General features: G+C 46.3%; 3 protein-coding genes across 9 annotated transcripts; all 3 read left to right on the top strand.

Moving 5' to 3' along the window:
- The first annotated feature begins 26,754 nt into the window (after positions 1-26,754).
- Positions 26,755-54,946, top strand: TRIM16 (tripartite motif containing 16). Of its 2 annotated transcripts, XM_070774349.1 has the most exons (8): positions 26,755-27,793; positions 28,529-28,687; positions 39,918-40,185; positions 46,612-46,707; positions 49,391-49,624; positions 49,954-50,119; positions 50,586-50,681; positions 53,760-54,946. In XM_070774349.1, the coding sequence occupies exons 3-8, from the start codon at positions 39,952-39,954 to the stop codon at positions 54,341-54,343; spliced, it is 1,410 nt and encodes a 469-aa protein (XP_070630450.1). In that variant the 5' UTR covers positions 26,755-27,793; positions 28,529-28,687; positions 39,918-39,951; the 3' UTR covers positions 54,344-54,946. The 2 variants fall into 2 exon arrangements, with proteins under 2 accessions (XP_070630450.1, XP_019837867.2); XM_019982308.2 differs by lacking the exons at positions 26,755-27,793; positions 28,529-28,687 and having other exon boundaries at positions 39,402-40,185.
- A 2,694-nt stretch (positions 54,947-57,640) lies between these two features.
- FBXW10B (F-box and WD repeat domain containing 10B) lies at positions 57,641-91,796 on the top strand. Of its 3 annotated transcripts, none has more exons than XM_070774344.1 (14): positions 57,641-62,779; positions 66,305-66,481; positions 68,292-68,495; positions 68,590-68,717; positions 69,523-69,645; positions 70,754-70,863; positions 72,654-72,854; positions 77,462-77,583; positions 80,283-80,425; positions 81,434-81,576; positions 86,277-86,435; positions 88,213-88,478; positions 89,502-89,654; positions 90,882-91,796. In XM_070774344.1, the coding sequence occupies exons 1-14, from the start codon at positions 62,275-62,277 to the stop codon at positions 91,697-91,699; spliced, it is 3,252 nt and encodes a 1,083-aa protein (XP_070630445.1). In that variant the 5' UTR covers positions 57,641-62,274; the 3' UTR covers positions 91,700-91,796. The 3 variants fall into 3 exon arrangements, with proteins under 3 accessions (XP_070630445.1, XP_019838031.2, XP_019838032.2); XM_019982472.2 differs by having other exon boundaries at positions 80,283-80,431; positions 90,882-91,794; XM_019982473.2 differs by having other exon boundaries at positions 80,283-80,431; positions 90,885-91,782.
- A 3,421-nt stretch (positions 91,797-95,217) lies between these two features.
- TVP23C (trans-golgi network vesicle protein 23 homolog C) lies at positions 95,218-104,789 on the top strand. 4 transcript variants are annotated; one of them, XM_019981786.2, is made up of 7 exons: positions 95,219-95,372; positions 96,019-96,101; positions 97,310-97,454; positions 99,564-99,653; positions 100,837-100,968; positions 102,226-102,354; positions 103,632-104,789. In XM_019981786.2, the coding sequence occupies exons 1-7, from the start codon at positions 95,361-95,363 to the stop codon at positions 103,665-103,667; spliced, it is 627 nt and encodes a 208-aa protein (XP_019837345.2). In that variant the 5' UTR covers positions 95,219-95,360; the 3' UTR covers positions 103,668-104,789. The 4 variants fall into 4 exon arrangements, with proteins under 4 accessions (XP_019837346.1, XP_019837345.2, XP_070630452.1 ...); XM_070774350.1 differs by lacking the exon at positions 95,219-95,372 and adding an exon at positions 95,432-95,587; XM_019981787.2 differs by lacking the exon at positions 102,226-102,354 and having other exon boundaries at positions 95,218-95,372.
- The last annotated feature ends 31,908 nt before the right edge of the window (positions 104,790-136,697 follow it).

Genomic DNA, 136,697 nt, shown 5'->3' with positions numbered 1-136,697 from the left:
ATACTGGAGTGGGTTGCCGTGTCCTCCACCAGAGGATCTTCCCAACTCAGGGATGGAACCTAGGTTTCCTCCATGGCAGGCAGACTCTACCATCTGAGCCACAAGGGAATCCTCAAACGTGAACGTGAAGTCGCTCAGTCGTGTCCGACTCTTGGCGACCCCATAGACTGTAGCCTACCAGACTCCTCTGTCCATGGGATTTTCCAGGCAATAGTACTGGAGTGGGGTGCCATTTCCTTCTCCAAGGGATCTTCCCAACCCAGGGATTGAACCCGGGTCTCCCGCATCATAGACAGACGCTTTACCGTCTGAGCCACCAGGGAAGTCCAAGCGCACACGTGCGCGGGGGTTGGGGGTTAGGGGTGGGGGACTTGGGGATTGCGTGTCCACCTGTATCTGCCTCATTCAGTTTCTTGGCCGAAAAATCATAATGGCTTCATTTTAATTTCTCGATCTTTGAATTTTTCCTTGGCTCATCCTAATAATAAATGTTGATATTGTTAAAGCACGTTTTCTTTCCTTTGCCTCAGTTCCACGGTTTTGATGCCCAAAGGCCATATTTCCACATTGGGTCACACAGAATCCTCAAGGTTTCTAGAGCAGCTTCCCTCAATGATGAGACTGTTAACTCTAATACCACCCCCCGCCCCCCGCCCCTTTTTTCCCCAGCAGTTTCTGGCGTCTTAGCTCCCCGACCAGGGCTTGAACCCTGGGCCCACGGTACTTAATCTTGGAGTCCTCCTGATGACTGTTTTTCATGAAATGGAAGTAAGATTGCAAAGTCTTATTATAATTTGTATTATTTGCCTTAATTACAAAATGTATTCAAGTGCCTTATTTGAAGTATAACATACAGCAAAAAGGACAGAAATCATAACTCTACTGCTTAGTGATTTATTACCAAGTGATGAAATTAAAAGACGCTTACTCCTTGGAAGGAAAGTTATGACCAACCTAGATAGCATATTAAAAAGCAGAGACATTACTTTGTCAACAAAGGTCCGTCTAGTCAAGGTTATGGTTTTTCCAGTGGTCATGTATGGATGTGAGAGTTGGACTGTGAAGAAAGCTGAGCACCGAGAATTGATGCTTTTGAACTGTGGTGTTGGAGAAGACTCTTGAGAGTCCCTTGGACTGCAAGGAGATCCAATCAGTCCACTCTAAAGGAAATCAGTCCTGGGTGTTCTTTGGAAGGAATGATGCTAAAGCTGAAACGCCAGTACTTTGGCCACCTCACGTGAAGATCTGACTCATTGGAAAAGACTCTGATGCTGGGAGGGATTGGGGGCAGGAGAAGGGGACGACAGAGGATGAGATGGCTGGATGGCATCACCGATTCGATGGACGAGTCTGAGTGAACTCTAGGAGTTGGTGATGGACAGGGAGGCCTGGTGTGCTGCAATTCATGGGGTCGCAGAGTCGGACACGACTGAGCAACTGAACACACCTTTGTAACTACAACACAGTGTAAGAAAATAGAATAAAACTAGCAACTCAGAGGCTCCTCTCCTCAACCTCCATAAGCACTACCCATTCTGTCCTGCCAAAGCTAAGGATCATCTACTTTTCAACCCCACAGATTAGTATCCCGTGTGTTATAAACACGTGCATTTAGTATGTATGGATTATTCTGTGTCTGGCCCAACAACGTATTTGGCTTAGTTTTAATTGTACTTTTCACATGAAGTCCTTCCCTCCCTGGTCTCCCCATCACTCCGAAGTGAGGGATATACTTGGCCTGAGCACCACTTGGTAGGAATAATCTTCCTCAGCTCTTTCACCTTCTCTAGGATAGAGGTTATTAAGCACAGGTGAACAATTAGAAATGCAATTGGTTTCCTGAATGATGTGGAGATATTTTATAGTTGGTCTTTCTTTACCTCTCAAAACATGCTTAAGTGAGAATTTAAAAGCATTTTACAAAAGTTTCTGACAACAAATATACAAACAATATCTTTATTGACAGTGGGCCAATAAGAACAATCAAATTTAGTTTACAGATTATCAAAAACATTTGAAAAGCAGGACACTAAAATCTCCAAGATTCCCATGGGAGTACAAACACGCAGTCAGATTAAACTCTTAAGCATAAAAACAAATACTGATATGAAAAGGGCCAGAGCTCTTAGTAAAACTATCTTAAGAGTAAGTCCCTTGACGCTAAACTGCAGTTACAAGACATACGGTACAGCTCCTGGTTATGTGATACTTAGATGAAAAAAGACAGATTCCACGAGGTCTCCAGGAGGCTGTGTGGGATGGAGCAAGAGCAGACAGTTGTGAAGCCCTTATCTACCGTGTGCTGGGAGCAGGGTGGTCACCTCCAGATCAATAAACAAAGGGAAAACACACTAATTCTGATTGATGCTCAGCCACTTGTTAATAGAATGTTTGTGTCCCCACCCCCACCCCCCAATTCACGATGAAACCTAATCCCCAAAGTGCTGGTATTTGGAAGTGGGACCTTTGGGAGGTGATGAGGTCATGAGGGCAGTCCTCACAAACAGAACTCATGAAACATAGACTCACAAACATGTCCTCATAAAGGACGCCCCAGAGAGCTCCCCAGCCCTTCCACCATGGAAGGACACAGCAAACAGACGGCCATCTGTGGACCAGGAAGGGGCTTCATCAGACATCCTACCAGGGTCTTGATCCTGGACTTTCCAGTCTCCAGAACTGTGAGACAGTTGTTTATAAACAAATCACTTAGTGACATTTCACTACAGCAGACTAAACTGACTCACCACTTCATTAAAATATGTTGTCAATCCTTCCTTGAATAGCACAGGTTTGAACTTCACAGGTCCACTTACATGCATGTTTTTAATAAATACAACCTGTCCTCTATTTTGTTTTGCATCAGCAGATTCAACCAACCGTGGACACAAATTTCCATCCATGGTTGGTTGAATCTGAGAAGGCAAAGCCTCAGAAACGGAGGGCCAACTGTACTACATTATTTTCTGTAAGGAACTTGAGCATTCGTGGATGTTAGCTTATGTGGGGGCTCCTGAAAACTCATGAGAGAAAAGAGTAATTGTGTGCCAGATTCTCTACCTGCAGTCTTATCCTCACAACAGCCTTGAGAGAGGGATGACCTGTTCCCATTCTACAGATAAGACTGGGGCTCAGAAAGAAGTACCTTTTTAAAGTCACATGATTAATTGCCAAGTGGAGGTGACAGAATTCAAGCCCACTAATCTTGTGTTAGCCAAGTATTGGCCACCAGATCATGAACGAACTTCTCAAACACCTGGGATGTTGAGAAACAGCAAGTGTTTTAGGCTTTCTGGGACATGAAATCTCTGCCTTAACTACTTAACTCCACTATTTTAGTACAAAAATAGCTACACATGACATGTAAATAATGAGTGAGGCCCAGTTCCAATTAAACACTATTTACAGAACAAGGTGGTGGGTCCAGGCCAGTTTGTCAATTCCTGCTTCAGGTCGTTAATCCGGATATCAAGTGATGAGGGCTGAGCTCCTTTGTATTTTGTCCTATGTCAGCCATTCTCCTAGTTTCATCTCTCAAGGGTTCCAGCTCTTTAAATGATTAAAAAAAAAAAAAGCCTGTCCTTAGTCCTTTACACTCTATTTCCTATTGTTTTGGTTTCCATTATTGCTGGCTTTAGACCTGACCTTGATCTCTATTACTCCCACTTTAAACTCCTCCTCTCCTTTTCCTCAATGATAGAACTAAGGTATACGGAGGCAACGATGAGAACTCTAAGGAGTAATGGGGATAACGTGGAGGGGAAAAGCGTGGGCTGGCTGTTGAGTGTTCATCAAGGACAGGATTTAGGAGAAGAGAGCGGAAATCTGCAAATGTTTCCTCTTTCTTTTCTATAATCATCTTTTCAGTCTCTGTAACAATTTTAAAAAGTCTATAACAAGACATTTGTGTGGTGTCCTGCTAAATATTTATTTGAACTCTTGCTTTTGTGTTTCCTCCCACTACAAGGTCTTTGGTCACCCATGTAACTTATGTCAAGATCAGCGTGGCTCTTTGCCTTTTCTACCTTCTCCAGGGCTCCGGGATATGACAAAGACCAATACACAGAACGACGATAAAAAAATGTGCATAACATGAGGTCTGAGGATATATTTCTTGTGCCCTGGAGCTGCTTGCTCCAGGTCTTCTTCTTGCCTGGGGCTCTAAATGGAACAGCACACTGAATCAGTCAACTTTCTAGACTCTCCATATCCCAGGGGCTTTTTCTCAAAGTGACAAAACTTACTTTACACACAGCAGAATGAGGTAAAGGAGTGAAATCTCCCTAATTCTGTAGTACAGAAAACCAAGGATTCATTCAATGTCAAAGATAAGGAAAGAGGGACCTGAAAAAAAACTACAGTTAACGTTCCAACTCTTTCTCTATCTCAAGGTCACTTCCAAGAAGTGTGAAGTGAGGATGTACCCAGCAGAGGGGTAATAACCATCTAAGTGTCAGCCTAATCCATGTGGGCATAACTCAGACCCCATTTGTTCATCAATTGAGACAGCAGCCTTTGGGGCTGGGAGGGAAGCCAGAGTGTATTTCAACTCTAATCTTTAAATTTTTATAGTTAATGTAAAAGAAACGACATTTTCCAGATAGCTGGGTGTCCACTTTGGATTTGAAAATAAACAGCTCTGTGTCTTCCTGATAATTGAGGATATGAACCCTCAGCCTCACCTACAAGATAAGGATGTTCTTACACAGTGAGATGGAGTAACAGGCTTTGGCATGACAAAGAGGGGGAACTGGACTTCACAATGACTGTATTGCTATCCACTGCCAAGGACTTTCTAAATTTCTACAAAAGAGCATTATGGGTAGTGGGATGGTGGTTTAGGGATCAACTTTTGAGATTTCTGGCTGGAAGCATTCAGAATGATCAAATCAATGGATAGAAGAAACATTCTGTTTATGGCTCAAAACTACTGTGTTATGTGAGTAGAATTAGATGCACACAGAACTGTTTCTCAGGCAGCATTTTTTGGGTCTTCCTCCTAAACCACTCAGGTATTTAACACAGCAATAACACCAACTTACATTCCTTTGCACTCAAGTAATTTTTCAGGGCTGCTCTTCCATGTGAATCCTTTGATGTCTGATGAGGGATGAACTGCACTTAAAGCTCTTCCCACACTCGTTACACCTGTAGGGTTTCTCCCCAGTATGAGTTCTCTGGTGTTGAATAAGGGCTGACGAATGAATGAAGGCTTTGCTACACTCGTTACATTTGTATGGTTTCTTGCCAATATGAATTCTTTGATGTTTAGCGAAATTGGAGCTCCGGCTGAAGGTTTTCCCACACTCGTGACACTCGTAGGGTTTCTCTCCTGTGTGAATCCTTTGATGCTGGACAAGATGTGTGCTCTGACTGAAGGTCTTTCCACATTCGCTGCACTCATAGGGTTTTTCTCCAGTGTGAACCCTCTGATGTTTGGTAAGCGACGAGCAGTGGCTAAAGGCTTTCCCACACTCCTGGCATTTGTAAGGTTTCTCTCCAGTGTGAGTTCTTTGATGTTTAATGAGTGCTGAGGAATGAATGAAGGCTTTATCACACTCGTTACATTCATAGGGCTTCACCCCCGTGTGGATCAGCTGGTGCTGCACAAGGTGGGTGCTTCGATTAAAGCCTTTCCCACACTCGCCACACTCATACGGTCTCTCTCCAATGTGAATCCTCTGATGAATGGCAAGGGATGCACTCTCGGTGAAGGCTTTTTTGCACTCACTGCACTCAAAGAGAATTCTTGTGTGAGTTCTCTGATGTTTGGTTAAATTAGCCCTGTGGCTGAAAGATTTCCCACAGTCTGCACAGCTGTAGGGCTTCTCCCCTGTATGGACCCTCTGGTGTCGAATAAGCACTGAGTGGTAAGTAAAGAGTTCACCACAGTCATTGCATTTATGAGGTTTCTTTTCTTTATAGGTCCTCTGCTTTTTCATTAAGGTAGATTTCTGTTTCAGTCTTTTTTCGAGGGTGTGGAAAGCATAGGGTCCTTTGGGAACTCTGTCTTGAGTGAGAAGGACTGACTTCTGGCCTAGGGTTTTCCAGTAAACGTCGTGCTCAGGGGCTCTCTCTTCTGGGAGTGAATTCATGTGGGTGAACATTCCTCTCCAGTGTCTCTCCTGACTTCCCTGCTGATTCTCCAACCAGTCTTCACAGTCAAGAGTTGTTTCTGTGCTGGAGTCACAGACACTGTCCCTTGTCAGCCTGTCTATGACTGCAACCTGGCATGATTCTTCTTTGGAAAAATCTTGCACTGAAGTTGAATCCTTGCTTCTGGGACTAGTCTCCGAGTCTGAAAGAAATTGGAAATGTAAATTTCCTTCGTCTTCTGAGTTTTGACAAAATGGCAGTTCTGTAATGGGTCAGAGTTAATGAAGGTGAAAGGCACAGCTTCAATGAGGAAGTGGATTTGACTCTTGGAAGATGATTTGCAAAGAGAAGCAAATGGAGGGGAATGAAAGTACAGAGTTATGCAGATAAATCAGTACACAATCTGACCCAGGAGGCAGAATAGGGCAAAAGATGACCAGAAAGACAAGAGGAGGGATGGAGAGGAAGTGCTATATTGCTGGATGAGCAGGAAATGAGTATCCCAGATCAGGACAGGGGAGGAACAGCCTCTAACAGAACATCAAGTGCTATCTATCAGAAACAGCCAGGCAGTCACCACCTTGGTGCAGGCACAGTGATGACTTCTAAGTTTCCAGTCACCCAGCCTTACTCAATCCTACTATGCACTCCATTTTCAGTTTAAAATCTCCCCTAAGAATGCATTTATAATGTCTCTATTCAAAAATCTATGACCTCCCTAAGATATAATGGCAAATATATTAAATTATACCTGCACAAGGCTAAACATTACAACACTAATTGAGGTAGCAAAACTGGTAACATCTCAAATATTCTACTATAGAGAACTGATTAAATCATGGTGTATACACACAATGGAGTATGTGCAACTTAAAAAAATAGATTGATCACTACATAATTGCTAGGAGGTGATCTACAGGATACATTAAATAGACTTAAAAAACCCCAGCTCAGGATGGGGAACACATGTACACTCATGGTGGATTCAAGTCAATGTATGGCAAAACCAATACAATATTGTAAAGTGAAATAAATAAATAAAAACAAAACAAAACAAAAAACCCCCCAGCAAACTAGAAAGGAGTGTGTTTGGTTTGCTACTTTGAGAGATATAGATATTATCAACATACTTGGTTACATTTTCCAAAATCAAGGACAGATACATGAAATACTAGTAAATAAGATTACCTACAGAGAGAGCAACAGAATACAAGAGAACAGGGACAGTAGCCAACCTCTCTGAATATATCTACTATACATCTATTAGAATTTTTATGTTAAATATGAAATTATAAAGCCAAAATAATTTATAAAGAGTATAGTTCCAAAGAATAAATAAATAGTTCAGTGAAATCCATTTGACCAGATAAATTCTTGGTTGCCTAAAAAAAGGTCTGGTAGAAAAAAAAAAGTCTGGTAGCTTGATAGGTGGACTTCCCAGGTGGCTCAGTGGTGAAGAATCTGTCTGAAATGAAGGAGACACGGGTTCAATCCCTGGGTTGGGAAGATCTTCTGGAGGAGTAAATGGCAACCCACTCAAGTATTCTTACCTGGGAAAGCCCATGGACAGAGAAGCCTGGTGGGTTAATGGGGTCGCAAAAGAGATATGATTTAGCCACTAAACAATAACAAACAACAAAAAATGAAACAGAAGAGCAATTTCAGAAACAAAATCAAGTATATAAAGGAATTAAGGACAATACAAAGGTGGAATTTCAGTCAGTGAACTAAAATAATTGGTTTTTAAAGCAAATGGTCCTGTGACTTATTAAACATTCAGAAGACAAGTTAGATCTGTCTCATTCCACACAGCCAGATGAACTTTGTTCATTTATTTACTCATCTATCTGTTCATTCAACGATTATCTATTGGATATGCTAGGCTCTGGGGAAAAACAAACAGTACCTATGTACACAAGGGGAGAAAAAAATTTAGTCTGACATCCATGAATACATATAAAAAATGCACCTTAGTAAGAAATAAAAGGCAAGTGATGCTGTGAAAGATTATAAGGGGAATCCAGGGGGATGGGGGGTGGGGTCCTCCCTGAGAAGGTAAATCACTGAGCTGAAATCCAAGTGGGGCTGGGGTCCAGGTGAGTGTTGCAGGTAACAGGTACAGATGCAGAGGTGAGCCTTCCAGGTAGAGGAAATGATATGTACAGAAGCCCCAAGGTGAGAGGCAGCACTTAGGAAGAGCACAGCAGTTGACAGCATGGACTCTGAAATAAGAATGCATGAATTTAAAACCAGCTCTGCCACTTCCAGCCATGTGACCTGGCCCAAGTTATTTAACTTTTCTACTTTAGCTTCCTTATCTGTAAGCTGGGGCAAAACCAGTATCTGCTTCATGAAGAATAAAAACAACACCTACCTCAAGGAGCATTAAATGAGGATATTTATAAAACACTGAGGACCCTGATACAGCATAGGTGCTACATAAGTTGTTTGTAAAATATAAATTGATATAAGGCTAGTATGGGCAGTGATTTCAAAGTGTGGTCTGTGGATCTCTGGGAGTCTCTAGGTTCAAAACTTTTCAAAATAATACTTGGATCTTATTGGCCTTTTTCATTGTCTTGACATTTGCATTTATGTTGCAAAAGTAATGGTGGTGAAACTGCCCACAACTTAGGCACAAATCAGGACAAAACACCAGATGTACTAGTAGCTGTTACATTTTCCCCTACTGTGTACTCTCAGTTAAGCAGGGGGGGAGCCAGTTTCACCTAAAAATGTCTATGGAAACAACAGGAAACATTATTAATTTAATAAATTAATTTTAATCTATTAAACTTTGACTACACGCCTTTTTAACATTCTAGATGATGAAATAGGAAATATTCATAATGCAAGTCCACTTATATCAAAATATGGTGCTTGTCTTGAGGAAAACCATCCATTGTGGAATCAGTCATTTTTTCCTTTTTAAATAGACTAGCACTTTTACTTGAAAGAATGACTGGCAAACTATGTTATCTATGTTGGGTATCTGGCAGATATTCTCTCAGAACTGAAAAAAAGATGAGCCTACCATTTCAAAGAAAACGACTGACAGTATTTGAAAAAATGTGAGCTTTTAGGCAGAAATTAGAATTTTGGAAAACTTTTAACTCCCACTGAGAGCTTGATAGTTTCCTAATACTTAAAGGCTTTTCTGATAAGGTCAGTGGTGATACTGAAAATTGTGCTTTTAAAATATTGCATAATGTGTCAGTATTTGGAAGATCTGCCTAACTCAGTAAACAAAATTTTCCAAAAGATCAATAGATTTTAAGAGTATGAAAAGTTCATGGATATGGTTTCAGATGCACCTTGCACCTAACCTTTAGGAAACTACTGCTTGCCCAATTTTGGTGTATAATCAAGAGAAAAGCCAAAATTTTCTCAAAAGGCTATAAAATACTCCTATGTCTTCTAACTAAATATTGGCGTGAGGCAATATTCTTCGTACAGGCCAACCAAAACAATGCATAACATCAAGCTGCATTCAGAAGCAGATGTAATTATAAAGCTGTCCTCTATTAGCCATATACAAAAAGACCTGCAAAAATGTAAAACAATGCCATTCTTTTCAATAATTTTTGTTGTAGAGAAATAATTTTTATTTAAATTGTGTTATTTGTGTTAACATGCAATGGGTTTATAATTGTTATTTCTAAATTAATCACGATAGTTTAAAATCTTTCTCACTTTTAATTTCTAATATGGTAACTACTGGTAGATATAACCCACATAAACAAAAGCTTGCTAGGATTCTCAACAATTTGGGGAGTTAAATAGGTTCAATGACGCTAAAACCATTAACAGTTGCTAAGATAAGGTACAAAATCGGAGGGAAAGTAGATATGAAGCAGGGCTGGATATTATGAGTAAGGTACAGATTTTACGAGCGTCTATAGGCCTCTAGGATTTTGGCTGTCATCCAAAGAGCAACGGGAAGCCATGGACAAGTCCTAAGCAAAAGGGTGACCGCCATCAGACTTGCATTTTGAAAACATCACTCACTGTCACATGAAGAATGGAGTTTACAGGGATAAGGAGTTTACAGGAGTCAGGGAGATGGCCTCAGATGAAAGGGAGACAGAGGGATGTTAATGATGAGGAAATACTTAGAAGTGATCAGATAAACACAAGGAAGAACTGGATAAAGGCGAAGGGGTTATGTAAAGATTGTTCAGATTTCTGACGTACAATTTGATAAGCAGCGAGTGTTATTAATATAATTATTGGAAGAGGATCCTGTTAGGGGGATGGAGAATTTGGGCACATACCAGGCATTCAGTTTTCGACATGTTGTACTGTAGCATCTCTGACATAAACAAGTAGAGACAGCATGCAGGATCTTAGTACTTTGACTAGTGATTAGACCCATGGCTTCTGCATTGTAAGCAAGGAGTCTTAACTACTGGACCACTTAACAAACCACCATGGGATTGTTCTTTCTGGAGACCCCCATCTATCTGACTCACCTGAGCAGCTGCTTTTGGGGGCTTTTCTCTCAAGCAGCAGTGGTTCTTTTCCATTCTCCAAACTGTGGTTCTCAGGTTTGGAAACCGGAAGCCCTGCTCATTAGGAAAAAAAAGGAACTTATCTCTTGGTGATGGGTATAAAGCTGTGTCCCAGAGCACAGTCCCAACCCTTGAATCCACAAAGACAAGACACCATAGGAAGTTCTGGAATAAGGGAGGTGGAAGCCTATAAACGAAGCTTAAAACATGTGCAGCAGGAGTCTGGGCACAGTAAGGAGTCACACGCATTTGAAAAGACAAACATTTAGCCTGTAAAAAATGGAAAAAAAAAAAAAAGAATTTCTCACTTGTTTATTACAGGAGTCCCCAGGGAGACACTGCTCATCAGTCCTCAGCTTAGGCAAAGAGCTGGGTGAAGTGGGACCCCTGCAGCAGCACCATGAGCCTGGGGGTCTATGACTAGTTGTTTCTGATGTTTTCCTTTCTTTTTGCTTCAGTTACTAGAACCCACTTTCTTATTGAATTTATTACATGAGATTTGGGAGGAACTAAGATACTTCCTTCCACTCCTCATATGAACAATACATGTACATGTATGTGTGTGCATGCACACACTTGCACACAAACACACCACACAGAGGTGGACACAGGATCCAAACTGGCCAGAGTGTTCTCTATTTCCCTGGCTTGAGTACTGTCTCATGATGGATACATGAGCCTATCTGATGAAACTCCCAGGACAGAAGCCCTCTTTCTTTCCTCAGCTCTATCACTGGAAGAACAATGTAACACTAGAGAGGCCAAAGGCCATCTCTGCCCACAGGGAGATTCAGGCAAACCTATGGCACGTCATTAAAAAATAAGCAGGAATTATCCTGACACCGTATCTGATTCCCTTTCAAGCTAGTCTGAATTCAGTTTCTGTCACCTGAATCCAAAGACTCCTAATAAAAGAAAACAAGCCCAGACATTTCACCAAGACCCTAGAGCATAAACAGATTCTCTCTGGGCCCAAAGGGACCAACACTTTACATATTTCTGGCTTTGTTAAGCTACTTCACTGCCAATAAAACAGTGAGGTCCCCATAAGCAGGTCAGGAGTCACAATGAGAGTCTGTCCTTACAGAGTGAGACCAGGTTCCTGTAGTTCTCCAGCATCACGTCCCTCTGGGTGGGATCCAGCCTCCCCCACTCCTCTGGGGTAAAGTCCATGGCCACATCCTTGAAGGTCACTGATGCCTAAGACACAAAACATACTTCTGTTCACCATCCGTCTCTCCGCAGTCTCCCTATCACCTCTCAGTTTCTGCTGGTCCTGGAGTTAAGTGCGTAGATGTATTCAACAGGGGGAATGACTGCAGTAAGAGACAAGCATTCTCACGTGTTCTGGACTTTCCATGTAAAGTCGCTGGGCAACAATTATGTGCCAGGCACACTGTCCAAGATCCAACATGAGAATCAAAGGAAGACCATGGTTTCTGCACTGAGAGACTATCATTTTTTCTGGGGAATAAAGAGTTAAAACAGGAACCAATGAATCAATAAAACAGTTTGGCAAAGTAAATGAAATACAGGCAGAGACAAAAAGCACATCTGTATAATTCTCCTTGTGAGTCCCCAATAAAAAATTTGAAAGATAATTTACACAGAACTTGTGACTGGACAAGCTCAGTGAAGCACGGAATCAATTCAAAGCAAGAAGCATTAAACTGGAAAATGACATCAACAGATTAAGAAAGGGTACAGATATAAAATGTAAATGTTCATATGTAAACACCTTAGGACTGAGTTTATCTAACACACAAAATACAAAAACTCATTGGAAAAAGACACATACCAGTACCGAACGTTTCTCTTTAAGTGATAGAGAATGGGAATAATATTCTAGGTTGTTGAAATAAATATACCAAATGCTATAACTTGATAGAAAACAACTTCTATTTAAATATCCATAAAGCATTTGCAAAAGTAACAAAGTAAATGTTAATAAATTTCAAAACAGAAATGAAAAAGCAATAACTGATGGTAATTGAAAAAATTAATTACAAAAATATTAAAATTTCAAAACAATAATGAAATAAAAGGCAAAAATCAATGTCATAAGGCTAAAAGTGTCCGAAGAAACACTTCCATTTCATTTAAAAAATTAGTGTAATTAAGTGAACACAGCATACAAGTCAATTAGAGACAGAATGAGGGGAAACAGAAGGAATTACAGGATAAAAGCAGAAATTAAGGGGAAGAAAATCAAGAAAAATAAGGGACTGGGAAACATGAATAAGAGCAGTATGTTATAGTACTATAACAACATCAACTTCCTGATTCTGGAAAAAGAAAGTAATAAATGAAGTGAAATGTTAAATCCTGGAGAATCTGAATGGAGTACATACATGAGAAATCTTTCTACCACTTGCTACATAAGTCTCCAATTATTTCAAATAAAGTTTACCAAAATGGAACTAATCTTAGAGACTTAAAAAAATATAGGAATCATCCTTAGAAAATGTAAAAATCATTAATAAGCTACTAAGTAAACAAGATACTATGAGAAAAAATGACTTTGATCCTCCAATCTGCCTATCTATAGCTAAACTGACAGTGGAAATTAACTTCTAAACCATTAAAAAAAAAAAATCAGAAAAACAAACAAACAAAAAATCAGAAAAACAAAATGCAAACTACTGCACAAAAGGCAGAAAAAATATAGGAGGAGAAAGCACAGTAAACAGAATTACAAAAATCACACAGCAACAAAAATGTGAAACACACAAGTAATTATATTAATATGAATAAATTCATTTCCCTTATAAAAAGGTTTCTTAAAACAGACACATCCTCTTTTCAGAAAAAGAGATCCAGACAAAACCCCCAAAGTTGGGGACTGGGTGGGTGGGTGGAGAAACGGAAGGAAACATAGTATACTACATGTCTGAATACAGTAGTTCAAGTTCAAGGGAAACATATGGAAAAATACATACCAAACTGTTATCCTCAGTAGGGAGAGGTAGCAAACAACTTGGTGAGGTTAGTACGCATAACATACTTTTATAGTTATACATGTCTGTGCCTTTCACCTGGTTACTGTGAGCAAAATTTTAAAACATTAAAAAAAGATTCACAGCCCAGGCAAATTCTAATAAGACAGACAGTTGCAATATTAGCATCAAACAAAATCTAATGCAATACAAAAAGGACACACAGAGAATTTTCAAAATTTCCATAGAAGGTTTAATCCATCCTGAAGCTGTAACAACTCTCGAAACTAGTCTCTTGTTGAAATGTATTAAGCATTCACCCTTCTTCTGGTGCTTATACCCTGACTGTCCTCTGGCTGCCATACCGGCCACGTTTAGTCCACGCAGTTCAGGCAGTACTAGCTCACCTCTAACCCACAGGTGGGATACAGGTTTACATGTGTGTGCTCAGGTCTACACTCTGATCATCACACTCAGATTTGGTCAATAATGGTCCAAGGAAGGGTATAATACCCATTAGAGTTAACTTTCAGTACTTCTGGAATCTGGAACTACCAGAAGGGAAGATGTTCTTTTCCTCTGATTTTCAACATGGGAAGATGTAAGCCTAAATTTGTTAGGGGCCAGCCTGCACTATAAGAAAAGACTGAGCGCAAAACACACAGAGAGAAAAGAAAAGGTGACTGAAATGGAGAAAACAGGTTCTAATGCTACTGTCGGAACTTAATTTTAGCCAGACCTGGCTTTTCCCTTATAATTGTCAATAAACTTGCTTAGGCCAGTTAGAATTTTCATTAGCTGCAACTTAAAAAGCTTCTTGAGTGATAACATCTTCAATATTCATATAAGACATTCAAGAAACCAACGGAAGCCACCAAGTCCACAAGGATCCTGAGAAATCACTTTGCTAAACGGTAGGAATGTGCCAGGCCTACTTTTCACACTCTGGATTAAAGCAGCCAAGAGAGAGGCTAGTGGAGGAATCTTTGGGTTGTGGTATGACACATATCAGGGAGAACTCTTTTCTCCTACCCAAGTTTAATAAAAATTAAAAATTTTTGGACATGCAAAGAAAGCTGAAAGACTATACCAATCACCCATATATTACAACTATCACTTATATCCAACAATTCTAATATATATATATTTGGCCACACCACAGGGCATAAAGGATCTTAGTTCATTGGCCAGGGATTGAACTTGAGCCTCCTGCAGTGGAAATAGAGTCTCAACCACTGGACTGTCATTGAAGTCCCAAATTAACAATTCTTAATATCAGCCCTTGAGGAAGGGAGAGATTGGAAAGTGAGCTGCAACTTGATAACACTTCACCTCTAAAATACCTGAGCATTCATCATCTTGGAGGTCTGATTAGAATCCTTCTACAGGCTTCCTCTTCCGGTATTTCTTTGAACTATCTGAGTAATTATGTTCATAATTCACTCCAGCACTTAAGGTGCTCTCTTAAATTCCTACTTAACAGTCACGTGTATGCTGTTTCCCCCTATTGAAACATACATTTTAAGAAGAGTACACCACACTATCTTTTAAAATCATTTCCAAATACCAGGTACAGAAATTAGCTGCTACGTTAAAGAAGGGCAAAGCTCCTTCCATGCCTGCTCAGTGATAAAACTAGATGCACAAGATACTGTGAAGAAGTAGAAAATATTTCCCACCGAATCCACTAGTCACTCGAGCCATCTCTTAGAATCAGAACTCAGCTCTCCAGATGGGCTCTAGCGGGGCACAGAAACTCCACTTCAAACAGAAGAGAGCATGTCCACGATCTGAGAGATAAGGTGAATTTCAATAATCAGCAGAGACTTCCACTCACCTGCGATCTGGCTGTGAGGCGCAAAGCTGCCACTTCTCCCTCTTCTGTGCAGTTTTCTTGAGAAAAGGGAGAATCCTGGGGAGGCAGCGCTAAACACAAGAAAGCAGTCATGATAGGACCCAAATATATCTCGTGACGCAGATCTGCAAGTTTAAAACTCCTGCCACTGTACTACTGGTGCTCCTTACAGACACTGCTACTGAAGGCATCCCAATCTGGAAATAACTCATGAACGCTGCTCTTCGGGGCTTCAATTCATTCATCTGCTGTTACCCTAACAGATCCTGGAAGAGGGCACCCTCTGAGCCTGGAAATTAAAGTCCCCGCTGCACCGTCCCCCCACCACCAGGCTTAATCAACATCAAATTAACATGGGAAAAACAGGCTCAACAGCTCTGAAAGAAATCACCCTGCAACCTTAGTCCAAAGACAGACTGCTGGATCCCACCTCCAAATAATTATTATTACTTGAGACTGGGGTAGAACCTAGAAATCCAACAAGCAGGGGTGGGGGAGGAGCGTGGATTTGATGTAGGTCACAGAGCAAACTTCAAGAAAGCCTTGATCTAGGAGAACTGGAAACCAGTCACTGACTCCTATGCCTCGTGTCTCCTCTGTAAGACAAAGGATCTGCTCTACCGAAATCAAAGTGTTTTTGTGCAAAGTGGAAAAACAGGTGTGGAAAATGCATGCGTGCTCAGTCGTGTCCACCCTCTGCGACTCCATGGACTGTACCCGCCAGGCTCCTCTGTCTATGGGATTTCCCAGACAAGAATACTGAAGTGGGTTGCCATTTCCTTCCCCAAGGGATCTTCAAGACTCAGGGCTCGAGCCTTTCTTTCCTGTGTCTCCTGCATTAGCAGGCGGGTTCTTTACCAATGAGCCAACTGGGAAGATGTGGAAGATACTTTTGCCAACCAAAAAGCTAAACCGTCGGACCCACTGATGAGGCTAGGATGGTATAGTCACCCAGGAGAAGAAGGTGTGAGACAAAGTGAGAGGCTATGCCCAAGCCTCAGCAGCAATTAATAACATTTCGCTCACATTTTTAGGGAGGCTTTGGAGGGTCTGCTGTGCACCCAGCTGGAGTGGGAAGAGGGGGGATCCCACAGCAAGCTCTCCACTCTCACTCGAAGAGCCCGTCCGTCCCCAAACAAAGGAGTCAGACAACACTGACTCCCGTTCATCAGGAAGGATTCGGCCTGGCCCCCAGCCCAAGTTCAACACCAGCCCCTCTCACCTCTCTTCCCGGGCGTTTCGGCCACATCAGTCTCCATGGTCACCGCCTCCTCCAGGCCGCGAAGGTTCTGCTCTCCCCCCAGCGCAGCCCGCTCGGGGCGGAGGGGCGGGAAGCCCCGAGGCCTCGTGGTCCTCCTTCCCGCCGCCCCTCGGGGGGCTCCTCCAAAAGGCTTCGCTCCGTCCCGAGCCGGCTCGGCCCTCGAAGCTGGCACCTGGAAAGCCGGGACAAGCATCCCTGAAGCTGGGCGCTAGCGCCTGGCGCTGCCGCTGGGGGACCGCGCGGCTGGAGCACCAGCGCCCGGGCCGCCGCCGAGGGGCCGCCGCGCAGATCAAGCCCCCCACCCGCCCGCCCGTCCCGCGCCCCCGGGCCTCGTTCCTGCCCTCGACGTCCCTTCCTCCAGCGCGCACTCCAGCCCGGATTGGTGCAGAGAGCTGATCTAGGGGTACCGCCGAGGCCGAGTGAGAGAACCGACACCTGAGCGACAACTCACCTCCCACCACGGCCTCACAAAGGCTACGAACTTCTCGGGCCAGCGGGGCCGCGCATGCGCAAGAGCAGGGGGTTAGGCTGGCGGGCCACGTTCGGCCCCGGAACTACGATTCCCAGAAGGCCCCGGGCGCGGCCAGACTCCCGCTCCTTAGCAGGTGGGATCGCGCCTGGCGCGGTTGGGGGAATCCTAGGAGCCGAGGGCTGCCTCCCTCTCGCGAGAGTAGCGGGCGCTTAGCTCGTGCGGGATCCCGCGGACACGCAAGAGAGCAAACGGCAGAACCGAGATATTGCAAGTCCCGCACTCTGTCTGCACGTGGCGCTGCTGAGGCGTCCCACCTAAGACACTCCAGTGTAAGATGTTCAGAGTACTTGGCTTTCCCCACATTCTTCTCCTTTCTCCCGAACTCATCTTTTGCCGTCAGTGTGAAAGGTGTATTTGCAGACCGATGTGCATGCGTTCGTAGACTACTTGTAATACTGAAAATTCACACATGTGAAATCGGTGAGTTGAAAAGATTCAACCAGTTTCAACTGGCTCAACAGATTTGAGCAACAGGTTCTCTGCAAGCATAAAAATTAAATTTATCAAAGGAGGTGTTCCCTCAAGGGAGCACAGTTAGTCTCTGTTAATGGGCTTCCCTGATAGCTCAGTTGGTAGAGTCTGCCTGCCATGCGGGAGACCTGGATTCCATCCCTGGTTTGGGATGATCTCCTGGAGAAGGGAAAGGCTACCCACTCTAGTGTTCTGGCCTAGGTTGGATGCAACTGAGCAACTTTCACTTTCTGTTATTGGACAAACCTACCCACTTCAAACTAATTTTTGTCTACCCTGTCCCTCTTCTCAGTGAATAATATCACTGCTCACAAATAATATGCAAAAGCCAGAACCTGAATATCCTCAACTCTTACTGTTTATTCATCACCAAGTCCTATTCACTGTATTCTTTAAATCATTCTCCAGTTTGTTCATGTTTCTCTTTTCCTTTCAGTATTACCTTAGTGTAATAGTGGAGTGGGTATTCATTCCCTTCTCCAGGGGATCTTCCTGAGCCAGGGATCGAAGCTGGGTCTCCTGCATTGCAGGCGGTTTATTTAATGTCTAAGCCACCAGGGAAGCCCCATTACCTTAGTTCTAGACACCGACGTTTCTCTGGTGTTAAGGTACCAGCCTCCTAGCTGATTTCTGTAAGTCAAGTTTTGCTTTCCCACCAGTCTGTTAGCCACACGTTCTGGCCAGTGATCATTCTAAAGTTAAGAATAAAATGTTACCTTCCTGCTTAAAACCCTTCATTGGTTTTCAAAAACTTTTGGGGAAAAGATTTTTAGTTCCTACCATCAGGCACCCCCTGGGATTTCCCTGACAGTCCAGTGGTTAAGACTCCTCACTTCCATTGCAGTGAGCGCAGATTTAGTCCCTGGTAGGGTGAGTAAGATCCTGCAATCCACAAGAAACGGCAAAAAGAAGAAGAAGGTACTCCTTATCCAGTTCCCATTTTCCAAAGTGGTTCCCATGATCTGAGCCTCGTGGTATTCACACCTATGTGTTATCTGCTCCACTACCTTGAGTGTGAGTAGGACTTGTGACTTACTTTTAACCTATAAAATGCAACAAAGGTGACACGATTCTAATGCTTGTTTTACTAGGAGAATCCTCCTTGCTGGCATTGGTGAAACAAGTGTGATGGGAAATCTGCAAGACAAGAAACTGTCAGCCCAGAAAGACAGATGAGGACTAACCCCTGCCAACAACCCCCAGATGCTTGGAAGTGGATCAACCCTAGTAGAGTCTTCACATGAGAAACCAGTCTTGGCTGACACCTTGACAGCCCACTGCAAGGACCCAGCTAAGCTGTGCCTGGACCTTCACCCACAGATACTGTGAGATAACAAACGTGTGCCATTTTCAGCCACTAAGTATGTAGTAATATTGTTAGATAGAAAGCGGTAACTAACAGCATCCTAATGTAAATGGCTACGTCCTTGTCCCAAACCCAACCTGGGTGCCTCTGGAAGTATGGAGGTTGTTGAATTAAGAAATGAATGAAAAATGGATTGGAGACCCTCTGGGAGACAGATGGCTACAGTCTGCCCTAGGGTGTGTGTGCGCGCGTGTCTAGATGGGGATGGAATGGTAGCAGTGATGAAAAGCTCCAGATGCCACGAGGGGACTCAGGGATGTGCTCTGGGAGTGGGGGTGCTTTCTGATGTCTTGTGTGCTCCTTTCTACTCTCTCTGACATCACTCTGGGGAAATCTTTGTCCACTCACCATAGCACAGGGTAACCTTACAGCTGGGCTGGGAGAGGAGTGGATACTAACAGATACAAGCAGCTCCACCTCCAAGGGTTTTATTCACCTTTGTCCCACCCTGATCCACATGAACACCCAAATATGTACACGCATGCAGGAACATACATGCAGTCAGCCAGATGATTACTGCAAAACAGGTGAAAATAGATTTATTATTATATAAGATCACCTGGTAGGAAGAGGGTGATAAACGGGGAATGATCTTGACCATATTTTAACACCATGGATTCTCTTTGAAAATAACTCAAATTCCTCTGACTTCCCTGATGGCTCAGCTAGTAAAGAACCCACCTACTAGCACAGGAGATGCAAGACACACAAATTCGATTCCTGAGTGGAGAAGATCCCTTGGAGAAGGAACTGACAACCCATTCCAGTATTCTTGCTTGGGAAATCCCATTGACAGAGGAGCCTGACAAGCTACAGTCCATGGGGTGGCTGAGAGTTGGATATAACTAGCAACTAAACGGAGAAGGCAATGGCAACCCACTCCAGGACTTTACTTTCACTTTTCACTTTCATTCATTGGAAAAGGAAATGGCAACCCACTCCAGTGTTTTTTGTTTTTGTTTTTAATTTTATTTTATTTTTAAACTTTACATAATTGTATTAGTTTTGCCAAATATCAAAATGAATCCGCCACAGGTATACATGTGTTCCCCATCCTGAACCCTCCTCCCTCCTCCCTCCCCATACCATCCCTCTGGGTCGTCCCAGTGCACTAGCCCCAAGCATCCAGTATTGTGCATCAAACCAGGACTGGCAACTCATTTCTTACATGATATTTTACATGTTTCAATGTCATTCTCCCAAATCTTCCCACTCTCTCCCTCTCCCACAGAGTCCATAAGACTGTTCTGTACATCAGTGTCTCCTTTGCTGTCTCGTACACAGGGTTATTGTTACCATCTTTCTAAATTCCATATATATGCGTTAGTATACTATATTTATGTTTTTCCTTCTGGCTTCACTCTGTATAATAGGCTCCAGTTTCATCCACCTCATTAGAACTGATTCAAATGTATTCTTTTTAATGGCTGAGTAATACTCCATTGTGTATATGTACCACAGCTTTCTTATCCATTCATCTGCTGATGGACATCTAGGTTGCTTCCATGTCCTGGCTATTATAAACAGTGCTGCAATGAACATTGGGGTACACGTGTCTCTTTCCCTTCTGGTTTCCTCAGTGTGTATGCCCAGCAGTGGGATTGCTGGATCATAAGGCAGTTCTATTTCCAGTTTTTAAAAGAATCTCCACACTGTTCTCCATAGTGGCTGTACTAGTTTGCATTCCCACCAACAGTGTAAGAGGGTTCCCTTTTCTCCACACCCTCTCCAGCATTTATTATTTGTAGACTTTTGGATCGCAGCCATTCTGACTGGTGTGAAATGGTACCTCATAGTGGTTTTGATTTGCATTTCTCTGATAATGAGTGATGTTGAGCATCTTTTCATGTGTTTGTTAGCCATCTGTATGTCTTCTTTGGAGAAATGTCTATTTAGTTCTTTGGCCCGTTTTTTGATTGGGTCGTTTATTTTTCTGGAGTTGAGCTGTAGGAGTTGCAGTGTTCTTGCCTGGAGGGTTCCAGGGACGGCGAAGCCTGGTGGGCTGCCGTCTATGGGGTTGCACAGAGTCGGACACGACTGAAGTGACTTAGCAGCAGCAGCAGCAGCACCAGCAACTAAACAACAGCTCTTGGGTCAACCAATGGTCACATCCTCTTGTTGACTTCCTCCAACAATAAATAACAAAGAAGAACTTCTGACAACCTCCAGAGACTAAACATGGATCACTTACAAGACAAAAAAAAAGAATGATTTGTTTTGTTCAATGAGTGCTAAAACCCCAGTGTCAAAAGCAGTGCCTGGGACTTCTCTGATGGTCCAGTGGTTAAGACTCCATCTGCTGATGTAGGGGACAGTGGTTTGATCCCTGGTCTGGGAAGATTCCACATGCCTTCGGGACAGGTGCTACAGCTACCGAAGCCTGTGCTCTGGAGCCCGTGCTGCACAATAGAAGCCACTCCAATGAGGTGCCCACACACCACAACTACAGAGTGGCTTCCTCTCATCACAACTAGAGAAAAGCCTGTGGGCAACAATGAAAACCCAGCACAGCCAAAATTAAATTAAAAAAAATTAAACCCAGTTCCTGGCATTTTGTGGTCCCTCAATGAATAATTGACTGAGTAAAATCTGACTTGTCAGTAGCACTGACAACAAAAAGAAAAGGATCTTTTTAAATTGTAAAAGATAAAGCTTTCAATCTAGGGTTTTACATGTTACTTTCACGTAAGTGAGGGTGCTATTTAAATCTTCTGTTTTAGGGCATCGTCACCCTGTTTATAGTGGGTCTTGGTGTAGTTTTGTGGGCCATGGTTTCAATGGCAATTTAATCTTCAGAGCCTTTGTGGTACTATTTTGGTCAGCTTGGTTGATCTGGTGCTGCTGGAGCTCTACTGATCCCTGCCGATGCTGCCTGAGTGGGTGGAAAGGGAATGCAGCTGGATGGGTAGGGGATCGTTTGCCCATGAGGAAGAAGAACTTACTGGGGAGAGTGCTTTGTGTGGTGGCCCCTCCCTGCCAGTACCAGTAGCACCCAACCATCTGGTGTCTCTAGGGGTGTTTGTGTGTGTGTGTGTTCGGGGCGGGGGCAGTGGGGACTCCCAGGACCGTCTGGGACAGAGTGTACTTCCTGGACCTCTGTTAGTGCCACCTGGAGCCTGGTTTCTCTCTGTGGGTTAGTGGAGTCTCAGGTTTGTGGGGGACAAAGAAGGTTCTCAAGTAGGATCCCCCTTGTCAGTGCCACTTCACCCTGACTTCAGCTCTAGGTGGGGGAGAGGAGACTCAAGTCCAAGGGGTAAAGCAGCTTTCTGTCTGGGTGATGTGGCAGTCACTGGCTGAAGTGCTGTAATGAGGCCTCAGCGTGGTCCGCTGTGAGTTCCCACCGGAGGTCTGAGCCGAGTGTAGGGCGTGTGTGTGCCGGGAGTCACCATGCTTGTTATTTCTGCCTGAGGCAGGTGGGGAGTCACTGGATAAGAATGGATTTTCTTGTTCCCGAATTTAAAGCTCAGAATCCTGCAAAGCTGTGAGAAGCATTCTGTGTGTGAGTGACCCTGGCCAAGAGGTCACTCCTTCCAGCTGACGTTAGGAACAAAAGCCTTTGCCTAATGTGAGCTGTTCATGAGTGAATGAACAAACACAGTTTAGTTATTTACTTTGCATTCATGAGACTTAGGTTCTCAGCCAAGAGTGGTTTTGCCCCCAGAGGGGACAATTGCCAGTGTCTGGAGACATTTTCGCTGTCACTACTTGGGGAGAGAGTGTCACTGGTTTCCAGAAGGTGCTGGTTTCCATGGGTGCTGCTGAGCCTCCCATAGTGTGCACAAAACAGCCCCCCACCCCCCCACAATGGCAACAATGCAAGGCTGAGAAACCTCAGGTTGGTGACATGCCATGGCAGCACATGACCACCAGGTGGGAGTCATGCCTGCTGCTAAGATGTTAGATCACAGGTGCTCGCCAGCCCCAGGTGCATTCTCCTGTGGCTCAGTTGTGTCTGACTCTTTGCAACCCCACGGACTGTATAGCCCACCAGGCTTCTCTGTCCATGGAGTTCTCCAGGCAAGAATACTGGAGTGTGTTGCCATGCCCGCCTCCAGGGGATCTTAAAGTACAATATAAGGGTTCCTCTGTTCGCCTGCAAGTCTTACACTTAAAGAAATGAGTTTGGGACTTCCCTGGTGTCCAGTGGTTAAGAATCCAGCTGCCAGCGTGGGGGGGGACACAGGTTCTATCCCTGGTCTGGGAAGATCTCAGCCGCAGGGCAACTAACCCATGCTCTGCAACAAGAGAAGTCACTGCACTGAGAAGCCCGCACACCACAATTAGAGACTAGCCCTTGCTCACCACAACTAGAGAAAGCCTGTGCACAGCAACGAAGATAAAAATAAAATAGCACAGCCAAAAATAAAAAAGAATTGAGTTTGAATCTGTGTATCTATTCAAAATCTTTCCTCGTGTACGTGTGTATGTGTATGTATACATGTGTATGCACACACACATGTCACCAGTATTATACTGTTTCTTTGTTTTACAACTCACTTTTTTTCCTCAACATTATACTCTGGATAACTTTACAAGTCCTCTTGAGCTACCTTGTGCTTTAAATGGATGCATAGTGTCTGATGTAGTATAACTTATTTATATATATTATATGTACAATATTGTATGTCTATATAATATATTAACTGTGATATATAACTATATGATTAATATATTATGATATACAAATATATGATTGATATGTTAATTATGATATATAAATATATGATTCCTATATTAATTATGATATATACATATATGATTAATACAATATATATAAGTTATATTATAAATACTATACTTTATTTATATATATTCTTATTGATGGGCAATTGAGTTCTTACCAGTTTTTTTTTTTCCTTTTTTCCAAATGCAAGCAATCCTGTGATCATACTGCTATTGCTACAGGATAGGTTTCCAGAAATGTGATGAGTCAGAGTACATGAAAGGTGGAATCTTGATGACTCAGAAGCACTGATTTGTGCTCCAAAGTGCAGGAGAGGATCCATTTCCCCATATTCTCACCTATATTGGTATCCATTAGTATCTAATATGTATATTGAATACTGTCTTTTTTTTTTTTTTACTTTTTAGCTGTGCTGTGTGACATGTGGCCTCTTAGTTCCATGACCTGGAATGGAACCCGAGCCTGCTGCATTGGAAGTGCAGAATCTTAACCACTGGACTGCCATGGAAGTCCTCAATATTTTATTATCTTTAATTCATATTTTATTGTATTATTCTTAATGAAGTTGGATGTTTTTTTCATATCTTAAAATATTTTCTAATGTTTATCAGTACATTTCCCAATTTTATATTCAATTTAGAAAAATCAATTTAAAGTAGCTCTTTATATGTTTTGCTTATTATTGCTTTGTCTGAATTTTGATTTTGAGTAAGGGGTGATCAGTTCAGTTCAGTCGCTCAGTCATGTCCAACTCTTTGAGACCCCATGAACTGCAGCATGCCAGGCCTCCCTGTCCATCACCAACTCCCGGAGTTTACCCAAACTCATGTCCATTGAGTCGATGATGCCATCCAACCGTCTCATCCTCTGTCATCCCCTTCTCCTCCTTCCCTCAATCTTTCACAACATCAGGATTTTTTCAGATGAGTCAGCTCTTCACATCAGGTGGCCAGAGTACTGGAGTTTCAGCTTCAACATCAGTCCTTCCAATGAACACCCAGGACTGATCTCCACGACGGACTGGTTGGATCTCCTTGCAGTCCAAGGGACTCTCAAGAGTCTTCTCCAACACCACAGTCCAAAAGCATCAATTCTTCTGCTCTCAGCTTTCTTTGTAATCCAACTCTTACATCCATACGTGACTGCTGGAAAAACCATAACCTTGACTAGATGGACCTTTGTTAACAAAATGATGTCTCTGCTTTTGAATATGCTATCTAGGTTGGTCATAACTTTCCTTCCAAGTAGTAAGCGTCTTTTAATTTCATGGCTGCAGTCACCATCTGGAGTGATTTTGGAGCCTCCCCAAAATAAAGTCAGCCACTGTTTGTACTGTTTCCCCATCTGATTGCCATATTTGCCATGAACTGATGGGACCGGATGCCATGATCTTAGTTTTCTGAATGTTGAGCTTTAAGAAATGGTATGGACCTAACAGAAGCAGAAGATATTAAGAAGAGGTGGCAAGAATACACAGAAGAACTATACAAAAAAGATCTTCATGACCCAGATAATCATGATGGTGTGATCACTCACCTAGAGCCAGACATCCTGGAATGTGAAGTCAAGTGGGCCTTAGAAAGTATCACTACCAACAAAGCTAGTGGAGGTGATGGAATTCCAGTTGAGCTCTTTCAAATCCTAAAAGATGATGCTGGGAAAGTGCTGCACTCAATATGTCAGCAAATTTGGAAAACTCAGCAGTGGCCACAGGACTGGAAAAGGTCAGTTTTCATTCCAATCCCAAAGAAAGGCAATGCCAAAGAATGCTCAAACTACCGCACAATTGCACTCATCTCACATGCTAGTAAAGTAATGCTCAAAATTCTCCAAGCCAGGCTTCAGCAATATGTGAACCATGAACTTCCTGATGTTCAAGCTGGTTTTAGGAAAGGCAGAGGAACCAGAGATCAAATTGCTGACATTTGCTGGATCATAGAAAAAGCAAGATAGTTCCAGAAAACCATCTATTTCTGCTTTATTGACTATGCCAAAGCCTTTGACTGGACCACAATAAACTGTGGAAAGTTCTGAAGGAGATGGGAATACCAGACCACCTGACCTGCCTCTTGAGAAATCTGTATGCAGGTCAGGAAGTAACAGTTAGAACTGTACATGGAACAACCGACTGGTTCCAAATAGGAAAAGGAGTACGTCAAGGCTGTATATTGTCACCCTGCTTATTTAACTTATATGCAGAATACATCATGAGAAACGCTGGACTGGAAGAAACACAAGTTGGAATCAAGATTGCCAGGAGAAATCTCAATAACCTCAGATACGCAGATGATACCACCCTTACGGCAGAAAGTGAAGAAGAACTAAAGAGCCTCTTGATGAAAGTGAAAGAAGAGAGTGAAAAAGTTAGCTTAAAGCTCAACATTCAGAAAACGAAGATCATGGCATCTGGTCCCATCACTTCATAGCAAATAGATGGGGAAACAGTGGAAACAGTGGCTGACTTTATTTTTTTAAGCCTGAAAAATCACTGCAGATGGTGATTGCAGCCATGAAATTAAAAGACACTTACTCCTTGGAAGGAAAGTTATGACCAACCTAGACAGCATATTAAAAAGCAGGGACATTACTTTGTCAAGAAAGGTCTGTCTAGTCAAGGCTATGGTTTTTCCAGTGGTCATGTATGGATGTGAGAGTTGGATTATAAAGAAAGCTGAGTGCTGAAGAATTGATGCTTTTGGACTGTGGTGTTGGAGAAGACTCTTGAGAGTCCCTTGGACTGCAAGGAGATCCAACCAGTACATCCTAAAGGAAATCAGTCCTGGGTGTTCATTGGAAGGGCTGATGTTGAAGCTGATACTCCAATACTTTGGCCACCTGATGTGAAGAGCTGACTCATTTGAAAAGACCCTGATGTTGGGAAAGATTGAGGGCAGGAGGAGAAGGGGATGACAGAGGATGAGACGGTTGGATGGCATCATCGACTCAATGGACATGAGTTTGGGTGGACTCCAGGAGTTGGTGATGGATAGGGAGGCCTGGCGTGCTGTGGTTCATGGGGTCTCAAAGAGTCGGACACGACTGAGCGACTGAACTAAACTGAACTGAGCTTTAAGCCAACTTTTTCACTCTTTCACTTTCATCAAGGGGCTCTTTAGTTCTTCTTTACTTTCTGCCGTAAGGGTGGTGTCATCTGCGTATCTGAGGTTATTGATATTTCTCCCGGCAATGTTTATTGCAGCTTGTGCTTCTTCCAGCCCAGTGTTTCTCATGATGTATTCTGTATATAAGTTAAATAAGGAGGATGACAATATACAGCCTTGACAAACTGCTTTTCCTATTTGGAACCAGTCTGTTGTTCCAGAATCACAGAAAACTAGCCAATCTGATCACATGAACCACAGCCTTGTCTAACTCAATGAAACTAAGCCATGCCGTGTGGGGCCACCCAAGATGGATGGGTCATGGTGAGGTCTGACAGAATGTGGTCCACTGGAGAAGGGAATGGCAAACCACTTCAGTATTCTTGCCTTGAGAACCCCATGAACAATATGAAAAGGCAAAAAGATAGGACACTGAAAGAGGAACTCCCCAGGTCGGTAGGTGCCCAATATGCTACTGGAGATGAGTGGAGAAATAACTCCAGAAAGAATGAAGGGATGCAGCCAAAGCAAAAACAACACCCAGTTGTGGATGGGACTGGTGACAAAGGAAGGTTCGATACTATAATGAGGAATATTGCATAGGAACCTGGAATGTTAGGTCCATGAATCAAGGCAAATTGGAAGTGGCCCAATAGGAGATGGCAAGAGTGAGTGTCAACATTCCAGGAATCAGCCAACTAAGATGGACTGAAATGGGTGAATTTAACTCAGATGACCATTATATCTACTACTGTGGGCAGGAATCCCTTAGAAGAAATAGAGTAGCCATCTTAGTCAACAAAAGAGTCTGAAATGCAGTACTTGGATACAGTCTCAAAAATGACAGAATGATCTCTGTTCGTTTCCAAGGTAAACCATTCAATATCACAGTAATCCAAGTCTATACCCTGCCTAGTAATGCTGAAGAAGCTGAAGTTGAACGGTTCTATGAAGACCTACAAGACCTTTTAGAGTAAGGGGTGAGTTAGAGATAAATCTTAATATTTTGTCAAACAGCTAGCCAGTTGAACTAACAACCTTTATTACTTAATTCCTTCCTTTCCATTGTAATGAAATGCATGCATCCCAGGGTCTAATTTTGGAGTCTGTTATATCTAATCTTGTGCTGGTTTTAGAGTGATTTTTTTTTTTTTTTTTGGCCTCAGTGTGCAGCATGCAGGGTCTTAGTTCCCTGATCAGGGATTGAACCTGTGGCCATTGCAATGGAGTGTAAGTTGTAATCACTGGACCACCAGGGACGTCCCAAGTTTTTATATTTAGAATGTAGTTGGAGATACAGACCCGAAGGTCTGAGCTGGAGACGTCAACTTGTCCACTTGGTAACTGAAGGTTAAGGAAGGGATGTACTCATTGAGGGCAGAGCATCAGCTGGGAGAGAAAGTGATCTTGGCTTAAACTTCAAAGAATTTCTTGTCTTTACAGCCAGGGAGAGGGAGAGGAGCAAGAAGAGCAGAAGGGAAAGCAGTGGCCATGAGACAGGGCAGTCAGGAGAAAGAGGGGGAGTGTCCTTTGAAGGTTGTCTAATCATTATCCAGTTTTCTACTACATTATCTTGTTTCTTATTAAATTTTATTTTATTGAAATGTAGTTGATTTACAATGTTGTGTTACCTGTTACGCTATCTTGATTTAAAATTTAGAATCTTACAATAACCCTGAGAGTTAGACAAAGCAAGTCCTACTCTTGTTTTTCAGGTGAAGAAACTAAAGGATTGGATGACAAATGACATGCAAACGTGGTTAATGAACCAGTGGCTGAGTTGAGTGCAGACTTGTCTTCTGATTCCTGAGTCTTGGACATCTGTCCTTGGAAGATGACCCCTGAGCTGCCACAGGGGACGTGTCGACAAAAAGGTTTATTTTTTAAAGTTATTAATACTATTTTATGATAATGTATGGTATGAATTGTTATTTTAAAAGTTGGATAATTTGGGAAAGCACATTCCAGGTAGAAAGCACAACTACCTGGAAAAACTTCGTGCATCTGGATGAAGTACCTGGAATAACTTCATTCCTGCTTTCTACATGTCGATGTGGTGTGCTTGCTCAGTCATTCAGTCGTGTCTGACTCTTTGCAACTCCGGGACAGTAGCCCACAGTCTCCTCTGTCCGTGGGATTTTCTAGGCAAGAACACTGGAGTGGGTTGCCATTTCCTCCTCCACGGCATCTTCGTGACCCAGGGATGGAACCCGTGTTTCCTGCAGTGGCCCACATATACTAAAGCTATGCTTTTGACATAGTCTCCTAGTGTACAATACATTTTATATAACCTTTAAGAAAATATATTGTGATCCTTCCTCATGCCTTTAAATAATGAGTAACTGGTTTTGAATGAGTTAGAAAAGCAAATAGAACAGCTTGGCAGAAGCAAACAAGCCTTGTTGGGTGGATGACCTTCAGTCCTACCCAGCTCCTATGATCTTTTTATATACTTTCTATGGAACATATGCATTCACTTTTTGGAATGAACAGTGGTTGCGGAACTAAAGTCTCCACGGCTCACATCACTAATCCCCACCACTCTCGTGCAACCCTGGAGGGCATGTGTTCTGTGCCTGGGCCTGGTCTGATGTTCCTGGCCCTGTGGGTCCACATGGGTTTCTAGTTTATGGAAGCAGAATGAACACACCCTTTCCCTGGTCCCTGAGAGGAAGCCACACTGTATTTCAAAGATGAAACTTCAGAAGCCCCTATGCTCAGTTGAAGGGAACAAAAAGATAGGTTCTATGGGTGTCAGGATGGGTCCCAGGGAGGATCAAGTTTCAAACCTGACACTGATCCAGAAGGCACACACAGGAAGCCAGAACAGGAGGGGAGCACATACCCTCAGGGTCAGTGGAAGCCCTGTTTGCCTGTTCGTGGTCGGGGCTGCAGACCTAAGGCACATTCTGCCGTGATCAGACACCACTTAGCGACTGAACAATGAACAACAACCTACATCCTGAGACTCTCCTGCCTGACCTAGGAAGCGTCCCTGGTGCATGTTTTCTTAGGATGTGGTCTGTCCAGCTTTGAGATGCCGGGACTGAGATGTCATGCTGGGGAGGGAGCCCAGAAGTCTGAACACACCCAGGGTGGGTGGTAAGAAGTCAGAGCAGGTCCTCCTTGACGTCTGTCTGGATTTCTTCAGGCTGAACTTTCCCACCTTTGCCTTTACTCCCGTTTTACATTCATCTATGGTTTTTATCACCTTTGCTCTCCTCCAACTCTCATATTTATTGTCCCCATCTTAGCATTGTCAGAGAGGAAGACATTTGGAAGCATCACTATGAACAAAGCTAGTGGAGGTGATGAAATTCCAGTTGAGCTATTTCAAATCCTAAAAGATGATGCTGGGAAAGTGCTGCACTCAATATGCCAGCAAGTTTGGAAAACTCAGTAGTGGTCACAGGACTGGAAAAGGTCTGTTTTTATTCCAATCCCAAAGAAAGGCAATGTCAAAGAATGCTCAAACTACCACACAACTGCACTCATCTCAGACAATAGCAAAGTAATGCTCAAAATTCTCCAAGCCAGGCTTTAACAGTATGTGAACTGTGAGCTTCTAGTTCAAGCTGGATTTAGAAAAGGCAGAGGAACCAGAGATCCAATTGCCAACATCCATTGGATCATTGAAAAAGCAAGAGAGTTCCAGGAAAACATCTATTTCTGCTTTATTGACTATGCCAAAACTTTTGACTGTGTGGATCACAACAAACTGTGGAAAATTCTGAAAGAGATGGGAATACCAGACCACCTGACCTGCCTCCTGATAACTCTATATGTAGGTCAAGAAGCAACGGTTAGAACTGGATGTAGAACAACCGACTGGTTCCAAATTGGGAAAGGCTGTATATTGTCACCTTGCTTATTTAACTTATATGCTGAGCACATCATGAGAAATGCTGGAGTGGATGAAGCACAAACTGGAACCAAGTGTGTCAAGGAGAAATATCAATAACCTCATATATGCAGATGACACCACCCTTATGGCAGAAAGCAAAGAACTAAAGAGCCTCTTGATGGAAGTGAAAGAGGAGAGTGAAAAAGTTGGTTTAAAACTCATCATTCAGAAAACTAAGATCATGGCATTGGGTCCCATCATTTCATGGCAAATAGATGGGAAAACAATGGAAACAGTGAGAGACTTTATTTTTTTGGGCTCCAAAATCACTGCAGATAGTGACTGAAATTAAAAGATGCTTGCTCCTTGGAAGAAAAGGACCAACCAAAACAGCATATTAAAAAGCAGAAACATTACTTTGCCAGCAAAGGTCCATCTAGTCAAAGCAGTGGTTTTTCCAGTAGTCATGTGAGAGTTGGACTATAAAGAAGGCTGAGTGCCAAAGAATTGATGTGTTGTTGGAGAAGACTCTTAAAAGTCCCTTGGACTTCAAGGAGATCTAACCAGTCCATCCTAAAGGAAATCAGTCCTGAATATTCATTGGAAGGACTGATGCTGAAGCTGAAACTCCAATACCTTGGCCACCTGATGCGAAGAACTGACTCATTTGAAAAGACCCTGATGCTGGAAAAGATTGAAGGCAGGAGGAGAAGGGGATGACAGAGGGTGAGATTGGATGGCATCACCAACTCAATGGACATGAATGAGTTAGAGTAAACTCTGGGAGTTGGTGGTGGACAGTGAAGCCTGGCATGCTGCAATCCATGGGGTCAAAAAGAGTCAGACATGACTGAGCAACTGAACTGAACTGATCTGGGTTCTTCTGGCTTGTCTGAGAGTTAAACGAGACAAATTAACAGGAGGAGATCAGTAAAAGTTTAATAACAATACGTGTACTTGGGAGACACCCAGGAAAACTGAGTAACTTACCAAAATGGTCGAAACCCTCACTCTAAATACCATCTTCAACTCTGGTGGTTTAGATGGTAAAGATTCTGCCTGCAATGCAGGAGACCTGGGTTTGATCCCTGGATCAGGAAGACTCTCTCGAGAAGGGCATGGTAACCCACTCCAGTATCCTTGCCTGGAAAATCTCACGGTCAGAGGAGCCTGGCGGGCTATAGCCCATGCAGTTGCAAAGAGTCAGACACATGAGTGACCAACACTTTTAAGTTAAAGACAAAAAGAGGATGTTGTAGGTAGTGGTTTGGGATTTCAGAGGGGAGGAAGTCAGTTTACAAGAAGATGGAAAAGTGAATGTTTGGTAAACAAGTGTTTGCTGGGCCAGTGGAGTCAATGGGATGCTGAGTGGAATTCTAACAAACAGACTCGGCTGGATTCCTCCCTGTCCCACACCTAATTCTCATTGTAGTTATCTCTGGTGACAGCTCCCTTCCTGGAACAGGCCCTCGCTCTACATTCTTTCAGACTGTTCAGGTGAGGTAAACAGATAGACTTCTTTTTTTTAAAAACTTTCTAAATTTTATTTTTGACTGCTCTGGGTCTTTGTTGCTCTGCGCGAGCTTTCTCTAGTTGCGGCGAAGAGGGGCTACTCTTCCTTGCGGTGTGAGCGCTTCTCATTGTGGTGGCTTCTCTTGTTGCAGAGCATGCGCCTTAGGGTGTGTGGGTTTCAGTAGGAGCAGCACACAGTTCAGTAGTTGTGGCTTGCGGGCCCTGGAGTGCGAGGGCTTCAGTAGTTGTGGCATATGGGCTTAGTTGCTCTGCGGCATATGGAAATCCTACTGGACCAGGGGTGGAACCTGTGTCCCCTGCATTGGCAGGTGGACTGCCATCCACTGTACCACGAGGGAAGTCCCAGAAAGACTTCTTGGCCTGAAATACCTTTAGGAAAGTGAACAGGGCTCCTTGGAATGTGTGGTGTCCCAGCCTGTTCTGACTGGGGGCTGTGCAGCTGTCCCAGGTCCAGGAAACTGGCCAAAGCCGCAGCTGTCCTGGGACCTCTGGGATGAGCCTCAGTTGGAACCCATCTTCCATCCCCAGGGTGGGAAAGAGCATTTGTTCTATATTTTAAAAGATTTACTCATTTGGTCAGAATAGGTTGTTTGGCTGTTTTATGCCTAAGCGGTAGAGGGAACTAGCATTTAGTTTGTGTAGTTACTTTGGGTTTTCTCACATGGTTCTTAGAGTTATGTAGGTTGGACAGGGCACAGTTTAAGGGATGTGGTAGCCACCTGCCACATGAAGCGTCGTGCTCTTGGGTTTGGAATGTATGAGGAATGATTGGAGCGTGTGGCCTGGATCCTGGGCTCCCTGTTTCCAGGGCATTGAAAGCTCCCATGGGAGTTATTGGCAGGTCCAGCAGCTAATTATGGCCCTGAGAGCCTGGGTGGCTTGAGGATTGCTGATCAAGGGGTGCGCCGTGACCACACCTCATGGGCAAACAAGAGTGACCCGGAAACAGCCCAGGGCCAGACCCTCTGTGGGTGAGGCAGGAGGTGACCCATGTGCTTCCTTAAGCTGGAGGAGGTCTGTCACTCCAGGCACAGTGAAAGCTGATTTCGGCCCGTTTTCTCTGTCCATCAGCATGAGTTTTGTAGGCTCTGTGGTAGGTGCTCATGAGCAAGGCAGAGCACCCTGTTGGGTTCACAGTCTTATTTCCTGAACCAACATGTGTGTCCCCCGTCTTTGTGAAGAGCAAGCGTGTGCAGCACGCCAGGACCGCCCCTTCCTCCCAAGTGGACCAGTCACTCCCTCACAAAGGGGCCAGGGGTAGGGGTGAGGCTGGGGAGGGGCTGCGGTAGCCACAGCCGTCCGGCTCTGAGACTTAGAGCACAGACCCTTTGAGTCTATTCTCTTCTGCGGTTTGTTCTCTTAGTTTGCAAATCACCAGAATGATCCAAGAGGCCATCTTTTCATCTTGAGAGAAAGGCAGGGCTGGGGACCAGTTTGCTGATGGTGACCATAGGCTGGAAAGTTCACTGGACCCACATCCCCAGGTGGCAGGAGAAGTCTGCGCTGGTGTCTGGAGGAGTGATGGTGCAGCTTCCACCTCTGTGGTTCTCAGACCCTGGGATTTCACCAGAAAAGCTGCAAAGTGAATTTGGAGGACTGGTGTAACTCTTCCAGATAACTCTACCCCACTTATTAAAGATAAGACTGCCAGTTCCAGAAAAGGGGAAAGGACACAGCCTCCATTAAGTATTGTCCCTAGAGATGGGTCAAATTCAGATGTATAATTGTTTATTATATTATTCTTATTTATCTCAGTCTGATGCCTGCTTTTACTTAATTTCTTTTTGAAAAATATTTATTTATTGAGCTGCGCCAGGTCTTAGTTGTGGTACACAGGATTTCCCATCTTTGCTGCTGTGGAATCTTTAGTTGGGACAGGTGAACTCTTAGTGTGGCATGTGGAATCTAGTTCCTTGACCAGGGATCGAACCTGGGCCCCCTGCATTGGGAGTGTGGAGTCTTAGTCACTGGACTACCAGGGAAGTCCCCTTTCTAAATTTTGACAGACAAGTGTTAGCTAGGTTTATAAATCACAGCTCAGCAGACGCATATGAGAAATATTCAGTGAGATTTTTTTTAAAAGATGTATTTATTTACTTATTTTTTTTTTTTGGCTGCACTGGGTTTTTGTTGCTGTGCACAGGCTTTCCCTAGTTGTGGTGATGGCGGCTACTCTCTAGTTTTGGTGTACGGCCGTCTCACTGTGGTGCTTTCTCTTGTTGCAGAGCACAGGCTCTTGGGCACCCGGGCTTCAGTAGTTGTGGTATATGGGCTTAGTCTGCCCGAAGCATTCGGGATCTCCTCAAACCAGGGACTGAACCCACGTCCTCTGTACTGGCAGGCAGGTTCTTAATCCCTAGACCACCTAGGAAGTCCTCAGTGAGAGTTTTGAAGCTGTTTCCTTACGGAAAAGGCTGAGAGGCTTCCTTATCCTGAAACTGCCAGACAAGAGTCTTCGGGTGGAGAAAGCTCCTCTTGAGCTCTTCCCTCAGGAGGATGACCTTAAACCCAGAAACCGGGAAGGGGTGTGTTGGTGCTGCTGTTCATGTGGCCCTGAGGGAGAGTGTCAGGTTGTGGGGTTATTCATCACAGAGTCACCCATGAAAGATTAACCATTACCTACCTGCCGACTCATTTCCTACCACTGGGGCTCAAATTCTGGGCAGGAAACCTCCCTCAGTTTCAGAAAGGAAAACCAAGCTGCAGCTTGGCCCTGAGGCCCCCAATGGCAGATGTGATTCAGGGAAGAAGGAAATTATGTTTGTTTTGTGAAGAAGAAAAACATTAGTATTATGTGAGGCTGAACGGTCAGAGGCTGGCGTGGAGGACAGGAGAGGGTGGAGATGTGGGGCTCCAGTTCAGTCCAGTTCAGTCGCTCAGTCGTTTCCAACTCTTTGTGACTCCAAGAACCACAGCACACCAGGCCTCCCTGTCCATCACCAACTTCTGGAGTCCACCCGAACCCATGTCCATTGAGTCGGTGATGCCATCCAACCATCTCATCCTCTGTCATCCCCTTCTCCTCCTGCCCTCAATCTTTCCCAGCATCAGGGTCTTTTCAAATGACTCAGCTCTTCACATCAGGTGGCCAAAGTATTGGAATTTCAGCTTCAACATCAGTCCTTCCAACGAACACCCAGGACTGATCTCGTTTAGGATGGACTGGTTGGATCTCCTTGCAGTCCAAGAACTCTCAAGAGTCTTCTCCAACACCACAGTTCAAAAGCATCAATTCTTCAGCACTCAGCTTTCTTTATAGTCCAACTGTCACATCCATACATGACTACTGGAAAAACGATAGCCTTGACTAGATGGACCTTTCTTGACAAAGTAATGTCTCTGCTTTTTAATATGCTGTCTAGGTTGGTCATAACTTCCCTTCCAAGGAGTAAGCGTTTCTTTCAATTTCATGGCCCCAATCACCATCTGCAGTGATTTTGGAGCCCAGAAAAATATGTGTGGTTCCATCTGACATCAAAGGAGCAGGTGTGATGAAAGGGTTGGAGGGTGGTCTGGACGTTGTGATAGGGGACTTCCACCTCAGCAGGGCTCTTAGGAAGGGGAGGGGGGCAGCGGGAGAAACAGCACTTTTGGGAAAAGCCGAGCTTGGTAAAGAACCCGCCTGCCGATGCAGGAGATGTGAGAGACGCAGGTTCGATCCCTGGGTCGGGAAGATCCCCTAGAGGAGGTAATGGCGATCCACTCCAGTATTGTTGCTTGGAGAATCCCATGGGCAGAGGAGTCTGGAGGACTACAGTCCACAGGGTCACAGAGAGTTGGACATGACTGAGAGGCTTAGCATGTATGAGCTTCAGTTAAGGCAGGGAAGTGGGGAACTGTGACTGAGAATATTGGGGCACCTGGGGTACAGGGGAGAGAGGGGGTGAAAGTGGCACCCTGGGTCAGTAGGGAATTTGGGCTTAGGAGACACGTGGGGCATTAGCCCCAATCTTGAGGTGGTGGAGCATTGCACCAGCGGGCCTGGGGCATGATGGGATGCCCTACAGCCCTGGGAGGTCAGGTTGGAGCTCAGGTAGCAATGTTGTCTGGAAGAAGCTGCATCAGGCCCGGCAGTGAAGGGGACTTAGAAGTTGAGATGAATTCTGTGGTCCTTAGAGGGCCAGGGGCCTCCAGACGGTCAGCATTCTCTAGGCCCGAGCCCAGGCCAGACGTCCTGACTAGACTAGACAGCGCTTTTTCCCACAAGGTCGGGCAGATCTCAGGTACAGCAGTACAGTTGCCCCGAGAGCCAAACCGGGAATGTGTTTACCGGCCTTGGCTTTGCCAGCCTGCCCACTTCATAGATTAGGAGACTGAGGCTGAGAGAGGACAAATGATTTTCCCAGATCAGGCTGGCATAGGAATGTCAGGTCTCCTGTTCTCCATGCTGCTGTGGAGTGTCTGCTGGCTCAGGACTCCAATGGGCACCAAGTGCGTGGGCTGCCCTCTTTGTCAGCAGGAGAGAAGGGGCAGGCAGGGTGACCATTCGTGAAGGAGAGGCTGGCTCAGTGCCCTCGGATTGGTGCCCGAGGTTGTGGAACAGGTCAGGCCGGGCAGTTACTTCCCCTCCTTCTCCCCAGAAAGATCAGAGGCTCCTGGCATGTGAGTAGACCAGTTCAGTTTCCAGAATCAGGTCATCTAGAGAAAGAAAGGAAAGCAACCCTATTTGTTAAAATCCCAGGAATGGTCTGGGCCAGGAGAAGTCATCTCCTTTCCCTCCCACCTGGAGATTTAAAGCCATGAAGTGGGGCTTCTCTGCTGGTCCAGTGGTGAGGAATCCACCTGCCAATTCAGGGGACTCGGATTCAATCCCTGATCCAGGAAGATCCCACATGCCATGTGGAGACTAAGCCCGTGTGTCACAACTACTGAACATGTGCTCTAGAGCCCAGGAACCACAACTACTGAAGCCCAAGCACCCTAGAACCTCTGCAACAAGAGAAGCCACTGCAATGAGAAGGCTGCGCATTGCAACCAGAGAGTAGCCCCCACTCGCTGCAAATAGAGAAAAGCCTGTGCAGCAACAAAGACCCAGCACAGCCAAAAATAAATAAACAAATAGAATGATTAGGGAAAAAACCCATGGAATGAAATGCAGGGAAACCTCTTCTTGGGTGTCTTCACCAGTGGAGAGGAGAGTCAGGTTGAGGAAACTTAAGAACCTTCATGTTGCTGAAAAGGACCATGTCTAGGCCATCTTGACGTGCATGCTCTCTACATGTTGACAAAAAACAGGGCTGTGCCTGACATAGATTTTTACTGCCTGCCCATCCTCCTACACTAGGCAGGACTTCTTGGTTTGTTTGCTTTTATCTGGATCCTGTAGAACTCACATGGGTGGAGAGCCATGGCGGGGGGTTGGCGGTGCCATGACTTGGACTTACCCCAACGCTAATCTCAGGGGCAAACCAGATCATCCCCACCCCATTCTGTCTTTGTTCCATTAATTTTCCAAAATCCCTTGAGTGTATCTGGAGAAATCCTTGGGCAGTGGGGAGCTGTAGAACAGATACAGACAGGGGCCAGGTGACTTGGAATATCCTGGTTCCGTGATGTCCACCTGGTAGATGCTTCGTCTGCTGTCTATCCCCATCTTTCCCCTAAGGAGCTAAATGTTCATGTCTTATCCTCTGGCATCTGTTACGTGGTGAATTGTGTCCCCTCCATTCATATGTTGTAGTCCTAACCTTCAGAATGTGACTGAATTTGGAGACTGGGCTTTTTAAAGAGGGAATTAAGGTAGGAGAGAGGTCATGAGGGTGCTCCTCATCCAAATCTAACTTCTGTCCTTATAAACGGAGGAGATCTGGACACAGGTGTGTACAGAGGAGAGGTCATGTGAGCACACGGGAGAAGACGGCCATCTGCATGCCAAGGAGAGAGCCTCAGGAGAGACTGACCCTGCTCAGACCTTGGTCTTGAACTTCTGGCCTCTCGGATTGGGAGAAGATAAGTTTCTGTTGCTTAAATCAGCCAATCTGTGTAGTTGGAGGAAACCCATCACCGCATTTTATTGTTTAGTCGCTCAGTCCTGTCCAACTCTGTGACCCCATGGACTATAACCCACCAGGCTCCTCTGTCCATGGGATTCTCCAGGCAAGAATACTGAAGTGGGTAGCCATTTCCTTCTCCAGGGGATCTTCCCAAGGATTGAACCCATGTCTCCTGCGTTAGTAGGTAGATTCTTTACCACTTAGATACATGGGAAGCCCTCACCATATCTAGGAAAACGTTAATAAGTGGGTAAAGAACCAGCCATCTCTAGGAGCCTCTGGGAAGGTTGTGCAGCCCGAGAGGGCTGTCTGCTTAGTTTTATGTGGAAAGAGACAAGTTCTTCCTGACCCTCCTGATGACCACTAGAAGACCCTTCTCCTGGAATGGAGAAGGTTATATGCAAAAGGTCAGAGACACAGATCTTGTTCCCAACTGTGTCCCTCCTATTCTAAGAGGTGGGAAGGGATGAAGGGCTGCCCTATTGCTTAAGTCCTTACATTTTGGGTCCCTTTAAAAATTGAAAAGAAGGGACTACCCGGATGGCTTCCCAGGTTGCTCAGATGGCAAAGTGTCTGCCTGCAATGCGGGAGACCCGAGTTCGATCCCTGGGTTGGGAAAATACCCTGGAGAAGGAAATGGCAACCCACTCCAGTATTTTTGCCTGGAAAATTCCATGGATGGAGGAGCATGGTAGGCTCCAGTCCGTGGGGTCACAAAAAATTGGATACAACTGATCGACTTCACTTTCACTTTCACTCTGACAGTCCAGTGCTTCTGCTGAAGGGGGCTTGGGTTTTATACCTGGTCGGGGAATTAAGATCCTGTATGCTATCTGGTGGGCTTCCTAGGTGGTTCTACAGTAAAGAATCTGCTTTCTAATGCTGAAGACAAAGGAGATGTGAGTTCAATCCCTGGGTCAAGAAGATCCTCTGGAGGAGGAAATGGCAATCCACTCCAGTATTCTTGCCTGGGAAATCCCATGGACAGAGGAGCCTGGTGGGATATAGTCCACGGGGTCACAAAGAGTCAGACACAACTTAGCGACTGAACACATGCTATGTGGCGTGGCCCCAGGAAAGAAAATGTTGAAGACAAAAAAGTCAAACCTGTTAAGTTATATAAAGCAACATTGGCTGTGACTGCAGATCTCAGGAATCTCCGGTCCTTTCCAGACTGACCTGCCTTGGCTGAGGTTATAGGGTGGGGGTGGGGGTACGAATGATTTACAGAAGAATAGCTGTTTCGGTTCTGGGCTGGAGGAGGAGCCGGAGCCTGGGCCATTGAGCCTGAGGACCCGGGCTTCCTGGTGGCCGTCACAGTTGGCCATCCTCCCAGCTTATTGGAGTAATGAGCGACCGAGCTGCCTCTGGGGGAGGAAACAGTTAAAGTCCTGCCGCAGCTGCAGTCCTCTGGGCGTGGTTCTGCTGTCTGACTGGGGCTCCGGATCCTGGGCCCAGAGGCAGAGGAAGCCCAGCTCCGCAGTGGCAGACTGTCTACATGGCTGAATTGGATCTGATGGCTCCAGGCCCGCTGTGCGGGGTCCCTGCTCACCCTCCGGCCGCTCTCAGCCCAGACTCTGGCTCAGCCAGTCCCGCAGAAGAAGAGAACCCAGGCTCCCCGGGGAGCCCTCCAGGGGAAACTGGGGGACAGGGCTCTGAGTGGCAGGGAGCTCCCAAGGCAGAGGGCCTGGAGGAGGAGGAGGAGGTCCTGTGTGACTTCTGTCTCGGGGCCAGCAGGGTGAGGGCCGTCAAGTCCTGCCTGACCTGCATGGTGAACTACTGCCCGGAGCACCTGCGGCCGCACCAGGAGAACAGCAGGCTGCACGGCCACCAGCTAACGGAGCCCGCCAGGGACCGGGACCTGCGGGTGTGCCCCGCCCACCGCAGCCCACTGATCGCCTACTGCGACCCCGACGGGCAGTGCATCTGCGAGGAGTGCAGCCAGGCCGAGCACAGGGGCCACGCCTTGGTCTCCCTGGACGCCGCCCGCAGGGCCAAGGAGGTGAGTGCTGGGGTCTGGGGGAGAGGGAGGTGGGGAGGCCACCAGGCCTCCGCCAAGGCTCCTGGGGCTGCATTCTCTCAGCCTTGCTACCTGGCGGTACGCCCAGCCTGAATGTCTCTCGCACTTGGCTTTGGATGCTGTAGTAGCTCACTCTGTCCCCACTGGCCCCACTGGCCCTGAAATGCTCCCTGTCCATCTGTCACTCGTCTTGCTAGTTTCCTGCTGTTTCTCACTCAGCTTTCAGTGCTGATCTGTGTCTGGGGGTGGGGGATACAAGGTGTACGACTGAGGACAGTGGTGTCCCCTCTGGTCATGTCTGAGTAGCAATGAATGAAATGTAAACCTTGGCAGAAATTCTAGAGAAAAGAGCCAGAATTTCCGCCTAATTTCTCTTCTTCCCTTTACCCCAAATGAGATATCGGGAGACGGGGCCCCTCTGGAGGTGCCAGCTATGAAATTCAAGACCTTGAGATGGGCTGAGCTAACATAGAACTGGGAACGTCCCTCCTAGACAATGTCAAGGACCACTTCCCTTAGGGAAAATAAACCTTGTCATCAGATAGAGGCATCGGGAGAGACAGAAACACTGTGCTCACAGCCTGTAATTTTATTCCCATCAGATAGGGAAACTGTTTCTGGAACAATTGGCTTTTCTCTGCCCTAAAGCTGAGAGCCTAGAGAGTTCTTGGGAATGGACTTAAATGCTTTGTTTCCCTGACTTGTACTTCCTTCGAGCACTTTGGTTCTGGGGGGGTGGGGGTGGGCGTGCAGTTGAACTTTGTCCCACATTTCTTTCTTTGTTTCTTTTTTAAAAAATGTTTATTTATTTAGCTGCGTTGGACCTTTGTTGAAGCATGCCAGCTTAGTTGCATGTAGGATCTTGGTTCCTTGATCAGGGATCGAACCCTTGTCCCCTGTATTGAAAAGTAGATTCTGAACCACTGGACCACCACGGAAGTCCTGTGCCACATTTCTTGTGTTCAGATGCTGAGCAGCTCCCTTGTTGGCGCTTAGTACAGCGCCTTGGCCCAGGGCTCCGAGACAGCTGAGAAGGAGCTTCCTGGGAGGGGCAGGTTCCTAGCAGGGTCCCTCTTCCACGTCCTCCCTTAAGTGTGGATTTTATCTGGTGTTAGTAGGAATAGTTCGGAAAGTTCTGTATCCCAGATGTCAGTGAGTCACCATTTCCAGCTCTAGAATCCACTTGTCGACTGTTCCCAGCATCTCTAGTGCCAGGAAACATCCGGTCAGGGGAGCTGGCCATTTCCACCCACTCTTCATGTTCATAGCCACAAGGAGGCTCTGAATCAACAGACAGCTCAGACAGAGCTCCAGGTAATTGAGAAAACTGGTCTTGGAGCGTTGCCACGTGCAACATGCTTCCCTGGGATTTCCCCATTCGGTCCTAGGATAACTACGAGGCGGTGACTCTTCATTCCCACCACATTTGTCCAAGCTCATACAGATGGCTAAGTCATGGAGTGAGGGATGGGAGCTTCTGGAAGGCCACCCACTGAAGGACATAAGGAAGAACTCCAAGGTCACAATATTATAACCTTATTATTTTTTTTAAATGCACCAAAAACCTGCCATACATGTAGTAAAGAGTTGAAGGCAGAGTGCATTTCCCTTGTTCAGAATATCTGAATTCTGTCTTGTTTAGCTGGAAAAGGAATGCATGTACATACACACAGAGGAACAATCACCAAATACTGCAATAGATTTTACCAGAAAAGGTCTCCCTCCCATCCTGGATCCACCCATCTCCTTCTTCAGAAGTATATATGCTCAGTCACTAAGTCGTGTCCGACTCTTTGCAACCCCACGGACTGTAGCCCTGCCAGGCTTCTCTGTCCATGGGATTTTTTCAGGCAAGAATACTGGAGTGGGTTGCCATTTCCTTCTCCAGGGGAGCTTCCCGACCCAGGGGAATAACTCTACATGGGAATAACATCGATCCCCAGGGATTGAACTTGCATCTTTTGCACTGCAGGCAAATTCTTTACCTTTGGGCCACCTGGAAAGCTCCTCTTCAGAGGTAAACACCATCATATACTCTTCCTTCTTGTTCCTTTCGTTAATTCTGTGCCTGTAGCAACATAGATACAATATGAATTTTAAATGTAGTGTAAGCTGGTATGTTACAGAGACATTGAGTAGTTGTCATTCTGAGCAAGGAGAGTTGTTTAGTGCAGGGATCCCCAACCTCCAGGATCTAACCTGACAATCTGAGGTGGAGCTGATGTAATAATAGAAATAAGTATTAGTCGCTCAGTTGTGTGCACTCTGTGACCCCATGGAATGTAGCCCTCCAGGCTCCTCTGTCCGTGGGATTCTCTAGGCAAGAATACTGCAGTAGGTGGCCATTCCCTTCTCCAGGGGATCTTCCCAACCCAGAGATTGGACCTGGGTCTCCCTCATTGCAGGCAGATTCTTTACCATTAATAGAAATAAAGTACACAATAAATAATAGAAATAAGTAATGTGCTTGAATCATCCAGAAAACCATCCCCCTATCCATGGAGGACTTTTCTTCCACGAAACCAGTTCCTGGTGCTAATAAATTTGGGGACTGCTTATATAGTACATATGCAGAACCCCAAATTCGGACATCCCAGGAGGGAGCTGTGTCAGGTAACTCAAAGACACCCAGGACAGTTTTTGGTGCTGAAAGCAGTGGCGATGATAGGAGCAGTGCGGTAGCCCCGGGCCCCAGATCTAGGCTCTGGCCTGTTCACCGCCTCTGTTTGCGGGTCTGCTTGTCTGAGTTTTCTGCTTTTCTGCCCTGTGTCCTTGCTTTCAATTCAGAGTGAGCGTGCCCAATAAGTGCTCTGTCTCTCAGTGGTCCTCACTGCTCAGGAGCCGAAAGATTTCTTGCCAGGAGACCGGCTCAGAAGACACAGTTCCTTGAGGATGCAACCTCCACCAGGATTATTTGGAAAGCCTTAACAGACCTAAGTAAGGCTCCAGAAGTTCCATCTTTCCTTCAGCCAGCCTGAACTTGCTGGAGCTGCTTGCTGAAGGTCACTTTGGATGGTGTTTAGAGCTGCTTGCTCAGGCAAGCCTATCATGCAGAGGAAACTGAGGGTCAGCCACAGGGACAAAGCGCAGCCAGGACCCTGGTCAGCTACAGGGTCTGCAGAGCAACTGGCTTCTCAGTTCTCCGACTGAGCCTCTTCCGTGGCTCCTGTGCTCTCCAGCTATGCCTGTGGGCAAAAACTCTGAGTTTGGGAATTCCAGGTGTTCTCTGACTATTTCTTCTGTGCTGCTGGGCTCCTAGGGCCCAGCCCTTTCCTGTGGGGACTCACCTCTTCCCCTTCCTGGGGCCAACTTCCCAGGGCCCCTTAACTTAAATTTTTTTTTTTTTTTTAATTGAAGTATAGCTGATTTAGAATGCTGTGCCAATCTCCATTGTGCAGCAATGGAGTGACTCAGTTTTAACATATATATATTATTTTTTAAATATTCTTTTCCATTAGGGTTTATCTCAGGATATTGAATATGGTTCCCTGTGCTATACAGTAGGATTTTGTTGTTTATCCATCCTATATATAATTGACATAAATTCAAGCAAACCCCAGAAGATAGTGAGGGACAGGGAAGCCTGGCGAGCTGCAGTGCATGGGATGGCAAAGACTTGGACGACTGAGCTGAACTGAATCCCAAACTCCCAGTCTATCCCTCTCCTTAAGCTTTCAAAAGAAGCTGGTCTTAACTCCTCTCACCTTCTCAGAACTCAGGCTCACTGCCAGGAAGTGAGGTTGCATGCTTGCATGCCTGTGTGCGTGTGTGCATGTTGTGAAGTCTGTACCACTTCTGTGACTGCTTTTCTGTTCTATTCTGTTCCTCGCTGTATTTATCAAACATTATTGAGAGCTTTTTGTGGGCTCAGTGTGCTGTACCCTCCCAGGGAGTGTGGGCTATAATCAGGAAGCCAAGGCAGGCCCCTGGCTCCCCGGATGTCCAAGGGCTGGGACAGCACAAAAGCTCAGCCGTGTGTTCTGAGGAGGGAGCCCCTAGCAGGTGAGGGGTGGGGGTCTTGAGAGGGGGGAAGGCCTGGGCTGGACCCCATCTTAGATCTTTAGGTCCATTCGTGGCTGCATCCAACCTCAGCACAGGTTCCAGAAAGCTAAGGACAGGGTAGGGATGTGGACACAGTCTCAAGGTGAAGCAAGAGCCAGGTTCTGAGAGCCACAAGTGTCCCCAGTTCTCAGGGGAGCAGTTAACCAGCATTGTTCATGGCCGTCTGCTGCCAGAAGGTGGATGGCTTGAGGCTGTTCAGAAGAATTTCTTCTAGAACTTCTAAAGAGTGTGTTGGACTCAGTATTATCTAATTTGTTTTTTCTTAAACATTCTACTGCCTTCGAGAGCAGGGAGGCTGCCTTATGTAACTGGACTGACATGTTGTGGGCTCCGACCAGCCTCCCGAGGAGTGAAGTCAGGGCCCAGGCGGGACTCTCGTGTTCCCAGGGGGACACACAGAGGGCCTGACACCATGTAGAACGTCTTTCTTTCTCTCTCCTCACTCCCTCTGCTGTTCCAGTTTGCATCTCTAACCTGATCCCGGCCACCCAGCCAGGTGCCACCTGTGCCCTGGAGGAAGAGGCAAGAAACAGTCTGTTAACATTTTCTTGAGGTGCCAGAGGAGATGCTAGAGGGTCTGACGAGGGCCTTGGAGCGTGCCAGTGGCAGGTGTTGGGTCACAGACACGGTGCCCTTTGCACAGCATCTGTCCTCTCCCTGCCAGGGCAGGCGGGGCTCTCTGTGCCCCTGGATGTGGGGCATTTACGCTCACTGGCACCCCTGTTCTGCTTTGGTGCAGAGCCTGCCCTGGCCTGCAATGTGTGTGAGGCTGAAGTCTTGGGAAATCCTGGAGCTGGGGTCTGAGGCACTCCGTCATTTTCTAGGAACAGGAATAACTGGAGGTGCTGGTTGCCCGAGTGGTCCCGCCTGTCATGGGTAAGCGGGAATGCCCGCTGGTGGGGTGACTCAGAGGTCCCCATGAGGCACTCTGGAGTCCTTTTCTCCTTTAATGGCAGTCTGCAGACAGTGGGGAGAAACCCCTCCCTATATACTCTGGGGGTCTCCTGGGTCCCTGGGTCAGCTGGGGCTGACCCCTTTAACATGTTCTCGTGTCTGTGCTGTTGCTAGTGTGTGGTCTGTTGTGTCTCCCACCACCTTTTAAACAAGCATCTCATGTCCTTCCCCCCGCCCAGCCTGGAGCGGGTCACTGGGTAAGCCTTTCTGATAGACCAGGATTCTACAATCTCCCCCAAATAGGCCAGATCCCCTCCTTCTCCCCTGCTTCCCCCACTCCAGGACGTCAGGTCTCAGGTGTGGGAAGTCAGTGGACTCCCATCGGCTCTGAGTCACGACTCTGAAGCCTGATCAGAAGTTCCCGGTTTTTGGCAGAGTGAGGCGGGTCCCCTGCCCGCCTGGGCTTCTGTCCCTGGGGCCTGGGATTACCACAGGCTTTTGTGGGAGGAAGGGGAGATGCGTCAGGTGCTCCCCACCAGTCCGAGACCTGTTAGGGCAAGTGACTCAGAACTCAGTGATGACACACGCGGCTGTGAAAGCAGCGAAAGCCGTCCTTTCTGTTGCCACTGTCTCACACCCTTGTGGAGGCAGAAAGTGACGGGGGCCTTTGAAGTTCACAAAGGCTCTGGTTTCCTGTCTTATCAGGTTCTGGGCAGAGAGTGCTTAGGGAGGTGGAGTGAGGCTGGGAGTGGGGTGGGGGTCAAAGCAGGCAAACCCAGAGTTCTCATGTGGGCACTCACCTCGGTTGGGAGGGGTTGCCCTGCCTGCGTCCGGGAGAGAAGATTCTGTGATGGAAAGCAGCCAAGGAGGCACCAGTAAAATGACCAAGTCAATGATGCCACTGCCACCGATGGAGCACCCGCAAGGTGCCAGCTGCTGTGCAGACTTCCCGCTGCCTCCTGTCCTCACAGGAACCCTGTGAATTGAACACTAGCTCTCCCCACCTCACAGTGAAGAAATGCAGTGTGGAAGCATTAAGTCAACTTTGTCCCAAAGTCTTGGCTGCTAAGTAGAAACCCTGGGGTCCCCTCCACCGCCAGCTCCAAGCCCCTGTGCTCCCTGTCAGCCTGTTCTAGGGCCAGATGGCCCTGTCAATTCCACTGACACCTGCGTGACCCTCGTGGCTCTGTTTTCTCTCCTGTGCTATGGAGACAGTGTGTTTACCTGCTGTGGGCATGGTCTCAATGACAGGAGGAGATTCAGCTGGTAATGCTGGCGCACAGTGGACCGTCTCTGCCTCCATGGAGGGCGCCCAGCCTGCTCCTGAGAGCGGCTTCCAAGGCAAACTTTCCTTTCTGTGGAAGAAGGGCAGGTGGCACCGTTGCTTCTGGGGACCTTCTGGGTGCCCTGGGCACCTTCCTCCCTAATGCTGCTGACCTTTCCTCTTCTTAGGCTGAGCTTCGGAGAACCCAGTTAGACCTGGAGCGGAAACTCAAGTTGAATGAAAATGCCATCTCCAGGCTCCAGGCAAACCATAAATCTGTCCTGGTAAGTCTGGCCAGGGTCACCTGCCGGGCTTTGACACACCTGGCTGGCTGCTGCTGCTGGTTCAGTCAGGCCCACCCGGAACTGTGGGACTCGGCTGCAGGCCCGGCCTCCACGTCCGCAGGCCCGGCCTCCATGTCTACAGGCCCCTTATATCTTATCATCTGATGGAAACTGTGGGTACAGATCAGGTTGGCTACACTGTAGGGTGGCATCACCTTGTTGCTGGGATTTGCCGTGAACTTAGTTCAAGTTTGAAAACTGGCATGTGATTCACTTTTAACAATAGAGAATAGAAACAAACTAGTCCTGTGATATGTGTGCATGCTAAGTTGCTTCAGTTATGTCCGACTTTGCGACCCTATGAACTTTAGCCCACCAGGCTCCTCTGTCCATGGGATTCTCCAGGCAAGAATACGGGAGTGAGTTGCCATGCCCTCCTCCAGTCCTGTGATAGCTCTGGCTTATTTTTATATTTGCATATGCTTTTTTGACCAGGAGCAAATGGTATATGTGGGAATCGAGGAGGGTGGTTAGCTAGAGCTCCAGAAATTATGCATCATCTTGGCTTCTTCCACCATGAGAGGGTGTTCCGCATGCGATTCTCACCTGTTCTAAGTCCTGGCAGACAGAAAAGAGAGGTGAGAGTGGCTGGATTTGTGGATGGTACTTCGGGTTTGAATCCTCGGTCAGGAAGATCCCCTGGAGAAGGAAATGGCAACCCACTCCAGGATTCATGCCTGGGAAATTCCATGGACATAGGAGCCTGGCGTGCCACAGTCCATGGGGTTGCAAAGAGTCAGACATGACTTAGTGACTAAACAATAACAACAGCAACTTGATAAGGCCAATGGTGTGTGTGTGCTCAGTCTGACTCTTTGTGACCCTGTGGACTTAGCTCACCAGGTTCCTCTGTCCATGGCACTTCCCAGGCAAGAATCCTGGAGTGGCTCTCCATGCCCTCCTTCAGGGGATCTTCTGGACCCAGGGATTGTACTCAAGTCTCTTGCATCTCCTGCATTGGTAGGTGGGTTCTTTACCACTGGGCCATCTGGGAAGTACCATAATGGTATGCCAGGCTACTTAGTTTTGGTCTCTCTGGTTTCTGACCACTTTCCATAATAAACTCTAAGTGGACCCAAACAGTTTCACAAAAGCTTCTCGCTAGTGCCAAGCCAATAACCACAACTCAGAGAAGAATGCAAAACGTGAACACATTGGCAGTTAGGAGCAGCAGCATCTTTGCATATGAAGAATGATTCTACCTCTCCATCCATTCATCTACCCATCCATCCATCCCTCCCTCAACCATCCATCCATCCATCCACCCACTCACCTGTCAGCACCAGTACCTGAGAACTACTAAAGATAAGAGGAAACTGTTGAAAACAACGTGGATTGAAGTTGTAAATATGACCTTGACTAAGGCATTTACAAAAGATATGGAAGGACAGACTCCCACATACACAGGTGCCATCAGGCAAATCCCTACTGTCCATCACGTGGAGTTAGTTGTATATGTTTTTGGACGTGGCATTCCATTCTGCACAGGTAGGCTTGTCCTGCAATGCTCAGGTGCTGTGGCTGCCTTCACATGCCCTAAACGTTTTGTGCTCGGCTCAGACACCAGAGGATGTGCTTTCAGCTCCAGTGGATCCAGTGGGAAGTTTGTTGTTGTTCAGTCACTAAGTTGTGTTCGACTCTATGCAACCCACGGATTGCAGCACACCAGGCTTCCCTGTCCTTCACTATCTCCTGAAGTTTGCTCAAACTCATGTCCATTGAGTCGGTGATGCCATCCAACCATCTTACCCTTTGTCGTCCCCTTCTCCTCCTGCCCTCAATCTTTCCCAGCCTCAGGGTCTTTTCCAATGATTTGGCTCTTCACATCAGGTAGCCAAAGTATGGAGTTTCAACTTCAATATCAGTCCTTACAATGAATATTCAGGGTTGATTTCCTTTAGGATTGACTGGTTTGATCTCCTTGCTGGATAGTTTAATTTCCTTGGTGGGTAGTTTAGCTGGACGTAATGGAGTGCTGAGAAAGCAAATTCATGCTACTGATTTGTACAAAGAAGCCAAATTATTAATTTACTGCAAGAAATATGACTATCAAGTATGCTGAGTAGGTCCATTGTCCAGGCAGGAAGACTTATGTCACAGACTTGAAGAGGAACCTGACTGTCAGAGCTGGGCTCAGCAGACAGTGCACAGTCTCGTCCAATGGATGAGAGACAAAGTTAATGAAGAGTAAATAAGAACTCAGCCCGGGGGGTCCTTCTTGTTTCATGGAACCCAGGATTCAAATGAGAATAAAGGCTTTCTTTTATAATAGGAAATTGTTCCCTAATTTGAGGGTTTCTTGGGTTTATATTGGGATTCTCAGGTGGCGCTAGTGGTTAAAAATTAACCTGCTAATGCGGGAGACTCAGAAGACGCAAGTTTGATCCCTGGGTGGGGAAGATCCCCTGGAGGAGGAAATGGCAACTCACTCCCGTATTCTTGCCTGGGAAACTCCATGGACAGAGGAGCCTGGCGGACTGCCGTCTGTGGGGTCACAGAGTCGAACATGACTGAGCACGCATGCATGGGTTGACGTTCCTGTGTGTTGAGCTGTGATAGACTGATGCTTCACTAATCACTAATGGGTTTTTCACTGATGCTCCCTCCCCGCTCTCGCCACTAGGTGTCAGTGTCGGAGGTGAAGGCCGGGGTGGAGGAGCAGTTCGGGGAGCTCCGTGCTGCCTTGACGAAGGCCCAGGCCGACGTGATGCTCTTCCTGGAGGAGAAGGAGCAAGCTGCCCTGGGCCAGGCCAATGGCATCAAGACCCACCTGGAGTACAGGAGTGCAGAGATGGAGAAGGCCAGGCAGGAGCTGGACAGGATTGCTGCCATTGGCAGTCCCGTGCTGTTCCTGGAGGTATGGGTCACTGCGACGCTGGAGCCAGAGAGACCCTCACTCTGCTAGGTCCGCAGTGGATGTGGCAGGGCAACCACCCTGTTGATAAATGAGGCAGAGAGCAGCAGAGAACAGGTGTAGGAGGGAGGGCTGCCCAGAGCGGGAGGCCAGACCAGGTCGTGGAAGATGCCTTTTATGTGGTCAGGCGCTGAGCTGGACCCATTACGTTTTGTGAAGTACATGCCCCATCAGCCCGTGTCACAGATGCAGAAGGTGCTGTATTGAGTAGACAGCCCTGTTTAGGAAGCACAGAAGCCAGGGCAAGTTCCGCTGTGTTTCTTTTCCTGCAGGAGTACTGCAAGTTCAAGAACACGGAGGACGGCGCCTTCCCCAGCGTCTACATAGGGCTCAAGGACAAGCTATCAGGCATCCACAAGGTCATCATGGACTCCACTGCCCTCCTGATCCAGCTGCTCCAGAGCTACAAAGAGAAGCTCCAGGAGTTCTCCAAGGACGGTGAGACGCCAGGGCTTGTGACATCTCTGGAGGGGTTGGCGGGGGAGTTGGGAGTCAGGAAGGGAGAACAGAACAGGGGCGGAGAGAATGTCCCATTTTCAGAGCCGTCCTCTGGTTGGACCGTGCGGCTGGTGGACACCTACCTTGATGATGTTAACTTAGAATTGATTTCAGAAAACATAGTCTCGGTATGCACTTGGCCTGCATCTCCACTCAAGTGCAGACTAACTTCCGAGGTCACTGATGCCTATGCTTCCAAGTGAAACCCAGGTCAGGCTGGGATCTTTCCTCAGTGGATTTTACTTCGATGTGGTCCATTGAGCAGGATTCTCGGAAGCATGACTGGTGTCTAGTCCCTACTTTCCCCAGGAGGCCCAGGGAAGAGCAACAAAAGTGGGGGGTTCCTGTTCCTTAGATTCCCTTGCCCACCTGGACAGGTGAGCATTTACAACTCTTGATTTTCTAGAGGAGTACGACATCAGAACTCAGGTGTGTGCTGTCATTGAGCACAGACATCGGACCTCAGAACCCGAGCCCTGCAGCAGGCAGCAGCTCCTCCAGTGTAAGTCGTGAGCCGCCCTGCTTTCCCCGGGTGTGGATGTGCATGTGATGCTTCAGAAGCAAGGATACCATCTTTCAGCAGGTTTCAGGTTCTTGCAACTTCAGATCTATCCCCAAATGGTACATTTAAATTTTAAATAAGTTGAATTTCAAAAAAAATTAGAACTTTTAATTTTGAAACCATTTCAGAGTTAAAAAAACATTGCACAAAAGAGGACCAAGAATTCTGATACACCTTTCACCTAGCTTTTCCAAATGTGAGCACTTTATATAACTATGGTCCATTGATCCAAATCAGGAAGTGAGTATTGCCGGCTGGAATCTATTCAGATTTCACCAGGGTTGCTCCCGGTGTCCTTTTTCTGGTTGGAAGTCCAGTCCAGAGTCACAAATGTTTTGTGGTCTCCTTAGATTCCTTCAGTCTGTGTCCAGTCCTTTAGTCCTTCTGTGTCCTTCACAACCTTGGCCCCTTTGAAGATCCTGGCTGGTTTCCAGGTGGCTCCCTTTTAAGTCTGACTTGGCTGGAATTACCTAGCCCATTGTCCTGTCCTGACATGGAAGTGTCCTGGTCTGTCGGCATTTTTAGAAACACTTATTTCCAATCAATACTTGCTCATAGTTAACAAGACAGGGAGGTCTCATCTCCCAAGAGAGGAAGGACGTGTCTGGGTAATCAAGGCTCATTTTTCTGACTTTAATCTCTTTGGAACTCACTGTTCAACCCCACTTCTGCTTGCTTTCTGGGGGTGAGCTCTGGCTAGCCAACTCCTGAACCCTGTTTGCTCTGGTCTTGATGTGGAGCCTCGAGTTTGATGACACTATTCTTAGCACAGCTCCTCATCTGCCCCAGGATCTCTTGGTTTCCAGTTTCCTTTATTTATCTTTCATGCTTCCTGACAGCAGCATATCTATGTTTTATAAACAGACAATACAGTTAATATAGGGGCTTCCCAGCTGGAGTGATGGAAAATAATCCTCCTGCCAATGCAGGAGACATAAGAGACGCAAATTTGATCCTTGGGTCAGGAAGATCCCCTGGAGAAGGGGATGGCAACCCACTCCAGTATTCTTGCCTGAAAAATGCCATGGACAGAGGAGTCTGGTGGGCTACAGTCCGTGGGGGTTGCAAAGAGTAGGACATGACTGAAGTGACTTAGCATGAGCACACGTAGTTGATACAAGAAGCCAACTGACGTGGAGCTGCTGCACGCATTGGGGGAGATTCAGGGGTGGCTTGGATGGGGGTGAACGGGGTCTCTAGGTGGGACTTGGGGCTTCCAGTGTGAGTTGAGGGGCAAAATGAGGGAGGATGGGGCCAAGAGAAATGTCAAAATAACCTGGAGTGTGACTTGAGCATTTGGATGTGTGGAGGTGTCCTCTGGGGCCAGGAAGAGAATATCTGTGTACATGTGGGGGGACTGCTTGAGACTTCCCTTGCTAAATAGTGATCAAATATTTTAACAAATGAGTGAATCAGATGTGGGTGTATGACCCTTGCCAACGCTGCATAGAAAAGCACCTGAATTTCAGGACGTGTTTGTCAAATGAATGAAAACATGAGCCCATCAGTAAATTTTATTTCTTGATTCAGTTCAACAAATAATACAGTAAATGGCAAGCAGTTTGAGCTTCAATAAGGAAGGAAGGAAGTAGGGGTGACTTGTTAAAAGGTATCTGGGACCACTTACCACGTGTATGGGAGTGAGGCCCCCTCCCCCCACCCCCACCTAGCAATTCCCCCAGACATGGCTGGGCATCCCAGGATTTAACTCTGTCCTGATGCTATCTGCCTGGAGATGGTGTCAGAGCCCACCAGACGGACCCCGCTTCAGATGCCAGTCACAATTATGGGGCCCCCAGAGGACCCACAACTTCTGTCAGACTTGGCTACAATCCGAGGCTCCTAGGACCCTCCTTGGATTTGAGCATTTGCTAGAACAGCTCACAGAATTCAGGGAGACACTTATGTTCTCCAGTTCATCAAAGGATGTGATGAAGGACACAGATGAGCAGCCAGAGGAAGGGAGAGATGCTCAGAACGAGGGCTGGGAGGGTCCCCATGGAGGTGGGGTCAATTGCCTGGTATGGATATTTGTCAGCCTAGAAGTGCTCAGAACCCCATACTACTGGGATTTTATGGGGGCTTTATCCCACAAGCGTGATGAACCACTTCCAGCCCATCTCTCTTCCCAAGAGAAGAGGAATTAGGGCTGCAAGATCCAAGCAGAAGTTGGTCATGACTTGGTCCATCTGGTGACCAGCCAGCTCCACCCCCCCATCTCCACACACAGAGTCACCTTGTTAGAACAAAAGACACTGGGACTTCCCTGATGATCCAGTGGCTAAGACTCTGAGCTCCAATGCACTGGGCCCAGGTTTAATCCCTGGTCAGGGAACTAGATCCCACATGCCAAAACTGAGATCTGGTGTAGCCAAATAAATAAATAAATGCAAAACGAAACCCCCCAAACTCTACCTCTTAAGAAAAGACATTTGTTTAACCCAGGAAATTACAAGGGTTTCAGGAGCTCTGTGTCAGGAACTGGTCTCAGCATGGGATTTTCCAGGAAAGAATACTGAAGTGGGTTGCCATTTCCTCTTCCAAGGGGATCTTCCTGACCCAGAGATTGAACCTGTGTCTCCTGCATTGGAGGCAGATTCTAGGCAAGAATGCTGGAGTAGGTTGCCGTTTTCTGCTCCAGGGGATCTTCCTGACCCAGAGATCAAAACTTAGTCTCTTGAATCTCCTGCATTGGCAGGCAGGTTCTTTACCTCTGAACTGCCTGGGAAGTCAGTCAAAGACCAAACATTAGAACAAAAGATGGTGCTAGTGCTGTTACCACTCAGGAAATTACAGGGAACTCTGTGCTGGGAGCCAGGGGCAGAGACCAAGTCTACAATTACTGTAAGTCACAGAGTCCCGCTTGTATTCTGTTTCCTGGTTTTCACCCACCTCTTCTCTGGGAGGGAACGGAACTTGGGTAGAAAGGGAACAGAGGGATGGATGTCTTCTCATCCCTTGGAGGCTGGCTAGGTGTGAGTCAGCTGTCAGCCCCTGATCTTCTGTGTCCCCCTCCAGATGCCTGTGACATTGTCTTCGACCCCGACACGGCACACAGGTACCTCCGGCTGCAGGACGACAACCGCAAGGTCACCAACACGGCGCCCTGGGAGCACCCATACCCCGACCTGCCCAGCAGGTTCTCACACTGGCGGCAGGTGCTGGCCCAGCAGAGCCTGTACCTGCACAGGTACTACTTCGAGGTGGAGCTCTCGGGAGCAGGCGTCTATGTGGGCCTGACGTGCCAGGGCATTGACCGCAAGGGCGAAGAGCGCAACAGCTGTATCTCTGGGAACGACTTCTCCTGGAGCCTCCACTGGGACGGGAAGGGGTTCAGGGCATGGCACAGCGATGCGGAGACCCTGCTCAGCGCCAACGCTTGCCGGAGGCTCGGGGTCTATGTGGACTTCCCCGGTGGGGGCCTCTCCTTCTACGGCGTCGAGCCTGAGACCCTGACGCTGCTGCACAGGTTCCAGTGTAAGTTTTCGGAGCCCGTCTACCCAGCCTTCTGGCTTTCCAAGAAGGACAGTGCCATCCGGATTGCGGATCTGGGAGAGGAACCTGAGAAGCCAGGGCCGGCCCCAGTGGAGGCTGCTGCCTAGACACCAATTCAGGTCTCAGACCTGTGCTGACACACAGACAGGTGGCAGTTTTCATTGGAAGACTGACTGGGGGTCTGTGCCAGCGCCTGCTGGCTTTAGAAATCGTGTGAGGATGAGGCGAAGGGTCTCTGGTTGCCGCCCAGGGCTCCTCACTGTGCTAGTCCCTTTGTTTGCAGTAATCCTCAAACCCTAGGTCCCCCTCACCATATTCTTATGATCCCGCCCTGTCTGCTTGGGTGGACCACATGCTGTGCCCAGAGGTGGTCACCAGGCAACCTCAGAGTGACCAGAAAGACTGCAGAGGAATCAGAACCAATCACTAACCTTGTCTTACTCCCGCATCCTCTGTTCTGAGCACCTCCTGAGCCTCAGCCCTCATGACCCTCTTGGCAGCCCCATGGGGAGGTGCTCAACCACCCCCACTTGGTGGGCGGGCAGGCTGCGGTCCAGGGGGTTAGTGAACTCACTCAGGGTCACTGTGGTCATGTGGCGAGTGAGTGGCCGAGCTGGGATTCAAACCTGACATTGAACTTCTAACCACTACCCCACACTGCCCTCCTCCTTAGATCACGTGTAAGGGAATAAACTACAAGCTGAACTGCATTTGTGAGCAGGGAGAGTCTGACAGCCTCAGTGGCTTTTCGTGCCCACGTCTGATGGGCCTTGCAGCTGTGCTGTGACGGAGAGCTCACTACCTCACAGGCAGCTCTCCTGGCTTGGGCACAGCGAGAACTGCAGGACTGTCTTCGTAGGGTCCACGTCCTAGTCCCTATGACCTCGGCGGATGGCCCTAGCACCTCTCTTCTGGAGCCACCTGGACGGTGGGAACGTGTCTAATTCCTTATCCAAAGGGCAGTTGTCTATACACTTAGGAGTAGCTCTCACGGGTCCCCTGGGAATATGTGTGTTTTCACATCCTGTTTCCCAGTTTCCTTGTGGTTTCCAGATCTTTTACCCCTCTGATCACTTTCTCTTCCTTTCAACAGATTGTTCCCTAAAATTAAAAGTGTCCTTAGTCCTTATTCTTGCTCAATCATGTCTGACTCTGTGACCCTATGGACTGTAGCCTGCCAGGCTCTTCTGTCCATGGGATTTCCCAGGCAATACCAGAGTGGGTTGCCATTTTCTTCTCCAGGGGATCTTCCCGACTTGGGGATCGAATCCGCGTCTCTTGTGTCTCCTGCATTGGCAGACAGTTCTTTACTAACATCAGACCTTTAGGCAAATGACAAATTGTATCTCAGTGGGTTTCTGAGGACATAACCTGAAATCCCTTCTGGGATTCACTGGAAATATAACTTCTGGGTCTTTTCCATGACCTGTGTCAAGGCAAGCCTCTTCCTCTTTGCCTTGTCTGGTGATCCTGTCTCAAGAGCACATTATTTCAGCATCGCTTGACTTGTTTCTGGAGACCCTGTCAGACATTTGAATCATAGGATTTACACAGTGTAGGATTTTAATTTCCAAACTGAATTTTAAATTTTTGAATTTTATTGACTTTTAAAAAATCTGAATTGTAAAACTCATGACATCACTGCTGCTTGTGGAGATAGATTTGTTTCATGATCCTACTAGGTTATAACAGCTCTCCTTCCTATCCTGCAGAAATTGGTGACCTTTTCTTAGATCTTACTCTCACTGATACCTAAATTGGTTAGAGTCTTGCAGTCCTCAGTCAATACCTTTTGGTTTTGGTTATTCAATAAGTCATGCATCCAGGTGGGACTTAGGGCAGTCCAGTGGTTAAGACTTCGCCTTCTAATGCAGCAGGTGCGAGTTCAATCGCTGGTTGGAGAGCTAAGATCCCACATGCCTCGTGGCCAAAAAGCCAAGACATTAAACAGAAGCAATATTGTAACATTCAATAAAAACTTAAAAAGTAGTCCACGTCAAAAAAATTTTTTTTAAGTTATGCGTGAGTAGAACTCTTCGATAACGCGGTCCACCTCTGCACCTTTGTGGACTGGACACCATGAAGGACTTTTCAACGGCAAAGGTCAAGGTACACTATGTTTGCACTTCTAACAGTGCTCTGAAAGGAGGAAATGAGATCAGCTTGGCCACCGTGTTTTTTCTCAACCCCCGTAGGTTGTTGATGTTTCTTCTTTAAATGCTCACAAACTATTTAATAAAGCATCTTAGAATTCAGGTACAAATTCACATCTAGTCTGCTGTTTCCAGAATCTACCTTATTTTAATTTTAAAAAATCTAGACGATTTTATCTGTCTCCGTCCTCCAGCATTCTCCCTAGTTTCTCAAAATTTACTGCTTGGATTTCAGTCACATTGGTAAATTGTGTCAGTGTTGTGAGATGTCATTTGTTTAGGCCACACTCAGACTCATAAAAGGAACCCTCTGGGTGTCTCCTCACCTGTCTTCAACACTGGCTTCTCTTTTTGTTCACTTGTTAAGGGCTTCCCTGGTGGTTCAGGGGTGAAGAATCGGCTTGCAATGCAGGAGACACAGGAGACGTAGGTTCAATCCTGGGGTCCTGAAGATCCCCTGGAGGAGGAAATAACTCACTCCAGTATTCTTGCCTGGAAAATCTCATGGACAGAGAAGCCTGGTAGGCTAGAGCCCATGGGGTTGCAAAGAGTCAGACACGACTGAGCAACTATCACTTTCTTTCTTTTGGCTTGAAGACCTTTTTTCTTGATGTAAAAAAGTAGAAGTTGCTCAGTTGTGTGCAATTCTTTGTGATCCCATGGACTGTACAATGGAATTCTCTAGGCCAGAATACTAGAGCAGGTAGCCTTTCCCTTCTTCAGGGGATCTTCCCAACCCAGGGATCAAACCCAGTTCTCCTACATTGCAGATGGATTCTTTACCAGCTGAGCCACAAGGGAATCCCAAGAATATTAGAGTGGGTAGCCTATCCCTTCTCCAGGGGATCTTCCTGACCCAGGAATCGAACCAGGGTCTGGTCTCCTGCATTGCAGGCAGATTCTTTACCAACTGAGCTATCAGGGAAGCCCCTTCTTAAATGTTAGTAACACTCAGTTTTGCTGTGATCAAAATTGATTGATCATCACAGCAAAACTGGGTGTTAGGAACATTTAGTTTCTTTCTATTGTTGCCTAAAGTGACAGTCATATCTTCTTTTCCTTGGTCCAAAACTGAAAATTGCCTAAAACAAACAGATTAAAAAATAAAAAGATAACAAAGGCCAGTGATATGTTCTCTGTCATTTTCTCCAAGCTTTGTATATATATCTCCAAGCTGTATGTCATATAGGAGCCTCCACTCTCTCTGGCAGCTCCTTAAGCACAGACGGAATGTAGGCCTCACACTAGGACACCCCACCAGGCAGTGGTAAGCACGTGTCTTCTATGATGAGAACAGGGCCCAGAGGGGCTGTAGGGCTTGCCCAAGTCCACAGCTCCAGTAAGAAAACAGTGGGGGATTCCAGCCCATCTCTAACTCCCAAGGTTGGGCCCTCAGGCATGAAGTCAAGGCCGAATTGGATTGTAAAACTGCTTCTTTGGTGTATGTCAGCCCCGCAGATTAAAACCCTAATTTATTTAGGCCTTTAGGAACAAGCTACTTCCAGTCTGTAGCATTTCTGGGGGTAACGTGCTCCCTATACAGGTGCTTTGGGCCTCTATGCTCTGTCTGGCCTTCCTGGTGGACCAGAAGCTAATCCACTCTTGCCTCTTCTCCAGGCTTGAGCTGTTAGCACTGATCTCCTGGGCATGATTCCTGTCTTCACCCTAACCTTTTATAAGACCAGTCTGGCCATGACTTCCACTGCCTTTCTCTGGCAGTAGCTGGTTTCCAAATGTGGGTGCTAGAAATGCTCATGCCATTGCCTGCCTTTTGATAGTGTTATAGTTGCTAAGTCATGTCTGACTCTTTGTGACCCCATGGACTGGAGCCCCCCAGGCTCCTCTGTCCATGGGATTCTCCAGGCAAGAATACTGGAGTGGGTTGCCATTCGTTTCTCCAGAGGATCTTCCTTCCTCTCCAGAGGATCATCCTTCCATCCAGTAAAGGATGAAGGGGGATCCTTTACTGTCTGAGCCAGTGGGGAATCCCTGCTTTGCATGTAATACCTCATTTAATCCTCACACTGACAGTGAAATGACACAGACACAGAATGAACTCTGTTCGTTTCCAAGGCACACCATTCAATATCATGGTAATCCAAGTCAATGCCCCAACCAGTAACGCTGAAGAAGCTGAAGTTGAATGGGTCTATGAAGACCTACAAGACCTTCTAGAACTAACACCCCAAAAAGATGTCCTTTTCATTATAGGGGACTGGAATGCAAAAGTAGGAAGGCAAGATACCTGGAGTAACAGGCAAATTTGGCCTTGGAATACAAAATGAAGCAGGGCAAAGGCTAATAGAGTTCTGCCAAGAGAATGCAGTGGTCATAGCAAAGACCCTCTTCCAACAACACAAGGGAAGACTGTACACATGGACATCACCAGATGGTCAACACGAAATCAGATTGATTGTATTCTTTGCAGCCAAAGATGGAGAAGCTCTATACAGTCAGCAAAAACAAGACCGGGAACTGAATGTGGTTCAGATCATGAACTCCTTATTGCCAAATTCAGGCTTAAATTGAAAAAAGTGGGGAAAACCACTAGACCATTCAGGTATGACCTAAATCAAATCCCTTATGACTATACAGTGGAAGTGAGAAATAGATTTAAGGGACTAGATCTGATAGACTGCCTGATGAACTATGGATGGAGGTTCGTGACATTGTACAGGAGACAGGAATCAAGACCATCCCCAAGAAAAAGAAATGCAGAAAAGCAAAATGGCTATCTGGGGAGGCCTTACAAATAGCTGTGAAAAGAAGAGAAATGAAAAGCAAAGGGGAAAAGAAAGGTATACCCATCTGAATGCAGAATTCCAAAGAATAGCAAGGAGAGATAAAGCTTTCCTCAGTGATCAGTGCAAAGAAATAGAGGAAAACAATAGAATGGGAAAGACTAGAGATCTCTTCAAGAAAATTAGAGATAACAAGGGAACATGTCATGCAAAGGTGGGCTCAATAAAGAACAGAAATGGTATGGAGCTAATGGAAGCAGAAGATATTAAGAAGAGGTGGCAAGACCCAGAAGAACTGTACAAAAAGATCTTCATGACCCAAAAATCATGATGGTGTGATCACTCACACTCACCTAGAGCTGCACATCCTGGAATGTGAAGTCAAGTAGGCCTTAGGAAGCATCACTATGAACAAAGCTAGTGGAGGTGATGGAATTCCAGTTGAGCTATTTCAAATCCTAAAAGATGATGCTGTGAAAGTGCTGCACTCAATATGTCAGCAAATTTGGAAAACTCAGCAGTGGCCACAGGACTGGAAAAGGTCAGTTTTCATTTCAACCCCAAAGAAAGGCAATGCCAAAAAATGCTCAAGCTACTGCACAGTTGCACTCATCTCACATGCTAGCAAAGTAATGCTCAAAATTCCTCAAGCCAGGCTTCAGCAATGCATGAACCGTGAACTTCCAGATGTTCCACCTGGTTTTAGAAAAGGCAGAGGAACCAGAGATCCAATTGCTAACATTCACTGGATCATCGAAAAAGCAAGATAGTTCCAGAAAAACATCTATTTCTGCTTAATTGACTATGCCAAAGCCTTTGACTGTGTGGATCACAATAAACTGTGGAAAGTTCTGAAGGAGAGGGGAATACCAGACCACCTGACCTGCCTCTTGAGAAACCTGTACTCAGGTCAGGAAGCAACAGTTAGAACTGGACATGGAACAACAGACTGGTTCCAAATAGGAAAAGGAATACGTCAAGGCTGTATATTGTCACCCTGCTTATTTAACTTATATGCAGAGTACATCGTGAGAAACGCTGGGCTGGATGAAGTACAAGGTGAAATCAAGATTGCTGGGAGAAATATCAATAACCTCAGATATGCAGATGACACCACCCTTATGGCAGAAAGTGAAGAAGAACTAAAGAGCCTCTTGATGAAAATGAAAGAGGAGAGTGAAAAAGTTGGCTTAAAGCTCAACATTCAGAAAACGAAGATCATGGCATCCAGTCCCATCACTTCATAGCAAATAGATGGGGAAACAGTGGAAACAGTGGCTAACTTTACTTTTTTGGGCTCCAAAATCACTGCAGATGGTGACTGCAGCCATGAAATTAAAAGACGCTCACTCCTTGAAAGGAAAGTTATGACCAACCTAGACAGCATATTAAAAAGTAGAGACATTACTTTGTCAAGAAAGGTCCGTCTAGTCAAGGCTATGATTTATCCAGTAGTCATGTATGGATGTGACAGTTGGACTATAAAGAAAGCTGAGCACTGAAGAATTGATGCTTTTGAACTGTGGTGTTGGAGAAGACTCTTGAGAGTCCATTGGACTGCAAGGAGATCCAACCAGTCCATCCTAAAGGAGATCAGTCCTGGGTGTTCATTGGTAGGACTGATGTTGAAGCTGAAACTCCAATACTTTGGCCACCTGATGTGAAGAGCTGAGTCATTTGAAAAGACCCTGATGCTGGGAAAGATTGAGGGCAGGAGAAGAAGGGGATGACAGAGGATGAGATGGTTGGATGGCATCACTGACTCAATGGACATGGGTTTGGGTAGACTCCGGGAGCTGGTAATGGATAAGGAGGCCTGGTGTGCTGTGGTTCATGGGGTCACAAAGAGTCGGACACGACTGAGCGACTGAACTGAACTGAACAGTTGTCTCCCTTTTACAGATGAGGAGACTGAAGCATAAAGGGTTAAGTAATCCACCTGTGTTCACAGACCTTGTGAGCAGCTGGGCTGGGGTCCAAACCCTGGGGTCTGACCCCAGACTCCCCACTCTTCTCCGCTCAGCTGTGGTGTCTCCAGACACCAGGGTTGGCATGTGATTGAAGCTTGAAGAGACCCCAAATATATGCTCAGGTCCAATGACATTTTTTTTACTAAGGAGTTTTACCTGCAGAGATTTCCATTTAGAATTCTTTTTTTTTTTTAATTATTATTTATTTACTGTAATATGTGTATTTACTTGGCTGTGGTTGGGTCTTTGTTGTTATTTATTTACTGTAATATTTGTATTTACTTGGCTGTGGTTGGGTCTTGGTTGTTATTTATTTACTTTAGTATTTGTATTTACTTGGCTGTGGTTGGGTCTTGGTGGCAGGCCTTAGGATCTTCCTTGTGTTATCAGGGATCTGGCATCGCAGTGCAGACTCTGTAGTTGTGGCTCATGGGCTTAGTTGTTCTTCGGCATGTGGGATTGTGGTTTGCAGACCAGGGATTGAACTCACACCCTCTGTGTTGGATGGGCAGCATCTTAACCACTAGACAGCCAGGGAAGTCCCTTGGTTAGCATTCTGAAACACTTAAGTAACTTGAAAAGTGAAGTGAAACTGAAGCAAAAGTGTTAGTCACTCGGTCATGTCCAACTGTAGCCTACCAGGCAAACATATATTAAGCATTTATGTTTTCACTTTGATGTTAAGAAGATAGTTATAAACGTATACAAGATCATTCTAACTAAACAGCCATCCACAGAAGCCTCCATCTAATTTCATATTCATAAATATTTAAAATTCATTCACAACAACAACGGAAGCCTCAACACCAGGCTCCACCATATATTTTTCTCTTCAAAAGGGGTCTATCACTGTCTAGATTTGACCACCTCTCTTCCTGTTCTAGAAATGAGATGACCAGCTCTTTCAGAATATACAGCAACTGCCTCCCTCTGAGCAGCACCAGGCTTAGGAGATTTACGGTAAAGGCATGTTTCCTAGGAGGTCAGTACTGAAAGCCAGACTCAACCGGCAGTTTCTGGGAGAGAGAACTTCTCCACCCCATTGCAGCAGTGTACCTTTTCTTCAGGAGATGTTCATATCGGAAAAGGCTCAACTGGGATACTCATCAGCGTCTCCTGTCCGTCTGGGGTTTGGCCGAGGGCAAGGATAAAATGAGCCAGTCCTCTCGGGGCCATGGAAAACCTGGAGTCCAGGCTCAAGAATGCCCCGTACTTTCGCTGTGAGAAGGGGAATGATTCTGTCCCTGTGTGCCAGAAGTGTGAGACGTGCGTCCTGGCCTGGAAGATCTTCTCCACGAGAGAGTGGTTCTGGAGGGTGGGTGCTGGGTTCCAGAGGAGGTTCCTGGTGAGTGTCCTGCAGCAACTGGACAGCCTGTACTTGTTACACTACTTCCTAACCCTCCTGCAGACCACGCAGGGCAAGGATCTGGTCTACCACAGGACCCGGGTCGACCTGAGCAGGAAGGAGGGCAAGATGATCCAGTCCTCCTGGAATCAAAAGCTGGACGAAACGGTGGAGCAGAAGATGCGGGAGGCTCTACATTGGCTCCAGAACAGCAGCCAGCGGACGAAGGCCAACTACACGCTCCTGCTGCTGCAGATGTGTGACCCCAGCTTGCTGCTCACCGCCACTGACGTCATCAGAGTCCTGTTTCTGAGAGAGTGGGGTGACACCTCAGGTAAGTGAGGCCACAGGTAGAGAGACCAGGGGTCCCTGGAGACCAGGAGCCTGTGAAGGGATGGGAGATGTGGACGAGCTCAGGTTGACGGGCATTTCCAGATGGCAGGTGGTGGTGGGCTAGTTGCTCAGTCGTGTCCGACTCTTGGTGACCTCATAGACTGTAGCCTGCCAGGATCCTCTGTCCATGGGACTCTCCAGGCAAGGATTCTGAAGTGGGTTGCCATTTCCTTCTCCATGGGAACTTCCCAGGATACAACTCAGGTCTCACCTGCATTGCAGGCAGATTCTTTACTGACTGAGCCACCATCCTGGTGCCTGGTCCTGTTGACTGAAGGAGAAGCTGCTGAAATGTGACTTCCTTCTGGAAAATGATGAAATGACACATGTAGAAGGAACTTTGAGCTGTCAAATGTGGCTCAGGGACTTCTTCATCCCTGAAGCCCAGAAGTGGCTGGTCCTGCTGTCTCTGCTCATTAGTGCCGGGCCGGTTCCCGCCTCAGTGCATTCAGGATCGAAGTGGGTTTGGGAGGGGGTTAAGGTTACTGCTGACTCGTTTTGCCCTTCAGTTTGCACTGCACGGAAACCAGGCCAAGAAGTCCAAACCTAGGACTTTTCTCCATTCAGTCAAAGTCAAAGTGTTAGTCACTCAGTCGTGTCCTACTCTTTGTGACCCCATGGACTGTAGCCCACCAGGCTCCTCTGTCCATAGGATGCTCCAGGCGAGAATACTGAAGTCAGTTCCCATTCCCTTATCCAGGGGATCTTCTCGACTGAAGGATCGAACCTGGGTCTCCTGCATTGCAGGCAGATTCTTTACCGCCTGAGCCACCAGGGAAGCCCTATTTCCATTCATTCCACTGTATTCCTTGCTTGGACATGAAATTGAACCTGGATGTGGAGTTTATCCAAAGCTGGGTCAGATGTTATTGTTTAGTCTCTAAGTTGTGTCTGACTCTTTGGGACCCCGTGGACTGTAGTATGCCAGGCTCCTCTGTCCTCCACTATCTCCCAGCTATGCTATGTTAAGTCACTTCAGTTGTGTCTGACTCTGTGCGACCCCATAGACGGCAGCCCACCAGGCTCCCCCGTCCCTGGGATTCTCCAGGCAAGAACACTGGAGTGGGTTGCCATTTCCTTCGCCAATGCAAGAAAGTGAAAAGTGAAAGTGAAGTCGCTCAGTCGTGTCCGACTCTTAGTGACCCCATGGATTGCAGCCTAACAGGCTCCTCCATCCATGGGATTTTCCAAGCAAGAGTACTGGAGTGGGGTGCCATTGCCTTCTCCGACTATCTCCCAGAGTTGGCTCAAATTCATATCCCTTGAGCCAGTGGTGCTATCTAACCATCTCATCCTCTGCCACTCCCAGCCCCTTGCCTTCAGTCTTTCCCAGCAACAGGGTCTTCTCTAGTGGATCTGATCTTCACATTAGGTGGCCAAAATATTGGAGCTTCAGCTTCAAGGAGCATCAGTCCTTCCAATGAATATTCAGGGTTGACTTCCTCTAGGATTGACTGGTTTGATCTGGCTGTCCAAGGAACTTCTCAAGAGTCTTCTAGAGGCATGAAAGGACTGAATAAGGCTGGGATAGGAGTTCTCCATTATTGTTGTATCAGAATCACTTGGAAGGCTTATTGACACCCAGGTGGCTGTGGTCCTTCCCCAGGGCTCCTGACCCAGCAGGTATGATGTGGGTGATGAGTCTGCACTGCTAACATGTTGCTAGGAGATGCTGATATTGGTCCGTGAACCTCATTTTGGGAGCCACTGGTCCAGTCTGTTGGTGAGAAGGTGTTGGCCAGCTGGACTAGGGCAGCAAAAGCAGCCAGAAAGGAGGCAAGGGACTGGGGTTGCAGGGGGCTGTCTAGAAAGGCAAGCAGAGGTTTAGTGGCATGGGAGAAGGTTGGAAGGGGGCAGGAGATGGAGAGATTCAGAGGTCGAGCTCTTGAGAGTGGGGGATTCCTGCTGTCCATGAGACCTGGAGTGTGGTCCTGTTTGCAGACTCATAGAATTTCAAGACAGAAAAGGCAATGGCACCCCACTCCAGTACTCTTGCCTGGAAAATCCCATGGGCGGAGGAGCCTGGTAGGCTGCAGTCCATGGGGTCGCTAGGAGTTGGACACGACTGAGCGACTTCACTTTCACGCATCGGAGAAGGAAATGGCAACTAGCTCCAGTGTTTTTGCCTGGAGAATCCCAGGGACAGGGGAGCCTTGTCGGCTGCTGTCTATGGAGTTGCACAGAGTCGGACACGACTGAAGCGACTTAGCAGCAGCAGCAGGGGACTATTAGGGGCTTCCCAGGTGGCTCAGTGGGTAAAAATTCCTGGGTTGGGAAGATCCCCTGGAGGAGGAAATGGCAACCTATTCCAGTATTCTTGCCTGGAGAACCCCATGAACAGATGCGGGCTATAGTCCCTGGGGTCACAAAGAGTCGGACGTGGCTGAAGAGGCTGAGCATGCACGAAGAGGGCTATTAGAACCTGATAAAGGCACTTGCTTTCTTTGGTGTGTCCAGGAAGTAAAAGAATAATTATATGGAATGAAGAAGTGGTGGAGAAAGTTAGAGAATCCGGTCAGTTAGGTTAGAGATTGACCAGTCCAGCGCCTTTATTTTGTGGTTAATGATGTTGAAGTTCAGCGAATCTGAGTGACTTGGTTGTGGTCATCCAGTTGGGGGGTAAAAACCAGGCCTCCCATCCTAAGCATCTCCCATGGGCAAGGCTGCCCTTCAGACAGGGAAGCAGATCTGCCCACACACGTGCCCTGCCCTGAGGTCCTCCTCCACTGTAGGAATCATCTCCTTGTATTTACAGGTCTCCCTCTCCTAGGGGAGCTTCTCTATTAAAAATGAAATTTTCTAATTTGACTCAAGGGCATTTATTCATATCACCGAAGAAAATTAAGTAAGTGCTTCAAAAAAGCAATCCCTCTTTCAACTCCTGCCTCTTTTTCTCTCTCTTTTCCTCCTTCCTTCTCTCTCAGTCTCTATCTATCCTTGCATATATAGAGAACTGATGAGGTTTGCAGTGGAGGCAGGGTGGCAAAGGCTAACAGAGGCTTTCTGTGACTTTTGTGTAGAAACTCAGAGACCCCTAAATAAAAACAGACATGAGTGGCCTGGTATGTTTTGTGTGCTGCTGCTACTGCTGCTAAGTCGCTTCAGTCGTGTCCGACTCTGTGCGATCCCATAGACGGCAGCCCGCCAGGCTCCGCCGTCCCTGGGATTCTCCAGGCAAGAACACTGGAGTGGGTTGCCATTTCCTTCTCCAATGCATGAAAGTGAAAAGTGAAAGTGAAGTCGCTCAGTCATGTCCGACTCTTGGCGACCCCATGGACTGCAGCCCACCAGGCTCCTCTGTCCATGGGACTCTCCAGGTAAGAGTACTGGAGTGGGGTGCCAGGGCCTTCTCCGCTGTTTTGTGTAGATTTAAAAGAAACCGGTAGACCAAAAGCCACTTTTCTTCAGCACTTCCTCTCCATGCACCTGTTTCAAGGGCCACTCGTCTTGGTCTTTTGTTCTTCAGGGACTGACCCAGACTTTACCAACATGTTTTTCATCCCTGAGAAAGGCCATACACACTCGTGTGACACCTCACAAGTCTGCTGGGCAGCCAGAACCAGGCACACAACCTTCCCATTGTCCAAAGCTACAGGAAAAGCAAGCTTGCATGACCTTGTGCATTGGGGAGCAGCCACTGCTGGTAAGTCCGCTGGTGGCAGGAAGGCCCAAGGGGAGGGGTCCCTGTGGACCTGGAGGGGCTGGCAGGTGATGGAATCTGAGGAGGACAGATGTGGGCAACTCACACTCATTTGTTGTCTACAAAGTGGGCTGGGCACTCTGGTGTTTATTCCCTCATTTAATCCCACGTCTGGTAAGTGGGCTTCTCCAATGGCTCAGCTGGTAAAGAATCTGGCTACAATGCAGGAGACACAGGTGATGCAGGTTTGATCTCTGAGTCGGGAAGATCCCCTGGAGGAGGAAAATGGCAACCCGCTACAGTCTTCTTGCCAGGAGAATCCCATGGACAGAGGAGCCTGGTGGGCTAATCCAGGGGGTCACAGAATCGGGCACAAGTGAGCGACCGAGCATGCACATGCTCACTAGTGAGGTGAGAAACAAGGATGAAAATCAGTCAGTGTGATCCTAAGTCTCCCTCTGCACCAGGTTGTATCCCTTGGTCTAGCCCCCCCGACCTCTGGTACAGGGAAGGGGAGGGGCACCTCCAGGATCCAACCAACCTGGAGCTATTTTTGCAGCACTGGATTCAGTCTTTATTTATTTGTTTGGCTCTGTGAGGTCTTAGTTGTGGCATGTGGGATCTTTAGTTGTGGCATGAGGGACCTAGTTCCCTGACCAGGGATTAAACCCAGGCTCCCGGACTGGGAGTGCGATCTTTACCACTGGGCCACCAGGGCTGTCCCTGGATTCAGTCTTGAGGTGGAAATAAGAGCAGTAGGGAATTGGGCTCTGACCTTAAGCCTGTCCTCAGTTGGTTTTTGAATCAAAACACATACATGGAAATATAGGAAACACAAAGCATAGATTCTAAAATGCTTTTTATACGGAAAATTTGAAGTTTCAAAAAATAGGTTTGTTTTTGTTGTTCAGTTACTAAGTCGTGTCTGATTCTTTGTGTCCTCATGGACTGCAGCATGCCAGGCTCCTTCCTCTCTCCTCCCCCTGTTCCTGGAGCTTGCTTAAACTCCTGTCCATCGAGTCGATGATGCCATCCAACCATCTCATCCTCTGTTTCCCCCTTCTCCTCCTGCCTTCCATCTTTCCTGGCATCAGGGTCTGTTCCAAGGAGGTAGAACAGTGTAATCGTCATCCGTGTAACTGTCTTCCAGGCTCAATAATCGTCACCATCTTGTCCATCTCATTTCATCCACCCCTCTCTTTTGAAATTGTCTGAGACCTTTTCTTGTTGGGATCCTTTAAAGAGAACTCTGGACACCATGCCTTTTCACCAGCAGGGCAGTTTTCATGCTGCAGATGTCACCTTGAGCTGGGAATGCTGAAAACTGCTTGTATGCTTGGTTAGGGGAAATTGTATTTGCACCTTGGCAGAAGAAATGACCAAAGCTCAGTGGCCTCAGGGTAGACTCTGATGAGCTCTGTTTTGGTGGGGGAGCTTTTGGCAAGGACTTGCTCTGGGCCTGGTGGTGGTGGTAGTTTAGTTGCCAAGTCATGTCTGACTTTTTTGCAGCCCTGCATAGAGTCGGACCCTATTGAACAACCAAGCACATACACACATGAGCTGTGGCCCACCAGACTCCTCTGTCCATTGGATTTCCCAGGCAAGAATACCAGAGTGGGTTGACATTTTCTTCTCCAGGGGATCTTCCTGGCCAAGGGACTGGACATGGATCTCCTGCATTGCAGGCAGATTCCTTACTGGCTGAGCCAGCAGGGAAGCCCAAAAGTGCTCAGAGAAAGCACATGTCCCTGGGTGGGCTTGGACTCATTCCAAAGATGCCCCAGTTGTGCCCCCTTCCCCGGTTTCCCTCTAGAAGTACAGTGGAAGAGTTCGCTCCAGTGTATTTCCGAGATGAACAGGCTATTTTCTGAAAAAGCCAGTGTGTCCAAATCAGGCTTGGCCCCGGCCACTGATGTGCTGTTGGAGCTGGACACTGTCAGAGAACTGTCCTCTGGGGTCAGCAGGTACCGCGACTTCATCCGCCAGCTGCCCATCCACCTCTCCAAGTATATTCTAAGTATGTGGGGCCTGTTGGGGGGTTTCTCAAGCACCCCCTCTCCCTCCTCGTGGCCCAGGTGGGAGGTTCCCAGGCCCACCTCTTGTTCTTCCAGGTTTGCTGGATAGGAGCACCTTGAACAGGTGTAGCTTTGTGAGCCAGCACTGGGCGGTGCTGGCACAGCAGGTCAAGGCCGACCTGTCCATGCACTCCTTCATCCAGCACCAGATCACCTTCCTGCAGGTACGGCCTGTCTGGGAGGGACAGTCAGACCAGCCTCCTTTCTGCCAAGCCTTCCCGTCTGTGGTGGCCCCCAAGCTGGCCTCCAGCTCCATGTGGGCTGCTTCCTCACTGCCCTCATATCCAGACTCCTGATCACCACTGACTCTCTAGAAGGGAGCACCCCGTCTAGAAGCCCCGCAGGCAGAGAGAGGCAGAGCCTTCCCCACGCCCCGCGGAGCTTTGAGCTTTCCCCAGGGAGCCTTACCAGAGCTTGTGCCATAAGAGAGCCTCACATACATGGATGTTTACAAGGCCACAAAGTATATTTTTAGGTTATGATGCACTATTCCCTGGATAGTAACCACCTCTGGCATTTACAGTTCTGTCTCTTGCCTGAAGCCTGACCCTAAATCAGGGGTTCCTGGTAGTTTGGTTTTTTCCCAGCAGAGGGAGGGGACAGGAGACAGATGAGGAGGCCCTGAGACAGGCCACATGTTGGAGGCTGGGGACCACCCACTGTTCTTTTTTTTTTTAATTAATTAATTTATTTTAATTGGAGGCTAATTACTTTACAATATTGTTGTGGTTTTTCCCGTACATTGACATGAATCATCCATGCCACCCGCCATTCTTGCTGGTCCTCCCTGGATGTTTGATGTCATTACCCTCCTCAAGCCGGTCTGCCCATACCACTGGCCCAACTCTCCAGGCCCAGGCCTTCCTGGGCCAGCGCTTGTCCGTCTTTCAGACCCTACCAAGCACTAGTTTTTAGTTTTCTCTTGGAGTGTAAGGACAAAGAATAACTGTTTTCTGTTATTTCCCCCAGGGGTCCTACACCAGGGGAATAGACCCTAATTACGCCAACAAGGTTATTATCCCAATTCCAAAAATGACGGATGATGGGAAGCGCCTTCGTGTGAAAAATCAGAAGTGGAAACTGAGAACGAAGGTGGGTTCTGATGGCATCTGGGGTAAGTGACTGTAGGGTGTCCTTTCTTACTGGCCACGGAAGGCCGAAGTCCAGGCTCAGACCTCACATAAGGATGTCAGACATCAGAGGGTACAGGATAGAGCATATTATGGATGTGGGGTATGGAGGATATGGGATAGAGCATATGGATATGGGGTATGGGAGGTGACGTACCCTAAGAAGGAGGCCAGGGTCCTGTACTGTGTGTCTGTAAGCAAGTGATTTCCTCTCCTTAAGCAAGTGATTTCCTCTCCTTAAGCCTTATCTTCCTCATCTGTTAAGTGAGGGCTCGTTTGGGTGTCTTCTTGGAGTGCTTCCTGACTGAGTCTCCCACATCAGGTCCTATGTCCATGACGCCAAGCGTCTAGTGGGCAACTCAGAGCCAGCAACAAAGTCAGGATCACTGGGTGTCCCCATCACTGGGCTGTCCCTGCATTTCATGGCCGCAGAAGTCTGTGGCTGGGGATGGGGAAGGATGTGGGGGCAGGGCCTCTCTGAGGCTACCCTCTCTGAGGCTCAGCTGTCTCATCTGTGAAATGATGAGAATACTTGGTGGGGCAGGTGACATGCTGTGTGATGCAGCTGTGAGGAGATGAGGGTTGCTGATGTGTAAAGACCTGGACACACAAGGCCCAGAGCGTGCAGCAGTGATTTCACTTGTGATTTCACAGCGATTTCATTGTGATTTCGAGTTCCCACAAGTATGCTCTGTACTGTCACATGTACACAATATGAACATAAAACCCTGGGTTCCATGAAATGGTCAGTCAAAGGGCACCAGTGACTTTATTTTGCATGCATCTTGGTCCTGAGCTCAGTTTAAAAAAGTTGTGTTATCAGCAGTACCGGACGTTCACAGAATCAGAGGTGGAAGAGGAATCAGGACCCTCGACTCAGTATTTTCACACTCAGGGGTTCCTTTTCTCACTGGTTGGCGCCCTCCCCATCACCACGTAGCAGTTGCCATGGCCTGAAGAGGAGAAGGCCTCGGACCCCTGCACCCTTGCCAGGGGGAATCCCAAGGTGCATGCCTGGGACTCTGGGTCAGGTTGCCACTGTCCTTTGACTGCGGGTGTTGCCTTGTTAGAATGACTACAACCTGTGGACTGCATACCAGAACCAGGAGACTCAGCAGGTGCAGATGGAGGAGAGGAATGTCTTCTGTGGCTCTTACAACATCCGCATCCTCTCTGACACGTAGGTACTAGGCTCAGAATCTAGGGCCCAGGGCCCCTGGACTACCCACGCAAGCATCTAAGGATTCCCATGACCCTCACTCATTGGAAAAGCAATCCTTCTTCACCTGAAACTCCAGCCCCAAACCCATCTGGAGACTTGGTGCTTGATTTTTGCACCATTCTCAGTAGAGGGTGGGCTTCCCTGGTGGCTAAGTGGTAAAGGAATCTGCCTGTCAATGCAGGGGACATGGTTTCGATCCCTGGGTGGAAAACACCCCCTGGGGGAGGAACTGGCAACCCACTCCACCATCCATGCCTAGGAAATCCCATGGACAGAGGAGCCTGGCAGGCTACAGTCCATGGGGTTGCAAAAGAGTTGGACATGACTTAGCGACTAAACAACAAACAGTTGTGGGTGGAGGACACTCTGCCCTTACAAATTTTGGGTACACTGACCAGCAACCTTTTGCACAATTCACATGCCTAAAATCTTTTAAAACTATCTTTACTGTTTAATTCTTATTTTAGAAGTAATATATCCTCATTGGAAAAAATATCCACTAAATGCCAGAAAATGTATAGAGAAAAAGAAATCTCTTCTATAATCTTGTCACATAGAGATAACTACCATTAATATTGATGTCTATCGTAGAATTTTTTCTTGGCATGTAAAAATACATGTTTTAAATATAAATGGAGCTATGCTATACATATTTTGGTAACCCACTCTAGCAAAGTACTGTGTCTTTTCATGTTAAATATGAAAATGGTAACTATGTAGCGTGACATCATTTGAATATGCCAGAAGAAGATCCTTTCATAATGTCAACTTCCTGACATATTTTAGATCTAGGACTTCACTCTTTATTCAAAAAGTTTTGTGAAGGACATCTTTTATTCTATTTTCGGCTGTGAACCTTACTAACAAACTGCATATTGACCAGTCAAATAGGGGGAGGACAGAACAGATGGGAAAAGGCAGAGCTGAGTGTTTATGAGCAGTATGGTGATACGTGCTCTTTAGCAGAGAGAATGACAGGTTGAACTCTAGATACGACAAATGGAATGAGGGCAAACATGTCGGGAATTGCTCCTCGTATTTAGAGTGACTATCCATCCCTGTTTATCCAAACAACCCTGCTTTACTCTGTGGTCCTCGAGTAATTAATAATAGTGTCCCCTTTCATGATAAAAACAACCTCAGTTTGGACAATAAAATTTTTGGTCATCCTGCTCATATTTTATCTATTTGCTAATCTTATGATTGGAAAATTAATTCAACTCACCCTATTTTGTTGGATTTCATACTGATTGAGGGCAGGGCCCATCCATATCTTACTTGTCTTTGTATTTCCCATGAGCACCTATTAGCACAAGACTTTGCCCCTAATGTAGTATGCTCACTGGATATTGATTAAGGGAAACAATGACAGCAGGGGGATATGCAGTGGGTATAGGGCTTCCCAGCTGTGTTCTTCTGAGGTTTTCTGTGAAAAAAGGTTTCCATGATCAAACAAAGCAGAAAATGCTGCATACTCTGTTCTCTATCCTGGGGATTTATTATACATTAGCAGAAATTGTTAAAATAGTTGTGCCTTTTGTGTTTAGGTTTTAAATCTAATTGAAATGCATTTTTGTTACAGTGTGAGGTAGGGATCCATCAGGGCTTATTAACACTAGGTCTTGCCTTCTGCTACATCCTTGCTGGATGGATCTTCCATGATGGCATTTGCTATAGGCGAAAGGCACTGTACTAAGTAGTTCCATGGTTCTCTTCTCTCATGGTGCGTCTTTCTCCTGGCAACTCAGGTGGGACCGAAACAGAATCATCCACTATTCTGGGGGAGATTTGTTAGCTGTGTCATCCAATCGAAAGATCCAGCTTCTAGACATCATACGTGTAAAGGAGATACCCATCAGGTTTCGAGGCCATGCTGGAAGTGTCCGGGCCCTCTTCTTGTGTGAAGAAGAAAACTTTCTCCTGAGTGGGAGTTATGACCTGAGTATCAGGTAAGTGGTCCAAGAAAGTTGTGGTCCTCACCTTGCCCAGGCTTAAACACAGCTTGTGGAAAAAGCATGTGTGCTTTTATGTTTTTTCACATTTATGCAAAAGTTATCCTAAATGATGCTGACTTCTAGAATAACCCACACTTGTTTTTGGCAAGATAAAAACCAAAAATTTGTATATTGTTTAAACTTTGAGTGAGATAGATTTATAGTAATTATTAGATTTATTTTCTAGCTGAAGGCTACGAATCGGAAAGTATTTTCTTTAGTATTCTTAGATGAAAGCAAAATTTATATTTCTTTTTACAGATTCCTTCAGGGGAAAGTAGTTTTTTTGTGGGTGTGAAACCTGGTATGGAAACCAAATAGTGATAAAAGTGTATATATACAAATATTTTTAAACAATATAATAAACACTCATGTGCTCATTACTCAGGTCAAGAAGTAGAGCATATAGTTCAGTTCAGTTCAGTCACTCAGTCGTGTCCAACTCTTTGTGACCCCATGAATTTCTGCACGCCAGGCCTCCCTGTCCATCACCAACTCCCAGAGTTCACCCAAACTCATGTCCATCAAGTCAGTGATGCCATCCAACCACCTCATCCTCTGTCGTCCCCTTCTCCTCCTGCCCCCAATTCCTCCCAGCCTCAGAGTCTTTTCCAATGAGTCAACTCTTCACATGAGGTGGCCAAAGTATTGGAGTTTCAGCTTTAGCATCAGTCCTTCCAATGAACACCCAGGACTGATCTCCTTCAGAATGGACTGGTTGGATCTCCTTGCAGTCCAAGGGACTCTCAAGAGTCTTCTCCAACACCACAGTTCAAAAGCATCAATTCTTCGGTGCTCAGCTTTCTTCACAGTCCAACTCTCATATCCATACATGACTACTGGAAAAACCATAGCCTTGACTAGACGGACCTTTGTTGGCAAAGTAATGTCTCTGCTTTTGAATATGCTATCTAGGTTGGTCATAACTTTCCTTCCAAGGAGTAAGCGTCTTTTAATTTCATGGCTGCAGTCACCATCTGCAGTAATTTTGGAGCCCAAAAAAATAAAGTCTGACACTGTTTCCACTGTTTCCCCATCTATTTCCCATGAAGTGATGGGCCCAGGTGCCATGATCTTCGTTTTCTGAATGTTGAGCTTTAAGCCAACTTTTTCACTCTCCTCTTTCACTTTCACGAAGAGGCTTTTTAGTTCCTCTTCACTTTCTGCCATAAGGGTAGTGTCATCTGCATATCTGAGGTTATTGATATTTCTCCCTGCAATCTTGATTCCAGCTTCTGCTTCTTCCAGCCTAGCGTTTCTCATGAAGTACTCTGCATATAAGTTAAATAAGCAGGGTGACAATATATAGCCTTGATGCACTCCTTTCCCCAAATCTCATTGTGTACCTTTCTCTTATTTTTTCTTTCTTCCTCCCAATCAGTATAAATTTTATACTTAAATTTCTTTATAGTTTTGCTACCTATTTATGTATCTCCAGATATATTCACTACCTTTGTCCTTTCTTGAACTCAACATAAATGTAGTTATATTTTAAAAATTCACGTGCACTTGATTCTTGCACTAATTTTGAGATTCATCTTTATGATATAGATAGCAGTAGTTAACTTATTGTCACTGAGATATAGTATTTTATTGGATGAATGCATCATCATAACTCATTTATTTACTCTTCTGTTGGTGGATATTTGCATTGTTGTTAGCTCTTTATTCTTTCAAAGATTACTGCCATAGACATTCCTGTATGTGTTTCCTGGTACCCATGTGTATGAATTAAAAAAATGTTTTTGTTGAGGTATAATTGACATACAAAGTTTAAACAATTTTTTTATTGAGGTAGAATTGACATAAAATATATTAGGTGTATAATATAATGACTTGATATATGTATATATTGCAAAATAATTACCCCAGTGAATTTAGTTATATCCATCACTTAACATAGTGACATTTTTTTTCTTGTGATGAGAACTTTCAAGATCTACTCTCAGCAACTTTCAAAAATAAAACACAGTGTTGTTGGCTTGCTTTTCTATTCTTATATCAAAACTACCTTTTTAAAAAAGACAATTTTTATAGAGCAGTTTCAGATTCACAGCAAAATTGACAGAAGACACAAAGTTTTCCAATATACCCTCTGCACCTGCACACGAATATATTCTCTTGTCCTCAAGATTCCCCATCAGAGTGGTACATGTGTTACAACCGATGACCCTGCTTTGACACATCATAATCTGTGCTTTCATGATGGCTCAGTGGGTAAAGAATCCTCCTGCAGTGCAGGAGATACAGGAGATAGGAGTTCGATCCCTGGCTTGGAAAGATCCCCTGGAGGAGGAAATGACAACCCACTCCAGTATTCTTGCCTGGAGAATACCTTGGTCAGAGGAGCCTGGTGGGCTACAGTCTGTGGGGTCACAAAGAGTTGGACGAAACTGAGTGACTGAGCATGCGTGCAATTACCTAAAGTCGACAGTTTAACTTAGGGTTCACTTGGTGGTGTACATTGTATGCATTTGGACAAATATATAATGACACATATCCATCATTATAGTATCATACAAAGTATTTTCACTGCCCTAAAAGTCCTCTGCTCTTTACCTATTCATGCTTCTCCCAATCCCTGACAACCATTAATCTTTCTACTGGCTCTGTAGTTTTGCCTTTTCCAGAATGTCATGTAGTTGAAATCATATAGTGTGTAGCTTTTTCAGATCTTCTTTCACTTAGTCATATGCATTTAAGGCTCCTCCATGTCTTTTCATATCTGGATAGCTCATTTTTTACTTACATTGAATAATATTCCACTGTCCAGAGGGACCACAGTTTATTTATTCCTTCATCCACTGAAGGATATCTTGGTTGCTTCTACATTTTGTCTGTTATGAGTAAGTGGCTATAAACATCCATTTACAAGTTTTAAAAAATATTTGCTTATTTAGTTGGCTACAATGGTCTTAGTTGCAGCATGCAGAATCTTCATTGCTGCTTGTAGGATCTTTAGTTGCAGCATGTGGACCTAGTTCCCTGACTAGGGATTGAACCCAATCCCCCTGTATTGGGAGCATGGAGTCTTAGCCACTGGACAACTAGGGAAGTCCCCATTCCTATTTTTCTAAAAGCGTTTATCAAATACCTTTTCTGCATAAATTATGAAAACAACCTGGGCATATGGTCAACCATGCTGCTAGGAAGTAGAAATTCAAAACATGCTTTTTTTTCAGACCACTGGGACCTTGTTAAAGTCAATTATGTATGCATAGGAGGCTCTGATGAACAGATAAAGGCCATGGGACCTTTAGGAATATTAGAAGGAAAAGTCTGACAATGCCTGCCCCCCCCTGCCCCCAATCAAAAGAAACATTTACTTATTGTTTATTATGTGCCAAGTCTCCTAATAACTCTATGGGATAAGTACCATTATTATCCCCAATTTACAAATGAGGAAACTGAGATAGCAGGTGATTCAGCAACTTATTTGAGATCACACAGCCAGTGAGTGATGGATATGGGAGTGGACCTCAGGCAGCCTGGCTCCAGAGCCCAGTCTCTTGACATTATACTTTGTCCTGTCACAAAGTCAGTATGAATGATGGTTGAAAGATCTGAGGCAGGTTTGTATATTAAAAAATAGTGTGACTCATACATGTTTCCCATATATCTCTTAGATATGCTTTGTGTGTGTGTGTTTAGTTGCTAGGTCATGTCTGACTCTTTGTGACCCCAAGAACTGTAGCCCACCAGGTTCCTCTGTCCATGGGATTCTCCAGGCAAGAATACTGGAGTGGGTTGCCATTTCTTCCTCCAGGGGATCTTCTCAACCCAGGGATGGAACCCAGGTCTCCTGCATGGCAGGTGGATTCTTTACCACAGAGTCACCTGGGAAGCCCTAGATATGCTTTAGAAATGCACATAAAATAGTCTGAATCCAAGTGGCATGTGTCAATTGTTCTGTTGTTCTTGTTTGAAGATCAGCTCTACCACTGAATCAGTGTTGTGGATTCTGAGCCTGGTGATTGTTCTAGGGACCCTTCCATCTGATGAAAAGTAAAAGTGTTAGTCACTCAGTTGCGTCTGACTCTTTGCAATCCCATGGACTGTAGCCCGCCAGGCTCCTCTGTCCATGGAATTAAGCCATTCCCTTCTCCAGGGGAACTTCCTGACCCAGGGATCAAACCTGGGTCTCCCACATTGCAGGCAGATTCTTTACCATTTGAGCCACCAGGGAAGCCCAGCTTGTGACAACCAAACATGTCTCCAGACATTGTCACATGTCCCCTGGGAGTGGATGTCACCCCTAGTTGACAATTTCTGCATTACTGTATTTAATTCTTCATAAACCTGTGAGATAATTATTTTTATTATCATTTCCATTGAATCAAGGAGGAAATGAAGTTTTCACTGAAGTTCAGTAGCTTTATTAAAGTTACACCTAAGAAATGCTGCAAGTGGGATTCAAATCCAAGCCTTGGACTCTGAGCTTAATCATGAAACTCTGATGCCTTCCAACTACCTATCAACCTAAAGGAACTCTATGCTATTGAACCCTTGGGTCCTCAGAAAGTCTCAAAAACATCTCTTTTTTTGTGGTCTGATTCCTGCAGGTACTGGGATCTGAAAAGTGGGGCTTGTATACGCATCTTCAATGGCCACCAGGGGACCATCACCTGCATGGATGTGTATAAGAACAAGCTCGCCTCTGGAGCAAAAGATTGCCAGGTAAAAGGTGAGAAAGAAATGCCTCAGACTCTCTAAGATGTTTCCCTAAGCCCATGGGTTGCCAGAAGACTTGTTTTGCTCATTTCTACAGGCAGTCGCTTATCCCTTCATCCATCTATCTATGATCCATTGATGACTATTGGTTGAATGCTAGGAGCTGTGCTAAGTGTAAGGAAAGCAGCATATGCCATGGCCCTTTCAACGTGGCTTTCTATTTCCTCAAGAGCCTCGTGGTCTCCTAATGGAGACAGATACATAAATATATCATGGAGGGAAGAGTAAATATGTGAATGACAACAGTTGCCTTTTATTGAGTACTAACTTTGGGACTGCGATGGGTGCTTTACATTATCTTATTTCAGTCTCATAAGCGTTCTATGGGGTGGATGCAGATAAGGGATCCATGACTCAGAGAGAAAAAAAATTAGCCATGAGTCAAAACTGCTAAGTGGTTGGGTGGGGATTTGAACCCAGGGCTGTCTGGTTCTAAAACGTGTACTCCAGCAAGTTTGTGGAGGGCTAAGTTACCATAGAAATAAGAGTAAAAGGGAAAGCACCGTAGGCAGGGTACTGTTTGAGTCTGGTCCTGAGGATGAGTAGTTCTACAAGCAGAGGGAGTGTGTAGGGCATTTTAAACAGAAGGAACAGCTCAGGCAAATCACAGAATATGAAAGAAAATGAAGAATTGAGGGACTTTCCCTCTGCTCAGTTGGCTGAGCTGTTGTGTGTTGTGTTGGCGATCAGGCAGGTATGTTTGTTTGAGGCCAGATTATAAAGGGCCTTTTGTGTTGAAAATTGAACTTTATTCTGTAAGATGTAGGAGGCTGTAAATGCATTCTAAGCTGAGAAGCGATATGATGAGATGTGTATTTGAGAAAGACTGCTCTAGTGATATTGTGGAAGAAAGATTTGGAAAGATGGCAACTCTTTGGAGATAGGATATCTTCAGAATATCTGAGAATAGGCAAGTGTGAAGTTATCGGATGGATCTGTATGTACCTGTAAGGAGATGGTACATACAGAGGACGGGGTGGGGGGGTGAGATTTCCAGAATGAGAACTGGCAGGACTTCAGCACTATCAGGAGATGAAAAGCAAGAAAGAAGGGTGAAGGGTGAGGCCAGACTTTATAACTCAGGCCATTGGGTACACAGAAGTACCATTGATGGAAATGGGACCTTGGAGGAAGAGCAGGGTAGGGGAGGGATGGAGGAGAAGATGATGGCTTGTATTTTGGACACGTTGAGTGTGGCAGGAGAACAGCCAGCCAAAGATGGTCCCATCCTAATTCCGGAAACCAGTGACTGTGTCATCTTGCATGGCAAGAAGGACTTTGAAGATGTAGTGAAGTCAGGGACCTTAAAATGGGGAGATGACCCAGGGTTATTGGTGTGGGCCCATGGGTCATCACCTGGATCCATAAAAACAGACATTTTCTTATGTGTGACCAAAAGGAGACATGACTGTGGATGAATGGTCAGAGAGATAGAACGTTGCTGGCCTTGAAGATGGAGAAAGGGGGTGTGAGACAAGGTGTGTGTCGGGGACCCTAGAAGGTGGAAAAGGTGAGGACATGGATTCCTCCCTCCACCCCCCTGAGACTCCCTAAAGGAGCACAGCCCTGCTGACACTTTGGTTTTAGCCTTGTGAGGTCATGCAGTGATTCTGTAAGATAATCCATTTGTCATTTTCAGGCTCTAAGTTGATAGTAATCTGTTACAGCAGCAATGGGAAGCTAATGCATTGAGTGCGAAGTTCCCGCAGATGCCCAGGTGAAGGCAAAATGGTCTCTGGACCCAGACTCCCTGGGTTCAAATCCCAGTTCAATCTGCTCACCACCCCTGTGATCTTGAGCAGGTTACTGAACCTCTCTGGGTCTCAGTTTCCCCATCTGTACAGGAAGGAGTAATAATAGCTTTGTCCTGTGAAGATGAGTTAATGCATGGCAAGCACTTTGATTAGCCCGGCTCATGGCTAGTGTGGGGTGGGTGTGCACTGTGGTTAGTATTTGGTCCTGTGATACTCATTGCATTGCCTGAGGAAGTAGGTTCTATGGGAGGCTCTAATGTTCTCATCACTGAATTTATGATGCCCACTTTCAGTCTCTTCCTTCAAGCTCAGTTCTCCCACCACCCATGGACTCTCATATCCACCCAACATTTATGATATGAGAGGTGGGGGCTCCAGCACCATCTGTGTAGAAGCAGCAGTAGATTCGCCTTCAGCTGTGACAATCTCTTAGAAGTAAAATCCAAAAGTCAGATTCAGAAGTACTTTAAAATGCAAATGGAGAGAGACAGCTTTCTTTTCTTTGAGGGTGGGTAGGAGGTGAGGGTCAGGAGACAGCATCTGGGAGGAATCATGCCCTGAACACCTGCCATGATTTTCCTGAAATCTACTCTAGCATCTTTCAGGCTTGAGGAGGAGGCTTACTGGAGATAAGCTGTCCACCTCTTAGACCAGGAGGCTAAGTTTCAGGGTCAGAGCCAAGGTCTATGCATTGCTGGATCTCCCAAGGGCTATGAGAGGGGAGCCCTGGGTTGCAGGTACATGGACTATGGGTGAGCCAGTGGGGGTGCTGGACCAGATGAAGCCTTCTGGAGTTTGATATGATGGGCTTGGCTGGTCTCAGCTTCTGCGATGGGGTATGGAGCCCCTTTGGCACCCTCTCCATGCACCCTCTTTTCTCTCTCCCCTTCCCTTTCAGAGTGGGATATAGAGACAGGGAAGTGCTTAAAGACTTTCAAACACAAAGACCCCATCCTGGATACCAGGATCAATGACACGTACATCGTGAGCAGCTGTGAGAAAGGCATGGTCAAAGTGTGGCACATGGTCACAGCCCAGCTGGTAAAGGTGAACGGTGGGGACTGGGGGGAGGGGACTAGGGGGAGGGGCTAGGGATGGGGACTGGGGAGCAGAGTGCTGTGGGTGAGAGGCTGGAGGACACTGACAGGCACTGACAGACAGGTAGCTCCCCAGACCACCCTAGGGTGGTTGAGAGGCAGTCACCAAAAGAGGGTGGTCCTGAGAAAGGGAAGGGGAAGACCCCCTAAGAAGGGGCCATTCTGAGTTGGTTGAAGGTCAAGGCCCACGTGAGCCATGTTTTCATGGGTGGAGGTGGTGGAGGCTACGTTCTGACTCTGCAAGATACATGGATTCGGAGGGGTCTTTTCACAGCAGTACAGGTAAAGTACCTTTTCTTCTTCTGGAACATTTGACCCTGATTCTGGCATGGGGTCTGGGAATGAACAAACCACAGTGATCTCCTCTTGCCTCTCTTCTGAGAAGAGAATGTTGGCTGTCTAGAAAGTGATCGAATGTTCACACACAGGAAGTGTTCTTGCTGGATGGGCAGCCCCCGTCCCTGGTGGGTGGTGCTGAGATATCTTTTGTGCTGAGAATACAGGATCACAGCGAGAAGCGGCTGCCTGGCTGGTGGGCTTTTCTCACCAGTGATGTTACTGTGGTCTAAGCAGTAGTTACTGGATATCAAGCTGCCTCTGGTCCTGGCAGGGAGCTGACACATGAGCCTTGCCCTTCTGGCAGCGGAGGAAGGAAGACTGTGTCCCTCTCAGGCACTCCAGGAAGGCGGGGCCTGCCTGGTCACAGACCCACTGGGTACAAGGCCTCCCCAGATCTCCTTCCTCCTTAACTGGGGAGGGAGCAGGTTGCCTGAACCTCACCAACCTTCTTAGAGCAGACATGCAGTGGGCTCAGGCAGACTCCCAGTGTGGTAGCCTCAGACTGGTGGAGCGTGGCTTTGGGATCCATCTCAAGAAGCCTCCAGCTCTGCTCCTTGAGGAGTCATGACTCGGGCTGAAGATGGGCTGAGAACAGAGGCATCTTTTCTTGCAGACGCTCAACGGCCACGAGGGGGCCGTGAAGTGTCTATACTTCGACCAGTGGCATCTCCTGTCAGGAAGCACTGATGGCCTGGTCATGGCCTGGAGCATGGTGGGAAAGTACGAGCGGTGCCTCATGGCCTTCAAACATCCAAAGTAGGTACTCAGGACACCCTGGCCAGGTCCCTGCCCCTGATCCCAATTTTCCCAACAGAACCTAGACTTCACTCTTTAGTGAAGTCTTCATTAAGTAGGGACTTCACTGTCCCTACTGCTCTCTGCTGACCCTCTCGCCTCTGCTCCTCACCCATTTCCACTTTCCTCTTCTTCCACCTGTTGCCCAATATAGTCACCCCCTCTCCTGCCCTCCCTTGTCTCTCTTAAGAAACAATAATACTATGTGGAGATTTTGAGAAGTTACTGAAAATTTACACTTAAGGCACATGTAATAAATTTTATCTGTTACCTACCAAACTTAGGAATATTGGCGGAACTGTCCCTCTGTGATGCCAATTCCAGTAAACTTAAGTTCTTGGAATTTTGTGGTTGTGAAAGCTTAAAATGACCCAGGTGCCAAAGGTTTAAAAATAAGGAAGGGCTTAAAGAAGGCTCTCCCTTAAAGCCTGGGGGCTCAATTCTATTCCGGGACAGCAAATGGATTTCATTTTGCATTTCCAATCCCAGTTTAGTGATGGTGCGTGCTTGGATCCAATTAAGAAGTACTCTGAGGTTATCTAAGCTTATTTGTAAAGGGCATTGTGGTCAGTTAATGGTTCTGCCATAATTGTGGGTTTTACAAACTGCTCTATGCCACTCTTGTACTGCACGAATATTGCTTCTTCCCCTGAGTGCATTATAAGAGACGCCAGGAAGCTAAGTGCTATCCTAATTCATTGAGAGAGGGTCTTCCAGGAGGATCTGTCAAGGAGAGTTATTTAATGAAAAATGGTCCTAGATTTCCTTGTACCCTCACAGGAACCTCTTTTTTTTTTAATTAATTTTTAAATTTTTAAGAAAGGTTTTATATTGGAGTATAGTTGGGTAACAATATTGTGATAGTTCCAGGTGCACAGCAAAGGGACTCAGCTGTACATATATATGTACCCACTCTCTCCCAAACTCCCTTCCCATCCAGGCTACCACATAACATTGAGCAGAGTTCCTTGTGCTATACAATACAATAGGCCCTTTTTGGTTATCCACAGAAACTTCTTGAGCAGGCAGACTGGCTTTGTGGGCAGTAGAGGGGGATATGGGCCTATATGTGTATGTTCTCTATCTGGGGTGTAACTGCATTGTTGACAGGTGGGTAGTATCAGGAAGGGCCAGTGTTCAGTGATTTAGTTAAGCCTTGGGTGATTATCGATAAACCTTACAGCATTGATCATCTGGCTTGTCCAAACTTGACCTCAAGGAGGGACTCAAACTTTGTGATATCACATTAAAATGGTAACGCTACATTTTTAAAACCTTCCAAGCATGATTCAGTAGGATTTAATTTAGTTATTGGAAGATAATTGTTTCCAGCAAACTTAGCAGTATGTTCACCATTTCATCAAACCCATTCTATTAATACCTCAGCTTTGGGATCTTCTTAAACCATTCCTACTTCCACTGAATGACAGCCCAACACACCATCCACACTGGCTCTTGATGCCTTGCACACTTACTGCCTTGCACACTTACAGCAAATCCATAGACAGTTATAGTACATTTGGAGGACATGGGCAGTGTTCTCATTTGTAGGGCCCTTTCTCCCACTCATCTGAAGCAGTACTGTGTATATATAAGTGCTTGATTGTTGTTCAGTTGCTAAGTTGTGTTTCACTCTTTGTGATCCCATGGACTGCGGCAAGTCAGCCTTCCCTGTCCTTCACCATCTCCCAGAGTTTGCTCAAACTCATGTCCATTGAGTCAGTCCAGTCATCTCGTCCTCTGTTGTCCCCTTGTCCTCCTGCCCTCAACCTTTCCCAGCTCTAGGGTCTTTTCCAGTGACTCAGTTCTTTGCATCAGGTGGCCAAAGGATTGGAGCTTCAGTTTCAGCATCAGTCCTTCCAATGAATATTGAGGGTTGATTTCTTTTAGGATTGACTGGTTTGATCTTGCTGGGCAGTTTGATCTCCTTTGTGGGTAGTTTAGCTGGACATAGTGAAGTGTTGAGAAAGCAAATTTATGCTATTGATTTGTACAAAGAAGCCAAATTATTCATTTACTGCAAGAAATATGACTATCAAGTACACTGAACACCTTCATTCCATTTAATGTATACATTGTATATTTATATATATTATATAATATATTTAATACATTAAATATATATTTATATACTATATATAACATTTTAATATATATTAAGTAAATTGAATATATATATTTACAACCTAAAAATTAAGATAATTCACATGACACAAAATTCACCGTTTCATGATGTGCAATTGAATGTTTTTTAGTATATCCATAATGTTATGTGGCGATTCCCACTATCTAATTACACAATATTTCCATCAGTCAGTAGTAATGTCCTCCGTTTCATTTCTGATTTTAGTAATTTGAATTTTATCTCTTATTTTTTGGGGGCAGTCTAAGCAAAAATTTTATAATTGTTATATATCCTTGGTAAATTCATTCTTTTACCATTATTATGTAATGTTCTTTTTTTGTCTCTATTAACAATTTTGTCTAAAAGTCTATTTTGTGTGGTATTTGTGTAGACACTCTGGTGCTCCTTTGGCAAGGAGTATCTTTTTTTCCCACTCTTTCACTTTCAACATATTTGTGTCTTTGAATCTACAGTGAGCCTCCTGTAGGCAGCATTTAGTTGGATTGTGTTTTTAATCGTTTCTCCCAATGTCTGCCTTTTAATGGAAGAATTTAATCTATTTACATTAAGTGTAAAACAAACTTAACTCTACCATTTGGCTTTTTGTTTTTCTATAGTCTTATATATATTTTGTTTGTTTCATTTCTCAAGTTTTCTATTGTGGTCTTTTTGGGTGTTGAACAGATATTTAGATATTAACAGTGTACCATTTTAATTCTGTCATCACATTTTTACTATGTATTTTTGAATTACTTTATTAGTGGTTTCCCTTGGGTTGCTGCAAGCCTTTGGTTATTTTCCAGAGTTGCATCTCTCCCAGTGTGGATCGCCATAGGTGGACTGAGGTGCACTTAGGGCGCCAGTAAAGTCATTGCATTTTCATCTTGGGAAAAAATGAGAATTTTGTTGAACTTTCTTACATGTATTTTATACCTTACATTTATTATCTATCTATCCATCTGTCCATCTAGCCATGTGTTCATCACATGATACATCAAGCCGCATTGACTTCTTTGCTGTTCTTTGAATGTCTTCTGCGTTTCAAAGTCTTTGTTATTTTTGTTTTGCTAGTTGTTGGAGCCTTGAAAAGTCTCAGTATGACTCTGGTACCTAGGTCACCTTGGAATCTGACCAAGTCCAGATGATATGTGGTGGATGTCATTCTTTTAACTTTTTATTTTATATTGAAGGATAAGAGTCAGACATGACTTAGCAACTAAACAACAACAAAAACACAGCTGATTAGCAATGTTGAGATGGTTTCAGGTGCACAACAGAGCAACTCAGCCATATACAGAGAACACATATACATGTGTTCTTCCCCCAGACTCCCCTCCCACCCAGGCTGCCACATAACGTTGAGCAAAGCTCCCTGTGCTATATGGTAGGTCCTTGTTGGTTATCCATTTTAAATAGAGCAGTGTGTACTTGCCCATCCCAACTCCCTATGTTGGATGTCATTGTTTTAACATACCTTAGCAATGATCATACACTGAAACGTGAGCCAACGTTCACTTTTGTAATAAATATTTATTGAGGACCTGCTGCAGGGCTGGGCCATGTGCTGGGTGCTGAGTGTGCAAAGGTGGATAAGACAGGTGCTGTACCCAAGAGGATCTGACAATATACCAGAAGTCTATGTATATGAGTAGGGTGAGAGGAGAAGTGGAGATGAGAGGTGGCTTTATGGAGAAAGTAACATATGAATGTGGCCATGGATGGACTTGGATGGGTGGAGGTGGCAGAGGTCGATGGACCTGCTTTGCACACAAGGTCTAAAAAATTGGTGACATCAAGTTCCATTTTTCAGTAGCATGAATAGCAGTAGGGTAATGGTACTTCTCAGATCTGAATACTCCACTTATCTGGAGCCCAGCTAGGACCCAACTGTTGTCAGGGGGATTTTGTTAGAGGCATTTATATAAATCTTCTCCCGATCCCCCCCTCTCTTCCCCTGCTGGTAATCACAAAAGAGAGCTCAAAAATCTCAGCTGGTGGATACAGTTTTCCTATGGGATGTTTCACTGAAAGAATGAAAGCCACTAATTTAAGGACCAAGAGAACCTGCTCAAATACCAGGTTTTTGCTTCTTACAAAGATAACCATTTTCCCGTCTGTTTTCTTTCATTTATATAATAATGCTACTTTTAAAAAGATTAAAAATGTCAAATGATTCTGAGCATGACATTTGTAGAAGTCTGATAGCTAGAAATCAAATTGTAAGAGAGAAGCACAGTCATCTATATATCTGACCAAAAAAAAAAAAATCTTGACGTAAGCCCTTTTGTTTTTCTGCCTTGTGGCACTGTGACCAAGTTGTAGGAACAGTAACTGCAGAGTGAGGGGAGAGAGTACAGCTGCGTCTTGAGGGTTAATGGTTTACATCCAGAATCACAAAATGATGGCAAACGTTGCTTCAGGGACAGTCCATGAGCCCCCCACCCACTTCCAACCACACACCAAAGTCCCTGACTGCAGACACATCCGAGTGGTTCACCGGAAGGTGGGTACTGCCCGGCGCTCTGTTCCCTTCCAGGGAGGTTCTCCACGTGGCCCTTCTCTTCCTCCGGGTCATCAGTGCTTGTGCCGATGGCAAGATCCGCATTTACAATTTCCTCAACGGGAACTGTCTGAAGGTGATGAAAGCCAATGGCAGAGGTGATCCTGTGCTGTCCTTCTTTATTCAGGGCAACAGGTGGGTGGTCGGTGTGGAGGTCAGGGTCCTGAGTGAGTCGGTTTAGATGGTTTCTTTTTTCCCTCCTCTGGGACACTGGCCCCGGATTTGCAGGCAGCAGGAGAGCACAGGTTGTGCTCACCTGCAGTTTGGGTTGTGGTGGATGATAGGCTCAGGGGCTCATTTGTTCCCAGGCTCGGATCTGATCACATGATGGGCTTGATACAGCTCTGCCGCAGGGACCCGGTTCTGCCAACAGGCAGCCTTCCCCTGCCCCCTGATCCTCTGTCCAGCCTGAGCGCTCCTCAGGTCCCTGTGTCTCGTCTCTGATGCAAAGAGACTTGCAGGAAAGTTGGGGTGGCATTGGTAGGTGGCCCCATGTCCAGTGGGGCAGAACTGTGCAGAGGTGTGTGTGCTCAATCACTTAGTCAAGTCTTATTCTTTGTGACCCCATGAACTGTAGCCCACCAGGCTCCTCTGTCCATGGGATTTTCCAGGCAAGAATACTGGCGTAGGTGGCTCTTCCCTTCTCCAGGGAGCAGAGGAGTTTATGAAACAGAACCATGGTGGCACTAAGTGAATATAGCACTGTGTTGTTATACGCTAGGTTCACGTGATATTATGTAAAAATACCCAACTAGACTTGTAAATTCTAGCACAGGCTCACTTGAGACATCACCTAGTCACCCCGAACGACTTTGCCTTCCTTCTGCGTAATAAGGCTCAATAAATGAATACTCTTTCAGTCATGAAGTCAGAAAGCCTTAAAGAGAGATCACCTCTGACCTTTTTCTCATTTGTGACATCCAAAGAGAGATGTCAGCTTGAGTAAAAATGAGTCTGAAAGATTTCTAACTGGGATGGTTCTCTAATTCCATTCCAGCGTATCCTACTATAACCAGTCACTTTTATGGAGAGTTTATGCTGACTGTTGACAGCCTTAAAATTACAGCCTTTTGGAGCAGAAAGGAGCCTGCACACAGCATTTCCATCTCTTGTTTACAGCTATAGGCGACCTAGGAACCAGGGTTGGGGAGCAGCGCCCTGTGAATGCTGTGAACCCCAGGAACAATGGGTGGGAGGTAATATTTGGGGTCCCGGGTTCAGGGGGGATTAGGGAAGATGGAAACCCTCCTGCTTTCCAAATACAAATGTCCTGTCTGGATATAGAGTGTGCACAGAGATCCTGGAGTGATGGAGTGAAGATTGGGGTAGAAAGTCAGCGAGGGCTTGAAGACTTCCCCCATTAGCGAGCTTTCTCATCCCATCATGACAATAGACATGTGGCATTTGGATGCTGTGCTTAAGAAAGGAGTGGACTTCCAGACATTTGTGTGCAGAGTAGCTAAGCTTTCTGCCTCGGGTACCTAGGTCTTAGCACTTACTCCAGGAACAGAAATTCACTTAAAATGTTTTAACTCGAGAAGTGAAGTAATCAGGACACGTGTGCTTTGCTCACAACTCATTTTTAAAGAAAATAGCTACAGAGCTAATGAGTTCTGCTGCATGGCCTGCTACCTTTCTCTGCTCTAGACCCTGAAACAACCTACACCACCCTGTTTGTGTGGTCATTTCCCCAGCACTGATCTCTTGGCTCAGGATCCAGTGGGACAATAGTCCTAATGCATATTTGGAAGCTGGGGCAATGGCAGCCTCCACGTTCCTTTTAAGGGTATGTGGGATCTTAGCTCCCCGACCAGGGATTGAACCCGTTCCCCCTCACTGGGAGGTGTAGTCTTAACTACTGGACTACCAGGGAAGTCCCCTTTTGTGGGCAATCATGTTGCTTTGGTTCCAGGATGGTGATCAACACGGAGAGCAACGTCCTCCTGTTTCAGTTTGAGAATATCAAGTGGCAGTACTCAGTGGAACGGGCCAAACAAAAGAAGAAGGACAGAGAGGAGGACAGGGAAGAAAACAGCTTTGCAGAAGTCCTCTCCAAGTCTAGCACCCAGTTCTACAGCCCAAGGGATTCTGTGTCCAGCAAGCAGACAGCCCAGGAGTCCCTGTTAAGCAAACCTCGCAGGTCCCGCATCTTCCTGAGGGCATCCAGATTACCTACAGGTGAGACAGCTGAACCCAGGCTGCCTCTATGGTATCCATTGGAGCAGGCAAGGGGCTGCTAGGACCAGCTTCTTTGTAGGATATTTTGGGCAGTGGTTTCTTAATGATGTACATCCCAGTTCTTTAGGGCAGGTGGGAACCATTCTCTTTGACATGACAATCTAATAGGCAGCTCAAGGGAAGCTGCTAATTTTCAAGGCCTAATTTCCAAATGTATTAGACTCTTTCTACAGGAGGTGACGCTAGCCCTTCATCAGTCCAGTTCAGTTCAGTCGCTCAGTCGTGTCCAACTCTTTGCGACCCCATGAATCGCAGCATGCCAGGCCTCCCTGTCCATCACCAACTCATGGAGTTTACTCAAACTCATGTCCATTCTCCATGCCCTTGATCCAAACATATGTTGCCATTGTGTTAGTTGCTCTGTCATGTCCGACCCCATGGACTGTAGACTGCCAGGCTCCTCTGTCCATGGGATTCCCCAGGAAACAATACTGTAGTGGATTGGCATTCCCTTCTCCAGGGGATCTTCCCAATCCAGGGATCGACCCTGTATCTCTAGTGTCTGCTGCTTGGCAGGTGGATTCTTTACCACTGAGCCATCTGGGAAGCCACTTTCCAAGCATATAGTACATGATTATTTCCTTAGGACAGAGACAAGCTACATTGTGCTCTTTTCTCTAGACCTCTGGTTGATAACATGCATACCTGGAAAATACTAGATCAATAGATCACCTCCAAGCATATTTTACACAAATGATCAGCTAGGACAGAGCACCAGAAATTTCAGATAACACTTAAAGCTTCATAATCAGTAGGAAATCAGGTTGGGGGGGGGGGTGTTCAGCAGGTGACCTAGATGGACCTTTGGTTCCAGGTGACTGCCTAGCTTCCAAGGAATAAGAAACATCAAACAATAAAGTGATAATTTGGGTGAAGATCAGTTGAATTATCAGCTGTGCCCCCAGTAGTCATCCTTGATTGAATCACAGAATTACTACAGTTTCCTCCTCAATCTTAATATAGGTGTGTTAATGGAGACACCTCCAAGTCCAGGAAAGCCAAAGTCACCCTGGAAAGATGGCAGGAAGAGACTGGGTTCTCAGGAAGCAAATGGCATGGGTGCCGAGCAGGAGAATTTGGAAGCAAAACCTGTTGTCGCCGGAGATCAGAAGACGGGTGATCCTTTATTCTGAATCAGTGTGACAGGATTCAACCCCTCTTTCTCTCTCTGTTCAGTCCAGTTTTTCACCAGGCCAATAACTTTGCTTATCTTTGATTCAGAACAGATAAAATGCCCAGCTTCTCCTATGAATGACTGTGGTGTTGGTTTAGTGACTGATTTCCCCTAATCATCCCCTACTAACTTGAGGCCACACAGAAAAGTGTGAAAGTGTTTAGTCACTCAGTTGTGTCAGATTCTTTGTCACCCCATGGACTGTAGCCCGCCAGGCTCCTCTGTCCATGTGATTTCCCGGCAAGAATACTGGAGTGTGTTGCCATTTCATTCTTCAGGGGCTCTTCCCCACTCAGGGAGCGAACCTGCGTCTCCTGCACTGGCAGACAGATTCTTTACCACTGAGCCACCAGTGTGCTAGAATGAATCTCTTGTCCTTATCAGTGGCTTTTGGACCTTTATCATTCAAAACATTTTGGGATCTCCTGTTCAGGAGTTGCTTTTTGGCCATGTGATAATTTCCATTTTGCAGTGGAGACATATTTTTTGAAGGCAGTTTTGATTCTAAGAAACATCCAAAGATCTTTTGGAATCAAATTTGATTATAATAAAGTGGAGATCAAGCTTTGCTATACAAGTTTTATTTAAAAGTCTATGTTACTAAAAATTTATGGGCTTTCCAGGTGGTACTAGTGGTAAAGAACCTGACTGCCAGTGCAGGAGATGTAAGAGATGAGAGTTTGTTCCCTGGGTCGGGAAGATCCCCTGGAGGAGGGCATGGCAACCCATTCCACTATTCTTGCCTGGAAAATTGCATGGACAGAGGGGCCTGGTGGGCTACTGTTCATAGGGTTGCAAAGAGTTGGACATGACTGAGCAACTAACACTTCACTAAAAATTTATAAGGTCCATAAATGGGGTGTGAAGTTCATTCCCACAGGGGAATTTCAAGACTGTGTGGAACATAGAGATGTTCCTTCCAAAATATGCATATCTAGATGTTAATGCACCCTTGGACACAAATACTAGCATATCTGTTAGAAGCTCATGTTAAATATGTTGTGATTGCTTGTCTCAGAGAGGATTTTTGCTCACATGATGGTGGCATGTCCATTCAGCAACAGCGACCTTAGTCTGCATAATAGTTAGAATGGATTTAATTTTCATGCATGAGTATTTAATGGTTTTCATGGAACACTGATTTGCTTTTCTTTTGTTTTTGGAAAAAGCAGATGATATGGAGAAATTACCAAAACAAAGGTATCTGGGAATTTCGGGAGACTTGATCCATCGCTCAAAGAAGTCCTGGTGCATTCCCATGTCGCCTGACCAGTTCCTCCTGACCGTGAATGCCCTGCAGAAAGCCCATAATTCTGGGGAGTTTGCCTATCCCCGGAGGCCCCAGGCCCAGATCATCGATGTTTGGGGACCTTCCATTCCATACCCAAGGAAGGTCCTGAGTTTGAAGGGCCAAGCGGTCCAACAAGCAGTTGACCGACTGAGATTCAGCACTCTTCCCATAGAAGTGAAGCAGACCAGTATTCCCCTCGAAATCCAGAAGCTTCAGCCCAACCTGAAGAAGTCTGTACATGGTCCCCAAGTGCATTCCACCATCCCCCAGCCGGTGCTTATCTGCCCCAGGTTCCGTGGTGGCTCGAAGGGTGAAGACCGGGCCACCAGTTCAACTGACGGAGTGCGCAACTTCAGCCCCTTAACCAGCACGCAGGTCATCAAGCCAAACCGCATGCTGGCTCCGCCCGCAGGCACGGCAGCCCAGGCTGCCAAGAAAGAACGGCCCCGCTACTACTCTGCCCTTGACCCCTTACGAGTGAACACAGAGTTCATGCTGCTGACTGTGAAGGAGCAGAAAGAATATAGGGAGGCCAAGATGAAAGAGTTTCAGGCCATAAAGCCAGTTGGAGTGGTCGATCCAGAAAAGGCCAGCAGAGCTGCATGGATCAGGAAGATCAAAGGTCTGCCCATCGACAACTTCATGAAGCAGGGGAAAACCGCGGCCCCCGAACTTGGACAAAATGTGTTTATTTGAACCAGCCTTGGGAAATTACTGTGTCTTATAATAAACAGGAAACCAAGTAGATGTTGATATTTGGCCTCTTTTATTTTGTTTGTTTGTTTGTTTTCAACTGTTTCTTGGCAATTACCATGAGGACTCTTCATTATTTTCCTATAAGTCAAAGAACTGATACTTATCAAAGTAAGAAAACAGAGACTAAGAGAGATTGGTATCTGTATTCCCACTGAAAACCACTCACTGAGATGCATGGAAACCCTGTTTCATTGATGGGGGATGGAGAAGTGGTTTTTGGAAGTTTAATACCACTTATCGCTACCAATTTCCTGTGTCATTTCTTCTAGCAAATGGACCAAAGGGATTATATCTGAATGGTGCACTGGAGTCCCCTGGTGTTTTTGTGCAGAAGCCTGATGAAGCGCAGTAAGTTCAATTAAGTATCAAAAAGGAGCCCTTAAATTGTGTTTCCTTCTCAGGGCTAACTCCTAGGGAGAAGAATTAATATGCCAGCAAATTTGGAAAACTCAGCAGTGGCCACAGGACTGGAATAGGTGTTTTCATTTTAGTCCCAAAGAAAGGTAACGCCAAAGAATGCTCAAACTACTGCACAATTGCACTCATCTCACACACTAGCAAAGTAACGCTCAAAATTCTCCAAGCCAGGCTTCAACAGTATGTGAACCGTGAACTTCCAGATGTTCAAGTTGGATTTAGAAAAGGCAGAGGAACCAGAGATCAAATTGCCAACATCTGTTGGATTATCAAAAAAGGAAGAGAGTTCCAGAAAAACATCCACTTATGCTTTATTGACTACACCAAAGCCTTTGACTGTGTGGATCTCAACAAACTGGAAACTTCTGAAAGAGATAACAGACTACCTGACCTGTCCCTGAGAAATCTGTATGCAGGTCAAGAAGCAACAGTTAGAACTGGACATGGAACAACAAACTGGTTCCAAATCTGGAAAGGAGAATGTCAAGGCTGTATATTGTGACCCTGCTTGTTTAGCTTACATTCAGAGTTCAGTTCAGTTCAGTCGCTCAGTCATGTCTGACTTTTTGAGACCCCATGAACCATAGCACACCAGGCCCCCCTGTCCATCACCAACTCCGGGAGTCCACCCAAACCCATGTCCATTGAGTCAGTGATGCCATCCAACGATCTCATCCTCTGTCATCCCCTTCTCCTCCTGCCCTCAATCTTTCCCAGCATCAGGGTCTTTTCAAATGAGTCAGCTCTTTGCATCAGGTGGCCAAAGTATTGGAGTTTCAGCTTCAACATCAATCCTTCCAATGAACACCCAGGACTGATCTCCTTTAGGATGGACTGGTTGGATCTCCTTGCAGTCCAAGGGGCTCTCAAGAGTCTTCTCCAACACCACAGTTCAAAAGCATCAATTCTTCTGCACTCAGCTTTCTTTATAGTCCAACTCTCACATCCATACATGACCACTGGATAAACCATAGCCTGGACTGGACGGACCTTTGTTGACAAAGTAATGTCATCACCGACTCAATGGACATGAGTTTGAGTAATGGATATGAGTTTGGGAGTTGGTGATGGACAGGGAGGCCTGGCGAGCTGCAGTCCATGGGGTCGCAAAGAGTCCAGCACAACTGAGCAACTGAACTGAACTGAACTGACCCTTTCTACACTGATAGTGTGTGTCGATGTTGCTACTTAAACCTGCTGAGGGGTCAGGCAGGTAATTTAGAAGCATGCAGCCCAGCACAGGGCCTGTGGCCCATCAGAGAGCTCAAGCCCCATCCGAAGGGGGTACCCTCCACTAGCCCAGCATGGCCATGGGATGGAAACCATTCAAACAGTAGCAGAACAAAACAACAAAACACCAACCCCACAACCCACACAGTGGGTGGGCCACCAAAATCCTGGCATGATAGACTAGATGCATGGGATACCTGCTCCCAGCCTCTGCTTTACCTCCAAGTGCATGAATACTAATGTCTGACAGCCTTTCTCTCCTTGGAGAATTTTTTTCTCCATTATTTTTTTTCCTCCATTATTAAGACATCAGGTGTAAAGTAGCATTGGCCATTAGCCATACAAAATTGTGATTTGTATGGAGAGAATCCCCTCAATTAAGGAAACGTGCTTCTACTCATTATTCCATGAGTCTTCCAAGAGCAGTTTCACATAGGCCTGCCTAGCAGATAGAACACTGTTACAATCCCAGTTTCAGAGAAGACCCCAAGTCCCTGAACTCAGCTCCTTCAAGGGGCAAGAGCACATCCTTAGCTGCTAAACTTAAAACCATAATTAGAATAACATGTCCTATTGAGTAGGTACCCACCCTGTAGGGACACCCTTTCATCACCTTCTCCAGGAAGGGAAGGAACACAGGGGTCAGTTAGATAATTGGTAAGTGCAGATTTATTTTTTCAATTGTTTCCACCATTTAAAGTACAAAAGCAATGCTGTACAGGATTACACATCATTGTAGAACACTCAAACGAAAACTATGGAACACCCCGCCCCCAAACCTGCCCTGAGGCCATCCACACTGATGGGAAGGACACCCTGTAAGTACAAGCAACATCTCCACATGATAAACCATGAAGCTTTCCCCGTTATCAGTTCAGTTCAGTTCAGTTCAGTCTCTCAGTTGTGTCCGACTCTTTGTGACCCCATGAATCACAGCACGCCAGGCCTCCCTGTCCATCACCAACTCCTGGAGTTCACTCAGACTCACGTCCATCGAGTCAGTGATGCCATCCAGCCATCCCATCCTCTGTTGTCCCCTTCTCCTCCTGCCCCCAATCCCTCCCAGCATCAGAGTCTTTTCCAATGAGTCAACTCTTTGCATGAGGTGGCCAAAGTACTGGAGTTTCAGCTTTAGCATCATTCCTGCCAAAGAAATCCCAGGGCTGATCTCCTTTAGAATGGACTGGTTGGATCTCCTTGCAGTCCAAGGGACTCTCAAGAGTCTTCTCCAACACCACAGTTCAAAAGCATCAATTCTTTGGCGCTCAGCTTTCTTCACAGTCCAACTCTTACATCCATACATGACTACTGGAAAAACCATAGCCTTGACTAGACGGACCTTTGTTGGCAAAGTAATGTCTCTGCTTTTCAATATGCTATCTAGGTTGGTCGTAACTTTCCTTCCAAGGAGTAAGTGTCTTTTAATTTCATGGCTGCAGTCACCATCTGCAGTGATTTTGGAGCCCCCCAAAATAAAGTCTGACACTGTTTCCATTGTTTTCCCATCTATTTCCCATGAAGTGATGGGCCCAGGTGCCATGATCTTCGTTTTCTGAATGTTGAGTTTTAAGCCAACTTTTTCACTCTCCTCTTTCACCTTCATCAAGAGGCTTTTTAGTTCCTCTTCACTTTCTCCCCGTTATGCTGCACGGTTAATTTCAGCTCCTGCGTGGGACCAGTCCGCGAGTCCCCGCCCACTCGCTAGTCCCGCCCCACCCCGAGTCGGCCCCGCCCCACCCTGAGTCGGCCCCGCCCCACCCCGAGTCGCCCAGTCCTCACGCTCGCCTCACCCCACTCGCTCCTCCCCGAGAGCCCGGATGCGGAAGTGGGGCCGGGTTTCCGCTGTTACTTCGGCTCCTCTTGGCTGGTGGAGTGCTTTCCGCGTCTGGTCGGTCCCTCCCCGAGGCTGCGGCGCTGACGTGGCTCCCGGAAGTGGCGCTGGCGCCTAGCCGTCATGTTGCAGCAGGTAAGGGGCTGTGGGCACCGGGAGAGGGTGGCGGCGGCTGGGCCTGCCGGGTGAGGGCCTGGAGGGGCCCGGCCTGCCGGGTTTGAAGGGGGCAGTAGCGAAGACGCCGAATGTGGACGGGCGAGGGGAGGGGGCCGCCGCCCTGGACATGCGATTAGAGGAGTTGCCCTCCCGGGCCTAGCAGTGAAGTTTATGCCGTCGAAGCAGCGTTGGAGGTGATGGACGCTTGGTCCACTCCCGTGACCACATCTGCCCTCAGGGCGAATTACAGCCCTTACGTTTATATCTTCCTGTTTTTGGAAAAATTACACTTTTACTCAGATTATCGTAGGTGGTGTTTTCGTGTTGAGGGGTTACTGTGGTCGAGGCCACCGTCCTAGGCCCTGGGAAAGAGCTGCGAACAACGCGGAATGCTACCTGCCCTGAATGGGCGGGTGAATTGGCCTGCGCGGGGGGGGGGGCGGGGGCGCGGAGACAGGATAAATTACAAGACGAACGGTGTTTTCACAGAGTGATAACAAAGCCAGGGTGAGCCCTGGGCTGTGAGTTCTAGGTGGCTGTGACCGTGTCTTTCCGTTGTCTTCAGTGTTGACTAGTGGAGGACGGAATTTCGTTTTGCCTCATGAATGTTTGCTTTTCCTATCAGGACAGTAATGACGACACTGAAGATGTTTCACTGTTTGACGCGGAAGAGGAGACAACTAACAGACCGAAAAAATCCAGAATCAGGTATGAGGACAAGTTGCAAGGGATGGGTTAGCGTCTGGTGCTGTTTCGTCTGTTGACTGGTGCCAGGACTGGGTTTCCGGGCAGAGTGGTTGTGACAGTGCTGGTGGAGATTGTGTACTGCCAGTTTGCTTTTCAGTCTGAGATGAGATGACATCTCACGTTTTCTCTGGGAATAATGGACATAGGGAATTTTACTCAGTACTTTTACTCAGATTTACTCATATTTGAGTTTTCAAATCTGCAAAGCCAATTATTCGAACACTGGTGCTTTTAATTCTGACTCTTGTACCAAGGACACACAATTTTTTTAGATAGTTTCTAAAGATACATTACATTTGAGTTTATTGTGAAAATTTCAGTACTGTATCTTTTGTATCAGTTAATATGAAAACGTCAAGCCAAATTTTAGTTCCAAACTTAGTACTCTGTAAAGAAATAAACTTAATGAAATCAAACTCTACCTGAACCTTGAAAACATTACACCAAGTGAGAGATACCAGTGCAGAAGACCACATTTTATATGATTTCATTTATGCGGAATGTCCAGAACAGGCAAATCCATAGGGACCGAAAGTACATTAGTGGTTACTGAGGGCTGGAGGAGGGGTGAGATTGGGGTAAATGGGGGCATGACTGCCCACAGGTATAGGATTTCTTTTGGAGGCAGAGGGGGTGGGGGTATCATGAAAAAGTTCTAAAATTGATTGTGTGATAGTTGTACAATTCTCTGAATATACCAGAAATCACTGAATTATACCCTTTAAACAGGTGAATTGTATGGCATGTAGTTATATCTCAGTGATGCTGTTAATGAAACACCAACTCTGCCTGATGGGTATTTTGTCTTAATGCCTGAAGGGAATTCTGAGGGAGTGCTTTTTAGACAGGTGAAAATGGGAGTCGGTCCTAAGAGCATAGTGTCCCTTATTTCTCCAGCCTTGGTAAGGTTTCTTGTTACGTATCTTGTGAAAGTTTATAGTCAGTGAGGTGTAAAGTCATGTTTATATAGTGTATTTTCTGTGACAGCAGGGCCTAGTCAAATAATGGGACTTAGGAAAAAAGAGAGCTACTCGGTTTGCTTCTTCCTCAAGTCACCTTTTATTTTGACAAGACTCTGCATGGTCCTGTGGCTGAAACATTTTCATCTACATCTGCAGTATCTGTCGTAAAATGTAATTGCATTTCTTTTGTTATGTTTTGGTTTTCAGACACCCAGTGGCATCATTTTTCCATTTATTCTTTCGAGTCAGTGCAATTATAGTCTATCTTCTCTGTGAATTGTTCAGCAGCAGCTTTATTGCCTGTATGGTGACAATTATCTTGTTGTTGTCATGTGACTTTTGGGCAGTCAAGGTAGGTTTGATTGTTTTTATTTAAAAATCATTTAATATGATGAGATTGAATGATGTATAAACAGTAAAAAAAAAAAAAAAAAAAGACACTGAGCATTTTCGATTGGGGTTAATTTATCTTTTTGTTACCTTAGGCCTCATCTGTGTAAAAGTGCCAGTTATGTCACAGTAGGTTACCGCTCTACTGACCTGTCTGTGTGTTATGTTAACCTGCATCAGCTTTAGAGTGAAACAAACAAAAATGCGACCAGCTGCTACAGACCACACACATACTGCTTCTGGTCCACACCATTGGTTTTGCTTCAGGGGTCACCTCTGGCTGTGCCATGTGTGATTTCTAGATAAGACACCAGGATAGCTTGACCACAGATAACTGAAGGAGTCCGCACCATTGCGAAGGCTCCCATGGGAGCTCCAGGACCGTGTTTCTTAGCCAGGGCCAATCCCCCCCACCCCAGCGGGCATTTGTTGTGTGTCACCGTCCAAAGACATTTTTGGTTGTCACAGCTTGGGGTGGGGGAGTGTGCTGTTGGCATCACGGTGGAGGCCAGGGATGCTGCTGGACATCTTACGGTGCATAGCCGGGACAGCCCCCCACGTCAGAGAACTATCTGGCCCCGAGCGTAGATAGTGCTGGGGCTGAGGAGCCATGTCGTAGGGGATACTGAGAAAGTAAGAAATGGACCCAGAGGCCAGGGTGGTGGAGCGGTAGTTGTATAGATAGAGGGGCGCGTGAGGAAGTCACTGTGGTCCAATATGAGATGTAGACTCCAGGATTAGGCATATGCGTATTCACTGTAAAACTTTTTTGTATATTTGGAAATTTTCAAATTTCGAATACAGGGGAAAAAAATGCAAAAACTAGTTTTACAATTTCAGAGATGTGTTTACTGATTCAAAAACCAATGAGGTGTTACAGGTCTACTCATGCCCACCAGCCCAGTCATTTTAGATCTTTTGATTCTTACAGATAATCAGAAGTGGTTGGCTTGGTGGTGGCCAGTTTCTGTAGGCCACAAAATGTAGAGAATAAAGATTACAAAGGTCTGGTTCCTGTAGGTACTTCTTTTGTACAGTCTTCTTTGGCTTGAATTTCTTTGAATTCCTTTTGTTGCTTTATGTCCTAAAGTGTTTACTGTATCCAGGTCATAGTTTTGTTTTGACGAATGTTTCTTTTTGTTGTTCATGTTATTTCTGCCTAGCCAGATAGAACACTACCTTTTGACTTTTAGTCAGTTCTTCCTGGTAATTTCTAAAAATTAAATAATTAGAACCTTGTGGGTTTAGAGTTTTAAGAAATATGGCCAGAATATATATTTTCTGATGAACTCTTTAAAAAAAAAAAAAAGGCTTAAAGAAAGTCACTCTTTGTGTGTGGCAGGATTACTTACAGATACACAAATAATTGAGATATGAAAATAAGTCAGGAATGGGGAAACCATTAAATGGACTGCTTACACAATACCAGAGACTGGGTGGTTCGCAAACAACAAGGATTTATTTTCCACATTCTGGAGGCTGGAAATCCAGGTACAGGGTACCAGCGTGGTCAGCTTCTGGCGAGGGCCCTCCTCTGGGTTCTAGACCTCTCACCTCTTAAACAGCTGAGAGCAGAAAGAGAGAGGATAGAAACTCTCTTGCCTCTAAGGGGGACACTAATCCCTTCTGCACAGGCTCCCCGCTCTTGACCTTATCTCACCCTCATCACCTCCCTCAGGCTTTTTCCTGACACCATCACTGGGCGATGCTGTGGGGCTAGACTTTCAGCATATGAATTTGAGGGGACTCAGTATTCAGTCCAAAAGTAGGTCCCAGTGGCTAAAGAGTCGGGTTTAGAAACAGGGAACCAGAGAAAGGACGAGAGCTCACGAGGGGAAAGAAGGGTGATGTTTGTGGATGTGCCGACCCTATCACCTCTGTCCTGCTGGGCCTGCCATGGCCATTGTAGTTACTCTTTTGCCCAGGCCTCATATGTACTGGTCTTAATTGGGTGTTATGGATGGAAAGCTGATGATTTGTTGTTTGTGAAATATTACACTAAAATAGGATGTTAAAGTAGATGTGTCGGTGCTGTTTTTAAAATGTGTGTATATGTATTAATCTTCACCAGAATGTCACAGGTAGATTAATGGTTGGCCTGCGCTGGTGGAATCATATTGATGAAGATGGAAAAAGCCATTGGGTGTTTGAGTCCCGGAAGGTAAACAGCCTTTGGTGTTTTGGTTTTCTTGCATGTCATTTAATACATTTTGCGTAGATAATATTTGAATATTTAAGGATAAATTACCTATGCAGACGTAATCAACTCATAAAGAACTACCCCGGATCACTTGTGGGGCAGCACTAAACTAGATGGCCTTCTGAACGCCCCGTTTTCTCTGGCTGGCTCAGGCTGAAAATGGTGTGTCCAGGAAAGAATCATGAGAGAGGGCTTGGGCTCCGAGTGTATGCCGTGTGCCTGGCTGGCCCCTAGGGGCTGCTGCTGCTGCAGGATCTCTTCTGAGCCGCTTGGCTCTGTGGGCTGTGCCAGGGGTAACTGCCTCCAATGGCTCCCTCTTTCCCTCATGGTCCTCCTCCATTCGTGGGCAAGGAAGAAAGAGGATTGCAACTGCATATAAAATCTGAGTTGATGGAAGCAGTTTGCTCTTCAGGCTTTACCTTCAGAAGCCCTGGGGGACACTGGTCTGTTTGGGGTTTTTAGTCTGCTTCCCTGTAGTAGAATCAGCTTGGGCAGCAGAGGACAACATTCTTGGAGACAGCACAGGTTAAATCTCTCGCCTTCTGCTTGGAAGGGCCCTGACTAGTGCTTCTCAGAAAGCAGTGTTGTGCTCAGTGAGCCCTAGACCTTTATGTTATAAAACCCACCTGGGGAACAGCACACAGCCTTTTACATTCCTGGGTATTGCTAAGACGTGGTGGTCATTGTCAGGGTCCTGACCCCTGGACCCTGACTTGACATTTGAGTCTCCAGGATGACCATAGCCTTGATTTACTGAATCCTTACCATGAAGGTGTTGTTCAAGGGTTGATTATGAATAACCAGTGTAAGTGCAAGAGGCATGACTAGAAGTGCAAAAGGCATGACTAGAAGCCTATCAGAGGCCACCCTTACTGTGTTGGGTGATGACAGACTGTCCACTCTGCCTTGAAAATGAAACATTCTTGATTTAAAACAAAGCATGTTAAGACCAGTTCTAAAAATCACAGCGATGGTACATCTACTGTTTGAATGGGGCAGGGAGTAGGGGTTCAAAGTTGGGACTTGGGTTGTCTGTATTAATTTATTTAAATTTGAGGGTAAGGAGTTTTTCACTAAAAATGTTTTAACTTTTTGCCAATAAATAGCACAGAACCTCGGTTATTAAATCTGTGTTGTTTTGTAGGCCTCCCCTCAAGAGGGTAAAACCGTCTCTGAGGCTGAATCAAGGATCTTCTGGTTGGGACTCGTTGCCTGTCCCGTGCTGTGGGTGGTCTTTGCCTTCAGTGCCCTCTTCTCTTTCAGAGTAAAGTGGTTGGTGAGTGTCGGTGACCCACCCAGGTGGCCAGTGGGTAATCGCAATGGGTGACCACCAGTCTTAACAATAACATTAGGGTCCCGTCTCAAACAGGCAGCTTCATCCTGTATTTCCCAAGTTTGGGTTCTCAACTCGGCTTTCCTCTGAGCACCAGAAAACAGAGTCCTTTGAAAGACCCGTCTCACCAGTTCTCCAGGTGCCCAGCAGTGTGTTGACTTAGCCCATCTAAGTGATTACCACATTGGTAATCACAGTGCATTGATTACCACATTGATCCCATGACCTTGTCAGGTGTGGGTGGTCTGCATACTCCAGACATGCTTAGCTTAGTTTGGAACTAACAGTGGTCCTTCCTGAAAATGCTGGTGGTGACCTGTCCTGGTCATCTACTGCAACAGTCATTGTACCATCTCTCTCAATTTCTCTGGTTCAGGAGGTTGGAAGGGGCTTGTCTGGGAAGTCCTGGCTTGGGATCTTTTGTTTTTTTGATCGGACAGTGGCTGGGGGCTGGTATGGCCCCTCTCTATGAGGTCCCATGGCCTCCCACATGGACTTTGCACACAGCTAGTTGGGGCTTCCTCACAGCCTGGTGGCCTTGTGGCCTTGTGGCAGTAAGACTGCACTCGAGGCTCGCAGCTCCAGGTGAGAGTGCTGGAGCTCACACGCTGAGGTACCTGGTGCAGCTGTACCTGTCTGCTCCGGCTGCCCTGACAAAGTACCACAGACCAGGGGCTGACACGGCAGAACTGTGTTTTCTCCCAATCCTGAAGGTCTCTGTCTCTCTGGCTTATTGGCCGTCTTCTCCTTGTGTCTTTACGTGGTCCTCCCTCTGTTCTTGTCAGTGTCCTAATCTCCTCTGCTTATAAGGACATCAGTCATGTGGGATTAGGGTCTTGTTGATCTTTCTCTTGACCATTCTTTTGGAATTCTCAAGGGAGTAATTGATATTTGCACTCCTGGATCTCAGTTGCTTTTATATGTCTACTCACAGAACCATGGAAAACAGTAGGGAGAGAATGGCCCCGCCACTGCACCCCTGGGTCTGACACAGAGCTCGCATGTTGATGGCTGCTTGTTGGACAGTGCAGAGCTCATGGTGGATGAGTCTGTTCTGGAAGGGAGACAGGAGGAGTCTCTGCCACCCTTCACAAAGCTTCCTCCTCCTCTTTCGCGAGCTGGGCTCCATGTCTCATTGATGGCAGAGAGAATGGTCAGTCACCGTCAGGCCTGTAACTGTTGATTGTTGCCCTCTCCCAGGCGGTGGTTATCATGGGCGTGGTGCTGCAAGGGGCCAACCTGTATGGCTACATCAGGTGCAAAGTGGGCAGCAGGAAGAACCTAACCAGCATGGCCACCACGTACTTTGGGAGGCAGTTTTTAAGACAAGTAAGTGTTCTCTGGATGTGAGGATCATTTTGATGTGGTCAGTGACTAATGCAGTGATGATTTCTAACTCTTTTAGAGTTTAATTTCTATGAAATACTTGAAGTTTTTAAAGGGATATATTTAAGTATGAAATGATGATGGTCAAGTTATTTTAATTTGTCTTTGGAAGCTTTTAGGACATTCCAAAAATGTCAGTGTCCTGAAGTTATTTTAAAACCAGAGGGCTAAAATGTTCATTGACAATAAGTTTTTTTTTAGAAAAATTAGCTGAAGTTCAGTTGCTTTCCATTACTTCTGGTGGCAGTCTTGAAGAATGTATCTTATATGGTTTTAGGGTTTATAGTAAGAGCAAGTTAGAAACATAAGACCATATCATTAAAGATTATTTTATTACTGTAGTTTCTGGATGTGAAGGTTTCAGTTAGAGTTTTCAGTGGGATCAGTAGTATTCTCAGGTAAAAATAGTTGCTGGTAAAATCTTTAGGAAATTGATTAGGTCTTTGTGTGAGTGACGCCTCACGTTTGCATTTGTGCAGTAGTTTGGGCAGGTAATGATGCACGGGACAGTTAACATGTTTTCAACCTTGGCCCTGCATCAGGATAGCCTGGAGGGCTAGAACACAGATCTCAGGGTCCTACCCCCGAAGTTTCTTACTTACTTGATAACCTGAGGCCAGGTCTCACCAGTTGCATGTTTACAGGTTCCTAGGTGGTGCTGATGTTGCTGGTCCAGAGATTACCTTTGTGACCTAGGCCCTGAGAGGCTAAGTGATTCAAAGTGAGGGTTTAACCCAGCTCTCCTCTCTTGAAATTCGTTGCTCTTTCCTGTATGGTTTCTCTTGTAGAAAAGTTAAGAAGTGAGGAAAGCAAGGACTCTTGCAGGGCCATGACTCATCTTGAGGGCTTTGGCAGAGTCCTAGTATACTTTTGCTGGGTGAAGTCCACCTTACGGTAGTTTTCAAGTGCGCGCTCAATAGGTTTTTCCCTTCAGATTTTGAACCTTGAGCTTGACGTACATGGACAGGGTCAATAGACTTATATGGCAGCCAGTGATGCTCTGCTCCAGTGAGACTGCTTGCTGGACATCCGGGTGGACTCACTGCTTTACTTTTCCAGCGTGACAGTAATTTTTAACATAATCGGGCCATGTAGTAACTGCATCTGCTGACAAATACGAAATGTTTTCCTAGTGCTTTGAATCTGATGTTTTATGTAAAATAGCTTTTCTTTATTTTGTAAATCACTTTTGGCATTAAGGAATTGTTTCTCTGTTGCAGACCACCGGCGACACTCAGACCTCCTCAGGAGAGTGAAAGCCTGCGTGCTTTTTTCAAGGGGAACCGCCCAGGGTGGGTCTTGACTGAACCTTCAGAACTCAGAAGCTATTGCAAAGAGGAGTGTGGGGTTTGTTTTTCCATTTAAAAATTTACTTTAAGAAAAAGGAAAAGTAGTTTTCATATTGTCTTCTTTCTAGCACTTGGGCCTTGAAGGTGTGGTATGGCTAGAAACATTGTCAGCATTTGGTTTATGGTATGTCTGTCCATAGTCTTGTGAGATCCCTGTGTGTTAAGTTAAAGTGTCTGTGTTCACATCCATGTAAATGGAGACCTTTGCATCTCGGTCCATAGAACACAGAAGGATGTTCTTAGTCGATCTCAAAACTCTCTGTGTTTACGTACTGTTTCTGTAGATTATTTTAGAAGTTTTTGCTTCCATGGTAAGAGTGAGCACTTTGGCTAATGTATACGTTAGGAATAATGGTTAATTTTACACTTAATATATACTTTCATGGTGAAACTTCTTATCCTAGGCATTCACAGGCAGGTAAAAACCACACTTGGGCTGTTGATGTTAACTAGTTTCTAAAATTTGGTTTATTGATGAGTCTTGTACTTAAGACCCAGTTAACATAACAGGAACATTCATAGTGTATTTTCATGGGATTCCTAGGGATTGCTGCTGTTCTATTTATTTTTGGGGGAGAATAGCCAGATTTTACTTTGAAGCCCCCAGAAGCTTTTCAGTGGTCCTCGGCCTAATGAAGTCTTTCTCCACTAAAAGAGTATTATTCTTATGTAATAGTGAGAATAATTATTTCGATACTTGGCATTGTAAATGCCTAAAAGACGTTTTATTTTGCGAATCTATTTTTTTGTCTTGCTGTAATGGGGATATTGTAAATCATGCATTTGTATTAACGGTATTTCTTAAAACAACATATGTAACAATCTGCAAAATACTGTAGGCGTCTGTGAATTCTGTTGTAGGTACTGTAAACTTTGTTTTAATCAATGGGTTATTTTGTGACTGTATTTATACATTGTTAAAAATTTTTTGAAGATGTTTTGTTTAATTGAATGCGTGTCTTTATTGGAGTGAGAGCTTTGAAGGTGCATAACTTTATATTTGTATAAAACTCTACTGTTTACAAAGCACTGTGACGTTTGTGATCTCATTTGATCCTCATGGCAAACCTGTTCTGTGTGACACCAGTGTATTGGTGACAGAGGGGGACCTCAGGTCACTGAGTGACTTGTCCAAGGAGCCACGGATTACAGGAAGACCCATCAGACACGTCTCTGATGTTTGAGGAATCTTTGTCTCTAAAGGTCCTTTCCTTTCTTATGAATCATTAACTTACTAAGTCATTAATTTATACTCATCTGGTGAGGAAAGTGAACGCTGTGTAGAGACATGTTTTTATTGAACCTGAAAGATCCGACGTCAGTCTGTTGAGTTGGGAGTCTAGCAGGAGACCCAGTGATGTCATTCTCGAGGCAGCTGTTGTTATTTGAGGCTGCGATCCTAAACCAGACTGAATTTGGGAACGTACATGTGGCAGCACCTGCTGTTTGCTGCTGTTTATCTCCCACTATTAGCTTTTCCCTTCTACTCATTTCCCATTTATTAGCCAGAACATGGCAACAAAGACAGTGTTTCCCAGATTTTTCTGCCGTTTCATGGCTGCACTTCCAGGAAGTGTCCTTAGAAGGATGGCATGCCTGTCTCTTCTCCTTTCCACCCCTGTTAGCTGAAACGTACGTGGAACAGATGGTGCTTGAATAGTTGTTGTGGTCAATGGGGTGGAAGCCTCGTCTTGTGAACAGCAATGAGTTCCCTCTGGTGGGGACAGTAGCCCTGAAGTGCCCCTCTGAATTTTTAAGCGAGAAACAGACTTCTCTCTTTTTCAAGTGTTACTACTGTTTTCCTGTTGCTGCAGCCTAACTGAATTCTTATCAGTCCGTATTTTTAGCTTCCCCCACAGTTTCTGTTAGTGTGGAGTTTGAGATGTAGGAGTTCAGCAGACACACGTTTGCTCTTTCCACTGTGAGGTATTTAAGCTAACAAGTTCAGCCCTTCCAGATGCTGTTGTTGCATAAAAATTCGCCCCGAAACCAAGCCTTGCAGAGCATCATTTCATGGCACTTACACAAGCTGGGGATCAGGGGTCTGGGTGAAGCCCGTCAGAGACAGCTTTTCTCTGCTGCACAGTCTAGGCTCAGCTGAGAGGTTTGAAGGCCGGGGTTTGCATGCTCTCCAGGAGGCAGGAAGCATCTAGGGGTGTCTTCTTGGGTCTGGAAGCTGATGCTGGCTGTCAGCTGGACCGAAGCCAGGTTGCAGTTAGAACACCTACATTTGCAACCTCTGGGTTGTCTGTGGAGGCTCATCTGGGGTTGTCTTCACAGCCTGGCCGCTGGGGTCTCAGACAGGCTTCCCTAGGGAGCCAGAGAAGTGCGTGACGTTCTATGACTAGCCTCGGGATTCACGTAGTGTTGCTTCTGCCACACTCTGGTTGAAGCAGCCACAAAGTCCTCCTGCATTCACGGAGAGGGGACATAGCAACCATCTTTGGAAGGTAAAAATCTGCCCCCCCCGCACTTTAATCGTTTCAAGACTGAAAGCTAGTTGGAAGAGACTGTGGGGTGCAAATATTGCTTTCCCTTTTGTCTTGCTTGGTCAGCCTTGAGCACAAGTGAGTTGGCTGACCGGTGCAGTTAACATGAAAGCAGCATTGCATTCCCCAGCCCCCGTGTACCTGTTCCCTGACCCACACCTTTGAAAGCTGTGTGTTGTGCAGAGCTTACGGCACAGTAAGTCCACCGAGGTGTCGATACTATCATCCATCAAATTAGTAAAACTCTTTAGAGCTCATTCAGAGTTCTTTTATGTCTATTAACCTCATTTGATTCTCCCTCTGTAACCTCGAGAGGGAGGTGAGACCGTGAAAACCTCGTGTTACTGACAGTTGCATGTAGTAGAGACAAATGATGTTCCCCTGCTATTGCTTTTGTTCTCCTCTGCTTCTCAGCAGCCCCCTATTTAACAGAAGCCAGGGGGTCAGTTGTGGCCCATGTGATGCAAGTGAAGGTGTGACCTGTGTCACTTCTGGGTGAGGAACGTACAGCGGATGTGGGCTTCTCCAATCTTCTTCCCTTCCGAGGCAGCCAGGGGTGCTCGAAGTCGTACCTCGGCCAGCCAGGTCTCTGGGGGGCTTGTCGAGCAGACTCTCCCACCTGCTGCCATCAGACGAATGGTGTGAGTGAGGAGTAAACTCCTGGTGGAGCCACTTGATCTCCTGGTGAATTTGTTTCCATAACAACACAACACAGTAGCCTGTTCTGATGAATACAGGTACACAACTGACAAGTAATACTCAGGAAACTTTTAAGTCCCAGTTTGCTGTTGGATTCTGGTCCCTTGGTGCAGGGTTGCCAGTTCTGGTCATAGCAGACAGGTGAAGTCAACCAGGTGAAAACTCAAGCAGGAGAGTCCACCTGCATCTGAATGAACCGGAAGTGCCTCGTTTCCAGCATTGCTTGCCCCCTTAGGTGTGTGGTCCCTGTGTGGCTAGGGTTTTCAGTTTTTCAAGAGAAATGGAAAATTTGGATGCTTGTATGAAATCTAGTCTTTTAATGCTTGTAAATTAAATGTTAAAAGGGGAAAAGAGAACACATGAAGGCAAACAGTTTGTTTGCAGGTCAAGTTCGGCTGTGCTAACTTTTGCTGTTGTGTGATCATGTTCACACTAGTGGGACTCTCTCTTCTGAGTCTTGAGTCAAAGCTGAGTGTCTGTAATGAGCACAGCTGCTCGGCCATCACCCACTCGGCCCTAACCACCGATTTCCGAGGAGCCCCCAAGCCACTGTTTGCAAACCACTGCTAGGAATGTGAAGCCAAAGTCTGCGTAGTTTTGAGGAACACGTTCTCAAATCATGTGTCAGATACATTTTCAATTAAAAACAAAGTCAAAATAATAAGTTCTTGTGAGAAGCAGGAACCATTCTTTCTATCGTTTTTATTGTTATTCTAGAAGGAAAAGAGCAAGCCTATCGTTTCCTGAAGAAGTGAAATGTACCAAGGAAAGGGGTAATCTAACCTTTACCCACTTTTAATTCATGAAGAAATAATAATTAAAGTACTATGGTCAGAAAATCAAATAGTACCGAAGGGCTACAAAGAAATGCAAGTCTTGCCCACTCTCAGTTCTGCTATCAAGTAGTAGACATCTTTATCTGCGGCAGTTTTTGTATTTGGGGGTATTTACCTCCACACTGAATAAAATGCTTGTTGTTTTTACAGTGTTTCTTGACTTACCAACTGTCTATATTAGCTTTTGGCTTCCCACTATGAAAAATGAAGATTTAACTCAAACCCCTCAGGTGGTGCTAGTGGTAAAGAGCCTGCCTGCCACAGTCCCTGGAGGAGGTCATGGCAGCCCACTCCAGCATTCTTGCCTGGAGAATCCCACGGACGTAGGGTCACACAGAGTCAGACGCTACTGAAGTGACTTAGCGCACAGTATGTACCCCCCTCATAGTTTGAGCACTTTTCCCCCAGTTGTTTATAAAATCACAGGCTTAACGTAAACCTCCATTTGTTAACTCCTTCAGTTGTCCGAAGGTAAAGTTAGTTTTCTCTTTTTGTTAGTAATTTGTTCAACTGCAAATAACAGAAATAATAGTGGCTTATTATATTATAAATAATACTGGCTAAAAAAAAAAGTGTATGGCTTTCTACAAAAGAGGTTTAAAAGTGGGCACATGGTGGTGTTGATGCACTTACTAAACAGTTCTCAGAAAGCTGGTTTTTGTCCCCATGCTCATTGTCTCAGGGTCACAAGACGGCTGTCACAGCTGAAGATGACTCATCTGTTTATGAGCAAGGAAGGAGAAGGGAGGTTCCGGTCCTGTCTGTCCTCTTCTATCAGAAAATCAAAAGCTTTCTCAGCAATCACAGTAGGGTTTTGCTTCTGCTTACATCTCATTGGCCAGAGTGGTGTCACTCAGGTGTGTAAAGTCTGGAAAAGCAGGTAGGTAGGTGGACATTGCTGCCTTGAGTAAAAGTGAGGGCTTCCCTGGTGGCTCAGACAGTAAAGAATCTGCTTGCAATGCAGGAAACTCAGGTTCAATCCCTGGGTCAGGAAGATTCCCCTGGAGAAGGAAATGGAAACCCACTCCAGTATTCTTGCCTGGAGAAGTCCATGGACAGAGGAACCTGGTGGGCTACAGTCCATGGGGTTGCAAAGAATTGGACATGATTGAGCGACTAACACTTTCAAAGGAGAAAGGGACATTGGGTAGGGAACTGGCAGTGCCCACCAGTTCTCATGGGGGCTTTATGTAGGGGACACTGATGCTGTCAGCATTGCTTCTACAATAAATAAGTAGGTGGGCATGTTGCTCCATTGAATCTGGACAGCTTTTTAAATGCCAGCTTTTGCTGCAAAGCTATTGAAGCACAACTTGGTGAGGTCTGTGAGGGCGTAGGCTGGTGTGCTCTTACATACGTATTCTTACTTCGGTGTGATTTGGGGGTTGGATTTAGAATATTCAGAGCCTACTCCCTCAAGAGTTCTCTCCAGGTGGTGCCATCCCCAGGGGAGGGTGTTTTTGTAAATACATTAACCATTGGCTTGCACAATGATGGGTTATTTCATGGATAGAGAACAGTTCTGTACAACCCCAAGTTGTCTGGCATCTCTATAGCTTCCATATGTCCCAGGAAAATTAGGTACATGCAAATCCTCCTTTAAAAAGAAGGGAAAAGCAACCCCTGACAGCTGTCAGTTGGAGGCTGACCTGGCCCTGCCCACTAGACATGGGGTTCTCCTTGAGCATAGGTAGTCCTCTATGACACTGACATCTGACAGAGTTATTCTGTGGCCCTGAGAGAGTAAGACAAAAATGTGGACCCTGTGTAATCGTGTTGGAGCGTAGAAACAACCTTTTGAATTGCAAGTTAGAGTCACTGCCGCAGCATTCGTCTGCTTTGTTGCGGCCACACTTACAGGAATTATATGTGTATTTGCAGCACCTGACTGCCACATGCATGTGTAGGGTCTGCATGTCCAGGAAAGACCTGAAAAGGCGCTAATCTCTCACCTCTAGACTGTCTTGAGGTTCTACACAAACAGGAAATAAAAGCTTAGGTAGAGTTGTAAATTACTAGTGTTACGTGCCCCAGTACACGTGAGCCCTTCAGCAAAAGGCTTACTTCAGATGCCTAAGGAAATCTCTGATTATTAGCTGAAGATGAACCTAGCTGAGTAGAGATTTCAGTGACTACACATGACAAAGAATACTACAGATGCTCAGAGTTAGTTCTGAAAAGTTACTGAAAGAAGCTGCAACCTCCACCACAACAAGCATTAAAGGAAAGAGGAAACAAATCTGATTTCCAGAGTTGTCTCCTTATATTGCTGAAATTGTCCAGTTTTCAACAACAAAAAAAATGGTAAGACACACAAAGAAACAAAGTATGGCTCATACACAGGAAAAAAATTCAACAGACACCTTGTCCAGACTTGAAATCAGCTGTCGTGTATGTTCAAAGAGCTAAAAGAGGCTGTGGGCAAAGGACTGAAAGAAATTAGGGAAATGATCTATGAACAAAATGTGAATATCAGCAAAGATAAAAATTATAAAAAGGAACCAAATAGAAACTTTGGAACTGAAAGTATGGTAACTGACATTAGAAATTCAGTGGAGAAGTTAAACAGATGAAAGAACAATTGAAAACAGGACAATTGAAATATTGCAGTTAGAGGAACAGAAAGAAGAGTGAAGAACAGTGAACACAGCCTGTAGACCTCAAACATACACCCTAGGGGAGTTCCAGGAGAAAGGTGAATATTTGAGGAATTAATGGCTGCAAACTTCTCAAATTTCATGAAAGATTTTGGGGAAAAAAAAAAAAAACCAATCCACATTGATCTGTACTTCCAAGAAGTGCCATGAATTCTAAGTAGGATAAATTTAAAGAGGCCCACATCTAAATACATTCATAGTTGAATTGTCAAAAGCCAATGCCAGAGAATATTAAAAGCAGCAAGGGAAAACAATACACCACATGTAAAGGATGCTCAGTGAACTTAAAAGCTTGCTTCTTGTCAAAACCATGAGGTCAGATGACACTTTCAAAACAGACTTTAAGACAAAATGAATTGTTACAAGAGACAAGGACATTACATATTGAAAAAAAAAGGTCAATCCATCAGGAAGACGTGACAATTATGAACATATATGCAGTTGGTATCAGAGCTCCAAAATGCATGAAGCGAAAGCTGAGAGGATTGAAGGGAGGAATAGAAAACTCAATAATCATTATTACTGATGGTTCACTATTAATAATTTAATGATCAAGTGAGATGATCCATGTAAAATATTCAGCATAGTCCCAAATACTCAGCTGTCCATAATGGAGACTCAGAAAGGAAAACAGTTGCTTAGCTAGTTGAAAGTAGAGAAGTCAGGAGGCCTAACCCCTAGTTGAGTGACTTCTATATGGTTTGGATTCCCATTCAGGATGCGGCATGGAGAATTCAAATGGACAAAAGACATCAGTTGCAGGGATTTTTTTTCTATATTCTGTAATTTATTATACTATTGATACATGATTCCATATTATAACATAAGGAAGATACTGTAATAGAACTGTACTGTATATATCCAAATTTTTTTTTTTTAATTTTAATTGGAGGCTTATTACTTTACAGTATTGTGGTGGTTTTTGCCATACATTCACATAAATCAGCCATGGGTGTACATGTGTTCCCCATCCTGATCCTCCCTCCCACCTCCCTCCCCATCCCATCCCTCAGGGTCACCCCAGTGCCCTGAGCACCCTGCCTCATGCATCGAACCTGGACTGGCGATCTATTTTACATATAATATACATGATTATATACAAGTTTCAATGCTATTCTCTCAAATCATCCCACCTTCACCTTCTCCCACAGAGTCCAACAGTTTGTTCTTTACATCTGTGTCTCTTTCACTGTCTCGCATATAGGGTCATCGTTACCATCTTTCTAAATTCCATATGTATGCATTAGTATACTGTATTGGTGTTTTTCTTTCTGGCTTACTTCACTCTGTATAATAGGCTCCAGTTTCATCCACCTCATTAGAACTGATTCAAATGTATTCTCTTTAATGGCTGAGTAATACTCCATTGTGTATATGTACCACAGGTTTCTTATCCATTCGTCTGCCGATGGACATCTAGGTTGCTTCCATGTCCTGACTATTATAAACAGTGCTGCAGTGAACATTGGGGTACATGTATCTCTTTCAATTCTGGTTTCCTTGGTGTGTATGCCCAGCAGTGGGATTGCTGGGTCATAAGGCAGTTCTGTTTCCAGTTTTAAGGAATCTCCACACTGTTCTCCATAGTGGCTGTACTAGTTTGCATTCCCACCAACAGTGTAAGAGGGTTCCTTTTTCTCCGCACCTTCTCCAACATTTATTGCTTGTAGACTTTTGGATCGCAGCCATTCTGACTGGCGTGAGATGATACCTCATTGTGGTTTTGATTTGCATTTCTCTGATAATGAGTGATGTTGAGCATCTTTTCATGTGTTTGTTAGCCATTTGTATGTCTTTTTTTGAGAAATGTCTGTTTAGTTCTTTGGCCCATTTTTTGATTGAGTCGCTTATTTTTCTGGAATTGAGCTACAGGAGTTGCTTGTATATTTTTGAGATTAATTCTTTGTCAGTTTCGTTTGCTATTATTTTCTCCCATTCTGAAGGCTGTATTTTCACCTTGCTTATAGTTTCCTTCATTGTGCAAAAGCTTTTAAGTTTAATTAGGTCCCATTTGTTTATTTTTGCTTTTATTTCCATTACTCTGGGAGGTGGGTCATAGAGAATCCTGCTATGATTTGTGTCAGAGAGTGTTTTGCCTATGTTTTCCTCTAGGAGTTATAGTTTCTGGTCTTATATTTAGATCTTTAATCCATTTTGAGTTTATTTTTGTGTATGGTGTTAGAGTGTTTTGGATGTGAGGGCGATTTGGTTGCGACATCTGTCACCCCATTGATCGCCAGGGTTGATTTGGCTGATCTGGCTGGCTAGGCGGGTGTCCCCTTTCTCCCTCACCGCTCCATGTGCGTCCCTCCCAAAGCTGTGCACCTGGTCGAAGAGGATGACCGTCCTCCATAGAGGAGGACTGGTCTTCGGTTAAGAGTGTATGAGTAGCTGTGCTTCCCTGTGAGAACCTCCAAACAAGCTTTCAAGGAAAGATTCTTTTGCAGGCTGATTCTTCTATTTTGCATTTTGCTTAGACCAAGTTAGAGATTGTAAGATAAGCTGGTAACTTACTATAGTGTTTATTTACAGCTTATATTTAGAACACATCTTATTATTTGTGTTTTTCAGATAGTCATTGAAATCCAGCAATGCTATGGACCGTGTTCATGGTGAACATTTCTTTTAGGGTATTGCCTTTCTCTGCACGCCCTTTTCCTCTTTTGCTTGTAACTTTTGCAGGGTCCACTAGATGGCAGTACATCAACGTAAAATGCAAAGAAAAGAGCCAGACTGGAGCATCTTGTTTACTTGGTTTGGTGAGAAATAATAGTTTTCCTGGAAAATTAGCCTGCAAGTAGTGAGTTAGGACTAAATCCATGTTTCCTGTTGTGAAATTAATTAAAACCAGTGCCTATGAATGAGTAGATGCTGAATGAATGAGTACAATTATTTAGTACTTACAGTGTACCAGACACCGAGTTAGGTACTACATACATGATATATGTCTGCTTTCCTCACATCACCAACCCCCTTTCCCCCAGTTGAACAATACAACTAGAGCATCTTGTTTACTTGGTTTGGTGGGAAATAATAGTTTCCCACCAAACAGGTGAAGCCAGGACTGGTCAAGTGTCAGGGGAAGGTGATGAGTTTGAATCTAAGATATGTTTGGTTTGAAGCCAGTGTTTACATCCAGGTACCAGAATGCAACGGAACAATGGATTTCCATTAGGACTGGGCAAAAGCTATGAATTTATGAGGCCTCTCTGCAGAGCAGAGTTGAAGCCATAACAATGGATGGGCTGCCTTTGGCAAATGTGCCTGTTGAAGGACAAACAGCTGTGGGACTTCCTGGCCATTGGGTGGCTAAGAATCTGCCTTCCAATGCAGGGGATGCAGGTTGGATCCCTGGTCAGGGAACTGAGATTCCACATGTGGGGCAAATAAGCCCAGAGCTTCAGGTACTGAGCCCACGCACTCTGGAGCCTTGAAGCCACAGCTAGAGAGAAGCCTGCACACTGCAGTGAAGACCCCATGTGTCGCAACTAAGACCTGACACAGCCGGATAAATAAATATGAAAAGAAAGAACAGCTGAAGTGTAATTCCCAAGCAGAAGGTGATTCAGCAGAGGGCTAAGGGAACATGCACTGGAGGCAGACAGTCCTGAGTGTAAAGCCTGGCTTTGTCCTTCCTGGTGGTGTGTTCTCAAGCAAGGTAAGAACCTCTTTGACCCCTTGCAATAACCTCCAGAGGGAGATACTCTCACCATTTTACAGATAAGAAAACTGAGGCCTGCAGAATGTAGGAATTCACCCAAGTTCATGGTGCATCTGGTACATGATGGTGCCAAGACTCGGATCTGGCAAGTCTGACTGAGGCTTAACTTACACTGCCAGGTACCATGTGTGATGCTTCCCCAATCACAGCGCATAGGACACTGCCTGGTAATTCCTTGTGTATGTTTCCATCTCCTTGTATCAGTCAGAGAAACAGACCAGTAGGAGATATAAACGTGAGCTTCTCAGGTGGCACTAGTGGTAAAGAACCTGTCTGTCAATGCAGGAGAGATAAGAGACGCAGTTTCCATCCCCTGGAGGAGGAGATGGCAACCCATTCCTGTATTCTTGCCTGGAGAATCCCACGGACAGAGGAACTTGGTGGGCTGCCGTCTTTGGGGTCACAAAGAGTCGGAAACGACTTGAGTGACTAAGCTCACACACACATTCTATGCTGAAGACCTAACCACTGTGACTGTTTGGAGGCAGAGCTTTTAGGAGGTAACTAAGGTTAAATGAGGCAGGATGGGTCCTTATAGGTGGCCTTATAATAACAGGAAGAGATCACTCCCTGTGCCCATGCCGAGGAAAGGCCATGTGAGGACACAGAGAAAGTGGCTGTCTGCAGGTCCAGCTGAATCCGTTGGCACTCTAATCTTGGGCTTCCATCCTCCCAGAACTGTGAGAGGTGAACTTCTGTTAGCTTAAGCCACCTTGTCTATGCTGTTTTGTTACGGCAGCCCAAGCTGACTGCTACAGTCCTAACCGGAATGAACTGTAGTATTTTAAAGCTTGTCTCATAGAGGATGTGAAATGAGCCAAAGAAGCATAAAGGAAGGAAACACTAATTTTCATGAAGGCTTTTCTGGCTCCAGGAACAAAATAGAAGCTCTTTCTGCATCTAATTGGGTCCCGCCCTGTCAGTGTCCAAATTCCTGCCTTGTGGTGCGGGGCCTCATCACTTTTTGTTGTTGAAACTCACTTTATTTTTAAAAAGTCTTGAACAATAAGTTATAATTATTTCCCCTTTTTATATCTCCATCACTTTTAATCTTGCTAATCCCTTCAAGGGCTTCCCAGGTGGCTTAATGGTAAAGAATCCACCTGCCGATGCAGGGGACGTGGGCTTGATTCCCGGGTCGGGAAGATCCCCTGGAGAAGGAAATGGCAACACACTCCAGTATTCTTGCCTGAGAAATTCCATTGTCAGAGGAGCCTGGCAGGCTATACAGTCTCAGGGTTTGCAAAGAGTCGGACACAACTTCGTGACTAAACAACAACAATCCTTTCAAGCCTGGTTTCCTTGTCTGAAAAACTCGGATAATAAAACCCACCTCACAGAATTGTGGGAATTAAATGATAACTTATGTGCCAGCACCCGGTCATACATAGGATTGATTTAGACATGCTCCTGGACCAGGCATTCTCCCACATCACTGGTGGGACTCTCAACTGGATGAATGTCTAAAAATGCTCAGAAATAACTATTGTTGTTTTGTAGTTCAGTCGCAAGTTGTGTCTGATTGCCCGTGACCCCATGGACTGCAGCACATCAGGCTTCCCTGTCCTTCACTATCTCCCAGAGTTTGCTCAGACTCATGTCCATTGAGTTGGTGATGCCATCCAACCATTTTATCTTCTGTTACCCCCTTCTCCTGCCCACTCTTTCCCAGCATCAGGGTCTTTTCCAATTAGTCAATTCTTTGCATCAGGTGGCCAAAGTACTGGAGCTTAAGCATCAGTCTTTTCAGTTAACATTCAGGGTTGGTTGGTTTCCTTTAGGATTGACTGTGCTGATCTAAACACAGACTGAACTACAAATACATGTTGTGGGGAACTTCCATGAAGTGGTAGCAAGGACTGGACTGAACCTCCCATTGTAAACAATGGGAAAGCTGAACAAGATACATAAAGTAACTTCCTCTGCTACCTTGGCATCGTACCACAAGTGGTGCACAATGGTGGTGCCTGAGAAAAGGGATAAAAATGAAGTGAGCCTTTTAGTTGCCTTGGATTTCCACCTGCAGGCAGTTTCTGATGCTGAGATGGGGAGGAGGAACCCAGAGAGAGGCAGGCAATCCCTCCCAGACTTTCCTGGTAGTCCAGTGGTTAAGAATCCACCTTTTAATGCAGGGGACAGTTTCCATCCCTGGTAGGGGAACCAAGATCCCACATGCTTCAGGGCAGCTAAGCCTGCATGCTCTGGAACCTGAGTGCTCTATCCCACATACTGCAACTAAGACCCGATGCAACCAAGAGGAAAAAAAAGCGCATATTGAGAAAATTAGAAAAAAGTCTCTGAAAAACCCACATGGTAAAAAATTCAAGTGCAAAGGAACAGAGCAGTTTCCCCTACACGTCATTGGCATTTATATTTTTATTTGATTTCTCATCTCTGTGCATTCCTTGTTGGAGGCAGAGACCACTGTCACGCGTCTCCCCCCATCCCCCATGACAAACCCTGTGGGTACCACGTGTTTTCTCAATATCTGACTGTCCTCACGCGTAGACCCTTGGCCTGAAGAAGGGCTGGCAAATGTGCACCTATGTGCTGCCCACCTTCCTGGGCCCTGACAGACATCACTAGTCAAGCCTGGAGCACTTTCCCACTGAGCTTGGTTGTAGTCAGGGTTCTATTAATAGGTTATATTAATAGATGGTTGCTTCCAATTCACTAGCATTAGTGCTGACAGTATTTAACTGTTTGGCATCCTGGGCCTGAAGGAACGCTTAGGATTCAGAAAGGCACAGTAACATCCTGTCCCGGACATGGTCTAAGTTTTCTGCCAGCTGTCGTCTGCTTTCCAGTACGTGGTCATGGCTGGCATGCTGGCGGTCTGGCTGAGAGCCGGGTCGGGGGGAGACATTCTGAGGGGACTGAAGGCTTGGGATGCCTTGGGGCTGATGGAATGAAGAGGCTTTTGAGCTTGGCTGGGTTGCTGACAGTGTCCAGGGTTGCAACCACGGCAGATGGAAGTTGGGACTTGATCACAGCTCTGAACCCCTTGTTTTGGGGGTGGAGCCTGATGTGATGTTGGCCCCTGCTTTGGACTCTTAGTGCCTGAGGGGTCCTCTGTGAGCACCTGCAGTTGTTCTCGGCTGAGGATTATCTCGGCCTAATTTGCAGATGGAATAGAAAGAGACTGGGTGTGAGACCTGGCTCTGGACTCATGTTTTGTCTCTGCCGCTTACCAGCCAAGCAGTCCAGCTTCCACCTCTGTTTTTTTTTTTTTTTAATTTACTTATTTGTTTAATTGAAGGATAATTGCTTTGCAGAATTTTGTTGTTTTCTGTCAAACCATAACATGAATCTTTAAGGAGGGGTTGGCGACATCAACTCAGGAAGTTGTTTGGAGATTTAACGAGACAAAGTAGGTAATATATCAAGCATACAGTGGATATTAAAAATAATAAGCACTGGGACTTGCCTGGTGGTCCAGTGGTTAAGAATCTGCCTTGCAATACAGGGGATGCAGGTTCCATCCCTAGTTAGGGAACTAAGATCCCACATGCCGTGGGGCAACTTACCTTTGGACCTCTAGTGCCGCACTGAAGACCTGCCACAGCTGAATAAATGAATAAATGAGCAGCACTGACATACTGTTACTGTGAGAATCCCAGGGACTGGGGAGCCTGGTGGGCAGCCATCTCTGGGGTCACACAGAGTCGGACATGACTGAAGTGACTCAGCAGCAGCAGCAGCAGCACTGTGAGGTATCTTCCTTCATAGCTAATTGGCCTGCAATGCAGGAGACCTGGGTTTGATTCCTGGGTCAGGAAGATCCCCTGAAAAGGGAAATGGCAACCCACTCCAGTATTCTTGCCTGGAGAATCCCGTGGACAGAGGAGCCTGGTGGGCTACAGTCCAGGGCTTGCAAGAGTTGGACACAACTTAGCAACCAAACTACTACTACTGCTAGACTAATTCAGTTAACATTCATGACATTGCTCATGCTGTGAGGTTCTATAATTATCATCCTAACTTGATAAGGTGAGGGGAGCTCAGAGCGGTTGGTTTTGGTCAGGGTCACGCAGCTGGTCCCTGCTAGAGACCCGAGCGTTCTGACCTCTGGCCTGCACTCTCAGCTGCTGTTCTCCCCATGGAGGCCAGTCCCCTTCGCCACAGCATGGCCAGCAACTCATATTCATTGGCCACCAGCTTTGTGCCAGCATCTGTGTTAGGTGCTGGGGAAATACAAATATTATTAAGTTATATTTGGGAATGAATGAATGGGGACATGAAGTTGAGTGGCATATGGTTTTGGGGTCATAGAAAGCTTGTAATTGGTGTGGGGTGATGGGATCGGGGAGAGAAACCCAAACAGCAGAAAAGAAGTGTCCTACAGAAACGACTGGCAAACTCAGTGTCCTTTCAGAAATCTCCGCGGGTAGATGATTAGATGTGCTCAGTTGCTCATTCGTGTCTGACTCTTTGTGACTCCACGGCGGCCCGCCAGGCTCCTCTGTCCGTGGGGTTCTCCGGGCAAGGGTACTGGAGTGGGTTGCCATGCCCTTCTCTATCTTCTCTCTTCTTGCTGTTGCCTCTGCACTGATGACCTGCTGTGGGCATCCCTGAGCCTCCCTGTGCTTGGAGACCCCAGAGCAAGGGAGAGGCTGATGAAAGATGGATTTTAGGATAATTGTGGTCTTGACCCCTTGGAGTGGTGTTCAGAGGCTCGTGTCTTTATGACCTGGCCTTTCTGGATTCTGCTTCTCCACAAACAAAAACGAGTGTAAAAAAAAAATCCCATTCTTTCTGTCTTCTGAATTCAAGTGACCCTGGTAACATTTCGTCATGAAAGTCACATCCAGGGAGGGAAATTCAAGGGGGAGGGGACACGTATACATATATTAATGTATGGCAGAGACCAACACAATATTGTAGAGCAAAAGTGAAGTCACTCAGTCGTGTCCAACTCTTTGTGACCCCATGGACTGTAGCCTACTAGGATCCTCCAACCATGGCATTTTCCAGACAAGAATACTGGAGTGGGTTGCCATTTCCTTTTCCAGGGGATCTTCCTGACCCAGGGATCGAACCCTGGTCCCCCGTACTGCAGGCGGACTCTTTACCATCTGAGCCACCAGGGAAGCCCTGTGGAGCAATTATCTTCCAATTAAAAATAAATAAGTCACATTCCACATAGCTGGCATCTCACTTCTCAGGCCCCGAGGAGGCCTCCTGGGTGGAGAGACGCTGCAAGGCTGGGTGGCAAGTCCTCCATGGAGCCTGGCTCCAGGCCCCCTTCACCCAGCTGGTCGTCCTGGGTCAGGTCCCCCAAGAGGGACACTGAGATGACAGTTCTGCAAGCCCCGTATTCCTGGTTCCCAGAGAGGCATGAGAGGAGCTGGGTGGGAGAGGATATGACTTCAGACTAAGTCCCGAGGAAGTGACTTTAGCCCGTTTCTGCAGGGGGTTTGTAAACAAGGGGTTTGTAAATGCCCAGGAGCAAAGGATGGGGGGCTGGGTTCTCTTGGCTCCTTCCCGTCAGTCACTGGCCATGCCCCCCCCACAAGTGAGGAAGGGGTTCACCTCACCATTTCTGACTGATTCCAGTAGTCCAAAGGCAGCTGTTCAAAAAAGACTTGCATTTGCGAGCTGTTGGAAGGAAAAAGCCCCCTGAAGTTGGGTAAAGGGTGCCCCCATACAGTGATGGGGTCCCTGGTGGGGGGCAAAACTCCTACAGCTGGGAGCTCCCCAAGGCCAGGACCTGTGAGTCATCAAACTGTTAGTCAGAAGGGAGAGAAGCCTTTCACCCTTTTTTACTTTGAAAATGTAAATTGAGAGATTGAAGATTATACGTCAAGGTCCTCTGGGTAGAATCTTGGCTGTTTGGATAGACTCTTAGGACTGGATGACAGTTTGGGCCTTGATGTTCGGTCCCCCATCGGAGGCTTGAACACCCTATTTCTTATTATTTCCAGTAGTGAAAAATCTAAATAAAGAAAATGCATAACTGTTGTAAAAAAGAAATGCCTGATTGTTTTCACATAGAATGTTTCTTAAAGCCCAATTTAAAATTCAGTCCACTCTTGGGATATTTTTAGCATCTTGAGAATGTTCCAGATCGCTGACTCAGTAAGCCCAGGCTCTTAAAAATGCGTGTTTTTAAACCCCACAATGTAACATTGTCTGAGCTCCTTACCATTTCAGTCTGCTCGTACAGCCTGAAGTCGGCCTTGGTTTCCTAGGGGATGTATCTGAGCATCCAACACCCCCAACTCAAATCTGATGACAGAGCAAGTTCCGGGCATAGCACAGAGTAAAGGGGGCCTATGGTGGCATGAGAAGGAACAGAAGTCTACTGTGTTCACGGCAGCCAGAGCCGCCAGGGCTCCGGAGCTAGTGCAGGTCAGCACCCTCACTTTGCAGAGGAAGAAACGAGAGCCCGGGGATGGCCAGGCACTTGTCCAGACCGCCTGCTGCCTGCTTACGTCCTTCCCCATGGCCACCTGAGAGGGGAGTGGGTGTGCTGGCTCCCCCTTGATTCAGTGGAGCTCCTTCCTTTGGTGAAGTTAGGTTTGGTTATGGTGGTAACGGTGGTTTGCTTGACACACGTGGATGCTTTAGGAGGTGGTAAGACAGAGTGTGACACTATTTCCAAATCTGAACTATGTTGCATTAATAAAACTATCTCAGGCTTCCCTGATGGCTCAGTGGTAAAGAATCTGCCTGCCAGTGCAGGGGACACAGGTTCAATCCCTGGTTAGGAAGGATCCCACATACCATGGAGAACTAAGCCAGTGAGCCACAACCACTGAGCCTGTGCTCTAGAGTCCAGGTACTGCAACTACTGAGCCCGAGTGCTCTAGAGCCTGAGCTCCACCAACAAGAGAAGCCACTGCAACAAAGAGTGTGGTACAATCTATCTATTCATCTATCCATCTATCTGTCTATCCATCTATTCACCTATCTATCTGTTCATCTATCTATCTATCTATCCATCTACTCACCTATCTATCCATCTATCTATCTATCCATCTATTCACCTATCTGTTCATCTGTCCATCTATCTATCCACCTACTCACCTATCTATCTATCCATACATCTATTGACCTATCTATCTGTTCATCTATCCATCTATCTATCTATCCATCTACTCACCTATCTATCCATCTATCTATCTATCCATCTATTCACCTATCTGTTCATCTGTCCATCTATCTATCCACCTACTCACCTATCTATCTATCTATCCGTCTATTGACCTATCTATCTGTTCATCTATCCATCTATCTATCTATCCATCTATTCACCTATCTATCCGTCTATCTATCTATCTAGGGCTTGTCTTGCGCTTGTGCTCAGTTGTGTCTGACTCTTTGTGACCCCGTGGACTTTAGCTCTGTGACTTCGCTGGTGGCTCAGATGAGTCCGTCTGCAGTAGAACCTGGATTTGATCCCTGGGTTGGGAAGATCCCCTGGAGAAGGAAATGGCAGTATTCTTGCCTGGAGAATCCTATGGATAGAGGAACCTGGTGGGCTACAGTCCATGGGATTGCAAAGAGTCAGACACAACTGAGTGATAAGCACAGCATAGCACAGGACTACAGCCTGCTAGGCTCCTCTCTCCAAGGAATTTTCCAGGCAAGAATACTGGAGTGGGTTTTTGCTACTCCAGGGGATCTTCCTGACCCAGGGATTGAACCTGTGACTCTTGCGTCTCCTGCATTGGCAGGCAGATTCTTTACTACTAGCACCACCTGGGAAGCCCCAAGTCTGTCTATCATCTATAATGTTTATCTAATAATCAATATGCAGCAGAGAGGGAATGCTCCCAGCAGTTTCAGACTGTAGTGACATAGATCACTTCCCTCTCAGGGGCTGGGTACTGACAGTTGGGACAACATATTCTAGTTTTTTTTTTTTTTTTTTTTTTTTTTATGAGCCCCTGAGCATTGCAGGGGTTGTGTGGGCTGTCATGGTTACCAATGCTGGAGAATTCCCCCTGGAGCCTTGGTTTCTCTGAGCCACATCAGGAAAAGTCCCTTCCAGGTAGACAGACAGAACGTGGTCTTTAAAGAAAAACCTTAAATCGCATGCTGTCTAGCCCACCGGTGGGGAATGCCAGGGTGCACCTACAACCTGACTTAGAGACCTCAGGGCAAAGGTATGTCTAGGATCCTACCCCCGTTCTCTGAGGATGGGCCAGAGAAGGTCTGTGTTCAACAAATGGGCCAGGGGCACTGGTGCTCACTGTGGTTTGAGAATCACTGCTCTAAAGGACCACCGATGAAGTCACACTCTCCAGCTCTTGAGTCTTCCTTGTCCTTCTGTGAGTTAGGTCTGATACAAAGCTTATTTAACTATATCAGACTTCCGAATTTTTATGTATTAGCTATTGCAAGTTATTTCTCCAAAGTCGTACATATTGTTGAAAAGGGGAAATGAACAAGATTACGGTGGGTCCTGAGCTATCAGGTGAAGAAGGGAAGCCCACTTGTAAACTCAGGGCTATTCTGATCTGGAGAAAGATGGAGGACTGAAGTGATTTTCTGATTAGAACAAAGAGAAAAGGGAAAATGGGACTAATTAAAAGCTCCTCTGTCTTTGTAGGGCCAGGATCTCTATTGTTTCTGTATATTTCTTAATGGTTCTAATTTGTCAGGACCTAAGATTAGTTCCTCTGGGTTCCTGGAGTCTGTAGAAACATTTAGGATGATTTTTACTAAGGACTTAAGATTGGCATACTCTGTAGACTGAAGGCTTCAGTGGGGCAGATATATGTCTTGAGATCAGGGATTGTCTCTCTTGTGGTGATGCAGGGAGTGAAACAGGACCCTTGTTCTCAAGGGCAGTGAGCACTTCCCGGTCTGTAATGTCATTGTTTGCCCAGAATAACCCCTCACATTTGTCTGGCTCTGTGGTTTTCAAAGCATTTCGACATCCAGTCCTGTATTTTGTCTTCCCTAATGGAGATGAAGTACCTGCGATTTACTCTTGCCATCCCATTTCTTTAGGGGCTTCCCTGGTGGCTCAGCTAGTAAAGAATCTACCTGCAATGTGGGAGACCTAGGGTTGATCCCTGGGTTGGGAAGATCCCCTGGAGAAGGGAATGGTTACCCACTCCAGTATTCTGGCCTGGAGAATCTATGGACTGTATGGTCTATAGGGTCGCAAAGAGTCGGACACGACTGAGCAACTTTCACTTCACTTTCATCCCATTTTCTTAGCTGTGAAGCACAGGAGGTGGTTTGTTCAAGGTCAGGTAATCTGTGGGCTGCCCCGCCCATTTTTTGTTGACGTTTAAGTGGCTCAGTCATGTCTGACTCTGACTCTTTGCAACCCCATGGATGGTAGCCTGCCAGGTTCCTCTGTCCAAGGAATTCTCCAGGCAAGAATACTGGAGTGGGTTGCCATTTCCTCCTTCAGGGGATCTTCCCTTCTTAAAATGAAAAGGGCCAGTGACACCTGTTTCCAGTTTTAAGGAAACTATGTTAATATCTGAAAAAGCATTGGTGTAGTTAAGATTTGGTAAAGGTTGTGTGTGCCAAGTCGCTTCAGTTGTGTCCGACTCTGTGTGACCCCATGGACTGCAGCCCGCCAGGCTCCTCTGTCCCTGCGATTCTCCAGGCAAGAATACTGGGTGGGTTGCCATGCCCTTCTCAAGAGGATCTTCCCGACCCAGGGATTGAACCTGCATTGGCAGGCGGGCTGTTTAACACTACTGCCACCTGGGAAGCCCTGGTAAAAGTTAGTGGTTACTAACTTGTCATCACAACGTGGGGCATGACAGAGGAATGAAGTGGCTTTCTAGGGACAGCCATGCCATCACAGAGCTGCAGCTCTGGTTGGGGTGATTGGGGCTTCAGCCCTGAGCTCTCTCCCTGAGCTACAGGAAGCAGACATGTCTCATGTGGGGAGGGCTCCTCAGATTTCCCCTCATCTGGCTTCCTCCGTTTCTTTTACCCACGCTCTGCTTCAGCACTCCCTTCTCTGCAATTCGATGCCAGAACCTCTGCGGAGCACAAAGTTACTTACTGAACACCTACTGCATGCAAAACACTGCCCTGGACATGGGGTAAGACAGGTACAAACTACTCTCATTAACTCTACACAGTGTGCAGTGCTCAGTCGCTCAGTCCAGTCTCACTCTTTCGAGACCCCATGGACGGTAGCCTGCCAGGCTCCTCTGCCCATGGACTTTTCCAGGCAAGAATACCAGGTGGGTTGCCCTTTCCTCCTTCAGGGGATCTTCCCGACCCAGGGGTTGAACCTCTGAGCCACGGGGGAAGCCAAAGAGAACTAAGAGGGCTGCAAAATGAGGCAAAGATAGCTGTCTGGGCACCCCGCCCCCCGCCGGACCCTACATTTTCAATGCTCTTCACTGCTCATTTCTAAGGACTGAGGCATTCTGTTAATAATTTCTGTGATCTTCTGCCTCGAGGACCTATCCTCAGATAAGCGGGCTTCTTCACCCAGGATGCGTGAACAGAGCCAGTTACCGGCACCCCCGGCCCCACCCTAAGGTCCCCCTCGTCTTCGCGAGCTTCAGGCTGCGGACGTTAGGTGGCGCTAGCCGCCCGGTGTGGGGCCCGGGGAGGCCCGAAGACCAGGCTGCGGAGGCTGCGCCCGGGACTCTTCCGGCAATCTGGACCGCCTTGCCGACGCCCTGGCTCTCTCTCTCATCTCTTGGCGGGGAGAGAGAGAGAGAGAGAGGGACACGGCCGGAGACGCTGGGGAAGGGAAGACGGAGGGCTGCTTAGTGGAGGGAAGGGCTTGGCCCTGCCCTAGCTGGGCCGTCCAGCGGCCCCCCCACCCCCTCACGTCCGCTCGGGGTGGACAGGGGGCATGGGGGGCACGGCCGGAGGAAGGAAGCGGTGAGCCAGAGGGTTCCAAACAAAGGATGACAAGACAGGGTCCCAGAACGCTGGGCCTGCCAGCCCCCCTCTTCCCGGCACGGCTGACCCTCCCAGGAGGGGACCCAGAGGGAAGGGTGGAGGCCGGCCACCTTCCTCCCCTGCCGGACGTACCCTCGCGTCTAAGGGTGACTAATGGGTATGGCTGAGGGGTCCAATTCTAGAAACGATCCCTGTCCCTCAGTCACCCCTCCTCCCAGTTGCTTTCCCCCCTTATTGTTTTCTGGGCTGTGATGGTGACAAGTGGTTACTGCTCAGCAGCTAACAGGCCGTGTGATCCACTGGCCAGTGGTGATGGGTTGGGGGTGGGGGTCCCAGGAGGATGGACGTGGTGGCAGTGAGGTAGGCAGTGAGGTCCAGTTCTCTCTCCCACTCCTGGGGGTCAGAGAAGCCTTCCTGGCTAAGGTGGACAGGAGCTCCATCTAAAAGCCCGCCCACTGAGGGGGTGCGCTTGCTCTCAGGAGGCCGTGGCCCCCTGAATCAGGTCATTGCATCCTTTCTCACCTAATCCAGGTGGTTTCCAGCTGAAGCCCCCTGCAGCTGGCTGCTCACTTCAGTGCACAGCCTCAAGCTTCCCTCCCCGTACTTGAAGGCTGTGTTTTGGCAGAGGCATGTGAAAGGGCGTTCCAAACTCTGAGCAGAGCCCCAGGCTGGGCCAACCTGGCTTCTTGTAAGACTCTTCTCTGCCCCCCTTCCCCAAGGGCTCCCCAAGGAAGTGGCCCGAGCCTTCCGATCGGAGGCCTATTGCACACAAATGTGATGTCCCCAGGTGACACGCTGAATGAAATAGGAACTACCGCTAATAGGTCACCAAAGTCAGCCCAAGACTGGGGAGGAAGGCTTTATGTCTGTGGAATTAAATAATCTCCAAGTGGTCAGAATGAACTCCAAGCAGAATAGAGGACAGAAGAAAAGGATCCAGTGATTGCAGTGAGTGCCAAGTTAAAATGAGTCATTGGGGATGGATCAGTGATGACCAGGGAAGGACACTGAAAAAACCCCCACAGAAATGCTTGAGCAGCCTCCGGCACCTTCCTTCTGTTACCAGAAGATGCTCAAGTCTTGGTCATTGGAAAAGACCCTGATGCTGGGACAGACTGAGGGCAGGAGGAGAAGGGGACGACAGAGGGTGAGATGGTTGGATGGCATCACAGACTCAATGGACATGAGTTTGGGCAAACTCCAGGAGATAGTGAAGGACAGGAAAGCCTGGTGTGCTGCAGTCCATGGGGTCGCAGAGTGGGACACGCGTTAGTAACAGAACAGCAAAAACTCCTTTCAAAACCTCAGGAAAGTGCTTCCTCCCTGAGTGCCTTCATTCTGCAGGATGCACAAGGAGGACCTTGTACTTGGGCTCATTTTCTCACAAGATGTGCTGGAAAGGTGAGCTCTCAGTGGCCACAAGGTGACCATACTCATGATTTTATGTCCATTACTGAGTCGTGGTGGGAGGACGCTCACCCAGCAGAGGCTGCCCCTGCAGCGGAGCATTGTGGCTCAGGACAGAATCATCTTAGCAACAACACCGCTCTGTCTGGAGGATGGATTTGCAAGAAAAGACAGAACCAAGAGTCTTCGAACTCTTCCTGTATCCCCCCTTTCCCCTCCCCCCAACCCCCTCTGTCTTCCCCTCCATCATCTCCTTTCTCCTCCGCTCTTGTCATCTGCCCACATAGCTGACCCTCCTCTCTGCATATTAGGGGTTTAGACTAGAGCTTCTAAATTATCTGCACTACTGACATTTGGGCAGATAGTTCTTCGTCATGGGGACCATCCTTGCATCCTAGGATTTTAGCAGCATCCCTGGTTTCTACATGTAGATGACAGTGACACTCCTTCTCCCCTCTCCAGTGATAACAACTCAAAATATTTCCAGATATTGCCAAATGTTCCCCTGGGGAGGGGGAGGTATGCAAAACTGACCCCCAGTTGAGAACCACCAGTTTAGACAAATCACATGGAAGTATCTGCTGTCACACTCGGCAGTAATTGCTCTTACACATAATCACTGACATTTTTGTGTCTAGTAGGATCATCCGATAAAGGAATTGATTGATAAAAGCATGCTTTTATTCCAAGCATGATCTTCTGGTCTTCCCTGTCCCCCTCCCTCAGCATCTTTGAAGTAGTGCAAACTGTTTTTTGCTACTCTAGTATCACTCAGAACGATGTCTTTGTGTTTTGGGTCTCTACCAAGAGTGAAATAAGTTTGTTTTCTTTGGGAAACACGATCTCACATTTTTTTCTACAAAAAATTAATTGATTTACCTGGAAGTGATTTAATAGAGTGTTTTTGACTGCCAGTCTGCTGGAGATTGGCGGAAACATTGTCCCAAAGCATTCAATTATGAGATTAATTCCTATTCATGTGTTTTTTTTTTTTTTTTGGCAATCTGTTGGGAATTAGTGAATTTGCAGATTTACTGGTCACAATGCTTATAAATTCTCCGTCTGTATTCTCACCGAGGTCTTGCTTGCGATGCATGACTATCATACTGAGATGTGGTCCATGTTCCTGTTAGGTTATTCTGAGTATACTCTGTGCTCTGCTTTCAGTCCTGCCCTTATCCCACCATGAATTGCTTTTGGACCCTTGATCCATTTTGTACTTTGGGACTATTGCATGAGACAATTGTAAACCGCAAGAGAAAGGAAACCTAAGCATTATGAGAAATAACCTGCAAATAATGAGAAAATGTTGGTTGAGGTACACCACACCTTGCCAGGTGAGAGGTAGCCAGGACAGGTGACCTGGTGTGACCTAGCCATGGTGTGACTTGTCCTCAGACTTCCCTGCAGTGATTTCAGTTGTAACATCAACTAGGAGCACACCCTTATGTTAGAGTCACCTGTCAAATGTGTGACATGCAGTGAAGGAGGTTTGCATCAGAGTTTTCCCAGAAGAGCAGCATTGGCATTCCCACCCTCAGGTTCCTGCCAGGTGCTTCCAGGGACAGGTGGATTTCAGCCCTATTTAGGGAAGACTGAGCTCAAATCAGCAGCATTCATTCAGAGGCTGCTGCTGCTGCTGCTGCTAAGTCGCTTCAGTCGTGTCCGACTCTGTGCGACCCCATAGACGGCAGTCCACTAGGCTCCTCTGTCCCTGGGATTCTTCAGGCAAGAATACTGGAGTGGGTTGCCATTTCCTTCTCCAATGCATGAAAGTGAAAAGTGAAAGTAAAGTCGCTCAGTCATGCCCGACTCCTAGCGACCCCATGGACTGTAGCCTACCAGGCTCCTCCGTCCATGGGATTCTCCAGGCAGGAGTACTGGAGGGAGTTGCCATTGCCTTCTCCGCATTCAGAGGCTGGTAGAGGGAGAAAGACTCCAGATGCCCAGGGGTCCTTCTCCGGGTGGGACAGCAAGACCTGTGGGCAGGGGTAGGTGTCCAGTTCCGGGAGCACTGCCCCCGACTCCACCCCACCCCAGATCACACAAAACTCTTGGCAGAAAAGGGTGAGGCTGTTGTTTCCTCTCTGGATGTGTGGTGACAGGGGATCGGTTTCAGCAGAGGGTGAAGCCCAGGGCTGAAATGCAGTTGGACAGCTCCACAATGCCGGGCCCTGGGGGTTTTCCCCGCGCAAATCCCTGCTTTTGACAAAGACCAGCGCTCTGGGCTGCAGGACAGCTCAGCAGCAGGGGCTGGCCCCAGGAGTGGCTCCACTGCCACCGAGGGCGGGCTCTGGACCTGCACTCTGCTCCCGGGGTCCTGGAGGCACCAGGCTGTCTTCTCCCCCAGCAGTCCCCCCGCTTTTTTGCCAAGACCAGACTTGGGTGGGGGATGTGGAAAAATGAAGTTAGGTCCATTAAGAACAATTATTTATTTGTTTGGCTGTGCTGGGTCTTAGCACATGGCATCTAGGTCCCTGACTAGGATAGAACCTGGTTCCCTTGCATTGGGAGTGAGGAGCCTTAGACACTGACCACCAGTAAAGTCCCAAGAACAATTTCCTATTCAGTTCAGTTCAGTTGCCCAGTCGTGTCCGACTCTTTGCGACCCCATGGACTGCAGCACGCCAGGCTTCCCTGTCCATCACCAGCTCCCGGAGCTTGCTCAAACTCATGTCCGTTGAGTCCGTGATGCCATCGAACCATCTTATCCTCTGTCGTCCCTTCTCCTCCTGCCTTGCATCTTTCCCAGCATCAGGGTCTCTTTTTTTCCAATAAGTCAGTTCTTCGCATCACGTGGCCAAAGTATTGGAGTTTCAGCTTCAGTTTCGTATTACCTCCATTAAAAAAAAAAAAAACAAAACTTACTGAAGGATCAGAAGGAGGATGCTTCTAGAGGGAGAACTTGTCAGGAGAGCCGGGTGGCGTTGTTCACTGCTATTGCTGTTGTTGCCAGAGCTCGCTGCACTGACACTTGCCCGATGCAGCGTGCCGTGTCTTGCTTACCCCACAATCCTGCTATCACTCTCACTGGACAGCTGAGCAGACTGCCACCTGGCAGGTTGAGTGTTGGCCCAGAGTCCTGAGCTGCTGAGCTGAGCTGCTGGGTACTGTTCCTGGCTTTGGGAACTTTCCTAAGACTGACGTCATGGTCTCCTACTTGGAAAATTCAGGGTGGGTTAGTTGACCTTCAGTGACTTTTTTTTTTTGCTCTCACACACATTCCCTTATGTCCTAATTTCTGAAAGTCCCTTTCCTTGGGCTATACTCTAAGAAATGCATGAAGCAGACTCTTCTTTCTGAGCTTCCTTCCTTCCCCAGTGTTCCCCAGGGCTTCCTCCATCCACGGAGGGGCAAGGAACCAGTGCCTTTGTGGAATTTAGTTACTCCTGCTTCCATCAGAGATCATGAAGGAGGGACTTCCCTGGTGGTCCAGTGGTAAAGATTCCGTTTGCCTTGCAATGCAGGGGACTTGGGTTCAATCCCTGGTCGGAGAGCTAAGATCCCACATGCCTTGGGGCAACTCAGTATCTGCACGCCACAGATACTGAGCCCGTTAGCTCTGCAACTAAGGCCCCAGCCAAGTAAATAAAATAAAAAGAACCCATGAAGGAAAACAGCTTCAAGTATTTCTTTTCCATTCAGTGATGGAACGACAGCTACCAGCCAGTAGGTAGCGAGTTTGCCAGAGGCGTAAGGGTCTTAGTATCACCCCACTGCTAAAAGTCCCCAGATTGTCCCATCCTGCCCCACACCCCCAGTTAGGTAAATGAGGAAAGTAGGTTTTGCAGAGGCGGAGCGTGGGGGTGGGGGGCTTGACTGTGAGCATCAGGACTTTGCAGACCTGGACCAGAATTCAGTTCTCTGCTTCCTCATCGGGAAATCCCATACCCAGATGAATACCCTGAAGCTGCTCCCCACTTTTGGAATGTTCAGATTCCTGTCAAGGAGCACTCCAGGGGCCTATAACATTCGAGAGGAAACAAACGCAAGATGAACAGAGAGACAAAGACCTCCGAGCACCAGGTTCACAGTGCCAGGGTGAGGGTGGCTGGAAACTTCCCAGGGGTGGTGGCTGCCCAGATCAAGGGATACCAACAGGAAATGCTGCCTCCCGGGGCCCCTAGGCTGGGAGGAAGCCCAGGCTACACAAGCTTGGCGGTCCCCCTGCTTCCAGAGACACTCTGCCCAAGGTGACTCAGGCTTCCTGAGAAGCCACTTATCACTGCCAGCAAGGACATCTGTGCCTTCCTCGCCCACGACATCACCAAGTGGCATCAACTTTTCCTCAGCCAGGTCAACATCAAGGAAAGGAGGCAAAGCCGGGGTTTGCCAGGAGTGCCCCCAGGACGAGGCATGGTGACTGTCTCCCCAGGATTTCTGTTTCTGCTTCCCTGTCCTCTTCCTTCTGCTTGGAGGCTGCTGGAAGTCCGGGAAGAGCTGACTCACTTGCCCATGAGCTCCTGGCCGCAGGAGGGACAGAGCCATCGCTATAGCAACCATTAGCTTCCAGACTGAATCAGGACAGGAGGCCTGGATGGACAAAGGGTGCTGAAGGGATGATATGACCACACATGTTGAAAATTAGTCTCCTGGATGGATTCTCTGCACGCGGTTTGCCCAGAGGGAGGCAGTGTAGGGTGGGTGCAAGTCATAGCCCAGCTCTCCAACCCGACCACCTGTGTCCCACCAGGTAAAGGATGACTGCACCCCTCTTCAAAGTCCATCCTGGAAGGGGCTAGAGAGAAGGGGGTGAAAATCCCATCTGAGTTTTCTTATTGATGGTGGTGGAGACCACGGAGCATGAGACAGTTGTGTACCGTCATCAGGGTTCCCACAGCATCCTCCTGAGAGACCATGAGATGCTTCTGGATGGCAGAAGCCCTGCTTGCCTCGCCTAGGGTGGTGCTTCTAAGGCTTGTTCCTTGGAACTCATCCTTGGAGGCCAGCCACCACCTCCCCTCCCCCCACCAAAGAGGCACATGGTCACAAGTTCCACCACACACGGAAGTGAATGGAAGCCTCTTGGCAAAACAAATGAAAGGAGACACAACCTGTTTAACTGTTTATAAGCAAAGGAGCCTCCCTTTATTGTTTCAGAAAACATTTACTTTATTTTATTATTATTATTATTATTTTTTTACTTTATAATATTGTATTGGTTTTGCATTTACTTTAAAAAAATAATTCTTGGCTGTTTTGTTTTATTCAGACTTTGTATAACTGTGGTCTTTGTTCAGTCACTAGGTCCTGTTTGACTCTTTGCGACCCCATGGATTGCAGTGCTCCAGGCTTTCCTGTCCTTCGCTATTTCCTAGAGTTTGCTCAAACTCATGTCCATTGAGTCGCTGATGCCATCCAACCATCTCATCCTCCGTCACTCCTCCTGCCTTCAGTCGTTTCCAGCATCAGGGTCTTTTCCAATGAGTCGGTTCTTCACATCAGGTGGCCAAAGTATTGGAGCTTCAGCAACAGGTTGATTTCCTTTAGGACTGACTGGTTTGATCTCTTTGCAGTCCAAGGGACTCTCAAGAGTCTTCTCCAGCACCATCGTTCAAAGGCATCAATTCTTCCATGTTCAGACTTCTTAGTTTCTTAAAAAAAAAAATTTAGCTGGATTGAATCTTATTTGCAACACTTGGGATCTTTGTTATGTCATGCGGGATCTTGCGTTGAGGCTCACGGACTCTCTGGTTGTGGTGGACAGGCTTAGTTGCTCCGAGGCATGTGGGTGGGATCTTAGTTCCCTGACGAGGGATTAAACCCACGTCCACTGTATTGCAAGGTGGATTCTTAACCACTGGACCACCAGGAAAGTCCCAGAAAACATCTACTTTTATCTTGGGGAAACCAGAGCCATGCAGACACATCCCAGCCTCAAGTGGCCTTTTAGAAAAACCAGGATCTCCTGAGGAGCTGGAGATTTCATCCTATGAACTGTGGAAGGCAGTGGCAGGATTCTTTTCCCCCTTATATAACATTTCCCCTGACTGCATAAGTAATGCATATTCATTGTAGAAAACTTCGAGAGCCTCTTCAAGTTCTGCCTGCTTCCATCTTGACTCCCTGCAGTCTTTCCCTTTTTGCATCCATCACTGCTTCAAAACACAGTTCTGAGTGTATGCGTCCCTCTTTGACGCCCTCCTGTCGCTCTTAGGAGGGAGACAAAGCTTCTTCATGTGGCTTCTCTCCAACGTCTGCTCTTCCCTGCTTTTCCAGTTCATTTACCCCCACACCCTTGTGTGTGTTTCAGGCAGACTGAGGGCCCCTCGTTTTCACTACTAACTTTGGACATTTTGTTCCTTATCCTGGAATGACTGCTTCTCCTTTCTTGTCATCATGGATCTTCCGCTCCGTCCTTTGCATTTCAGTAGAGTTATCACTTCTTCAGAGCCATCTTCTCTGACACCTTTGATTGGTTCACATCTCCACATTTATGCCCCATGCAACTTGAGATTGTATGTTTTCTTGTGATGGGTTGGTGTGAATCTATAGGCTGTACAAACTGTAAGTCAGGGTAGGTCGTAAGCTCCGTGGGGGTAGACTGGGTCTGTTTTTGCTCATCATGCTGGAACACAGTGCTCAGAAAAAGCTGTTGATGAGCAAATACATAAATGAGTAAAATGCCACGGACAGTTTGAAAGGTGGTGGATTCCACTAAAGCTGTCGCCAGTGGCACCATTTGCCCTTGGCTTAAAGCAAACAAAGAGACTGTGTCCTTCTCTCAGGGAGCAGGACCTGGTTCAGTGGTTCAGAATTTCAGCAGGAGCTGCGTGTGGGGGGGCCGTTATTTTAGAGTTCTGCTTTTTCTGAAAGCTCACCGACCCAGCTGCCAGTTCTCACTCCCTCTGTGATCTCATTAGGGAGGGAGTGTTTTGGATTTAAACACGTTTGGCTGTTGAAGAACCCTGATTGCAAAACAGGGTGACTTCACGCTCTTCTTTTTTCCCCTCAGAAGCACAGTTCTCTTCACATGGGGGAGGCCTGGCAAGGGTTCCCCGAAAGAACAGAAAAATAGTGTTTCAGAAGCATCCTGTTTTAATGCTGTAAAAGGACCATTGTAACACGGCTTTTCATTGTGTGTGTGTGTTTGTGTTCACTTTGATCATGTTTCCATGTGTCTGTCACAGAACGCCATAGCACCAGGCATTGGGTTCTCCAGTTTGGGTGAAGTTAAGCATTTTCATCTCTGACCTGCCTGTTTGTGGACAGAAGTCCCCTCCCACTTAGCTTGTGGGAACCTTATAACCCCGTCTCTGTGGGCCTTCAGACATAGCCAGCATTCACTTGGCAGAGTCACTTGTCCTCATTTCCCTTCGTTTATTCATTCAGCAAACACTCAGAGCCCACAGGATAGATGACTGGCTCCGAATTTGCCACAGTGATTTCCTTGGCCTTTGATGACTTACTCTCCCTCTTACGAGAGTGTAAGCTCCAGGAGGGCCAGGATCTTTGTCCACTTTGCTCACTGACACACCTTAAGGACATAGAATAACACCTTGCACTCAGGAAAGACTGTTGAGTGAATGGATGCATGTTACTATGTGCTCCAGGGACCTCTCTGGTGTCCAGTGGTGAAGAATCCACCTTGCGATGCAGGGGCCCTGGGTTCGATCCCAGGTTGCAGAACTAAGATCCCACATGCTGCAGGGCAACTAAACCCACATGCCAGAGCTAGAGAGAAGCCAGCACACTGCAATGAAGAGTCCAAGTGCTGCAACTAAGACCTGATGTAGCCAAAAATAAACTAAAAAAATATGCTCTAGACACCTTCCTGTGTTTTACCTGTCTAGCACTCAGCATCTATGCGCCCCCACCCCAACCCCGCCACTGCCACTTGGGATGAGAACCCTAGTTTTCCATGAGGAAAAATCCTCTCACTTTCAGACTGTAGGGTGTGGAAAGAGACTAATCTTTTTGTTGTTGTTGGCTGAACCACATGTCATGTGGGGTCTTAGTTCCCTAACCAGGGATTGAACCTGTGCCTCTTGTGGGTTCTTAAGCTCAGGTATTTAATAACTGGGCCACAAGAAAAGTCCCAAGGGAGAAGGCTAATCTTACCCCTAAGACTCAAGCTGCTAAGATTGGATCCCAGGTCTACTGTTGGATTTCCTAGGAGGAGAAGCTTTCCCCGAAGAGGATGTGAAATGGGAAGGCTGTCGCTGTTGGGGCCACCATGTAGCCACCGCTTGCCTGGGAGTGGAGCCCAGACTGAGGCTGGCAGAGCTTAGAGAAACTGAGAATCACTGAGTTCTGATGACATTGCTTTTTCTGCTTCCGCTAGTGTCCATCTGTATTAGTTTTCTAGAGTTGTCATAACAAAGTGCCTCAAACTGGTTGGCTTAAAGATCCAGGCACTTTGCATTTGGGCCCACCCTAATGACCTAATTCTAGCTTGACTACCTCTGTAAAGACCGTATTTGCAAATGATGTCACATACACTGGTACTAGGGCTTAGAACTTCAACATTTTCTAGGGGGGTGGGGAGGGACACGATTCAGCCCTTAGCTCATCTCTTGCAGCTGAGAGCTTTACACACTTAATGTTTCATGAAGCAAATCAAGTTCCATAAGGCAAATCAATAATATCAAGTTTGTCTTCCTATGAAAAGCCACCACCCTCTGGTGTTGGTCCAGCTCACGCAAGTTTGCAATAAAGTAGCCCATGATCAGCATTTATTTCCTGAACATCTCCTGCATGGACTTTGATGTGGGTACAAGGTCCATTGGAGGTCAGGAGAGCCACAGGCCACTTCCAGGTTCCTGGACTTATAAAAAGCAGAAATGAGAAAGCAAGTTTCTAGATTCATTCTGAGAATTTTCATGTTTATGTGGAAAAAGTAAAGATTTTATGCTTTGCATGGTATGTCATCCAGGGGAATTGTGAATTAAAACACACATTAGAATGGCCAAAATCCAGAACACAGACCACAGGGGCTGGGGAAGATGTGGAGCCAAGGGAACTCTCGTTGGTTGCTGGTGGGGATGCAAAGTGGTCCAGCCTCTTTGGAAGATATTTCGTAGTTTCTTACAGAATGGAACGCTTTTGCTGTGACATCGTTGTTCAGTTGCTAAGTTGTGTCTGAGTCTTTGCAACCCCATGGACTACAGCACACCAGGCTTCCCTGTCCATCACCAACTCCCAGAGTTTGCTCAGGCTCATGTCCATTGAGTCAGTGATGCCATCCAACCATCTCATCCTCCAGCCATTGTGCTCCTTGGTATTTATCCCAATGAACTTAGATCTTCATTCACATAAAAAGCTGCACACGGTCATTTACAGCACCTTTATTCATAATTGCCAAAACCTGGAAGCAACCAAGATGTCCTTCAGTAGATGGATGGGAAAACTGTGGTCCATCCAGACAATGGAATACTATTCAGTGCTAACAAGAAATAATCTATCAAGTCGTGAAAGGATACAGAGGAATGTTAAGTGCCTATTACTAAGTGAAAGAAGCCAACATGAAAAGGCTTCATACTGTATGATTCCAACTATAGGACACTCTGGAAAAGGCAAAATTATGGATACAAGGAAAAGATCAGAGGTTTCCAAGGGCTTGGGAAGTGAGGTGAATATATAGAGTATTTTTAGGGCAGTGAAAACATTCTGTATGATACTGTAATGATGGACACGGGTCCTCTATACATTTGTCCAAACCCATGGAACGTGCAGTGTCAAGAACGAACCTTAAGGTAAACTATGGACTTTGGGGATTCTGATGTTTCAGTGTAGATTCATCCTGGGTGAAGCATGTCTCACCCATGGTGTCAGTGATCACTATGGGTGATGCTGATTATACGGAAGCTGTGCATATGTGGGGGCTGGGGGGTGTATGGGAACTCTGTACCGCCAGTGTGTTTAAACAGGAAATCATGCTAGAAAATACAGTCCTTATACAGAGGGCCTCCCAGGTGGCGCTAGTGGTAAAGAACCTGCCCGTGCAAGAGACTTAAGAGATGTCGGTTCGATCCCTGGGTGGGGATGATCCCCTGGGGGAGGGGGCATGGCAACTCAACTCCAGCATTCTTGCCTGGAGAATTCCATGGACAGAAGAGCCTGGTGGGCTACAGGCCACAGGGTCTCAAAGGGGTGAATATGACTGAAGGGACAACAAAAACACACGCATACATACAGGGTGAAGTGGGTCAGAAAGAGAAAAAAAGTACTGTACATTAATGCATGTATGTGGAATCTAGAAAAATGGTATAGATGATCGTATTTGCAAAACAGAAATAAAGACACAGATGTGGGGAACCAACATATGAATATCAAGGGGGAAAGTA

The sequence above is a fragment of the Bos indicus genome, chromosome 19, assembly GCF_029378745.1.
Source record: "Bos indicus isolate NIAB-ARS_2022 breed Sahiwal x Tharparkar chromosome 19, NIAB-ARS_B.indTharparkar_mat_pri_1.0, whole genome shotgun sequence".
NCBI classification, from domain to species: Eukaryota; Metazoa; Chordata; class Mammalia; order Artiodactyla; family Bovidae; genus Bos; species Bos indicus.
Note: the sequence above shows the minus strand (reverse complement) of the source record. Positions and strands in the feature narration are given on the sequence as shown.

Excerpts from the sequence above, each read along its gene's own strand:
- FBXW10B (XM_019982472.2), top strand. The coding sequence starts at position 62,275 with ATGGAAAACCTGGAGTCCAGGCTCAAGAATGCCCCGTACTTTCGCTGT. Across the intron at positions 62,780-66,304 it reads AGAGTGGGGTGACACCTCAG|GGACTGACCCAGACTTTACC; the intron begins GTAAGTGAGGCC and ends TTTGTTCTTCAG. Across the intron at positions 81,577-86,276 it reads ATGGCCTTCAAACATCCAAA|GGAGGTTCTCCACGTGGCCC; the intron begins GTAGGTACTCAG and ends GTTCCCTTCCAG.
- TVP23C (XM_019981786.2), top strand. Across the intron at positions 96,102-97,309 it reads CCGAAAAAATCCAGAATCAG|ACACCCAGTGGCATCATTTT; the intron begins GTATGAGGACAA and ends TTTGGTTTTCAG. Across the intron at positions 99,654-100,836 it reads GGGTGTTTGAGTCCCGGAAG|GCCTCCCCTCAAGAGGGTAA; the intron begins GTAAACAGCCTT and ends GTTGTTTTGTAG.
- TRIM16 (XM_019982308.2), top strand. The coding sequence starts at position 39,682 with ATGGCTGAATTGGATCTGATGGCTCCAGGCCCGCTGTGCGGGGTCCCT. Across the intron at positions 40,186-46,611 it reads CCGCCCGCAGGGCCAAGGAG|GCTGAGCTTCGGAGAACCCA; the intron begins GTGAGTGCTGGG and ends TCCTCTTCTTAG. Across the intron at positions 50,120-50,585 it reads CCAGGAGTTCTCCAAGGACG|AGGAGTACGACATCAGAACT; the intron begins GTGAGACGCCAG and ends TTGATTTTCTAG.